The sequence below is a fragment of the Gouania willdenowi genome, chromosome 22 (assembly GCF_900634775.1).
Source record: "Gouania willdenowi chromosome 22, fGouWil2.1, whole genome shotgun sequence".
Taxonomy (NCBI): domain Eukaryota; kingdom Metazoa; phylum Chordata; class Actinopteri; order Blenniiformes; family Gobiesocidae; genus Gouania; species Gouania willdenowi.
In genome coordinates this window covers 2,687,466-2,831,644 of record NC_041065.1, presented here as the reverse complement: position 1 = coordinate 2,831,644, position 144,179 = coordinate 2,687,466, and the positions used below count along the sequence as shown (strand labels likewise).

Genomic DNA, 144,179 nt, shown 5'->3' with positions numbered 1-144,179 from the left:
CAGGGAATGGTAGTCTGCCACGGATTCAAAGGAGGAAATATTGGATTGCACAGAGAAGCGATGACAGAAATCCTTTAAGACACTGTGTTTTTAATGCAACCAAATCCCGATGAGAAAAAAAAAAAAATGGTTAAATGATGATGAACCAAACAGTGTGGTGGATAAGTTAAAAAAAAAAAAAAAATGTGTATGTCTATCATACTGGGGGTTGATTTGACGCAGGCTACGAATGCATATAAATTAATACTGGAAGTGGTCTTCAGCAACACCAGCAGAAAGGTAGCTGAAGAACCGTTTAGAAGTGATTTATGGGAAGAGGCGATGTGGAACTGCAGCGGACACCTACCTATAAATCTCACAGAACTAAGAAAGGAAGCAAAGATGAGGCCCTCTGCATTCTTTGAAGCCTGAGAATGGAGTCAATTAGCAGGTTTATTACTGGGACAGAATGAAGGCTGGAATAGTTTTGATTCGGCTGTAATGGGAGTCTTAGTGATTCCGCACCTGATAGCAATCCCTAGGGAGGATGGGTCGGTGTTACATAAATTTTTGGCTTATCCATTGCCTCCCGAAGACCATGACGGTTTGGAATTTTTTAATGAGAGGAACACCTTTGATTGGAAAGGAAAAATAGAAGTTAAGAAGGATTTGGGGAGTTTCTCTGATGAGATCAGGGTAGAAAATATGACAGAATGGGGAGAAGCAAGGAAGGAGTTTTTACCAGAGGAGATGCGCATATTAATAGAGGACATGCATATACGTTGGCAGATGCAGTTCTTTTATTCGTACCTGACAAAAACTACTTTTGGAAAGAGACAAGAGTGGATGGATGTGATGAAAATGTATAAGGCATACAAAGCATTTTTACAAAGAATAGAATATGAGAATACAGAGAGTACAGGTGAAATCTGGATTAAACCTTGGGCAGAAAAATTAGCTGCAAAAAAATATACATTAACAAATGAAGATAGGAAAATCCGCCATCTACTCCCAGACTTTTTGCACACAATTAAAAAGCATCACAAACACCAGGGTGAATGGAATTGGCAAGACTTCATACAGTCACCGTTCCCCTATCAAATGACTTTCCTCTATACCACCGAGAGATCATTATTCCTCACGGCACCCATAAATGATTGGAACGGCGAAAAGGATAATGAGACAATATTTAAGAAATGGTTGCCACTAACTCCTGATGCTCAATGGCATCAGCTTCGCTGGTCTCACGAAGATGAATCATGGAATCTGACGATTACAGAGGCGGCAGGTGCGAGAATAATTGGAAAGAAACCAGTAATAAAGAATGGTGAGACTTATGTAGAAAATATATGGAATACAGCTGAAGTTGAATGGCAACCTTGTAGGATGAGAGGAGGCGAATGGGAGTGTCTTAAAGATAAAACTCTAATACAGGAACTAAAGAAAACTGTAAATTCCACATATGCCTTTGCATCACACGATATGCTGACCGAGAACAGAAGAGGGATGTGTGTGATTCCCGGAAAGCATGTGAGGGTACCTCACTGGCCATCCCATGTGGCGTCTGTCGGATGGTTACAGGGAATAGACATAGGAGGATTGATGTATGATAGATTGAGGTTTGTTAGAAATGTGCTTTGTGATGGAAACAAATTAAAAAATAGGGAGAAAACTGTTCCAATTTTTCAGGAATGGAAAAATGATAATACAAAAATGAAACTAAAAGAAGATAGCCCATGGTATATCCCAACTGATACTGTGAGGAATTGTGCAGTGACAGAAATCGATAACTCAAGAATTGTACTGGAGGCCTCGGATGATGTTTTTAACTGTGAAGCAATAGGGAAGCATAGTTATAGAGAAAAGAGTATGGAAAAAAGGGGGACAGGCCTGCCAGCTTGGAGGATGTTTGGGGCTATGATGATCGGGGTCGCCGTACAGGGAGTAAAAAAGGGAGTGGTTGAAACTGCTCAAAATGTTTGGTGGTGGACCAAAGAAATAATGTGGTACCTTAAATGGATAATGCTAGCTATTGGGGGTATAATATTTTTGGCAGTAGTAGGAAAAATATTAGCAATTTTAAATTGCTGCAGAAAAATGTGCAACTGGGCATTTAGTAGAGCAGATAGAAGACACGAAACATTAGTGACTCAGTCTGCCAGGAAGTTGGACAAAGAAATACAAAAGAAGAAGAAAAGGCATCGTTTTAGGAAGAAAGGAGAGGCCCTTTAACCAGGGGCCTCCTGCTCAGCAAAGGCGTAAAAAACATCATAAGATTGGGCGTTGACAGGGCGTTCCCCGTCCACGGGGGGGGAATAGAGGGCTCCTCTCAAGAGATATATACTGCCCATGAGGCGCCTTTCGTTACTCTTGCACAAGGAAACGACCTGCAGGAGAACTGATAAGCAGCTAACAGGCGACTGACAGAGACCTGACCAGATAAAAGGAGAATAGAAATGGCTGAAGCAACACCCAATTTCTATCATCCGGTAAATATAACAACAACTCTCACATCCACACCTATGCCTTGCAGCACGGCACTAAATAAACCTTTAGAGGGTACACTGGTTTTCAGCTGTTTAATACAACTGATATTGTGCTATGCTAATACAACAAAAATATTAAGAAACAACACAAATACGAATATGGATTGGGAATTTTGTAGTAAGGAATGGGAAAAGTGTGAGAAAAATCGACTGACAACAACTGAGGCACTAACTGCCTACTGCCACCACTATGTCCCTTCGGATGATACACTTGTGTTCCGCTGTTTAATACAACTGATGTTGTGTTATGACAGTGAAATTCAAAATAACACAGAAAGAATAATAGACTGGCAACTTTGTGCAAAGCAATTGGAAAATTGTGAGGCAATGACACTGGCACTTAACGAAAACACAGCTGTCAGCCATGAGAATATAATTCTAAAAATTAACGCAGACTTCTTTCTGCTGGCCATAATAGCATGTCTATTGATTTTGATAGCGAGGAGAAACAACTTAATTGAATGGATAAAAGTTTTAACCTCATCAATTATGATAATTGTGGTGGGTATTCTCAGAAGATTCCTGCTGAGAATCACACCTTTACATACCTCCTTAGTAATTTTTTACATTTTATTTGGTGGCCTCCCTACCCGCAATTGGCAGGATGAATTCTGGATTGCGACCACAGTTATATACATCCTAGATATAATTTTAACTATAGTTAGGATAAAGACAACAAGAGTTAACCACTTTCGTTTTATAGGCGCAGGTATATATTCAATTTGTTTTCTATTAATATTAATAGCTATGTACAAAAAGGGATCGGCCCTCAGCAAAAAAATGACAAAAAATTTAGCAATAACATGGGGGTTTTTTATCTTCTCAGGAATCATCATGATAACTATGAGACAACCTACACAAGTTTTGGCCATAGCCTTTGTGGGGTTCGTCATAGGAATAAATCACCATAAAAGATTGATAGTACGGGATAGAAATGTTATTGACAGGGGAGGAATCCCCTTGCATAATATTTAATTTCATGCTAATGTTTGAATTCTCCTCCCCCATCATAGGACGGATGCTTGGGTGCCCCGCAATAAAAAAGTCTATGAGACACCCTTGACCCTGGGGAATTACCCCTATCCGGACAGGGATACTCCTTATTTCTTCAGTGAAATTACTGAGGGAAGGATGAGTTACCTGAACCCCCATCTTTACCTAATGACGAGAGCAGAAGCAAGGAAAGTTAATTTTACTGCACTCAGACAGGTGAGGGAGTTAGGCGATGGAATGGAGACAATTAACATCGGGAGTGACTACATCTCGTTTTACCAGAAACGTTACCAAAAACAAAACAGAAAAAACAACATCCTTGAAAAAAACAGATGTGGGGATATGTCCAAAATTCCTGCCGTGGCTCGGTTCCTGGCATTAGGGTGGAGCATGAGTGATGATAAAGACATAGAAGAGAAACTTAGCATTGAGGACGGGGAGGGAAGTGATTCTTCTTCAGGAGATGAAAAAGCTGGAGTTGGTTCCCCCGCTAAAAGACGAGGAGAGGATGGAGATGATATGGGTCCGGAGTGGAAAAAGGAGAGAATGACTCTGACTGAGGCCCTGTCTGTGTCACCTCCTCGTGCTGTCTCACAGTCTCCTGCGTGTATGGAGATGGAATGGGAGAGAGATGACAACACAGGAGAGATCTTCTTTGCCGAAAGGGTGGCCAGAATATCCCCCTTCCCCACTGTGATGAAAGTCGAGTCTGCTGAAGAAGTGGCTGACTGCTTTCCCCCTCTGGAAAATGAATCGGATGATGATGGGGCGGAGCTGTTGGGTGCAGAGACATTCGTGGGTGAAAGGGGGGGGGAGGCCCCCAATGAAGGCATAGAGACAGTGACACCTGCCCCGACTGATGACAGTCTGGAAAGACTGGAGCGGGCGTTCTCGGTTCTCAGCGTCATACTGGAAGACGTCAGGGGTGTCGTTATGTCGGTTGTGAAGGAGGGTCTCACCCCGCCACAAGGGGCCTCGGATGCCAGCAGGCTCTGAGAAGTAATTCCGTAAGGGGTTGACACCCTAGACGGGGGTGGCTACTCTGGAAACACCCGGCGGGCGACAGCTCTGACCGATGCCGGTCATATATGCTCATGATGATTAATAAGGAGGATGTTGTACGTTGTGTGTATTAATCATTCATTCATTATTTTGCAAAGAAGTGTTTATTTAACCACTACAGCTATATGCCTGTCCTGATGTGTCACGCCTATTAAACTGCCATTATTATAAAAAATGATAGGAAAAATGTTACACAAGAAAAGTTATGACCATCTGGTGCTAACACTTCTATTTTCATAAAAAAAAGGGATACTGTGTTTTGCTAAAACGCCTTGTGCAACCTTTTACACTGTTGTACTCCCGTTGAACCATGACATCTGCATATATGCATAACCTTTTGTACTCTTGTATGCCATGACATCTGAGTGAACTTGAAGCATCTGTTACACCAGTAAGGCATTGAAAAAAAAAAAAATGTACTTGTATTCTCTTTTCCTATTCGCTAAGGCGGTCAGGGCATGAATTATGACACACTATCACGCCACGCTTCTTGCTATATATATCTCACTGATTTTTAAGAACGGGAGCTTTTTAGAGGGAGAGCTTTTTAGAGACGGACATTCTAGTTGTTCGGCAGGCCCCTGTCCGTTCTTGCCAGGCTGACAGTTCAGGACTTTGATACTTTGAAACTTGTGATTGACTTTTGATTTTCTTTTTGTTTAATTTTTGTGAAACCTTTAATAAAATATATTAACTATTAAGAAGCCTTCTTGAGTAAATTAACCGCCTGCAATCATCCACCTGAGACAGCGCCCGGGTTTTTGAAAAACACACTCCTAGACCTCTGGTAAGTGAAAGCCCCCTCGGTTCCTTTCCTCACAGAGAAGGGAAAGGGGGGGGGCTAGCTCATACTGTTGTAAAAAAGAATTGTTTCCAGCTTTGACCTACACTCGGTGGGTCTTAATATCAATCCCACAAAATAGCGAGACGACTCTTAGACTTCCTATAAGAGGAGGTACAATTAGTCTTATCTTTTATTAGAAAACAATAATAAAGGATAGGCAGCCAGCCTCGGTGACAAGGTAGAGGGGGAATTCTTGTATTAAGAACGGCAGTTTTAGATCCCCTACCGTTATAAAGTCCCGCGGGCTAACGACAATGATTTATTGTCACCCCAAGGAATTTGATTTCATGAACTCTTGTGCTTGGTGATTCATTTTTTTTGTTGCCGAATATCATGATTTTTGTCTTGCTCAGATTTAGTGAAGCTTGTTTTTTTATCAAACTAGTATTTAATTTTGATGAATTCTGAAGTGATAATGTGTAAAAGTTGCTGTAAATTCTCAGTTGTGTCATCAGCAAATAAAATTAATTTGAGTATTTGTGATATATTAGTACATATGTCATTGATATAAATAATGAATAATTTAGGGCCCAACACCGACCCCTGTGGAACGCCACATGCAATGTCCAAACATCTTGACTGGGATTCTCCCATTTTCACAAATTGCTTCCTGTTTTTTAGATAACTTGTGCTAATCCCCTAATCCCGTATTGTTCTGATTTATTGAATAATATTTCATGGTTTATTGTATCAAATGCTTTTTTTAGATCAATGAATACCCCGACAGTATATTTTCTTTTGTCAATGGAAGTTGTGATTTCTTCTATTAGTTCAATTAAAGCTTGTGATGTTGATCGGTTACTTCTGAATCCATATTGATTATCAGCGAGTCAGTTATAGTTCTCTATGAAATTGTCTAACTCGTTGTTGAAAACTTTTTCTAGAATTTTTGAGAATTGTGGGAGAAGAGAAACAGATCTGTAATTTGTGAACTGGTGTTTGTCTCCAGTTTTGTACAGAGGAACAACTTTAGCTATTTTCATACTATTGGGAAATCGGCCAGTTTGTAATGACAAATTTAAAATGTGCGTTAGTGGTTTTGAAATTTCATGAATTACCTTTTTAACTATTTTCATATTTATATCATTACAATCAGTGGATGTCTTGTTTTTGCACTCGTTAACACAATTTATAATTTCCGTTTCTTCTACAGGCTTAACAAACAATGTCATTGAATTTCTATCAGATTCTCATTGAATGTCACTGGATCTTGAATTTCTTCTGCTCGATTTGGTCCAATATTTACCCAAAAGTAATTCAATGTATTGACTACATCATCCGTCTTATTTATAATTTTTTATCATTTTCTATAAAATACTTTGGATGATTAATTTGTCAAGATTTGTTTCTAATTGTACTGTTTAATGTTTTCCATATGCCTTTTATAGTATGTTTATTATTCTCTAGTAATTTCTTATAATAATCTTTCTTACAATTTATATATACAATACAATATACAATTTATGTAAAATTCTTATAGCTTTTTTTTTGTAGTTTAAATAATGGTTGTAGTTATTTCCCCATATTTCGGAGCAGTAATTTAAGTGCGATGCTATGAGTGAAGAATAGATTGTTTTAAGTGATTTGGTATGTAGGATTTGTTGAAGCTTCCATAGGATGTAACTGCTTTTGGCAACTTTGTTTTTAACTATTTGTATATGTTTTTTCCAGGTCAGCTTGTCGTCCATCCACACTCCTAATACCCTATATTCTTTTACTTGTTCTATTATTTCCATGTTTAGTTTCAGTCTTATATCTCCTGTTATTTTTCTCTTTCCGAATTTGATGAATTTTGTTTTACTGACGTTTAGGGATAGTTTATTTACATCTAACCATGTCTGAATTTTTAATAGTTCTTCATTTGTTGACTCTATTAAAGTTTTAATGTCTTTGCCTGAGCATAGAATGGTTGTATCGTCTGCAAACAACGTTAGTTTGAGGCAATTTGAGACTTTGAAAATGTTGTTTATATATAAAATGAACAGTTTTGGCCCTAAAATTGAACCCTGTGGAACACCACATTGTATGGTTTGGCATTTTGATGTGTGTTCTTCAAAGTCAACATATTGTCTCCTATTTGTCATATAGCTTTTAATCCATTTTAAGGCGTTGTGCTTTATTCCGTAATTTTGAAGTTTTTCTTCTAGAATATCATGATTAATTGTGTCAAAGGCTTTTTTTAGGTCCAGAAAAATTCCGAATACAAATAGTTTTTTTTCTAATGCTTCTCTTATATTCTCCGTGATGTCAATTATAGCCATTGCTGTTGAACGTCCTTTTCTAAATCCATATTGTCCTTCATGTAGTATATTATTGTCTTCTATAAATTTGTCGAGTCTGGTCATGAACAGTTTTTCCAGAATTTTTGATAATTGTGGTAATATTGATATAGGTCGATAATTAGTGAAATTCCATTTTTCTCCACCCTTGTAAATCGGTCTGATTTTTGCAATTTTCACTTTTTCTGGGAAAACACCATTCTTAAATGAGAGATTACTTATATGTGTTAATGGCGGGGTTATTTCAGCTGTTACGGTTTTTATTAGACTCATAGTTAGATTATTAGTGTCTCTGGATTTTTTTGAGGTACAGGTTGTGATTATTCTGTCCACCTCTGCTTCTGTTACTTCTTCAAGTACAAAGTACTTATCAATGTCTTTCTTCTCATTGTCAAAATGGTTCCATTTAAATGTTGGGTGTTTATTAATCCCTTTCTCCGTGTATTTTCCAGTATTTATGAAAAAACTGTTGAGTTCTTGTGCTATTATGTTTTTATTGTATTCTTTTACATTGTTTATTATGAAGTGATCTGCATTTTTTTCTTTGCTTTTGCACATGGTTATGGTGTTTATAATTTCCCACAATTTTTTGTTTTTGTTTTTATTCTCTTTTAATTGTTTTTCATAGTATTCTCTTTTTTTTCTCTTAGTAAATTATTGACTTTGTTTCTGTATTTTTATAACGTACTTCTGCTTTTAATGTTTTTTCTGTTATATATTTTTTATATAATATGTTTTTCTTTTTGCATACGTTGGCTATTTTCTTATTAATCCATGGTACGTTGTTTGTTTTACTTTTGATTGTTATTTGTTTCAAAGGGCAGCATTTATCGTATATTGTTGTTATTGTGTCTGTAAATGTGTCATATGCTACGTTCACGTCTTCTTCCTTGAAAACACTCTCCCACGTCTGTCTTTTTATCTGTTGTTTAAAGTTTTCTAGTTGTTTTTCTCCTTCCAGTCTTCTGTATGTCTGTGTGTTATAATTTTCACGGTTCTTCTTCTCTTTTGTGTTTAGTATCATAAATATTGGTAAATGATCAGAGATGTCATTTATTAATATACCACTCGTTAAATCTGTGTTTTGTATGTTTGTGAAGATGTTGTCTATCAGTGTTGAGCTGTGTTTATTAATTCTGGTTGGTTTCGTTATGAGAGGTTTTAATCCATTTGTGTACATGTAATTAGTAAAGTCTTCAATGTGTGTATTTTTTAAAGGATTTAAAATGTTTATATTGAAGTCTCCACATATCAGTAATCTCTTATTTTTAATTTCTTCTATCATTTTAGTTAGTTTCTCATTAAATATGTCTATTTTACAGTCAGGTGCACGATACAAACAACAGATTATTATCTTACGTCCCTCTGGACTTGTAATTTTCACTGTTATACATTCCATCACTTCTTCCACGGTTAAACTCATCGATTCTATAATCTCCATCTCAATATTTTCTTTTATGAATAGTGCCACCCCACCTCCTGGCTTGTGTAATCTGCTCTTATAGACAAATTTATATCCTTTTATCATAAACTCCATGCCTTTTTTTTCTTTCAGCCAAGTTTCTGACAGTGCTATTATGTCAAACCTATACAATGTAGAGATGTCATCCTTAATGTTTGCATACATACTTCGACAATTACAGTGAATAAGTGACAGACCTTTTTCCTTCTTTGTTTCCACTTTGAATTCAGTCTCTGTGTAGTAATGGCTGTTCGTGTATTGTTTCCAGTGTGAAAAGTTGTTTGGGTCCACTTCGTCCACTTGATTAATCTCCCGTTGTTGATGTTGTTGATGATGTTGTGGATGATTTTTAGTGATTCTTTCCATATCCATAATTTCTATCAGTGTTCTTGTCGTTTAGGTACCTCATTCGTATTTTTTCCAGGTCTTCCATCCTTTCGATTAGAATGGGTTTTCCATTTTCTTCTCCTGGGGGTGTGATGTAAATCCTGCAGCCTCTGGTCCAAGTTTTCACAATTTTTTCTCCTTTCTTCAGTTGTCGTGCCTTCCATGCGATACTTGCATTCTGCTTCGTCAAGTTCTCGTTCATAAACACCATCGTTCCCTTAAGTTTTCTGCCTTGCTTCATGATTTCTCCTTTAAATTTCACGTTGGTAAATGTAATTTTCACATCTCTGGTATCTTTGCGTTTTGGCAGCAGCTGGCAGTAGTTGATGTTGTCAGGGTTCACTTCAATGCCTTTCGAGTCCAGGTAATCAATCACCTGTTCTTCAATCGATTTTGTGTCTTCGATGGTCGGTTCCTCTGCTTGTCTTGTCGCACTGGCGTAACTCTTTGGCCTAATCTTTAGGCCCGTGATGATGACATCCTTTTTTTTTTTCTTTTCTTTCCAGATCTTCAACCCTCGCATTCAGCATTTTTATCTTTATCTTAGCTATAAAGTTGGTGGCTGTGGACGGGGAATCCGAGGAAGCCCCAAGCAGCCGAGCACCCCGCCATCACCCAACCACACTCAAGTGCCCCCAGGGACAACGACCACGTCCATAGCCGCCTAGGGTACCAAGGGGACGCTGCAAGTCGCCCCGCCGGCCCCCAGGCTCACCGACAGAGCACCCCAGAGCGCGCCAGATCGCCTTTCCTTGATGCTGCCTGCGCGATGACCCCTAGACAGCCCCACCCCACCACTAAAGGGCCCAGCCACACCACAGAGCCGCACCCGCAGGCATGGTAGGGCACTGACCGCACCACCGGCCCCAAAAGACCCCACCAGGACCGGCCCAGCCAGACGGCCAGGCCCACCGGACCCCAAGAGCACCACTGCAGGACAGGGAACCCCCAAGGGAGAGCCCCCGAGCCAAGCCTCCGTGGGGGGGCGCCCACCCACCCCAGCCTACGAACCGGCCACAATCCAGCAGGACCGCACAGCCCCAGACGGCACAAGAACAGCAGCCCAGGTCCCGCCCCCCACCGGACAGCGCAAGCCACAGGGCAATCCCCCCCCCGGTGCACGAGCGACCGGCGGCCGCCACCGCGGGAGAGAGGCACCCCAACAGCACACAACTGGTGCGGAGCAGCAGCCCCTAGCGAAAGGCGCAGAAGACACTTACCCGCCAGCCCGTAGACCAAGCGGCCAATACCGACCTCAACCACCGGAACAGCTAGAGCCACCGCCCAGCAAAGAGCACCACCCCGGGGCACCAAGCAACCCCGCCCCAACCTCGGCGTAGACGCCAGAACCCCCCAGCGCGCCCACCCCCACCCCGGCGTGGCAGGCTGCCCCGGACCCACACACCGCGAGGCGAGCCCCCAAGGCAACCAGGAGACGAGACAAGCACCAAGCCCTACCCGTAGGGAAGGGGCACCCCCACGCCCCACCAGGCTGGCACCGTCCGGAGAGTCCTAACAACCTGCGACTAACACTTACATTAAACAAAAAGTAATGCACACACACACACGATAAGCACTCCTGCATAGAAAAAATGTTAAATGCTAAATAAATAGTTTTTTGTACGAATTGATGTCGGCCGCTGCAGCCAAAGTCTCACTCTGAACTGAGCTCAAAACTTGAGATCCCTGATCATGAGCATGAAGTTAAAGAAACTATGCGGACAGGGACAGACTGAACAAAGGCAGCAAATACGTGAAGAACATCTATCAGGATAAAATGAGGGCAGTTTAAAGGAAGATGAAGAGCGAAGATGGGCACGATTCAGAACAGAGAAGGGCAACGGTTCTCACAGTCAGAGCCACAACAATGTGATCCTCTGATCCTAGGGCAACATCATCAACATTCATGTCAGTATTTAGAATAATGACCAAACTGAGCATTGATACCAGGAATAACAACAGATTTTGTGTGTTTTTGTTGTCATTCTGTGTATTTTTCTGTTATTTTTGTAGCCGTTTTGTTTGCTTTGACCTTCGCTCAAGATCATATTTAAGGTCAAGGTCAGTCTTCTGTTTTTCCTGCATTATATAACTTGTCAACAAATCCTATTTTTGCCAATTATTAATTGCCAAATATGTATTTGCCTTGCAAATACAGGTCTTGTCTAGTTTAAACTTATTTTTGTAGTCATTTTGTGTATTTTTTTCTTTTTTTTCTTTTGTGATTTCATTTGTCTTTGGAGTGGGTTGATTGGCTGATTTTTGTCATCATTGTGTGAATTTTTGTTGTCTTTTTTAAAAATTTTAGAGTCATTTTGTGTAATTTTGTGTTGCTGTGGTTTATGTTATTTTGTAGAATTGTATTTTGTAAAATTAGACTGAAGGCCACATGTGGCCCCTGAGCCACAAGTTGCCCATGTCGGTGTTAGAAGCACTGTGTGAATCTTTTTTATTTGACACTTTGGCACACTTTCAATTAAGAAAAGTATATATAGTATCTCTTTTTTTTTTTTTTTTCACAGAATCACTGCAAACCTTTGAGGATATAATGAGATCTGCTGTCACCTAGTGCATTTCATGATAATTTACAGTATAACAACAAAAAAACCAACCAACATGACTTTTGTGTTCTAATACCTAAAGGTGAAAAAGATGTAGGTAAATGTATGTCATCGTTCTTAATGTACATATCACAACAGGATGAATAAAACGTGGAATTAAACATATTCCTGTGAAAAGTCACGACATATTTTTGGCTGAAAAAAGGGAACATTTACAACTTTTTTTTTTTTTTTTAGCACAGAAAAAATGTGTTACTGCGTATGAAATAAATTGTGAAACAGAAGAAATCAATAACTTTTTGGGCTCATTTAAAGTAAAAAGAAGCAAAACGGCGAGCACAAGTTCAAATTCTTTGTTTAAACTACATTAAACAGTGCAAAGTTATTAAAAAATAAAATACCAAGACTAAAAGCAAATAATGATTTTTTTTTAACAATCTAAACAGAACAAGAAAAAAGCCTTTAATGCCATATTTTAAACCAACTAAATTATTTTAAACCTAACAATTAACATTCTGAAGGGCTAAAGTGTCTTGATTATTTGAAATGATTTTTAAAAAAATACAGTAAAAAAATTATATTTACTCCCCATAGATTTGTTTCTGCTTTTGGTATTCATTTGTTTTTTAGTTTTTTCTGTAAGAGCCCTTGAAACAACAAATAAATGAGACAGAACATAAAACATCCTATAATAGACAGAATATGAACATATATAAATATATGGGTTAGGGTTACCTATCCCTGTTCTTTCTCTGTAGATGGATGACAGAAGTTGAGCGTAGAGAGGAGGTGCGTCAGCGTAGAGAGGAGGTGCTTCAGCGTAGAGAGGAGGTGCTTCAGCGTAGAGAGGAGGTGCGTCAGCGTAGAGAGGAGGTGCTTCAGCGTAGAGAGGAGGTGCTTCAGCGTAGAGAGGAGGTGCTTCCGCGTAGAGAGGATCAGGTGCGTCAGCGTAGAGAGGAGGTGCTTCAGCGTAGAGAGGCGGTGCGTCAGCGTAGAGAGGAGGTGCTTCCGAGTAGAGAGGAGGTGCTTCAGCGTAGAGAGGAGGTGCTTCAGCGTAGAGAGGAGGTGCGTCAGCGTAGAGAGGAGGTGCTTCCGCGTAGAGAGGAGGTGCTTCAGCGTAGAGAGGAGGTGCTTCAGCGTAGAGAGGAGGTGCTTCAGCGTAGAGAGGAGGTGCTTCAACGTAGAGAGGAGGTGCTTCAGCGTAAAGAGGAGGTGCTTCAGCGTAGAGAGGAGGTGCTTCAGCGTAGAGAGGAGGTGCGTCAGCGTAGAGAGGAGGTGCTTCAGCGTAGAGAGGAGGTGCTTCAGCGTAGAGAGGAGGTGCTTCAGCGTAGAGAGGAGGTGCGTCAGCGTAGAGAGGAGGTGCTTCCGCGTAGAGAGGAGGTGCTTCAGCGTAGAGAGGAGGTGCGTCAGCGTAGAGAGGAGGTGCTTCCGCGTAGAGAGGAGGTGCTTCAGCGTAGAGAGGAGGTGCGTCAGCGTAGAGAGGAGGTGCTTCCGCGTAGAGAGGAGGTGCTTCAGCGTAGAGAGGAGGTGCGTCAGCGTAGAGAGGAGGTGCTTCCGCGTAGAGAGGAGGTGCTTCCGCGTAGAGAGGAGGTGCTTCAGCGTAGAGAGGAGGTGCGTCAGCGTAGAGAGGAGGTGCTTCCGCGTAGAGAGGAGGTGCTTCAGCGTAGAGAGGTCCGTTTGAAAGAGAAGAAGCTTCTGGAAACCAAGATGTTCCAATCCAGTCAGGTAAGACTCTTCATAAAGGGTTAAATGATCAAAACAGGTTAGCATCACACACATTAGGCTCTTAATGTTTGAGTGAGGAATATATTTTGGTCTATTTTGACTTTATTTCATCAGACATATAGTGTATGCTCAAAGATTTCCATCCTTTAACGTCGTCCAATAAGACTGAGCAGCTCTAACCAACAGATACTGTGAAAACATGCAGACGTCACCTTCATTTTTACGCTTTTGGCTTTTTCCACTTGTTTGATTTATTTTTTTAACAAAAGTTGGCCATAACCAGGCTGAAATCACCTCACTTAAGTAAATGTATTTATATCCTGCTTCATAGTACAGTGGCTCTCTGACAGATAATGTTTGGTTTGGTGAAGCTAAAGGAGAAATATCAATTCACAGGTTAATTAAATGTATATTAAATGTTTTTATTTTTCATAAGTTTAAAGGTGAGTCTTAACGCCTTAAAGTCTAAACATTGAATGCTTTTAAAAGTGTTCTTTGCATGTGTAAAAAAAAAAAAGTAGACATATGACACTTGCAGTTACTTATAATTTTCACTTAAAGTGAATTTGTTAATTTGGAATATTGTGTTGTATTTTCTCCTTTAACGTCTGAGAGTCCTTCTTGTTTGCCCGCATCCTTGGTTTGGTTTTAGTGTTGTTTAAAGTTAGCCAAAGACAAGTTGAAATACAAAAGGTTCATTCTAAAAAAAAATACAGCATTCTTCTCCAATCACGTCGCCAAAACTCACCATCATTTTCCAATATCACTCCATCCGTTTTTTTGCTTTTATGTTTCACTACTCTCTGCTTTTATATGGTAAGCATACTGTATGTGAAAGACCGTATCTCTTCATAAACAAGTGATGGTCATAATTCATATAAGTTTACCCAACCTACAAAGGTGTAACTGAAGGTGAAATGAGATGACAGGTGTGGACAATCAGTTTGTATTTCCATCAGTGGTGTGAATGTATCACAGTTCACTGACACACACGTCTGTCACTGGAAGAAATGTGATCACTGAGCTGCTCGTGCTGCACACACACACACACACACACACACATTGTACAGCAACACACACACGTGACCTCTACTGTTTGTCTGAATGTGACCTTTTATTAACGTTTGTAGTGACGTGTAAAATGTCCAAACAGACAGAAGAGCTGATGGTCGTTGGATAATTATCAGTAATCCTCCACTTCACAATCAGAGGCGGATTCACTAACATCTGAAATAATGGGTGGTAAACCAGGTGCGTCTCTAAATCCTTTGGTGACACAGTTTCCTCACCTGCTGCGAGGAATTCACTAAGATTGCAGCAATGATTAGTGCACATGCAGAAGTGGTGGAGACCGCCCCTTGCTCGTTTAATGTGGAGAAGTGAGTGCACAGAAACACACAATGACATTTGAGAAAGTTAAATTGGAGGCAGATGGACTTCTCTGTCTGCTGCACAAACATTTAACTCATTGGCTCCTAGTCCCATACTGCCAGACATTTTAGATCATTTACACTGATCTTCTTTCATCAGAAAAAAATCAAATAAAATAAATTATTTCCACCTTTTTTCGTTCTTTAGTTATCAGCAGTAAAACATAAACTGGTTTCACCAAAAACAGCTGTTTCTGACCAAAAAACAGAGAAAATCAGCTTTTTGTAAAAAGAAACAGTGACTTTGACACTAATATGTTCTGCTTTATTCACACCTCAAACATCTGAACAGTGGTTTCCTTCTATAAAACAGCAAAAACAACACTGAGACAGGGCTTTTGATGAAAAAATACCCATTTTTACCAGCAACCATTAGTTCTGTCAGGGGGTTAGCATCCTTAGCATGCTTCGTGGCTGCTTTTTTTAGGTGGAACACCTATCTGCTTCCTTGATGCTCCTACTCCACCATGATCACCATCATCTCCTCCAACACTCTTACTACGGGAACTACCGCTAACAAAACATTGGTTAGAGGTAGTTCCGCCATTCTCTCTAGATTTTCTCCTGGAATATGGATAAGTAGGAAGTTAGCTGTGGTTTCTACTTCTGCTACCGGCATCCAAAGAGCACTGTTGCCACCTGCTGAGTCAATAAAATATCGTCTACAAATAAGATCTTTACATGGAAGTTGTATAAGGCTTTACTGAACCCGTTCTTACTGAAAAGCATAATAGATGTCATTGGCAGTCAACGTTACTAAACCAAATGATGTCAATGGCAGTCAATGAGTCAATAATGTAGAAAACAATATAAACAAATAAAAATGTTTTTTAAAAAAACTAAAACTAATTTCAAACCTAATGATATTTTTCCCCTAATTTAATGTTGCTGCTCCATCAGGTCCTGTAACTTTAATCTGATCAGTGGATGACAAATAGGCAGATTTGGGCAGAAACTGTCCTATTGATCTGTTGATGCTATTGATCCTCTGAGTACATACAGCTACACAGTCTGTCAATCAATCAGCACCATTTGAAGATGATCTACTGACCATCATCCAGCAGGTCTGACTTCCTGAGTAGCGCTGTCACCACACTCAGAGTTTGACGGTCAAAACATCACTGAAGCGTTGCATCCATAGCGTGCGCAGCATCCTCTCTCCACCGCAGCGTCACCACACACACACACACCGCCACAGGTGTGCAGCTTTTTCTCTCCCTCACACACACTTTACTCATGCTTTATTTTCTCATTCACTGGCTGTTAGTGTTGACTATTGTTTTATTTCCATTATTTTATTATACTAGAAAGGTTAACTGGAGCCTTTTATTTTCCATCTCCGCTGTGTTTTGTGTCCACATTTGCTGCAGCTGATCTCTGCGTGTGTGTTTGCACCTGACTGTCAGTCGTACTATTTACCTGTGCTAAAACAATCACAGCAAACAGTTCCAGATTTGATGAATTGCATTGCACCCACTGCATCATCTTATTTGCATGTGTTCCTCCCATTTGTTTGCTCCCCTTGTGAGCTCCGCCTACTATACATATTCATTAGAGGGAAACGCAGTAAATGGATTGAGGGCGCATTATGACGTGCAGCAGCCGTGCAGTCCTGATTCCCTGGGGTTTGTACTTTGTACCTTTAGTGAATCCACCTCTGAGTGACTGAGTCCTATAAAGCTCTGAAAGGATTAGTTTAGTTTATTTCAGCAATTCACATTCATAATTTTTACAAAACACAAGATACATCATTAGATGGTAATGAAAGCTCAAAAGGAGTAGGCTGAAGCTAGAAAGCTGATAGGTTCCTACCCCATAAACAATTATTATTACGAACATACAAATAGCAACATCAACAAGTGAAAAGAAGAGAAAAGCATTTTAGTACATTTTGAAATCACAAACAACACACATTGATGCATACATTGTATTGGTGATTATGATATAGCATTTCTTACGGGGTTACCTACAGTTAAAAAAGAGCGATGGTCCAATGTTATTTGCATATTTCTTCAAAACACTTCTCTTATAATGTATTTTGAATATCTGCAGACTAGTAGCACTTTTCAGGTTTCCATCTAAACTGTTCTATAGGTTGACACTAGGAAGAAACGTGAGTTGAAACTAAAGCCTGAGGTTGAGCTTTGCAGCACTCATTCATTTCCTGCATTGATGACATCGTCCCGTGCGTTTGCACTGACGGATCAGGTGACCTCGGATGCTGTGAATATTACAGGAGGATTCATCTGGCACCAATGTTCACTGAGCTGTGCAAGAGTCGCATAGCCAAAAATAACCAATGGGCACACGAGGCCACGTCTGATAGAAATAAGTCACATTCCATTGTTGCTTCAAACATGTTTTGGTTTGTGTTAAAGTGAGAATTGGTCGTTGTAATTAAAAAACCAAATCCCACATCACTGTGTGTAGAGAGCAAGAGCTGCAATTACAAAACCACTGCTACTATAGGCAAGAAATGTACAAAAATACACACAAACAACTACAAAAAATACACAAAATGACAACAGTGATAGAAAATATAACAAAAACACACTAAACTAGATCAGTCATTGAGTCAAACCTCCACCAAGCTCAAAACCTCCTCTTTGCCAGATATTCTTAGTTTTCTCAACCTTGGGGTCAGGACGTCATTTGGGGTCGCGAGACACTGGGAGGGGATCGCCAGATGACTTCAAGAAGCAAAAAATGTTTTCTGAACAATTTGATACTATTTTGGCTTATTTTTACCCTTTTTCTGCAACTACACCAAACTTGCCATAATTTAACCTGTTTTCATCACTTTTTCTTGCCTGCATTTTTGCTACATTACTCCCATTTCTGACACTTCTCCATCACATTTCAACGCTTTCAACACATTTTCAGCACTTATAAACCTTTTCCACCACTTTTCCACCTAATGTCACATATGTTGACCCATTATTGTCACATTTAACCTCTTTTCACCATATTTCATGCTTATTTTTTGCCAATTTAACCACATTCATCATTTTTTATGCCCATTATATGCCAGTTTAAACTAATTATTCCTACTTTTGAAATTACCGCCCTGATCTGCTTCCGTAGTTCTATGGTTCTATGGTACTTTCACTGTGGAGAAGGCATTACGTTTGTCAATCAGATCCTGCAGAAATGACAAAATCACTCCTACCGGACACTGGAAAGGAGGTGTGTCCCCTCTGGTGACACCAGTTATATAGAGACTCAGTGGAGGAGGCTCGAGCTCTTTGTATAGTGGAAGTCACACACTGTGGGAGTCCCACAGCCGATAAGTTGAGCCACTCAGGGACCAAACCCACAGCGCCTAGCCCTCCGGGTGCGGGCAAAAATCTGTGCCCTCCCCCTGTGACAGCAGGAGCTGCCAGGGCAGAGTGCGCAGTAACTTGTAAATCTCAACCAGCCGGCTACGCTGAGCGGAGCGCCCGTGCTGCAGAGGGAATAAAAACAGCACGTTCCCTGCCGAGGCAAGCAGATCAACGTTGGCCCGTCTCATAACTGTTCCACCACATCTGGGTGTAACATTAATTCGCCGTACAGTGGTGAGCCCCTGGGCAACCGGTCTGTGCCCCTGTTCAGGCTCTCAGTGAGAAGAGGCAATCACAACTCCAACAGATAAGCTTGCGTGCCAGTAAATGCAACCGACGGGAGTGCAACCCGCCATGGCGGTTGATGCACGCCACTGTTGTTGTATTATCCATCCTCACCAGGACATGATGTCCCTCTTGAGAGATGGGAGAAAATGTTTCAGTGCCTGGGGCAAAATGCTCTTTTCCGCATTTATCACGAAGCCCAGGTCGGACAGGTGATGTAACAGAATGCACGTCTGCGCCCTGGCCTCCTTCACCGATTGTGCCAAAAGCAGCCAATCGTCCAGATATGTGGCCAAGCGGATGCCCCGCCTTCTCAGCGGTGGTCTCTATCACAGTCCCATCCTCCTCTCCCGCTGGGACAGCAGCACCATGTGGGGGAAGATGGGGGCCAGGAGTAGACAGGCTAGCTTGGCGTGCTAACTTGGCGTGCTAGCCGTCTGCGGAGACATTGACCACCAGCCGGGCATGTTCCAGCCCCAGGCAGCTCAAGCAGACCTGGTGTATTTCTTTGCTCGATATTTTGCTCCTGCATAGGCAGAGCCGAGCTTCAGAGTCTCCAAACCCTCTGGTGTGATGGGCTTTAGCCTCCATCCCTGGCGAGCAGGTGCGCAGGCAGGGAGCTACGGTTGTTAGCTAGCATGCTAACACGTGGCGGCTAGCAGGTGTGCTCGCCGAGGAGGGAACCAACCAGCACTTGACGGCCATGGTAATAATGTTTTAAGTATAACGCTAAGAAATGTCTCGGTCTCCTCTTCTGTCCATACGTACAGCATCATGTTTTCTTGGAGAGAAGTGGTCATATGACCAGGTATGCACGTCCTGTGATGTGTATTTGCGGAAAAGATGCTTCCATTGCGCTTTAGTGGCACATTTCAATATTGAAACGTCTGAAATACCTCCTCATGAAAGCGTAAAAACTGTTTTGCAATAGTTGAGTTTTTTTTTTATTTATTTGGGTGCTTCTATTACCAGTTATTATTATTATTATTATTATTATTATTATTATTATTATTATTATTATTATTATTATTATTATTATTATTGTTATTATTATGATTATTACTATTATTATTGTTATTATATTACTTATTATTATTTATTATTATAATTATTGTTATGATTATTATTATTATTATTATTATTATTATGTATTTATTATTATTATTATTATTATTATTATTGTTCTTATTTATTATTATTATTATTATTATTATTATTGTATTATTATTATTATTATTATTTATTATTGTTATTATTATTATTATTATTATTATTATTATGTTATTATTATTATTATTATTATTATTATTATTATTATTATTATTATTATTATTATTATTGTTGTTGTTATTATTACTATTATTATTATTACTACTATTATTATTATTATTATTATTATTATTATTATTATTGTTATTGTTATTATTATTATTATTATTATTATTATTATTATTGTTATTATTATTATTATTATTATTATTATTATTATTATTATTATTATTTCCAAGGGTAATAGAAACGCAGCTGATGATCTAATGAGAAGCACAGCACTTTAGCGCCCAATGACCGTGGCCAATGAACTCAAAAACAAAAAGTTTTGGCACTATTTGTCTCATATTTCAGTGACTAATTTATCAAATTGAACTCTAAGCATGAGGTCTGACCTCTTCAAAGACGGCTGCGATTTGTGGCTGCATGAAAGATTCAGGAGTTCTTTGGTTCATGTGAAAAAGCCTCAACCTATAAAGAGTATTGTTACAGATCAAGTGTCAACTCAGGCAAGGGATCAGGTCTGTGTGCGTCATCTCTGATTGGACGGGCTGCATAAAAGCAGGCTCCCTCCAGTGATCCACTCAGCCCACATCACCCAAAGAGAGACATGAAAAGTTCATACAGTGGTGCTCACCACAGGCTGGACTGCTCGGATTGGAACCGGAGCAGGAAGTTTGGACGATGGGGATTGAGTCTTAATGATAGGAGGCCGACGCGAGCGTCCGTCAACCTTCAAGCTCCTGCTAAACATGGCAGTGGTGCACATTCTGTGAGATGTAGAAATGTCTCGGTTCTGTCCAAGCAAAGACAAACACCAAGACTTCTTCTCCCACCTATCAGCGGATCCAGGACCATTTACGGAAAAGTGGAGGTTCCTCTACCACGGAGCAGAAAGGTGTTGCAAAAAGAAGACAAAAAGAAGCAGAGCACAGAGGCTCAGTGTGACAAAGATCACAGAATCAGAACTTCTCCTACTGATAGCAACAACCAGGAGCTGAAATCAATCCAAACTCACAGCAGAATGATCAGACACAGCTTTGCAGATCAGCCACCAAAGGACATTCCTCCTCCTCCTCCTCCTCCTCCTCCCAGTGACCGTGAGAGACGGACCACCATCCCAGCAGGGATTCAACTCCAGACCACCAAACAACGAGGGGCGACCTGCTCCAATGACTCCGCCTTTCAAACCGTCTCTGAGGACTGGGATGGTCCTCCAGAGAGGCTGAAGGATGGCGATGATGATGATGATGATGATGATGATGATGATGAGTACTACACTGAGGAGAGGATCTCACAGTGGGTGAATCACGTCAACACGAGCTTCTGGAGACAACGAGCAGAGACGCTCACGACCAACACGTGAACATAATACAGTATATATAACATAATGTAAAGATAACCTACAAAGGACATGTGTGTAATGGATGACAGCTGTTCATAATCTTTATTCTGTAGTGAGATTTTTGGTGATAAAATACTGTAACTAAATCTAAATACATATTTAGGTGAATGTAGGTTAACAACTTTTATTACAGCAATCATTCAGAATACAGGACAGAACCAGGATTTTTCTTTGGTTTTGTTCTCATGTTATGCATTTTCAGTCATTCTGTGTAATTTTGTTGTCATGTTGTTTAATTGTATGCTTTTTTTGTAATATTATGCATTTTTATTGTAGTTTTTGCTGTTGCTTTGTGAGTTTTCAAAATCATTTTGTCTATTTCTCTTCCATTTTGTGTATTTTTGTTGTCATTTTGTGTATTTTTCTTATCATTTTTGTTTAATTATATGCCATTTTGTGTGTTTTTGGAGTCATTTTGTCTATTTCTCTTCCATTTTGTGTGTTTTTGGTGTCATGCTGCATATTTTTGTTGTCATTTTGTGTAACTATATGCTTTTTTTGCAATGTTACGCCTTTTTGTGTATTTTTTGCTCATTTTGTCTTCCATTTTTTGTGTTTTTGTTGTCATTTTGTGTATTTTTGTTATCATTTTTGTTTAATTATATGCCATTTTATGTGTTTTTGGAGTCATTTTGTCTATAATTTTTGTTGTTGTTGTTTTGTCAATTGTTTGAAGTAATTTTGACTATTTCTCTTCCATTTTGTGTGTTTTTGGTGTCATGTTGCTTATTTTTGTTGTCATTTTGTGTCATTTCATGCCTTTTTGTATATTTTCATGCTTTTTTGTTTTTTTAAAGGAAAAGCAAGATTAGCCTGCTGTGCCTTTGTTTTGTGTTGTATTAATGAATAAGTCTTCATTGTCTACTCAGGGAGTCATCCCATCAGAGCTACTGTTTGTAATGAACATCTGCAGTAACAAGCACTTTAACATACAGTGTGTATGTGTGTCATTTAATGAACTTTGACCTAAAGGAAACACACTACTTTCAATGAAGTGAAAATCTTATTCTAACCCTCCTACAGCTGATGTCTTCATTTAAACAACAAACAAGCATTGAATGCATCGTAAACAGTACAAACGTAAATGACTTCTGTATTTTTGAGGTGTTAGAAATTTGAATCATAATCATTTTCTTTAATCTGTCTATCTCAAGACATTTTCAGTCGATTTTAATGATCATTATTAAATATGAAAGCGTTCACACAGAGATAAACTAGTACATGATGAGGTCTGAACATATTGTTGTGATCTGCTGCCTCTCAGTGGGCATGGTTGGATGAGTGTCCATCCATCCCGCTGTACATTCACAGTAGAACATTGATGACCAACTCTTATCACAACGGGGCCACAAACATGTGATTGTCTTAATCTGAGGGCCACATTTTATATTTCATGTCAGCATTTAGTTTTTAATAACCAATTTGAACATTAATACAGGAATAAACAAAAGGTTTTGTTTTTGTTTTATTCTTGGCACAATTCTTCTTCTTCTTCTTCTTCTTCTTCTTCTTCTTTCCAGATTTCCTCAGATGCAAAGACAGGCCAGTTGTCCTATAGGTGGCGCTACAGCAAGCCTCTAACGTTCAACGGTTTGAAAATACACAACCAATAAACCGTATGTGCAACAGATTTGCAACTTTTAGCTAAATGTAGCCATAATGCTGTAGAAACGTTTCAACATTTAAACCTATTGCAAATTATGAACTCCATCACGTCAAAAACTGTCAAATGTATTAAAAAAAATTATCCGCCCACTATTTTTTGCTTCGTCTACACCTCATCTTTAGACGACACAGATTTATGATTTATCAAAGATTGATCCTACAGTGCATCAAAATGTTTGACTAAACGGAAAAATAAACATATGCTATCTTTTAAACATCAGTTTTTCACTTATGGAGTCAATAAATTAAAAGTTTCAATATCTCAATGCAATTTGTGTATTTTTGTCGTAAAAACTTAATTTTTGACAGCTGTTTGAATTTTGCCTTTAAATGCAAACAGCTGTTCGTTTTGCCTAAAATTGCATGGCCCCGATCATTGCTGCGCAGTAGCTATAATTTTGTGTGTTATTGGAGTCGCTTTGTGTATTTCTGTTGCTATTTTATGTGCTTTTGTTGTCATTTTTGTGTATTTTGTTTTTTCCTGTCATTTTATTTAGTTTCTTTAGGGGCCGCACAATTTTAGACAGAGGTCCACATGTGGCCCCTACGCCACCAGTTGGTTTAAAATGGTTTGTGGAACTTTTCCAGTTAGAGATTCACATGAAACAGATTTAAAGGGAACAACCATCACATGCAATGTTACGTTGCTTTAAGTTCTGTCCAACATTTGGAGGCTGAGCCTGAAATCAACTCAATGAATAGCAAAGACTAACCAACAAAACAATATAATATGTTGTCATTGTTATTTTGATTTCAAAACCAATCAGAACCAATCAGAACTACTTGCGTTTTCCTGTTTCTGGATTTACATTAATAGAAACTAACTAGACACCAAGTAACCGGACGTTTACATGCTATGCATATGTTAGTGCAATAGAAAAATGTATTTGTTAAAATACATGATTTAAAAAAATCGATTTGAACATTTTTTGAAATTATACGATAATCACGCAGTGAAATGTCTCGATATATCACCAAATCAATTTTTTCTTACACCCTTCGTCAGAAGAAACCGTGGGTTCAGGTTGGTGGTTAAAATCCTGCTTACAAAGTTACGATTATATTATTGGGATCATTCTAATGACCTGTACTACAAAGCTAGATTCCTCTTATCAATAACTTCCAGGATTTATTGGTTGTGTCCTGTACTACGACACTGGTTCACGTCTTACTGGGCTAAATCACCATGGTAACTTAGGCTGAACACCTAACCGGAGTGGTGTTCCATAAAGCAGGTTATGTTCAGGCTCTCAGTATGTTCAGGCTCAAATGAGGGAAACTCTGAGTATCTCATTCCTAAACGTGAGGTATGTTCTTCTCTGAGTATGTTACCATGGCAACATTGTCCGTGAACTAAACATGGTTTTCTACCTGGCTCCGCCCACCTGAACACCGTTTCTGAACACTTTAATGAACTTTAACACTTGAAACACATTAGTAACATCACATACCACAGACGCGTTCACATCATTACTAATGTTGTGTTGATTTACTTTTTTTTTGTTTTGTGCAAACAGTAGTTTTCTTTCTAACATTGTAGATGTAGATCATTACGTGACACACACTGAGAGGTTGATCTACATTAAAACATCTACTGACGTCTGTAGTAAAGTTCACTGAATACAAACCTGTAGATAATATAAATGAGGAGATGATAATTTAAATAAATCTACTTTTAAGGCTCAATTGTTGTTTTATATTGTTATACAGTTAAATCTGTAGATCATACATCTATGATGATATGATGGTGCAGTGAATTGTGACGCTGCTCCTGGAAGTGAAAGGTTGTGGGTTCGCGTACCACTTCAGTGTTTTTTTATGACATTTTTTAGGATGTTGAGATGACTCTGGTGACAATTTTACATTAAAAATCAATATAAATGATGCGAAATCAAGTGGCATTTACTGTCTTTATATCCAGTGTAACAGGAGGACTCTCTATACAGACATCCTATTTTGCTGACACGTCTCCTCAGACACATTTTATTCATATTATTCACCGCTCGTCACGTCACTGAAGAGATAAAGTGATGAATTGACCAAAAAGTGTGACTAATTCCAGGTGATTTAAGCCACTATAGTCACTGAAGACAGAACACCTTTAGAACAGGATCATATTCATCAAACACCGGCTTATTTCACCATCAGGGTGAATAAATCACTCTCTTCCGTTTGGTTGCCATGGCAGTTTGAGTATTCTCTTATCCATTGATGATGGCTTTTTATCGTGCGTGTCAGTAACCCAAGGTTTACATACTCAGGGTTGATTGACCCACTTCATACCAGCTGTAATGGAATCAGATACACAGAGTTTCTCATCGCTGGGTTTGTTGACCCAGAGTTTATGGATAGACTCAGAGTTTGTTAATCCTCCTTTATGGAACACCCCTCAGGTCTGGACCAGGTAATGAAGTGGATAACATCTGAGCGAGTACTGAAGCCCCGCCTCCTGACCAATCATTTCTTTTGGAAAATGAGCTGCCCATTGTTATTAGATCCTGGTTGGTGCAGATCAGACATCTGAGTTTAGGAAAGAAGATTATTAATGGATAAACTAATCCTTACATTTAGTGATGACATCATTTAGGAAACTTATAGATTTATATCTGATGGACTGATCTACAGTCAGCTGATGAAGCCTGTGTAAAGTCATTTGTTTATTCATTCATTCATTCATATGCTATAGTGACGCTGTCAGCATCAGCAGGAACATACTACAGTGAAACAATGTGCTCTCATCCCAGTCTGTGTGTGATCAATGGAGGAGGACTACCTGAATAGAAACATGTCTGTGCTGTAATAAAGTGACTGTAAAAATAATGGTTGGGACAAGCTCCCCAGTGAAGTGAAGCTTTTATTTTTAGAGCTCCCCCTGCTGACTGGCTGCAGTATAGGTCATAAACCCCGCCTCCTCAATGATAACAGGTGGGATGTGGATCAAACTGTAAAGTTAAAATACGTTTTTTTCCAAACCTAAACTCTGCTGTGATCACTAGATATTATCACTATACATTTTGTTCAAGTGCTCATTGTTCTGTGACGTTTGTTTTAAATAAGTTGAGTGAAACTGATCAGAGTGCTGTACGTTTATCATTCCATGCCTGCATTCTTTTCTTCCTGATTTTACTGCATCAACACTGTTGTTTTTGGTTTGAATTATGGACTTTAATTCTTTATATTTTTTAAAGGTCCCATATCATGCTATTTTTTATTATTTTTTTCTCATTTGTTGTAAGAACCACAAAAACATATCATATTTTTTACCATCCCATTAGTTCTAAGAACTCCAAAAACATAATAGTTGAGGTTTATTTTCCCAAACTCGCCTGTTTTCCACAGTTTTAGCCTCTGAAAAGTCACTTTCTGATCAACTCTACAAAAACAGGCTGATTCACGTCCTACTTATGCATATTCATGAGTGGGCGTGTCTATAGACAGGACACTGACTTCCTCCTCCCTGCACGGTCACGTAGGGCCAGAGGATGACCCGCCCTCCTCCCACCCACTCCGTAGCTGAGCTAGTGCTGCTTTATAAACACGAGACAGAGTGTGGGGGCGGGGCGTTCACTGGTACATACGTAGACTGTATAAAATACTTACATAGCACTGCGCAAAATGCTCACCTTTGTGGGCGTGTCTGTTTACATGTCAATCACAGCAAAGAGCTTCCTGGAGGCGTGGCTTCTCCAGCTCAGTGCCGTGTCATATTTGTCATCAAAGTGGGAACAAGTCATCAAATAGTAGCGAGGTGTTTGTGCTCACCCTGTAGTAAGAAAGAAGCAAATCACCCTCTAACTAATGATTGAGGGAATCAATGAAAAACACTTTAGGCATGTTTATGAAGCCATAATAGACCTTTATCATGTTTAAAGCACAGAAAAGTTGATTTAGCGTAACATGGGCCCTTTAAGAATTATTCCTCAATTGTGCAATATATATATATTCAACCATGGATAAATGTATGCAAATTAGATTATTTAGTCCGTCACCATAGATCAAAAGGTCATCGAAAATCGTTTTGAGACAAACAGAAAAAGGGCTAATTTATGAAGTCACCAACAAATACTGCTTATTGTTAGGATATGATCTATTCTCACTCAGAATGATTGTACCAGTATTTTAAAGACCTTTGTGTCAGAAGGTGCTGCCATCTATCAGGTCTTTCTATAAACAGAGTGAAAAACAACTGCATGTGATGCATTATGGATTTTATCTGGAGATTCTCACCAATTTCGCAAGATGTTTCAGTTTTGTAACGTGAAATTACTATTTTCATGATAATGAAGGTATGATTGATCCAAAAACAAACATCTAAATATCACTTGAAAGTGAAAGTTGTAAATCAATTAGACACATACACTATAGCATATAGCATATAGCTCAGGGCCCCCGTCTACACGTAGTGTGTACACATTATTATTTATTTTAAATATCAAGACAGAACAATGCATTTCTGAGACACAACCGACCATTAAAAAAATACAACCTATTTTAAAATTTAGAATAATTCACTATAATACAATATAACATCTACATGTATAGTGCCAATGTCTTGAAGGAACAATAACAATGGTGCAAAATTCAAAAGCAATGCAAATCAGTGCAATCAAAAGATAAAATAGAATTTCTAAGTACATTTCTAATTTCCTGTTTGGTTTCACTAGTCATTAACACAAATCTTAAAACCAAAGAACACAATGTGCAAACGACACGATAGAATTATATAGAATAGAACAAGAATTAAAATAAAATAAATGGAAATATGGGCAGATAAGTAGCAGGTATAGTTACAGATATTTAAAAATTTATATTCAAGTAAAATAAAACATGTACAGTGATTGTAAAGGGTGTCGTTCCCGTTTATTACACCTTTTTAAATTATTATTTAAAAAAATAAATAAAAATTAGCAGATGGCGCACTAGGCAGCTGCCTGGGTTGCCTGGCGGGAAGGCCGGCCCTGATACAGCTACATTCATGCATTAATATGTGGGCCAGGACTACATGCTATATGTGTTTGACCATTATAGCCAAACATAAACACCTACACTAGATGGTGAATATATATAAACGATAAATCCTTAAGGAACATCTTGTACGATCATAAACGAAAAAGTTATATGCTTTGCTATTTGTATAGATCTTTATTATTGTACGGAGTATATATTTTGTACGACTATAAAAGATAAATCCTTATTTGAACACTTTGTACGACCACAAACGGAAAGTAAGATATGTGCTTTGTTATTTGTATAACTTTAAATTGTTATAAACTTTTCTATTTCCTTTGATTGTACGACCATAAACGATTGTTAATAATGTACAAGCATAGGCTCATGCATGTGTTGTTTGCATGAGTATACGCTGAAAATTTGTCAGATGATGTTTCTGATGCACGAGAGATGAGGGGTTGGCTTTTATAACTTCTTTCTGCTCCTTTTGAGCACAATTGTTTTACTTTTGTTATTCTGTAAAATACATTTGTTATTACTGCTCAAATGAATAAATAAATGAAATGTAGCAGTGTGCAATGATTGTTGATATGGATAAGACCTGTACCTGAATGTAATAATAGAGAGAGGGTTCTAATGTATGGGCCTATTAAAGGCACACTTATGCCGTACCATCTGTATGTGGGATTTTCCATGTTCGACTTTTCAATTGTTTATTACTTACAACCAGAAGGTTCCAGTGGTTTTAAATTGATACAAATCCAAAAGGAATCCAATGAAAAGACAATTTAATAACTGAAAGGTTTATAGGAAGGGCTCCTTAAACGATTTGTCACCCCTCATAACTGCTCTAACGTGTACGCCATAATGTCTTCACTTTCAGCTTATTACATTTCAGTCTTTTCTAAAACAGCAGATTGTGCTGCAATTACGCAGTTTCAGAGCAGATACGCATCCAGTGGAAATCCAGGGCAAATTGGAAGCATGTTGACCAGCTCCTTTTCTTACACAAGAACTTGATATTTTAAAACCCAAAGTTTTATGAGAGCTGATGTTGTCATTTTATGTTTCTAAAGCTGCTTTGATTGTGAACAACAAAAGCCTTTAGTTTCTTGATTTACGCTGCTCATTTGAGTTTTGTTTGGAAGTTTTTATTTATTCTTACTGAATAATATAGCTTTTGTGTTACTATATGATTACTGTTGGTTTTGATGACTTGACATAAATAAAAGGAAATGGAGATACATTTGTTTGGTTACTTTAATGAATTGATACTGACAGTATGAAGTAGCCACAAAGTGAGGAAAAGAAAAAAAGATGATAATCGTTAATATTGTGATCATCGTTGAATTATTGAATATCACTGAATCGTAATCAAATCAAATGGTGAGGTTCCATAGATGGCACACCCATAACGGGCCATTCAAAGACTCCAGTCAATCTAACAGTCATGTTTTGGATTGTGGGAGGAAGCTGGGGTACCTGGAGGAAACCCACGCAGCACGAGGAGAACATGCAAACTCCACACAGAAAGCACCCAAGTGTCCACCCCAGGGCTCCAACCCAGGAAGTGGAAGTATTGTTACAAGTACGTCATATATAAAATACTCAAGTACAAGTAAAAAGAAGCTCAATTAAATAGTACTCAAAGTAAACATGACATATTTCCATCCCTCCACGTTTATTTTTGGTAATAAATCTTGGTACAGTTCCCTTGCAGAAACATCTCATGTATCAACTTAAAAAAAATAGAGAACAAATCTAGCACAGTTGGAACTTCCACAAAGGCATCTGTATAAAATAAAAGTATAGCGACATTTATGAACTCTGAAACAGATTTGCGTTACATGCATTACGTTTAATCTGATTGGTCGGCAATGATGTCATGCATTACGTTTAATCTGATTGGTCGGCTATGATGTCATGCATTACGTTTAATCTGATTGGTCGGCTATGATGTGATGCATTACGTTTAATCTGATTGGTCGGCTATGATGTCATGCATTACGTTTAATCTGATTGGTCAACTATGATGTGATGCATTGTGTTTAATCTGATTGGTCGGCTACGATGGGATGTATTACGTTTAATCTGATTGGTTGGCTATGGTGTCATGCATTACGTTTAATCTGATTGGTCGACTATGATGTGATGCATTACGTTTAATCTGAATGGTCGGCTATGATGCAATGCATTACGTTTAATCTGATTGGTCGGCTATGATGCAATGCATTACGTTTAATCTGATTGGTTGGCAATGATGTGATGCATTACGTTTAATCTGATTGGTCGGCTATGATGTCATGCATTACGTTTAATCTGATTGGTCAACTATGATGTGATGCATTGTGTTTAATCTGATTGGTCGGCTACGATGGGATGTATTACGTTTAATCTGATTGGTTGGCTATGGTGTCATGCATTACGTTTAATCTGATTGGTCGACTATGATGTGATGCATTACGTTTAATCTGAATGGTCGGCTATGATGCAATGCATTACGTTTAATCTGATTGGTCGGCTATGATGCAATGCATTACGTTTAATCTGATTGGTTGGCAATGATGTGATGCATTATGTTTAATCTGATTGTTCGACTACGATGGGATGCATTACGTTTAATCTGATTGGTCGGCTACGATGGGATGTATTACGTTTAATCTGATTGGTTGGCCATGGTGTCATGCATTACGTTTAATCTGATTGGTAGACTATGATGTGATGCATTACGTTTAATCTGAATGGTTGGCTATAATGTGGTAATTATATTGGTCTGCTATGATGTCATGCATTACGTTTAATCTGATTGGTCGGCTATGATGCAATGCATTTTGTTTAATCTGATTGGTCGATTATGATGTGGTAATTTTATTGGTCTGCTCTGATGTGATGCATTACGTTTAATCTGATTGGTCGGCTACGATGGGATGTATTACGTTTAATCTGATTGGTTGTCTATGGTGTCATGCATTACGTTTAATCTGACTGGTTGACTATGATGTGATGCATTACGTTTAATCTGAATGGTCGGCTATGATGTGGTGCATTACGTTCAATCTGATTGGTCGGCTACAATGTGGTGCATTACTATAATCTGATTGGTCGGCTATGATGTGGTGCATTACGTTCAATCTGATTGGTCGGCTACAATGTGGTGCATTACTATAATCTGATTGGTCGGCTATGATGCAATGCATTACGTTTAATCTGATTGGTCGGCAATGATGTGATGCATTATGTTTAATCTGATTGTTCGGCTACGATGGGATGTATTACGTTTAATCTGATTGGTTGGCTATGGTGTCATGCATTACGTTTAATCTGATTGGTTGACTATGATGTGATGCATTACGTTTAATCTGAATGGTCGCTATGATGTGGTAATTTTATTGGTCTGCTATGATGTCATGCATTACGTTTAATCTGATTGGTCGGCTATGAAGTGGTTCATTACGTTTAATCTGATTGGTCGGCTATGATGCAATGCATTTTGTTTAATCTGATTGGTCGATTATGATGTGGTAATTTTATTGGTCTGCTCTGATGTGATGCACTACGTTTAATCTGATTGGTCGGCTACGATGGGATGTATTACGTTTAATCTGATTGGTTGTCTATGGTGTCATGCATTACGTTTAATCTGACTGGTTGACTATGATGTGATGCATTACGTTTAATCTGAATGGTCGGCTATGATGCAATGCATTACGTTTAATCTGATTGGTCGGCTATGATGCAATGCATTACGTTTAATCTGACTGGTCGGCTATGATGTGGTGCATTACGTTCAATCTGATTGGTCGGCTACAATGTGGTGCATTACTATAATCTGATTGGTCGGCTATGATGTGGTGCATTATGTTCAATCTGATTGGTCGGCTACAATGTGGTGCATTACTATAATCTGATTGGTCGGCTATGATGCAATGCATTACATTTAATCTGATTGGTCGGCAATGATGTGATGCATTACGTTTAATCTGATTGGTCGGCTATGATGTGATGCATTAGATTGTTGTCTGGTCATTTAATTTCTTTGTAGTTTCACAGTCCGTTAATCATTTTAAAACAAATGATAATAATTTACTCAGTAACAGTTTGGTGTAGAAATGTAACAAATTACTTCCTTTAAAACGTTTCTAAGTACAAGTAAAATGACTGATTTACAAATATACTGAAAAAAGTACAAGTACCCATAAAAGCAACTTAATTACAGTAATGTCAGTACATGTAATCCATTACTTTCACCTCTGGTCATCTTGTATGTTTTTGTTTGTTGTGAGACTTTGAGGGCCACACTAAATTAAACAGAGGGCCGCATGTGGCCCCCGTGCCGCCAGTTGCTCACCTACGTCTGTCGCTGTAACGCACGCACACGCACGCACGCACGCGCTCCATCCGTCCTCCAGAGGTGCAGCCCCCCCCTCCCCGCCCCCCGTCAGTTCCAGTGCAGACGGAGGTTGTAAACATGGCGGCGGACGGGATGGTGCTCACCAACCACGACCATCAGACCAGAGTGGGCATTCTGACGGGTACGTGGACGGTTTATTGAGCCCAGCCGAACGCTTGTGTGCGGTGTGTTGTGTGCTCGTCGGTGTTAGCCTAGCTAGCAGCTAAGCAGCTGTCTGTGTCCGTTCTGCAGAGCTAGCTGACGTTAGCCGTGAAGCTAGCCGGTCCGGCTGTGACAGCTCTACAGATGTGCTGTGTGTGCTAACATGCACTGTGTGCGCGTGTGTGTTTTTAAAATGCTGTAAAGCTCTGCGGTGATAGGACACAAGTAGCTTCACTCTTTGCTTTAGGATTATTGTGACATTTATCAGAGTAAAACGCTATTTTACGGGTAGTCATGTTTTACAGAACAGCTGAGGAACATGGACGAGGACTTTCACAATAAGTGTCAAAGTCAGGTAGACAATGGCTCTGAAGCAGCGCTTAGCGCATAGTTTTATTTTGAAATCCGAACCAGAGAACTTCTGGTGAACGTGTGGCACCTTTGTAATAAGACATGATTGTATTTCCCAGCAGTAGCAGCAATGATGAGCTGCATTATTCATGTCCCTTTGCAGATCTGACATGTTCCAGGGTGTTCTTCATTAGCGGCTCCTGAACGCATCGTTTGACAGCTGCACACATCTGCATTGCTCTCCTCCCGCACACATCTGCATGTATTAGGGCTGAGCGATGGCTCGACTGTAAAATGAGCGCTCGCTGGGTGCAGAGCCAGGGCTGAGCGAGTCGTGCCGAGCAGGACGAGAGAGAGAGAGAGCAGTGCTGGTTCGTGACGGTGATGATGATGATGATGATGATGGTACCAGTACAGCTGAGTGACATCCTACACTCACATGTGCTGAGGCAGAGACAGACGTGAGGGTAATGCTAATCACTGCTGGATGGGAAGCCTCCATCCTGCTTTGGAGGAATCCCTCCTGTCACATGTTAACACACGTTACACACATGCACGTCACGTGGTGTGTGTGTGTGTGTGCGCGTGTGCGTGTGTGTGTGTGCGCGTGCGTGCGTGCGTGCGTGTGCGGCTGATTTACAATGAGCACGTGACGGAGTGTTTCTTTGAAGTTCCATCCACTTCAGGGTGATGGTGTGTTTGTCGGGCTGCTAATTTGTAAACGTCACGTCCTGCAAATGAGATGGAAATGGAAATGCCTCCATAATACATACACTACACTGGGTTTGGGTAGAGGAGACACGCCAGGACGCACACACACACACACACACACACACACACACACACACACACACACACACACACACACACACACACACACACACACACACAGTCTATTAAAGGGATCCTTCACTGTTTTTATAAATGTGGCCTAAAACCTTTGAAATGTCCTTATTAGTAGATCTATGCCTAACAAAACACATTATTTGTGTTATTAACTTTTAAAAATGGGACTACTTTACTGTTATAGAGCCTGTGCACCGCCATGTTGAAATGACGTCATTGATGACACCAATCTCCCCCTTCAGTCCATTGAGTTCTGTAGGAGGTGAAACATTCAGGATCATCAACTTCTGTTCTTCATACTGTGTATGAAACAGCAGAGATGGAACTGTCGCCCTCTGCGGTCAATGTTTTGGGTCATGGATTTTGTTTATCAAATTTCGGTAAACAAAAAAGGTTTACATTAACTTTTTTAACTTTTACTGATTTTTAGAGCAACCCAAAACAGCACACGTTGTTATTTTTACTGAAAAAGCTTCTAAATGATCTTGAATGCTTCGGAGACGTTACTGCAGACCCCAGGGACGCACCAAGCAGCACGGCCGGAAACCCACCCCGCAGCACCCCCCCGAACCATACCGGCCACACGGAGCACAGCAGGGCACCAGCCACACCCCCTAGCGGTTCAGGAGGCGACCATCGCCGCATGCTGGCCCCGAGTGGCCCGCTACGCCGCAACGGGGACACGCAGCAGAGAAACCAGTTCCCACACCAGTACCAGCACAGGCCCGAATGGCCCCACAATCTAACACCGTCCACAGGGAGGAGCCCCCCCCTTCGACGAGAGAGGACACCACCAACCGCCCAAGCAGGGCTACCCCGACAGCCACAGACCAACATGCAGGCTTATCCAAGCACCCCCAACCGGGCCCCACTACCCCACACCAATGCCGCCAGCACAGTCTCTGTGTGGAACCTTAAAACTCTGGTTATCAGTGTCCACACTCAAACGCAAAACTGGAGTTTTCCCAAATCTTCACTTTGGTGGGAGTTTTCCAAAAGCCCCGTTTTTAATGACCTTATCCTGCATTTTTGTGTAGATGACAGGCCGAACTGGAGAAAAATATATTTGTTTTAGCAGATACCCGGCTACGTGTGGACTAAGGGTGGGGGGAAAAATCGATTCATATAAGAATTGCGATTCTAATCATCCACAATTCTGAATCGATTGATAAACTTGAAAAATTGATTAAAAAAAAAATAATTAATATATATATATATATATATATTCTTTATTATTATTTATTTATTTTTCTAATTAAAACTCTGATTCAGTAGATCCCCTGAGTCTTTACTCAGGAAACACTGTAGACTGACTATACAAATACATATTAGTGTTCTCATAAATGGAAAATACCACTCATGCTCATGCCAGTAGCGGAGGGCCAGGGGCGGGGCATTGACCCTTTAAACCCAAATAATAAAGGTCATGATAACATAATTTTACCACATACACATGCCCGCAACAGCGACGCTTACAACCGTCAGCACCACAGAGAGCAACTATGTCATTTTGAAGTCCACCAAACGGACATGAAGAATAACAAAACAAGAGAAGAAGAAAAACATTAGGATGGTCACTAACACACATTCAAAGCAGTTCAGCACCACAGATAGCCCAACACCCACTTTCACCATTTCAACTCAGAGCCTGTATCAGTAGATATAAAGTTTAGTAAAACTGGCACAGTGGCCCACATGTTCACTAACACTATTTCAATGTGAAGTACTACAGACCTACTCACCACTATTTGAAGGGCATACGACGAGCTTTGCGCTCCGTGAACTCGTCCACGATGTTCTGTATGTCCATTTTCTTTGTTCTCTCATTCTCTATGGACAACATGACAAGTCCACTCAGTCTCTCCTGTCCCACTGTGCCCCTCAACTGGTTTTTAATACATTTTAACTTGAAGAATGAGCGGGACATGTGACTGACGTGCGAGCGCATACTCGGTGCAGAAACCATGTTGTTTACATAATGTGATGCTTCAAAAATGTAAAAATGGCAATGAATGAACCGCTGTTAAGGCTCGTAAATAGTTTGTAGTTTGTAGAAAGCTTATCACCTGAGGACGTAGACGCTTATTTAAGGAAACTCACTTTAAGTACAAGTGAACGATTGTGGGACACATGCAGCATTCCTGAAAACAAGTGGTCATCAGATGTGTGCTCCTGGCCAGATGTTCAATGACCAGATATTTATACATATCTGATAGAAAAACCCAGTGTATAAACAAAAGAAAACCTAAAAGCATTAAGTCTCTAGATGTTTATAACTGTTATGAACGGGCAGGTAGGTGGGCTGCTGGATCCTGTTACTGAGGGTTTCCGTGTATTTCCACGTATTCTGATCAGTTTCACTGGATGAGTTTCCATCTTTACATTAATGTCCCACATCTGCATCTCAGTCCATTTACAGCTTTTTATGGTCGCCTCAGCAGTCCTCCAGTTGTTTTGTACCAAGCCTGCGTGCGCATGCACCTAATTTAGTATGCGTCACACGAAATGGGTCTATATACTATAACCCCTGTCTAAATCTGCATGATGGGTAATGTTAAACAGACTGTCCATACTCTGGGCACAAGTCATGGAGGTCCCGCCTTCTCCAGCTCCCCTGAGCCGTGGTAGAGGCCCGGCTCCCTTAAGTCCTACCTTAGGCGCCCGGGCCGGGGGCGTGCCACCCTCCCAGCCCCCTTTAAGCCCGCCCCGCGATCGGTGGTGATTTTTATAAGTATAACACACCGTTTATGCTTAACTTTCACAAGCACAGTCTTAGGAGTGTTATCAAACAGTACACCTAAACATACTCACAAGCATAATTTTTTCAAGCCGAAAATACAAGAACTTAGTGAGTAGAGACCAGTAGGCCATGGGATTTCAAGATGGACTACTACGGCAACAGTGTTATGCCAAAACACACAAACTTAACCAGACCTTTAGTCTATGACACAATTCTAACAGCGACCCCAACTTCCAATGTGTTACGTAGACAGCACAAGGAGAGTGTGTGTGATTACATCATTGGAATCAGTTTATTTAAAATTATCTTAGACAAACTATTGTTTTGATTGTTTGAATCGAGATTCGGTTAAAACAAGAATCGATTTTGAATTGAATCGTGACCCTCAGACACCCAAAGATTCACATCCCTAGTGTGGACGGGGTCTCAGTTTGCTAATTTTAAAGAGCGAAACAAGAAACAGGAATTGTTAAGTAAAGCCCATTTAGTAATATGCATCTATTCATGTCAACGTAGACACAACAGTGATAACATTTTTATTTTCTTTATGAAAATGCTTGGATTCCTCTGGTTTGGTCCATTTGATATCAAACTTGGTTTAATTTTGTCCCTGAGACAGACTGAGTTTGACATTTCAGGAATAACGTTTTTATGCAGGATCCCAGGTTTTCCATGATCACGGAAAACGAGTGGAAAAAAGAGAAAACTTAATCTGACACAGAAACAGCCATGTTACCTAGGGCTGGACGATTGTAGAAAATTATGGGAACAATTTTTGTGGCAGATATTACGATTTATGATTTTTATTGTGTTAAGTTAAAAAAGTACTACTAAATGTTAAAGAATTAAGAAGAAAAACTAAATTCAACAATTACTTTAAAGGTTACCTGTAAAGTGAATTATGCTTGTTTTACCACCTAAAATCTTTGGCTCACTTGAGATCAAACTGCTCCATATTTGACCCCTGAACTCAGATCTGTTTTAGAGACTCCAACATAAAAGCACGTATCACTCTGTAGTTACTGCTCTGTGCAGTGGGTGCTGCTGTAAGCTCCTCCCCCACCACACAGATCCCAGCTGCAGGTCAGAGCAGACTCACACCACTCCACATCCAGACTGCAAATGAGTTGCTAATGTTCTCTCCACCTTGGATATGCTTCTCTTAGGTTTACACGCGATGAATCCCATCTTTTATCACTCTGCCTTTGACACCAGTACGTAGCGCAGACGTCTGCGCAGACCTCAGTGGAGTCCGTTCCACCCAAGTATGTTTGTGCCTTTATTCTGTTGCTTCTCCTCGTCTGTCTCTGATTGGCTCAAAAGTAGCGACACGCTTCTTGTTTTATAAAACAGTGGTTCTCAACCTTTTCAGCCCTTGACCCCCAAAATAAAGGTCCTAGAGAGCGGGGGACCCCCACTGTAGCTAAAGCTAGTTGAACACAGACATTGAAGAACAGTCATGTGGAGACAGGACCATCTATAAAGGGGAGAGATTTTTGGGGTCCATCCATAAAGTCAGTAAAATGATGGTCCATTGTTCTATGAATCTGTGATAACCACATTTATTTATTCATCTGACTAATATCCACTGTTATCCAGGAACGTTTACTTTTTATGACAATGTTTTACCAATGTTTGTTGCTGTGGTCCCAGTTCCCCCCATGTAGTTCTGGGCTGATTCCTCACCTTTCTCATGATCATTTGTACCCCACAGGGTGAGATCTATCATGGAGCCCCAGACCGAGGTAGACTGACAGTCATCTTGAGCTTCTTCTATTTTCTAATAATTGCTCTTAAAGCTGATTGTCCTGTAGCCCATCCCAGCCTTGTGCAAGTCTACTATTGAGTCTCTGGTGTCCTTAGACAGCTTGCTGGTCTTGCCCATGTTGTTGTGGTTAGAGTCTGATTGATTGAGTGTGTGGACAGGTGTCTTTTATACAGATACCAGTTCAAACTGGTGCAATAAATATGGGTAATGAATGAAGATTAGAAGGGCTTCTTAAACAAGTAAAAATATTTCTGCTCTCTGTAAAAAATGCGGATCAGCGAACGCAGCAGCCTGCATCGGCCGATGCCGATACATGTAAAAAAACGCAAAAATTGGCCAATAGTATCTGCCATCCGATGTATCGGCCTATCACTAGATCAAATACTTATTTAATGCAATAAAATACAAATTAATTATTTAAAAATTATACATGTGTTTTTGTGATTTTTTTTTTTTTTTTTTTTAGATTCTATATCTCAGACTCACGTTTGAAGTGTACCTATGAGGAAATTTACAGACCTCATCAGTCTTTGGAAGTGGGAAACCTTGCTCAATTGTATCAAATACTTATTTTCCCCACTGTATGTGACATTAGGTGGGAAAAGTAGTAAGTTTATAGGTGCTGAAAATGTCTTGAAAGTGGAAAAAATGTGCAGAAAAGGCATTGAAATTTGATGGAGAATTGGCAGAAATGGGAGTAACATAGCAAAAATGCATTAAAAAGAGCAAAAATATTGCAAGTTTGGTGTATTTGCAGAAAAAGGGTTAAAAAAAAGCAAAAAGGGCTCAAATTGTTAAAAAAAAAATTCATAGTTTCTTGAAGGCATCTGGCGACCCCTTCAGTGTCTCATGATCCCAAATGGGGAACTGACCCCAAGGTTGAGAACCCCTGAGAAAAGTAATACATAGGATTTGTTTCTGACATAAGGCTGTGCCATAAGACATACAGGTCATTAAAAAAACCAATGCTGGACAAAAGTATTGGGACAGTTATGAGCTGGCCAAAATTTCCCTTCAGATGTTTCATCAAATACAAGCACCAACAAAGGAGTCAACATAAGTCATAAACTAACTGTCCATTAACATTTTCTAATCCTAAAAAACACTTATGTCCAGACCTGAGAATACGGTCCGTACAGCGTTCACATTAGATAGTATGAAAAGATTGAGTGCGTGAGAAATACCCGGATGTATACTATATGGGGACATTTTATTTTAAGTGTGCACGTTGGACACACTAGTCATACTCAACCATCCCAAGATGCATTGTGAGCTAAAAATCAAATATCCCCTTTTCAATATAAAAGCATATCTCCTTGTCTTCCTTTAGTTTTTTAACTCTTTTGTAAATAGGGCTCTTGTTTTGAAGTTAACAGGAAGTTTAGTCAGTAGCACAATGGAGGGTCTCTGAAAATGTGTGAATGAAATTTGTCTACGTGAGTTTTATGGATCAAATGAGCACATGTTGATATTTAGGGGTCGCAATTTTTTGGGTGCCGATTTTAAATGCATTTTTTAATTTTAAATATTGATTATATATATATTTTTTTCATATATATTCAATATTCTTTGTGTATTTGCAATATTTCAGTGGTTACAATGTGTTACAATGGTTATTTGATGCACTTTATTTTATGATGACAGTGTGTAATGCCTGTAATATTTATGTATTCACAGACATTTTATTTTCATATGATCTGATCAGATCAGTGTTTAAACTGATACAATAGGATAAATTATATTTTTTTCTTACTTTTGTGCATTATCAGTAACTCAGGGTGATTTATCCTTAATGTTTTCACTTACAGTTGTTACAATGTCGTCATTATGTTGTCATGGTTACTTTGAGACTTCTACACAGTAGTTTCAGTGAATAGACACTTGTTGCACTGTAGTTTATGATGGCAGTGTGTAACACTATTTTCTTTTTTTCAGTGAAAATTTGCAAAAACACAAATAATAAATAGGATGTTTTAAAGCAAATAGTTTTGACTCAATTTGTCTCGATTTTTTATCTCTACGTTTAATTTTGATATTAACTGGGTAGAATATTGCAATAATATTGTATCATGACCCAAGTATCGTGATACATATCGTATTGCAGCATCCTTGCCGATACTCAGCCCTATTGATATTCTACTTGGTCACTTTCTCACTTCAAATGTTTTCAGAACTTTCAAAGGTGGAGAATCAACAGATATTTAGCCTTTTGAAGGAACCGTTAGTACACATAACAAATTAAGTTGAAAGGCCGTTCTTCTCTTTTTTTAAACTTATGATACATCAACGTATCATTTGATTAATAAATGCGTAGTTAAAGGAAAGGTTGATATATCTTAACCTTTATAAATAAATAGAAAATAACAGCTTTTAACTAACTCTCGTATCCGAAGCAGCACATATTAATGACGTCATGTGTATTTCCTGTTTTTTCAAAATACAATGTCACGCCATGTTTTACGTCCTGATGCCGTTGAGTCGAATTACTTTTATTTTGAAGCTTGAGGCCGTGTCATTTGATAGCGTTTGGTCTGACCAATGACAGAGGTTCCAAATATCTGATACTTCACTCTGAGACCTGAGGATACCCTAACATGTACACCATATATGATGGGTTCTTTTAAACAGCCTTGACTGCACAAATGCGCAAAAGTAGTTGAATCTGAATGGTTTCAATACAAACAAATATGAAAAAGCTGCTTTCATGTAAAAAAGATGCGGTTTAATGTTTAACTGTTTTAATGTTTGCTCTGCGTTATCCAAGGACTTTGGCTTCAAATAGTTCAACATTAATCATTGATTTGTTTTTTTTTCTTCTCTTCAGTCAGTGACAGCTGCTTCAGGAACTTGGCTGAGGACAGGAGTGGCGTGAACCTCAAAGATCTGGTCCACGACCCCTCACTGTGAGTCTGCGCACACACAATAGTGTGTACGTGAACACACTCGTGACACACACAAACTGTCCTTTTGTCTCCTCTGGCAGACTGGGAGGAGTCATATCAGCCTACAAAATAGTTCCAGATGAGATCGATGAAATCAAGGTTGGTAAAAGAACCATGTTAAAGTGCTCCAGTCGTCTGATCAACACACAACACGTGGTCTGAGCAAGCCATGGCATTTTACACTTTATCATGGCAGAAACGATGAGGAAAAAGAGAGCGAACTCGAGCTTCTTCTTATTAGAGCTGCAACTAACGATTATTTTCATAACTGATTAATCGGTCAATAAATTCAGTTTATCAGATTTTTTTTTATACACACATATAAAGCACATTTAAACCCTGCTTAAGCTGATTAAACTGAAATAAGTGTCTCTCGTGCACAAACACTCGCGCACGCAAGTCACACACTAACACTGGTGCGTGCACACCCAGAAACGCATGTGCATGCACACAATAACACTCCTGCACGCGCACACAAACACTGCGCGCACACAAACACTCGTGGTGCACACACAAAAACACCCGTGGTGCGTGCACACACAAAATCACCCGTGGTGCGTGCACACACAAAAACACCCGTGGTGCGTGCACACACAAAAACACCCGTGGTGCGTGCACACACAAAAACACCTGTGGTGCGTGCACACAAAAACACCCGTGGTGCGTGCACACACAAAAACACCCGTGGTGCGTGCACACACAAAAACACCCGTGGTGCATGCACATACAAAAACACTCGTGGTGCGTGCACACACAAACACTAGTGGCGCACACACAAACACTCGTGGCGCACACACAAAAACACTCGTGGCGCACACAAAAACACTCGTGGCGCGTGCAGACAAAAACACTCGTGGCGCGTGCACACACAAACACTCGTGGCGCACACACAAACACTCGTGGCGCACACACAAAAACACGTGGCGCGCACACACAAAAATACATGGCGCACACACAAAAACACGTGGCGCACACACAAAAACACTCGTTGGCACACACACAAAAACACTCGTTGGCGCACACACAAAAACACTCGTGGCGCGTGCAGACAAAAACACTCGTGGCACGTGCACACAAAAACACTCGTGGCGCGTGCACACACAAACACTCGTGGCGCGTGCACACACAAACACTCGTGGTGCGTGCACACACAAACGTGCACGCACAAACACTCGTGTTTGCAGCCTTACTTCTTATATATTTGGTGTTCACATGTAGTGGCTTCACTAATAAATGAAAAGCAAGTTAGTGATGGCAGTCGTCACTGCTGTAAATAGTGCGAGTGCCAATGAGCGCAATGCGTCGCAAGTGAAGAATAAATGTGTGATCTAAACATAGAGGCTAAGAGTAGAATGTCTGCTACAGGTGGGGGCTGGGGCACACCTGAGCCCCCACTAACTAGCGCAATAAAAACTGGTAATGCACAAAGCACTCAAATATCACTAAAAAGTTTTGACGCTTTCATAAGGAGGTTTTTCAGACGTTTAGATATGGAAATGTGTTGCTAAAGCGCCATGGAAACGCTTTTAACGCAAATACACGTCACAGAATGTGACGCACCTGGTGACGTGACCACTTCTCTCTAAGTAAACATGACGCGGTACGTGTAAACAGAAAAGGAGACCCAGACATTTTTTAGCATTATACTTAAAATTATTACTGCCCCATTAGACGTGAAACAACAAAGAGTGTTTACGGAGGTTCTGACTGTCCGTCTTCCTGCGTCAAAGTCTAGCGAGATGGGATCGGAAGTTATGAGACTCCAGCCCCAAACAACGTTAAATGGAAACGCGTTCAAAGCACAATTACGCTTTGTCGAAATTTCGAAATATCGCTTTTATTTTGAGAAAATCTGAAATTGAAACCCAGCTAGCGACACAGAAATGACTTCTAGGTGTGGGACGAAATCAACAGTTTACGCTAAACCAGTGGTTTCCAAACTTTCCACAGTCCCATACCCCTTCAGACATTTAACATGAAGCTATGTACCTCCTACTTCTGCACAGTTAAAAAACATAAAGATGTAATGTCATATATAATGTAGCCCTACAGTGAATTGCACCTATCCTGTTGAGGAATAATATATAATCAAAAAGAATAATAATTAAACACTCCATGTAGTGTTATCTTTTCATGACAACAATGCATGTTTTGTTATTGCAATTAAATAAATGAATTTATTTTATTGCATAATTGTGACCAGCCTTCCTTTACAGTCTTTTTTAATTTATTGAACATAGAGTATACCAGTAATACAACATATTGATCACCCTGAAACTGTGGAATATAACTCACTCTAACTTTAATGAGAAGTCTGAGGTTGAGAGGATGAACAGAACTCTGTAATGTTTGGATGATTTGAAAGAGTCTGGACACGTTTACATGGGAGCTTTAATTCCCCTTTAATTCAGAATAAAAGTTAATCTCTCTATAAACTGACCTTGTATACACTTAATTTCAAATGCAAATGTAATTCCAAATGAAACTTAAATCCGAAATAGGTGGCTCGTTCATTCCGAATTAAATAATTCCTCTATCAATCTTGTAAACACTTATTCCGGTGGTGCATGCTCGGCCAGTTGCTATGACGCAATGTGCGACATAATCCAAGATGGCCGCCCAGACTCTAGCTGAGACTAATCATTTAATAAAAGCTTTAAAAGACATAAACATGCGAACATTCACACGGACACCGACTTATTAAACACACATGGACATCGGTAAACAGAACAGGCTTCATTGGGGCATGAAGCACCATGTGGTTTTCTATGTTGTCGCAGAGAAGAAATGGTTTGTTGTATGTCACTTTAGCCTCCGGTCCAGTTATGACCCCTCCCAACCCCCAGACCTGAAGCGGAATTGAATAAAGCCAAATAAATGTGTTTTTCATGTAAACCTTAGTTCGGAATTACTTATTCCATGTAAACACGAAGCAGAACACAACAGAATTAAAAAACATCATGTAACCGTGGCCTCTGAGCCTTTAATCATTCTCTACGCAAAGTCTTTTTCTGTATTTTGTTTTTATCTTTGTCAAAGCTTAAAATCCACTTTCACAGAAGTATGTGGCGGCAGAGGGCATCAAGCATGTAAGGCAAAGTAATGTACCGTAATTTCTGGTGTATAGGACGCTATTTTTTCCCTTTTAAAGTTGAGGGTGTGGCCGATGTGGCGGTACGCTCTATGTGTGGATTTTTCAGTCAGTCACACACGTGTCCAGCGAAAGCGTATGTCAGGAGGCAGAATATTACTGACGGTCCCCCCTACAGTGGAATAAATGAACTGTAACGGTGAACTTTCAAAAATCAGCTTTGGATAATGTAGGAAAAGTGATGCTCTCACAGCTTCAATAACTCAGGACGGAGGCGTCATGGGTCGTGTGCAGCACGGCAACCGATCATGGAGGGAAGTTTCATGGGAGCCAGTGACAGCAGAAGTCAAACATCTGTTGAATATTTGTTTTTATTTGTATTTGGCAATTTTCAATTGCCAAATACTAATGTTCTCGTTGGACTTATAATTTTTCTTCCGCAACTCCATCATTATAGAACTCCTCCTAGGCTATTAATGCAGCACTAATGACATGTATGTCATCTCATAGGGCCAACGTTTGGACATTGACTTTTGCTCCTGCTGTTGAAAAGACGCTCACCTGGGACCGATGTAGCACAAATGGAAAGATAAGCTTTATTCGCTTCACTATATCATGATACCACTTGTACGATCAACGATATATCTTGTATTCATACCAGGAATTTGCTGAAGGGCAGGGGGGGCATTGCCCCCCCAGTGATCAAAAATTTTCATTGAAGTTTTCCCAAATTAATTTGAAAAAATGCAATTTTTAATATAATGTACATCATATACAAATATGTTAAGTGCCTAAAACACAGTGACTAGGAAATAGAAAAAAACAGCGAAAATAAAATTAAAAGGTTCACAAAATTAAATCAAGTAAAAAAGTTTTAAAGCACCGCACCAGCTGATGACATGTGACCCTCCTGCTTTCCGTTGCAGTTTAGAGCTTTGTTTACAACATGGCGGACACCGCAAGTGCTCCGTAGACCCACTAGTCTGTTGTTTGTAGTGATGCACCGAGAAAACAAGCGACTGGAACAGATCTAGAGAACGAACAAACTCTGCGATCAGTGCGCGCTTGTCTGGATATAAAGCAGTGGATTGAGTGGTGCTGATCCAATCTACTCCCCCCTCCCCGACAAAATCGGCATCCCCTGGCCGCCACGGCAGTGCGCATGTATTCAGCGAAGGCGGAGTAACGTTGTCAGAAACTAATGCCATAATCTACATTGTTGAACTTTTAAATCCTTTTAATTCATATGGATCCATTTATTCTATCCTACCTATTGTCTAACCTTGTGATTTACAAGTTCCAGCAAGTCTATCCCTTCATGTTAAAGTGTATCTCCCATACTAAAGCACATGTATGTGTTGTATGATATATCATGTAGAACATAATAAATAATAACACTGCTTAATTTGAGCAACTTTACTCTCTCCTTTAAGTTACAGTGGGTGCTGAACATTTCAAGCTGCATTTTGGATTTATTTTGGCAGGTCCATAATACACCTCTCAAAATGATTATGTTTTTATTATTTTATTCATAAATTTTTTTGCCTATGCTTATATTATGCAACAAGGTATCGCGATATTAAAGCGTTACTTTGACCAATTCTTAGAAATAACCTCCATCCTTGGCATGGGCAGCGTGTGTGAAGCAGTGTAGACACAGATTTGTCAGAGACGACAGTTTTCTCTGTCTTTTAAATGTGTAAAATAAAGTTTTGTAAAAAGTCAGCTCAAAACGGCCGAGTTGGATTTCGCCCACATTGGCAGGTGACGTCACCTAACACGTCTCCTAGAATTTGAGCTCCTCCCTCTCTTGGAATCACCTACTACTCTTAAACATGTTCATAAATGATTCCTTACCTCTTTAGCACCGAAAGAATATCTGTAACATTACGTGAACATCTGCAAAAGTCAGGTTTTTCTATTACCTCTGTCTGCTAGTGCATAGCATCTCTTCTTCACTGCCAGAATAGCTGCATGCCAACTGACCACTGGGTTACCAGCGCGCTCTGCTGGTCCAAACAAATATTTGATGTAAATATAGTACAATCCTTTATTAATTACATTCAGGATTTATTTTTAGTTAAATTGCATTGATTTGAATAGTTTATCAAGGGATTCTTTTGACAATGAAAAATAAAAGGAAAATAGTACAGTATTTTCTAGTTTTTTCCCGAAAAAAATAAAGGAATATTTTTCAGTCATCATTTGTCTACAGTTCCATTTGTAAAATAAACAGTGAGAGAATCGTATCGTGAACCCAGTATCGTGAATCGAATCGTATCGGGAGTTGAGTGAATCGTTACATCCCTAGTTAGCACTCCATGCTAATGCTACACCAGTCTATGCAGCAAGACCAGGTGTAGTGTAAGGAGGAAACAATGAGGATGTTTATGGATTCGTGGCTCACAGCGCTAACAACGGACTCGTTGTGGAATTGGACAGCTTCCAACTTTTATGCGGTGACGGACGACAGAGAGAGTCTGGCTGTGTTTGTGTGCTGAAAGGCGGAGCAGCTGCTGTGCTCCTGCAGCACTGCGCACACACTTTTCAGACTCAAAATCACTGCACGTTGTTTGATTTTAACTCACTAATCCGAAGGCTGAATGTTGCTTTTTTTGCAATATTCGGCGGAATATATTCGGCCACCGAATATTCGGTGCATCCTTTTAAATATTTAATAAAAGACTTGTGAAAGGCAGTGGATTTAGTGTATGTGTCCTCACTTTCTGTCCCAGCACCAGTAAAGGCAGAGAGACGCCATCAGTGACCTGTGATATGCTAATTATTGTGTGTGTGTGTGTGTGTGTGTGCGTGTGCACAGGACACTCTTTTGGAGTGGTGTGATGAACAGCAGCTGAATCTCATCCTCACCACTGGAGGCACTGGATTTGCACCACGAGATGTTACACCTGAGGTACATAAAAGCATGAAAGCAAAGGTTACATATTGTACTGACTAACTTACATAGTTGACCTGTATTTAGTGTGGATTACATCATGTGTAAGAGTACATTTTTATACTTTCAAAGTCATTTATTGTAATTTAGATATACAATTTCCCCAATTCTAAAGACTATTACAAGCTTCATATCAGTCAACTTCAGACTGATACAACTAATAATCAATATTAAAACTAGCCAATTAACTTATATCAGTGAATATATTCTCTCAAAAATGTAAAAAAGTAGAAACAAGCAAGGCTTTGTGTGTTTTTAGTGTCATGTTGTGTACTTTTGTTGTCATTGTCTGTGTTTTTGGAGCAGTTTTATTTGTCTGGAGTCATTCTTTGTATTTTTAGTGTACTTACTTTTGTGTGGTTTTGTTGTCGTTATGTGTGTTTTTAGATTGATTGAGGGATTTATTGTGTGTTTTTGGAGTCACTTTGGGACATTATTTCATTATGTACTTTTTCATGCACATGAGGACAAATAAAAAGCCTTAAATTATTTATTGTATTTTTTGTCTGTGCAAAACAAAATAATTATTTCAATCAGTAATTTTTATATGTATTTATTATTATTGCTAGACATTTCAGGTGACCCCGTTTTATTTCCAGGCGACTCCAGCGTTGAAAAACATTATATGAAAAACATTATATGATATTAGGCTGCATTTAATGTAAAATTAATGTTCCCTTATAGAAAATAAAATGCTCATGAATGATTGAAACCTGGCATTTTCAAAACTTTAAATCTGTCAAAGCAGCCGTTTCCCTCAGTTAATGTAGAGATTGTGTATTTGTGCATGGAGCGTCTCCACTTACATATTTCTATTTTATTGTCTTTCCCTAATCAGACTCACTACAGGCTATTAAACTTCCTTAAATCTATGAAGGTAGATATGTTGCAAAATGTGATGTGAGAGCTTGTTGAATGTGTCCACACATACATCTGAAATAAATTTCATGTCACAAATGTTGGGAAAAAATGTATAGACTGATATATACACATAAAATTACAGCTGCAAACTTGTAATCCAACATTTATTCACATGTTTTTTAATTACTTGCTTAAATGATTGTTTACAACCACAACTCTCCTGTTACAACTTCTCCAATCTAATGTATTTTACAGAATCTTTCTTTATTTTTATGAGACAGTTCACATAGATGTTCATTGTTTTATTGCTTCGTCACATTATACAGATTGTAGATTTTGTAAAATACGTTAAACGCTTGGCCACTGCATCAACTGTCAGCTCTAGATCCTCATCTCCACATAGCGTTAACCTAAATATAAACAAGGAGAATCACTCTATTTTTGTTCATAAATGACTCTTAAATCTGTGGAGGCAAATTTCAACATCCTGCCTTTACAGTGAAGAAAAATGACTTTGTTACGTTCATATCACTGGCTGCTGTGCTAAAAAGACACGCCCACTGTCTCCAAATCCTCACTTCTGATTGGTCAAACTATGAGCATGAATCAGTTTTGCTACAGACGTCTCGCAAAATGTGTTGCAAAACTCAAGCAGCGCAGATTCACACGAGAAAAGTAGTTTGTGTTTCTGTAGCGGTAGATATGAGAAGCTATAACTGGAGATTTGTGGTTGTAAACGATCATTTACACAAGTAATTAAAAAACGTGAATAAATGTTGGATTACACGTTTGCAGCTGTAATTTTATGTGTAAATATCAGTCTCTTTTATACACAAGCTCACATCACATTCGATAAGCGCTGACATTTTGCAACGTATCTACCTTCATATAAATCTTACCAAATATGATTTTCATACACAGCAGAAATGCACTGAAACAAACACACTGAGAACACGATATCTCCGTTTCAGAAGGTAAAGTCCATCGTATTGCTCATATTTTGCGTGAGAATTGACATTTCCGTCTCTCTGACCTGACCATGCGTTGATGAAACATTCTGTGTTCTTGTGTGATTATATCTCTAAACATCCATGTGAGGCTATATTTATATTTAGTGTTGTATTGCAATTTATGCTTAATTGATTTTTTAAAATTAAATTAATATTACTATAATAGTAATATGTAATATAATCATAAATATTGTTATAGGACTGCTGTACAGTTTGTTATTTTAAAGTATACATGTATTGTTTTGTTTTTAATCATTTGGACTCTCTAATATTAGTGGGTTATGCATGCATAAAAGAAAAGAAAACAAGTAAAACCACATGGAGGAGGAATAAAGAGCTAAACTATTTACTACTAACTATTGTGTAAATATTAACACAAATACATTTAAAATGTGATTCTTTTTGGTCTTGAGCAATGATTAACTTTAATATACACCTCATAAAAAACAAATAGAAATGTACACTGCACTCTAGGAATGGGGAATACAACAAGAAGCCTTGAAAAAGTGTCCCAGTGTGTTTCTGTGACCAATGTTTAACACTATTTACTACGAGTGCACACCAGGTTTAGGGTCAATTACATCTTTCAGTTACAATTACATTTTCAAATACCCTTGTTCAATTGCAGTGACCAGCATGATTTCCAATTACAATTAAATTACAATATTTTTTTTATCCTGAAGAAGGACAATTGCAATTATGTTCTCAATTACTAAAGTTCAATTACAATTAATCACAATTATTGAGTCTGAAATAAATAACCAAATAAAAGTTAACCTTCCTCTTGTGTTAGCTTTTTGTTAGCATCTCTAATGCTAACGGGTCCTAAATCAGCTGTAAAATACACTAAAAACAAATATGTATCATCTATTTTCTAATCTATTGATTACCTTCTTAGGCTTCCTAATCAATGAAAATCTAGATTTTAATATTTTTGGTGTGGTGGTGTAAAATGTGTGAAAGCTTGATATGAAACATATTTTAAAAATTATTAACTACATATGTGTAGAATTATAACATGTAATTATAATTGACAATTTTTGCAGAATTTTCATGGCAATTACATTACAAAGTCAATTATCTAAACTCAATTCCAATGTAATTATGATTACCGCAGCAACAGATTATTTTAATTACAATAATAATTATGCCGTAATTGTAATTATCAATTACGTAATTACAATTATAGTTGACACCTACCCTTGCGCTCACACGGTAGAAACTAGATTGAAGCTACCCCAGCCACCACTCTGGCTCCACCCCTCTGGCTCCGCCCCTCTGGCTCCGCCCCTGCTGAGCTCCGTGTCGTTGTGTTGTAGGCCACCAGAGAGGTGATTGAGCGCGAGGCACCAGGAATGGCCCTGGCCATGCTGATGGGCTCCCTCAACGTGACGCCACTGGGCATGCTCTCCAGGTGAACACGCTGCTCACTGACCCCGCCCACACTGTTGTAACCACACCTCTAACCTCTCACACCACCTTGGTTTCAGGCCAGTGTGTGGCATTCGTGGGAAAACTCTAATCATCAACCTTCCAGGAAGCAAGAAGGGTTCCCAGGTGACATATTTTCATCCAACTTTGTCCTCTTTGAAATATTATAAATGTTTTCATGTCGAGGGCCAAAGGGGGGGCACACAAAAACAAAAATCCAATGTTTAAATTAGTGAAAGTTTGTCATATCAATGATCATATCAATATTTTTATTAAGAGTATTAATACCAAATTGCATTCCAAACTAACGAGAACTAACGGAGGAGTAATCATTTGCAAAATGGAGCCCCCGTGACACGTATAGGGTAATGGGCCCCATTTATATATTGGTATGTTCAAATATTACTGTATGTTGTTGTGGTTCTTAGAACAAATGGAGATGATGTGAAAAATAGCAGAATACTGGATCTTTAAACCTTCATCTCCTTTATTTCCTACAGGAGTGTTTCCAGTTCATCCTTCCCGCTCTGCCTCACGCCATCGACCTGCTGCGTGAGGCCTCCGTCAGGGTGAAGTCCACGCACTCCGCCCTGGAGCAACTTCCCTCGCCGTCCAGCCTGCTGTCTCACACCTACGCCAACACGCACTCCAACATGCACACCATGGAGCGCGGCACCCAGTGCGAGGAAGAGGACGACGAAGAGGAGGACAGAAGGCGAGCCGGGCGACACACGCATAACCACCATCACCACCACCACCATCAGCACGGCTCTTCCCACATCACCGCAGCTGCCATCGCTGCCAAGGTAACTGTTGGAAACGCCACATATGCAACTTTAATCACCACTGTGGGGAAAATGGGTCACCGCCGCATGACTATACTGTACTTCTCACACATGGTAGACTGCAGAGTTATTTAAACGTGATCAATAAAACATTGCAGAGTAAATATTAAAATGGAAATCACAGTCTTCATTTGCTCTGAGGCTGATTTAATGATGTGATTACAGCTGTCTCCAAACAAAATGTAGATATAATTAGTGCTGTCAAGAGATTTAAAAAAATGTGCGAATAATTAATCATGCCCTGTAATTAATTAGAAATGTTCTCAACTTTATGTATTTTTATTTAAATCACATTATTGTGGCAGATCAAAAGATTGATATATATCAAAAGTGTCTTTGTAAAGTCATATTGTTTTAACAGACTTGAATAGATTCAGGCGTAGACATTTATATTCCTCTGTATTAGAGACTAGTTCCAAGGGCTGCTGACACCTTTAGTTTAGACCATCAGGGGAAATATTAATGTGTACTTTTATCAGTCTCCAAATAATAGAAAACACAAAGTAAATAAAACATCAGGTCCGAATGTGGTGACATAAGTCAGCACATCAAAAACCATCAAAACATCAAAAACAATGAAAACACAGATAATATTTATCCACTGAATTTATTCATTTGTCAGTCATGAATTTATTTATTTATTTTGGCTCTGAACCCTGTCATCTTGTCCAGTTTTGGCAACACGGCGTGCCCCCAGCATGTAGCAGCTAGCACTGTTCGAGTGTCCATGCTAGCTGCTACATGTTTAGCATTGAGGTGCTAGTGTCAGTGCCCGATACTTTCATGGTCTTGATCCTTTCAGATCCTTCCAACGCATGCGCGTACTAGGGCTGCTCGATTATGGCAAAAATCATAATCACGATTATTTTGATTGATATTGTAATCACGATTATTAAAGACGATTATTCATTGATTTGAGAAAAAGCATTTATTGATCTTTTAACTCTGGTATTTCTTTTAACACCATAAGCTTGAAGTGAAAAACAAGAAAAATGCAAATAATTAAGATAAAAAATATATTGATAAAAAGAATTAAATAATATGTAAAAAATAAAAAATAAACACTATCCCAGACTTAAAGTATTATACACTGAAACAAAATTACTTTACCATAAAAAATATTCCAACTCCAACTATGGTGTAATGCACTTGCTACAACAACCTTACCTAGTACTGCAAAAAACACTGTCGTATTAATCAGTATATTAACGATATAACAGTTAACAAATTAAAACTATATTTGAGGTAAAGGCACACCCTTTTGGCCAAAATTAGTCTTAACAAGAATAAACGGACTGAATCGTACTCACAAGAAAAATCAGCTGCCAAAACTTATTTTTAAACTCTTTTTAAAAACAAAACAACAGTAGTTGGCACCTAGTCCCATACTCCCTCATCCAGGCTCCCTGCAATCTGACACCTACAACCTCTTAAAGGTTTTTAGCCAGGAACACCAGTCTGTTAACTTGGTCTGGTTTCAGGGATGAGCGCAGGCAGGTGACGACATTACCACCTGTACTGAAAACCCTCTCTGACGAGGCACTTGTGGCTGGAATACAAAGATATTTCCTTGCCAGGTTGGAGAGCCGTGGGTAGAACTTCTGGGATACCTTCCACCACTCTAGTGGGTCCGCCTCAGTGTCCAGTGTCCCTGCCTGAAGGTAGGACTGTAGCTCAAAAGCTATGGCCTTGTCCTGGTCCTGGTCCAGTTGCAAAGCAGCGGATCTTGGAGCTGTGCCTTCAATGACCGGCTTGAAGAAGCTGCCCAGGGCTTTCTTCTTTCGTGCACCACCAGCAGCGGTGGCGTCAGTGTCATCAGCAGGAGTCACTGCTCTCTCAGGGGCCTTCTCCTGGGAAAAGGAGGAGGAGAATATTGTGAAGAGAAATTATTAAAATGTTTAATCTGACTAAATGGTTATGTCTATTCACAACTAGAAATAATAAAGTATAACTTAAACGACTTTTGTTTACATTAAATTACATTGTATTTACTGGTTGTTATTAGTACCATAGCATTGTTATTATTATTATAATTATAATTACCATGACAGCCTTCATCTCAGATGACAGTCTTTCTTCAATTGACCCATGCTTGTCTTCACTCACATATGTGAGCTTGAACCTTGGGTCCAGGGCTGAAGCCATGTCCAACAGCTCTTGTGTTGGTGCATCATCATATTTCTCATTGAGATAGCCCACGATCTTCTTCTTGATACACTTTGCAAGGTCTGTGTCGTCCTCCTGCACAGCCAATATGGATGTGTTGAAAAGGTGGAGAGTTGGCTTGACGAAAGACACACTCACATATTGCTCCCCAGAAAGTGCATCGGTAAATTCAACGAGAGGGCTTAGTGACTTGTTGATGGCCTCCAGTACATCGATGTCCTGCCATGAGCTGGTGAGGTGTCTGTTTCTTGTGTCGTTGTAGAGGACCTCTGCAATGGCCTTCTGCTGCTCTAGGACCCTGCCAATCATAGCCTGCCGAGACCCCCACCTCGTTGGACACTCCGTCGTAAGAGAGTGTTCAGGCAAATTCAGCCTCTTCTGTACATCTGTCAGCTCCCTTTTTTTTTTCCAACTGTAGGAGAAGGCACTGACCAGTTTTTTGCAGACCCCCATTGCACGGCCAATCCTGTGGTCCTTCATTGCATTCTCTAAAAGTACAATAAATATAAACATTTATCATCATTACCATCATCATAATCTTCATCAATGTATCAATAGGCTGGGAAATATGAATTATTATTAGGAATTAAATACATTATCGTGTGTGTGATAGATGGATAGATAGATAGCTAACATGATATATTCTACATCCTAGGTTCCCAAAGTGGGGAACGCAAATTGTCATAGAGGGTATGTGAATAAAAAAAATAAAAAATGGAAACTAGAATATAAATCGACCAGCAGTCAGGAGCCTCCATGCTTTGCCACAAATTACACATTAGCTGATGTAAGACAACCCATGGTTACAGAATATTATTATTATTTAATTTATTATTATTATTATATATTATTCAGAGACACATTTCACTGTAGGGCTACATTGTTTATTACATCAGTGGTTCCCAACTTTTTTGGGTTGTGACCCCATTTTAATCTCCAGAGACTTTTTTCTTTCTTTCTAGAATTAGCTTTTGATAATGTTTATTGTTTGTTTTTTATTCTGCAATTTATTTTGAACTAGATTTATATTTGAGAAAGTGAAAGTATACAATACAGTTTAAGATTGTTGTGTGATGTTAAAATTTGAAAAATAATAATTACAACATTTTTAAAAATACATTGATATTCAGCTTTGTTTTTTTTTTTATCATTATAAACTATTAGACTTTTCAGGGGACCCCATTTGAATTCCAGGCGACCCCACATGGGGTCCTGACCCCAAAGTTGGAAAAAAACTGCATTTCATTATTATAATTTTTAAGTGTGCAGAAGTAGGGGCTACATGGCTTAAGATTACATGTCTGAAGGGGTACGGGACTGTGAAAAGTTCGAGAACCACTGTTGTACATGATTTGTTTAGTTATTAATAAATTGCATCACACAATCAGGAGAAGGAAACCTACTACTCACCTATGGCCAAGTGGAGTCTGTGCCCGAACCACTGCAGCCTCATCCAGCCATTGAGTTCAGCTGCCAGCTTCATATTTGAGGCATTGTCTGTTGTGATACAGACGAGTTTCTCTTCGTTCAAGTCCCATGCAGCCATCGCTTGCCTCAGGCCATCGGCTATATTTTGCCCTGTGTGGTCTTCGGGGAAAAAAGCCGTTTGGAGACAATTCGTCTTTATGGTGAAATCCGCGTCGATGTAATGAAGTGTGAGGCTAATATATGGCTCCATGGTGCGGCTCGACCATAGGTCCATTGTGGTGGCAAAATATACTGCTGTTGACACTTCTTTTGCAACTTTTCCACGACATTCGTCATAAAGTGCAGGCAGCGCAATTCTGCTAAAATGGTGACGTGATGGTAACACATACCGCTTGTCCATTGTGTTCATCAGTTTAATGAACCCCGGGTCGTTAACGGTGTTGATAGGGCTCATGTCTTTGGCAATCATGTATGTGACTGCATCAGTTATTTCTTTATGCCTGCGGGAGCTGGGTGGATATGCGGTGGCATTATAAAGCGTGTCCTTAATTGAGGACTGCGTGGCGGTGGCAGGAGTCGAGGAGCTTTTCATTTTTGAGTTTTGTTCCTTCACTGCTTGGTCATATATTATTCTGTGTGTGGACTTTAAATGGTTAAATAAATTGGTTGTGTTTCCTTGAGGTGCAGACACGGTCGCGTGACATATCTTGCACAATATCTTAGTTTGTTCCGAGTCAGACTCCTCAAAACCGAAGTGTTTCCACACCACAGAATTCACTTTTCCTTTCTTCACGACCAAAGGCTCCCTTTCTGCCATCTTCTACCGTCTCCTTCCACAAGATTTTTCTAAACACTCACTTGCACCGGGGACTGGGAAGGGGCGGGGCGGAGTGCACAGTTGGAAGGGTCGCTGCATTTACCACACAAGACGCGCCGTGCGGGCGGCAGAATGATCGTTTTATAACGATTATCTTGTTTTTGTAATCGAGGGCAGCCAAAATCGAAATCGAAATCGAAATTCAATTAATCGCCCAGCCATAGCGCGTAGACCAAGTCACTTCCTTCACTCGCAATCTCTACGACAGAGCAGCTGGGACGTGATATTTGAATGTAAACCGACCATACGATGTTTATTAAATATTTTAATAGTACACATGTAAATATGTGACTGTTTTGTGGTGTTTTTAATTGTTAATTTAAAGTAAAAATAAACGGATAAATACACAATACACAAAATTGACAATCAAAGACGTAACAGAAAATAAAATAAAAACCAAAATAAATCAGAATTCACTCAAAACATAAATTTTAAATTCTTTTTTAATAGCTGGTTTCAACCTTTTAAATAATACACAAACTGCCGTAAAATAGGCCGACCGGATGGAGACGCATTTTGTGCATGTGTTGAAAGGATCCAAAACTATCAGGCCCTCGAAAGTATTGGATACTGACAGCTAGCTGCTACATGTTTAGAATTGAGGTGCTAGTCGCTACTTGTTTAGCATTGAGGTGCTAGTCGCTTCATGTTTAGCTTTGAGGTGCTAGTCGCTACACGTTTAGCATTGAGGTGCTAGTCGCTACATGTTTAGCATTGAGGTGCTAGCCGCTACATGTTTAGCATTGAGGTGCTAGCCGCTAACATTACTGAACGTGAAATGTGGTGCGTTACATGTATTGATTGAATAAACTGAAAACACCCCTGGCTTCATGCGCAGCTGTAGTGAGGAGGTGGGTTAAAAACAAGGTGAGCGATTATGATTGGCTAAGGCGGTGTCATGTTTCATGGTAGCCAATCAGAGCCAGTGTTTACACACATGTGCCAGCACACGCGCCACACACACACAACCATTACAGATTTGATGAAGCAGCAGAGATGGTGAGCGTGGAGCAGTCTGATGAAAAGTTGTCATTTTTAAGGTGACGATACAAACACTACTTTATATTAATTATGGTCAAAGTCAAGAACGTACATGTGAAGTGTTCATTATATCCAGGAGTGAAGACTTTGTCCACATATGTTGTAAACAACTCAAATTTAATGAAGCACCTCACAATGACACACGCATATAAAAAATCTGAATTCTTTGACATATAGCAACTTTTTTTTTTTTTTTAACAGTAACGCAAATAGTTACTTTCCTTGGTAATGAGTTACTTTTATTATAGAGTAATTCAATTACTAACTCAGTTACTTTTTGGAACAAGTAGTGAACAACTATAACTAATTTTTTTTTCAAAGTAACGTTCCCAACACTGGCCACATGTGTAAAAATTCCTCTAAAGGCAGAGTAACTAAAAAGACAAAAACGGTCCCAATCAAAGCACAGGCTCTCAGTAAAAAGGTGATCAATGTGTTTCTTTGCATTCCCATGACGTGCCATTCACTCATTTGTGTGTCCACGTGTGTTTGTGTGTTTGTTTGTGTGTGTGTGTGTGCGTGTGCGCGTGCGCGTGCGTGCGTGTGTGTGTGTGCGTCAGACGAGCCATGCTGTGGTCATGGCTAAGGGAGCGCCCTACCTGCCTGGGACCACACCCACTCCTCCCTCTCATTTCACCTGCTCCTGTACTCACAGCCAGCAGGTGAGCCACTCCTCCATCCACCTCCATTCATCATTCATTCATCACGTCATCATGCCCGTCAAACGTTTGTTTTTACACAGCTTTACACAGAAATCTTTACTGTCCTTGAATATGACACAAATATGTGTTTCAAAATAACAATAACTAGCAGTTTTTTTATATATATATATATATTTATAATTCAATTTCTTTAGCACGGTGTGACCACACAGATACAATGATAGATATTAGATCTATTTCCAGTGTATAGATCTTCTTACCTATTGCAGACTGAATCTGCAATAGGTAAGCAGCTTGGTGTGAAGAAATCAACTGTGGAAGCAATTATTAGAAAACGGAAGACATACAAGACCACTGATAATCTCCCTCCATCTGGGGCTTCACGCAAGATCTCACCCCGTGGGGTCAAAATGATCACAAGAACGGTGGGCGAATGTCATATGGTCAGATAAAACCAAAATAGAACTTTTTGGTAAAAACTCAACTCGTTCTGTTTGGAGGAGAAAGAACACCATACCTACTGTAAAGCATGGGGGTGGTAACATCATGCTTTGGGGCTGTTTTTCTGCAAAAGGACCAGGACGACTGATACGTGTAAAGGAAAGAATGAATGGGGCCATGTATCGAGAGATTTTGAGTGAAAACCTTAGTTTTCACTCAAACCTTAAATAGTTTTTTTTTTATTTCCGGTCATCTAACGCCTGGGGTGTGACACTTTATATCTCTCTTTCTCTCTCTCTCTCTCTCTCTCTCTCTCTCTCTCTCTCTCTCTCTCTCTCTCTCTCTCTCAAGTACCCCCTGTAGTGCCATTGTGTACCCCCATTTGAGAAACACTGCTTTAGATGGCACACCCCTACTTATTATTATTACTGTACATATTGATTGTATAGCCGAATTGTGTCAGAGAATAGACAGCAGGGGGCTGTGATGCCCCAGACCACATGCTGTGAAACCATGTTACACTTAGTATGAATCAGGGATCGACCGATATGTGATTTTTAGGGCCAATGCCGATTTTTTTTCCATCAGCCTTAGCCGATAACCAATACAGACTGCCGATTTTCTTGAACTGATATTTGGAGCCGATACTACATGCTCTGTCAATTTACATCATAAAAATTACACAATGATGATAACAAATGGTACAAGTCTCAATTAAAAAAAGGAACATTTATTTAAATTAACAAAGGTGAGGCAGAACGACACCAAGTAAAAAATATTTAACAAATAATAAAACAAGTAAAAAATAGAGTGAGACATCTCATGAAATATTATGAAAGAACTGTTCGTCCTTGTCCTGAAAATAGCTTTGACAAAAGTTGGCCTGACTGAAGATATATTTTATTAACCCGATTATTGAGTATTAATATATATAATTATAATATTAAACACAAAAAGAAACATGAATAATAGTCCATTCCAACACAACCCCAGAACATGAATTAACATAGGAAAATAATGTGATGTCAGATGTGCGTTAAAGGGATAGTTCGCCTATTTTAGACATGACGTTGTATGCAATCCTCACCATCACTATAGTGCATACACATTGTTTCACTCAGTGGTCACCTCCCAGGTCCGAGTTTGAAGTTGGTCAAGAAAGTAGTCCCGGTTAGTTTCCGGGGCCACATGACTGTGCGTTTTTAATAGAAAAAGAGATATGCGTTTGAAAGCTTGATTCATTTACATCACAAAACCGCCCACAAAAAAAATTCATACCTCCAGTTTTAATCGGCACTATTTTCTCTTCCGTTTCTATCAATCCGCGCTGCCGTCTACGTCATCGGTGCGCCTAATCCCATCAACTGTTGATAGCGCGACTCGCGGACAACATGTCTGACTCCGCCGATCGCAACTCTGGATGACGTAGACGGCAGCGCGGATTGATGGAAACGGAAGAGAAAATAGTGCCGATTAAAACTGGAGGTATGAATTTTTTTTGTGGGCGGTTTTGTGATGTAAATGAATCAAGCTTTCAAACGCATACCTCTTTTTCTATTAAAAACGCACAGTCATGTGGCCCCGGAAACTAACCGGGACTACTTTCTTGACCAACTTCAAACGGCCAGAACTCGGACCAGGGAGGTGACCACTGAGTGAAACAATGTGTATGCACTATAGTGATGGTGAGGATTGCATACAACGTCATGTCTAAAATAGGCGAACTATCCCTTTAAGCAACAAACTGTTCAAGTTTGTGTTGTAAATTACATCAACATTAACGAGAGTAAATATTCAAACAAGTAGTAAACTGACTCTCAAAATTAAAAACTTCTCAGAGCAGCACTGAGAGAGAAACAGAGAGAGGGAAAGAAACACACACACACACACACACACACACACACCCCAAACCTCCAGCCAGCTGCTCGTTAACTACAGCTGCGAGACACAACACGTACCCATGGAACAACAAACGCTGAGTTAAACAGTTAAAAGATGCTTTGAAAGTTTAAAACCGATGCCGATACACGTAAAACACGCAAAAATCGGTCGATTAAATCGGCCGGACAATGAATCGGTCAATCACTAGTATTAATATTAGATATTTCATGCATTGATTAACAGTTTGTGATCGCTGTGATTTGTTTCAAAGATGTAGCTGCAAATACATGGTTTCTTCACAGCTTTAATACAATTTGATTGATCAGACGTTTTTATCCAAAGCGATGTACAACCTGAGCAGTTAGGGTTCAGTGGTTCACCCGGTTGGATTAGAACCAGTGATCCTCTGATGACAAACACATATTTACAATGTGTTACAAATGTTTTATTGTAATTGGGGGGCCTTAGAAATTATAAATTGTTCAAATTGATCAGTTTAAGATGTTTTGTTTGTTTGACCCAATGTGAATGTGCCACATGTGAGTAAATAACACCAACCTTTTAGTCCCTCGTTATTGATTTAATGTTATGTTTTTATTAACCAATCAACACACTGGGTTTATTCACCTTAGAGATATCACATTACCGGGTCAAATTATTGTTGTTTTGCTCTATATGTTTATTTGGAACACTTAGCTATTCCAATGGATGCATCTTTGTTGAATGTCTTTAAATGTGAAACTTCATTTTTGTTCTGTTTTTAATATTTGAAAACACTTTTACTTGTGAAAAAAGTTTTACATGCAGTTAAATATCGATGTGTTCTATCAAATATATACAGCTGTTAATCAATAAATGTATTGTTTGAGATTCTTCAGAGTTTATACAATCAATGCGTTCACATTTTAGTGACATATTAAAGATTAAAAGAAGTGTGTGTGCGTGTGCCCACGCAGATCCCGGACTCGATCATTTCACGTGGCGTTCAGGTGCTTCCTCGAGATTCGGCCTCTTTAAGCTCCACCCCTTCTGAGTCGCCACGGGCAACACAGGCGACCTCCCGTCTTTCCACCGCCTCATGCCCAACTCCCAAGGTACACACACGTCTCCGCACACACACACAAATCAGCTGCAGATTTCACCTATGGTAGAGCCAATGGAGTTGCGTGAAGTTTGAATGTCAAAATGTTGGAGCATGCTAAATGTACATGCCAACATGTCGCGAGCATATAGATGCTAACATGTAGCTAGCATGTAGATGCTAACAGAATGTCTCCCAATGAAAAAGTTCCCTGCATGATTGTTGTCCTTTCACTGTATAATTATTCCAGAAAGTTCTTCTTTTTGAATCATTTTATCCAGACAACTTTTTTCAGGAAATTTACTTTGATTTCCTGACATGTTTCGACTGTCAACTGCCAGTCTTCCTCAGAGGCGTCTGCTGAACTCGTAAGGACACATCAACGTGTGTGTGAGCGTCAGTAAGCCCATTGCTGATTGGCCAAATATTAAAGCACACAACAGCAACTGGAAGCCTGACGTGGTGTAGCTTCCAAAGTAAATACTCAAAATTACAACAAAAATACACAAAACAACAAAAACACACATTAGAGAAAAAAAAGTACAAAAAGGCAAAAAAAAAATGCACAGTATAATACCAAAAACACACAAAAGGACAATAAAACACATATGAAACCAAAATATACAAAACGACGACAAATGTACACATGACAACAAAAATACACAAAACAACAAAAACACTGAGAAATACATCAAAAACACAAGTGAAAAAAATACACAAATTCCCCAAATGACTCTAATAACACACAAAACGACAACAAAAACCCACTGAAATGATAACAAAATACACAAAACAACAAAAACGCTGAAAAAAACAACATTAACACACGTGAGAGAAAGATTACAACAAAATACACAAAAACACATTATGAAAGAAAAATATACAAAACGACAAGAAAAACACGCAAAATGACAACAAAACACACAAAATGACGAAGAAAATGCACAAAATAATTACAAAAATACACTAAAGGACAACAAAAGCATACATAATGAGAGAAAAATATACAAAACAAACATGTCAGGAGATCAAAGTACATTTCCTGAATAAAAGATGCCTTAACATTTCCTTTCATTGTACATTAAATTCTCCTCTAACAAACCCCTTAGCTCCTATCAGTCATCAGATAAATGAGCTGCCATAACTGTTAAATACTGTTAATACTTCCCACAGGTTCAGTCACGATGTGGCAGTAATGAGAATATTCTGAGAGCCAGTAAGTTCCCACTATCCTCATTATCAGAGCTTGCTAAACTCTATTAATGTGACGTACATTTCCACTGTGTGTGTGTGTGTGTGCGTGTGTGTGCGTGTGTGTGTGCGTGTGTGCGTGTGTGCGTGTGTGTGTGTGTGTGTGTTTAGGCCACAGCGCGGTAGACATCAGCAAAGTGGCGCGCCGCCATCGCATGTCTCCGTTCCCTTTGACGTCAATGGACAAAGCCTTCATCACTGTTCTAGAGATGACTCCTATTCTAGGGATCGAAGTCATAAACTACAGAGGTGAGTCTATACAGGCCGCTGTGTATTGGTGGAGACTAAACTTTTTCCTTTTCAATATTTCTCCAATTCTATTTCAGAGGTTACCCATTTAATCCATGTGCCGTTAGTTCTTTGGTTGTTCCATTTTAAAACCAAATAAAAATAACAAATAAACAGTGTTTATTTAGTTTTACTGACTTAAAACCAAAACAGAAAAACAGAAACATCACAAACCAGACAGCAGTGTTTTTCTGGGGGCAGACTTTTATTCTGTTGCGTGGGAATTGGTGGTTCAGGGCTGAGAAAGGAAAGGATTGCCAGCAACTGGGGGGCGCGTGCATGCAGCCGCTTGTGGGCACTTCACCCACCTCTCCTGAAGCTTGCAGGGAGGGAGGGTGGACAGGCGTTGAAATATAATCTCTTTGCTTCATTTCTGATACAGTCAGATGACTTGTGAAAACCTTAAGCAGATCTGATTCAGGAGCAAAGTCCCAGGTGTTGGGGAAGGGGAGCGGACGTAGCGTCTTTCTGCACAACATCCTTGTGATAGATGAGACAGCCTTGACGGCTGACTTTGGGAGCCAAAGATAAGTGATTTGTTTTCGATTTGGGCTAGCTCAGTTTCGATAGCATTTAGTCCCGGTTTCTCAGCAGGTAATCCAATCACTTGGCCTTTAAACTAGCGAGTCGAGCATTCATCTTCTCCAAGATCGAATCAATTTCATGTACACGTTCCCAAGCAGCCTCCTGCTTGCTTTTGAGATCATTCGTCACATGAGTCTTAGTGTTGAGAGTCTTGCTCCATCCTTCAGAAATGACTGACAGCCTTCTCAAAACAGCTGTGGACGTAATATGGACTTTGCAAAAGATCAGAAAGCTGCTAGCTGCAATCAGCAGCATGCCTGCTACCATAATTCCAATCATGTAGATGTCTTCCACGAATCGACAGATACACAGCTCACCACTTGTTCCAAGGGTCCAGTACATATCCGTCCTCAAACGTACTGCTCGGAAAGGCGGGCTCACCACTGCCCGTTTTTTTTGTCGAAAATATTTGGTCGATTGCATTGAGAGGCCAACTGATCAATTCCATTATTCCAGATTTGGATGAGATGCAAAGAGAGGCTCCGATTAGAGTCACAAGACCAGTCAAAACAAAAAAGGAGCAAGGACAGATATGGGTGGGAGAGAGGGAGCAGAGAAAATGTGACCGCTCTCGTCGAGAAGCAGAAGAAACAGCTAACATTAGCCCACCCGTTTTACAAAGAAAAATATGATCAAAGTTTGTGATATGTCTATAAACATGTGGGTGAGGGTTTAGTCCATTTTATGGATTATATTTACATTTCAGAAGGTGAAGTCTGTCATATTAAGGCAGATTTTGTGCAAGAATTGTCATTTCTTTCTTTCTTTCTGTCCGACCGTTTAAGAAGACAAAACGTGTGTAAATATAAGAAATATATATAATTATAATAATTATAATAGTAAAAACATTGCTATTTCCTCTCCAGAAAGTGAATTCCACTTTATAAATCTGTTTTGCGCAGTCGAGGACATTCTGATGCCCTATATATGTTAAATACATTTCATAAATGTAATTTATCCTCATTAATAGATGTATCATTAGGCATGTTTCACAGTATCTTTTACAGTGTAAATCTTTTTACTTGTAGCTCACTCTGTGATCATATGAAGTGTTTGAGGCCTTGTTTAAGTTGAAGTGGTCAGGCCTGTTCTTTACAGATGGTTTAGGTCGTGTGCTCGCTCAGGACATCTATGCCAAAGACAACCTGCCTCCGTTCCCTGCATCTGTTAAAGATGGCTACGCTGTACGAGGTGAGAACGCATACACTCACTCATCCTAATGTCAATAACATGGCTAACCACGCCCAAACACATCAAAAACCTTCACCACACAAACCTAATTGTCATGGTTACTATCATTAACCTGTAGCTGCTGACGGTCCAGGAGATCGCTTCATCATGGGGGAGTCCCAGGCTGGACAGCAGGTCAGCTCCACTGCTCTAACCTCACTGCTGTGCTATCAGCTCCTCTGCCTCTCATTCCTGTGTGAGCACACACAGAGATCAGATCACATCTGTCAGATAGTGTCAGCAGAACCGTCAGTAAGCCCATTGCTGACTAAAGCACACAACAGCAACTGGACACCTGATGTGGTGTAGCTTCTAAAGTAAATACACAAAATGACAATAAATATACACAAAACAAAAAGGGCCTATGCTACAAAACTAGATAATTAGGGTCCGATGTCCCAGAATGGGACAGAGGAACCTATTGTTTTCGCTTTTATTTATTATTATTATGTACCTCCCCACTTTGAACGCTAATTCGACCCCCTAAAAACGCCCAAAAACTCACCAAAAATTGCACGCACCTCGCGCCTGGCAAAAAATTCGATAATTTGGTGGCGTGAAAAAAAACGGACAGAAAACGCACGCTGTGCGTGCGTTTTCGCCGCCAAAAAACGATGGAACCGCACGACCGCCAGGTTTGACCGATATGTACGAAAATCGCCACATGTAGTCTTCGGCCCAGAATGAGCAAAAAGTTACATTGTGACCCCGCCCAAAACCAAACAGGAAGTCAGCCATCTTGGGTCAAATGTCAAAAATGGCGTTTCGCCCTCGAAACGCATCGGCGCGAACTAGTCTGAGGGGATTCATCCGATTCGCTTAAAACTTGGCAACACCTCTTAGGACCCATTGAAGATGAAAAGTTATCGAAAGAATTTGCGTATCTGTCACGGTTTGGTCGTGGCGCCGCCACAAAAATGCAATGCTAATTTTTGTTAGCACGCAGAAATGTCCAAATCTCCATAACTCTGACACACAAACTACGATCAGCTTCAAATTTCACACAAAGGACATGTGCCCAAGCTTGGTCATGACTACTTTGAAACATTTCCCATCATGCATTGTGTTTTCGACCGGTGGCATTTATGGTCATGTACACGGTTAGCATCAACAGGACACCGTTCTAGGAAAAAGCTTATAACTCTAGATTGCAAAGTTCAAACTGATTCATATTTGATACACATGACGACTGTCCAGCTCTAAACAAAACACAATAACCAATTTACCCACAATGCTTTGCGTTCTCAGAGGGCGCCGCTTCTGTGGTCGTCCTACACGAGCAGCTGTAGCGGACAGACGATATGTCATGTTGACTTCAAAACACTGTAGGATGAACCTACACAGAGGGGAGCAAATTCCTATTGAAGAAACAACAGAGTGTGGTCAGTGGGAGGGGCCTACAATGTCACTGGAAAATCATTCGCCATCAGCACGCCGTAATAGGAAAATGCTTATAACGCTCCAATGCAAAGTTCAAACTGCTTCATATTTGATACACACGATGATTGTCCATCCATAAACAACGCTCGATGACCAAATTACCCATCATGGCCAGTGGGAGGGGCCTATTATCACACAGGAAAATCCTTCACCATAACTACGCCGTTATACGAAAACGCTTACAACTCCAGAATGCAAAGTTCAAAGTGCTTCATATTTGATACACATGATGACCGTACAGCCCCAAACAACAAACGATAACCAAAAACACCCACAATGCCTTGCGCTCTCAGAGGGCGCCGCTTCTTGGGCCGTCCTACGCCAGCAGCTCTAGCGGCAAGACGACATGTCGTGTTGACTTCAAAACACTAGCGTCATCAGTGGGAGGGGCCTAAAATGACAAAAATCTTTCGCCATTTCTTGGTAAATGCAATATCTCAGTTGTTTTTACACCAATTTACACCAAATTTGCTCAGGCCAATTCCCAAATCCCCAACAGTGGTATACGTGACCGTGGGTTACCGCCCCCGGCCGCTTCATCGGACCCTATGACGCCGCTCGCGGCTTTTATTATATCTTGGATTTATCTCCCTTAGCTTCACCTAACCAAGCATTCTGTCTGTCCTACACAGCACAATTACAACTCGCTCTGTTAAGCGAGTTGATTTCAGCCTGGCTATGTGCGCCCTCTAGTGACAGAGTAGGATATTACAGCGTCAGACCAATCACAATCACTGAGAAACTGGAGAGAGGAACTTACGTCACAATTGAGGAATAATTCTTTAAAAATATGAAGAATTAAAATCCATAATTCAGACCAAAAACAACACTGTTGCTGCAGTAAAAGCAGAAAATAATTAATACAGGAATTGATGAGTGTTAATGTTTAAATTAGTGAGATTATAAACGAAGAATAAACAGTTTCACTTTCACTTTTACCTTGTCTGTGTCTCTGATGCTGCGTTCATACAAATCAGCTTACATCATAAGGTGGAATATATTCATATTTTATATTAACTTACAGGACCGAGGCTCTTTGTATTACCCCAGAATACATGAATTCATTAATTAATTTATCGGTCTGAAAGCGTCCGATCCTTTGTCAGCTGACTTGTTTTGCCTAGTTTACTTTATTAGTCCATCAGAAAAAATCTCTATATTTCCTACAGGATGTCATCTGTAAATTAAATTATAAATATTCTCTCTCCTGTCAGCATCACATCAGATCCACACAGTGACGTGTTCACACAATGATTCTCATTTTATTGGACAGGTCGTTTTCCAAGAGACCTTATCCAGAACAAAACCTGGTTTTGACCTGGTTAGTTGTTCAGCCTAAGTTACCATGGTGATTTAGCTTCGTAAGGCGTTAGCCGGCTTCGTAGTCCGTCACACACTGATTGAATCCCGGACATTAGCATGATAAGAGGAAATCTAGCTTTCGTAGTACAGGCCCTAAGAAAAACATTGAAAAAGACAACAAAAACAAACATAAGAGAAAAAAATACAAAATGACAAAAAAAATATCAAAAATGATTCCAAAAACACACAAAAGGACAAAATAGACACATTATGAAATAAAAATGTACAAAATCACAGCAAAAATACACAAAACTGCAACAAAAACACACAAAAGGACAAAAAGGACAAACGCAGTGTGAAAGAAAAATATGCAAAATGACAGCACTCATGTCAACAAATAAACACATGAGAGATGAATGTAAAAAATAACAAAATGACAACAAAAGGACAACAAAAATACTAAAACAAATACATAAAATGGCTCCAAAAACACACATTGGGAAAGAAAAATGCACATGAGATTAATGTAAAAAAATAACAAAGGAACACAAAATGACAACATAAACACACAAATTAAAAGAAAAATATAGAAAACAACAAAAATGCACAAAATAACAACAAAATACACAGATAACAAAAATGCACAAAATTACAACAAAAATATACAAAACAACAAAAAGATATGACAACAAAAACAAAATGACTCCCAAAACACACAAAGCCTTTGTTGTTTCCTGTGTTAATGCTCAGATTGGTCATTATTCTAAATGCTGACATGAATGTTGATCATGTGACCCTCACATCAGATACAATCATCTTTTTGTTGCCCTGCTGTGATAAAAGTAGTGCATATATGTTTGAATGAGGGCAGGGGAAAGACTATGTAAAGAATCATACATTTGACAATCAAAATAATAATAATAATAATGAAGGTGTGATTACAAATTCCTGTTATGCTCTAATGTTTGATTAGCTTCAGCTTTAGAACAGGTGCCAAAGCAGATGATGGAGCCCTGATGTAGCGGTGTGTGTTTTGTTTGTGCAGCCCACCCACACCGTGATGCCGGGTCAGGTGATGAGGGTGACGACCGGGGCTCCGATCCCCTGTGGTGCTGACGCTGTGGTTCAGGTGGAGGACACAGAACTGCTGAGGGAGTCTGAGGATGTAAGAACAACATGAAGGTAGCTCCTCTGCTGTCACACTTCTATGAACATGCTGTTATTTGTATTCCAGGGCACAGAGGAGCTGGAGGTGAGAATTATGGTGCAGGCTCGACCAGGACAGGACATCAGGTAGAAAGCAGTGACAGTCAGTGAGCTGTGACGTCCCAGCAGTGGAAAAGCAGCGTTTCAAATCTAACGTGCAACGGTCTCACAGGCCCATAGGTCACGACATCCGCAGAGGGGAGTGTGTGTTGGCCAAAGGAACACACATGGGCCCGTCAGAGATCGGCCTGCTCGCTACAGTGGGAGTGACGGAGGTCAGCGTGCACAAGTTCCCCGTGGTGGCCGTCATGTCTACTGGAAACGAGGTGCAGGAGAAGCTTCAGATGCTTCTAGTTGAATCTGTGTCTTCCACCAGGTTATGTCACTAAGCTGGTATTGGTTTTGTGTAGTTGTTGAACCCAGAGGACGATCTCCACCCAGGAAAGATCAGGGACTCCAACCGCTCCACCCTTCTAGCCACAATCCAGGAGCACGGATACCCCACCATCAACCTGGGCATCGTTGGAGACAAGTAAGTCCTGTAGTCAGGACCTCTGCCCCCTGGACTACAAAGATGGTGACTTTCCACACCTGTGTGTGCTGTATTACAACCAGAGATAGGGTCAATTACAGTTTTCAATTATCCATGTTCAATTGCAATTACAGTGACCAGCATTTTTTCCAATTACAATGAAATTACAATGATTTTTTTATCCTCAGATTCAATTACAATTAATCACAATTACTGAGCCTGAAATAAATAACCTTATAAAAGTTAACCTTCCTCTTGTGTTAGCTTTCTGTTAGCATCTCTAATGATAACTAGTGCTAAATCAGCTGTAAAATACACTAAAAACAAATATCTATCATCTCATTTCATCATATGATCTATTGGTCGCCTTGTCAGGCTTCCTAATCAATGAAAATAATGGTTTTCATATTTTTGGTGTGAACATCTGAGCCTTTTTCATGTCAGTATAACGTTCAATTTATATATATTTTTAAATGGTAAAATGTGGGGGAAGCTTGATATAATAATAATAATAATAATAATAATACATTTTGCTTTTCCAGAGACTTGAAAACACTTTAAAGGTTAAAAACAATAACAGCAAGTACAGTGATTAAAACAAAGACAATATTTATCAGAAAAAGAAAGAACAACATTAAAGAAAAGGTAGGAAACAGGCATGATTGGGTGGGTGGTTAAATGTTTGTTTATGACACATTTTAATAATTGTTAACTACATATGTATAGAACTGGTTCCCCAGTTTAGCGTTCAATTCTAATTCACATTTTGTATCGAATTTTCATACATTCATACAATTACAATTACAAAGTCAATTGATTCTAACTTTGTGGTTTCAGCCACAGGCCAAGGTCAGGACAGAGGTAACCTAAACCTCAGTCATGGAATCCGTGGAACGTCTCTGTCAAACATTCAAGGATTATTTATAGTAGTACTGACTAAATCACTATATTGGCCAAATTCTAATAATTTAGCAATTTTATCAGAAAAATGTATACTAAGTCTGCGTCGTCACATAGGCTGCACTCTATTGGCTGGTGAGGGTGCCCTTCAAACGATTTGACCAATCAGAACGAGCAGGAAGAACAGGATGTGATCAGATTGTGATGTATGTGTCACAGCCCTGACGACCTGCTGTCAGCTCTCCATGAGGGAATCAGTCGTGCTGACGTCATCATCACGTCAGGGGGCGTGTCCATGGGAGAGAAGGTAACCAGTGACATGTGTTGATGGTGTTTGAACCAATCAGAGCTCAGCTTGTTACTCAGTACTGTCTGTGCTCCTGGACCAGGACTACCTGAAGCAGGTGCTGGATATAGACCTTCATGCTCAGATCCACTTTGGACGTGTCTTCATGAAACCAGGGTGAGAAGCTCATTCATTATGATGATTATTATTATTATTATTAGTATGTTAGCATGACTAGAGGCAGGTCGGTTCTTTATTTGTTTAGCTTAAACTTTTTTAAAGCGTTGAATATTTTGGTTGTATTCATGGAGCTAAAAATGTTCTCTTAGCCCTGATGTCAAGTCATGGCTTGTCAACCTATGGCTTCAGAGTAGAGCTGCAACTAATGATTATTTTTGTAGTCGACAATTGTTTTTTTATATTTTTTTTGACTAGTCACAATTATTTTTTGTTGTTTTGATTATTATTATTATTATTATTATTCAATCAGAAGACGACGAAGAGTTTCATTTAATTTGTGAATTTAAAGGGACTGAATTATTTGGTATAATTTACACAGTGATTCATGTTTTCTCTCATTTTTACTTCTCACTGCGGCCACAATGGATGCTCAAAGGGCTTGAGTTTCACACACGTGTATGGGGACATTATTAAAACAAAACTATTTGTGTGTGCATAATACGATCTGTGTCTGCACCTTAATCTGTCTGTGTGTTTCAATGTGTGTGTATGGAATTAGGATGTGTGTCTGTATTGATGTATGCGTGTGTCATTGAACCGGGACATTCTATTGGCTGTCTCTGTACACAGGACTTTTGGAACACATTTGGCAAATACGATTTGTTAAATGCTAATGCTAGGCTAATGTTAGGTTATTGTTATTGCTAGGTTAATGCTAATGCTAGGTTTATGCTATTGTTAGGCTAATGGTAATGCTAGGTTAAAGCTAATGCTAGGTTAATGTGAATGTGAGGCTAATGCTATTGTTAGGCTTTTGCTATTACTAGATTAATGTTAATGCTAGCTAATGCTAAGCTAAGGCAGGACTACGTGGGCCAGCACCTACATTCTCACTTGCATTTTCATCAGGAAATGCAAATATTCTAGTTAATATTATGTATTATTCCTCAACAGTATTGGTCAAATTCAGGGACAGATGTCATTGTAGTTCTACATTGTATATGACATCATGTTTATTAAGTGTGCAGGAATAAGGGGTACATGGCTTCAGCTTAAAGGTGTAAAGGGGTACATAACTGTGAAAGGTTTGGGAACCACTGTTCTAAGTGATGCTCTGTCAGTGTTCTGAGTGTTCTTGTTTTCCTCTTCCTCAGTCTTCCTACTACCTTTGCCACAGTCGACATTGATGGAACAAGGAAACTCATCTTTGCTCTGCCAGGTGTGGTTCATTACTCACTGCTTCTGTTGGTGCTCCAGCTTCGTTATGTGATGTCATCACGTGATTGTTTCCTGCAGAAGTTTTATGCCACTAATGTATAGAATGTTTAATTCTTCAACCCAAGCAAAGCCTGAGCTCGTCTGACTGCTGCTGTTTGCATTCCCCCTTTTTGTTTGAGGGAGGGGATGCAAAAATGTGATGGTGTGATCTGAGGGTCACATGATCAACATTCATGTCAGCATCAGAGTAATGACCAATCAGAACATTAACACAGAAAACAACAAAGAGTTTGTGGTTTTGTTTTGTTTTTTGTGCTTCTGTGTATTTTTGTTATTGTTTTGTGGGGTTTCTGTCATTTTTGTATACTTCTGTTGCCATTTTGTGTATTTTTGTTGTTTCATTGTGTGTTTTTGTAGTCTTTTTAGGTGTTTTGATTGTCATTTTTTATTTATGGTCATTTTGAGTTTTTTTTATTGTTATTTTGTGTATTTTTTGGTCATTTGTGTGTTTTTAGTGATTTTTCATTTGTATTAAGTTTTGGGCCAGCACAATATTAGACTTAGACCAGGGCCAACCGTTGATTTAAAGTAAAGTTTGCACTAGTTAAAATAATTGTAACCAAAGTAATTCAGCAGTTTTATTTGTTCCTTTTTATTTCCTTTTTAATCTGGGCCTTTTGGATTCTGCATTCAATCTTGCAACATAAACATCTGAAGTTAAAGCTGAAAATGAAGAGGAGCTTTTGAAGGTTCTTCAACAGCAAACATTTGTGTAACAGCAATAAACCTGGATTACATGGGAATCCAGGCACGTGGGAGACAATGGATTACATTTAATATGGATAGGGATGGGAATATAAAGCACTAAATGTATGCATCAAAACCAAGCCAATCATATAGTATACTGTATATATTTATAGTTTTTATTTGTCACATTTGGCAGAACACGTAGCACGTGTTCTAATTTTGTGTCCCCGCCAAGGTGAAAAAAATTACTCCAAAATCACACAAAATGACAGAAGAGTACGCTACACAACATTAAATGCACACAAAATGACTTAAAAAAAAAACATACTTAATTACATACATTGAACAAAGGCACATGGATTTTCTCCAAAACCACACAAGACAACTACAAGTATCCACAAAAATAACCAAAAAATACACCAAAATGACTCAAAAAACCCCACAAAATGCTATTTAAAATACACCAATCCATTGTTTTTTGCTGTGATAATGATCAGATCTGTCATTATTGGCCCCCACCATGATGAAAGCTGCCCATGTGTGCTCTAAAGTAACTCTAAAGAAACTAAATCCAAACAGTTGAGTTATTTATCGTTGTGTTTAAAAACAGATTCCGCATCTGTATCTTTTTAAAAACACGGGATAATAAATACATATACTGTATAATATCGTTACCAGCGTAGGCTAACGTTAGCTTTGGCTAATGCTAATGTACAGACGCAAACTGTTGATAAATAATAGCATGTTTGCTCTTCCAGGTAACCCAGTGTCTGCAGTGGTGACATGTAACCTGTTTGTGATTCCTGCTCTGAGGAAGATGCAAGGCATTCTGGATCCTAGACCCACCATTATTAAAGCCAGGGTAAGAAAATCACCAATCCACCACAATATTAGACACACTGTAATACAAGGATGTCCAACGACATTTAGTTCAGCTTGATCTCAAGTGGACCCGTCCAGGAAAACCCTGGGCTTTTAAAGAAAAAAGTGGACAAATATGATATTATTGTATCCTAGTTTTAATATTTTTACAACTAAACAACTTCATATGATCAGAAGCGGCTAAAGCTATAATAAAGACACACTAAACCTGGGTATAGAAGTCACCAGAGCATGTCAGTGCAACGTTTAACCCTCTGGGGCCGACGGACGCGCCGGCGTGTCCTGATCACATGATCGTTTTAAAGAGCCAATAGCGGCAAAGCGCAGCGTCCTAGGATCTCTGTTTAAACCTGTGTCGAAAGTGCGGATGTCAAACTACAAACCAGTCTTTAAATCATGTTGGTGGGCGGAGTTGATGTGAGCGTGTTTTTTTGTGACGATTTCTTGAGCTGTCCGTGCAGGAAGACACTGCAGAGCGCGTCTTAAACGAAAGCAAGTTCAAACAACATTGAAATGTCACATTATAGCTGTTTCCTATTGGTTGAGAAGAATAAGGCCATTGTCCAATCATAATGTCCACATATAACAGGAATTTTGTTTTCAAGCGACAGGTAAACAGAGACGGAGAAAGAGAGGGTGAGTTGAGAGATTTGAGATAATAGTGATTATTACTGTGATTTGACTGTTTAGTTAGTGTGTAGTGAGTGAGATTAGAGTGTAGTGTAGTGTCTAGTATATTAGTTTATTGTTTTATATCAACACAATGAGGCACAAATAATTTGCCTTTCCCTGTATTTGTGATTCATAATTTTTTGTAAATAGTTGTACAAAATCACCAGAGACATTGCTTCCATTTCACTGTAAATAGCTGTATATACATGTAACTGTTTTTTGATTCATCTGTATATAAGTTTTTGAAATATATAGTTTAGATTTGCGATACAAGCAATAATAATAATAATTCATTAAAAATGTTTGTGACTTTTATAGTAAAAATACCCAACTTTTTCCCACTCCCAGTTTTTATAGTTGTTTTAGATCCACTGTGTTAATACAGTATGCCGTATTAAAGAAAATACATCACAGTCATATTTGAGAGGTTCGCCTGAAAAAAATGATACCAAACATGCAAGGTTTATGGATTTTCTTTATGAAATATAAAGATAAAATCAAACACAATGAAAAAACAGCAAAAATGCCTTAATCCCCAGAGGGTTAAGGGAGAGTGAAGGTCTCTTAGGAGAGCTCTTCTTCTCTGCTTCATTGTCTACTACCAAACCTCAGAGTTGGAACTGTCGTCCCCTGCGGTCATAGATTCTTAATGGGTCACAACTGTTTTTATCCTCTTTCTATAAACAAGAGTTTTACATCTTTAACTTTTCCTGATTATTTAGAGCAGGGGTCACCAACGCGGTGCCCGCGGGCACCAGGTCGCCCGTAAGGACCAGATGAGTCGCCCGCTGGCCTGTTCTAAAAATAGCTCAAATAGCAGCACTTACCAGTGAGCTTTTATATATATATAGATTTATTTATTTAGCTATTCTTGTTTAAATCACACTTACATGTAACTTAGAAATGACAATACATATATATAAACACTTAAAATGTAAAGTGTTTTTTGTGTTTAATACATACTTGCCAACCCTCCCGATTTTCTTCTGATTTCTGCCCGACATTGTCCGGGCGGACCATCCTTCACTGAGCGTCGTTTCCAGCTGGACAATAATAACGATTAACGTTAGCGGACGCAGCGAATATGAGGAGAAGAGTTACCCCAAAAAATGTCAGAAAAAAGAAGGAAAACATATCATTTTCACGACGAATGGGAGGTAGAGTTTTTTTTTACCACTGTGAGAGGATCCTGCGTGTGTTTAATTTGCGGGGCAACTGTGGCAATAGCAAAGCGGCACAATGTGGAGAGACATTTCACTACGTGTCACACAAGCTACCATGCTAACTACCCACCGGGCAGCGCACTGCGCGCAGAAAAGGCCCGCGAGTTAAAGGCAGCTTTGTGCAAACAGCAGTCTTTTTTCACTAGACCGGTTAAAAACCCCCAAAAAGCAACCGAAGCCTCGTTTAGAGCTACGCAATTCTTGATGAAGAAAAAGAAGGCATTTACAGACGGGGAGGTTGTCAAAGAAGCAATGATGATAATTGCTAAAACTGTGCTTGAAGACGAGAAGTATGGAACCGATGTACTCTCCAGTCTCTCCGATGTTCAACTCGGGGCAACTACAATGGTAAGAAGAGTGTCGGCGATGTCTGGGAACTTAACCGACCAGCTGGACCGTGATCTGGCGAGGTGCCGGTGGTTCAGCATCCAGTGTGACGAGTCGGTGGACAGCAGCAGTACGGCGCAGCTGATGGTCTTTATCCGGATGGTGTTTGATGATTTCTCCACAAAAGAAGAACTTCTGACACTACTGCCCCTGAAGACAACTACGAGGGGAGTTGACATTTATAACGCAGTGAAGGAGTTTTTGGTGGAAAAAAAGGTGCCGCTGGAAAAGCTGGTATCAGTGACTACGGATGGGGCTCCTGCTATGATCGGCCGACACACAGGATTCGTTGCTCACTGTAAAGCTGACCCAGAGTTCCCAAACTTTCTGCAGTACCACTGCATCATACACCAGCAGGCCTTATGTGCAAAAGTGATCTGCTTTGAGCACGTAATGACTCCCGTCGTAAAGATCATAAACAGCATCCGCTCCAGAGCTAAACAGCACAGAACATTCAAGGTACTTTTGGAGGAGCTGTCAGCTGAATATGGTGACCTGCTACTACACACAGAAATCCGATGGCTCAGCAGGGGACGAATTTTGCAACGTTTTTTGTCACTTTTGGATGAAATCAAAGAGTTCATGCAGTCCAGAGGTGAGGACACCGTGCTGCTGGAGGACACTGAGTGGATACTTGACCTTGCATTTTTAACGGACATTACTGGAAAACTGAACAGTTTGAACTGTGAGCTGCAAGGCAAAGGTAAAACTGTCGCCTATATGATAAGTGCTTTAAATGCATTTAAAGCTAAGATGAACCTTTTCTCTGTGCATTTACAGAGAAAAAAAGTGCAGCACTTTCCCTCTGTGCAGATGGTGCTGAAAGACAATGCTTCTGCATCTGAGGCTTTTGACAAAGTTGCAGAAAAGTACTCTCAGGTCATAAACAGAGTTGGGCAAGAGTTTGAGAACAGGTTTTGTGACCTGGATCAGCTTGAGCCATGTGTGTCGTTCATTTCTAATCCTTTCATGAACGTGGACATATCATGCATTGCTGAGCAGTTAAGTGCAACATTCAGCCTGGATGCTGATCAGGTGGAGATTGAAATTGTAACACTGCAAAATGACCTCCACCTCAAAGCCCACCAGGCTGCACCAAACTTTTGGTGCCTTGTTGACACAGAAAAGTACAGTGGTGTATGCGCAGCAGCTATGAAGGTTGCAAGCCTGTTTGGTTCAACTTATCTTTGTGAATCAGCCTTTTCTGACATGAACTTCATCAAGAACAAACACAGAACACGCCTCACTGATGCACATCTGCAAGACTCACTCAGAGTTGCAGTGTCAAGTTACACACCAGAGTACAACACACTAGTTGACAGCATGCAATGCCAGGCTTCCCACTAACTGACAAAGAAACAGATAACAGATTTGGTGTCCAGTTCAAAGTGTGACATGATTTATTTAAAAATTTGAGAGTTGACTTTTGTATTTTACATGAGTTATTATTTGTACAAACATGGTGCAAAGTAATTCATGATTTGTTAAAAAAATGTTAGTGGCTAGCAAGGTAAAATGGGATAATGTGATTTCACAAGACTGTCTTAGAAGTGATCATTTGAAAATGTTCAATTTGAAAAATGTGCACTTAGAGAAAATATAATAAAGTGTTGCATATTGATATTTATCTGTTTCTGTATATATTTATTGTGAGAAATCATTGAGATGATCAGTGTTTCCACAAAGATAAATATTAATTATTAATAATAACATAGAGTTAAAGGTAAATTGAGCAAATTGGCTATTTCTGGCAATTTATTTAAGTGTGTACCAAACTGGTAGCCCTTCGCATCAATCAGTACCCAAGAAGTAGCTCTTGGTTTCAAAAAGGTTGGTGACCCCTGATTTAGAGCAACTAAAAGCAGCACAAGTTGTCATTTTGCCTGAAAAGGCTTCTAAATGATCTAAAAAGCTTCTAAATGATCTAAAAAGCTTCTAAATGATCTAAAAAGCTGCTAAATTATCTAAAAAGCTTCTAAATGATCTAAAAAGCTTCTAAATGATCTAAAAATCAGGGTGAACATTTCACTTCAATAGAAAACAATGGGATGCTTACAGGCAGTTGGGCCGTGTGACATCATCAGTCATGTGATTTCAAGATGGCAGAACACAGGCTCTGAAGTTAATAAAACCAATATGGTGCATAATAATGTGTTTTTAGGCATTGATCATGCTATACTTTAACGGCAAAGCACGGCAAATTCACATTTAACAGTTTAAAGACCAATAAGAACATTAAAATGAGCAATAAAAACATTTAAAAAGAGCAGTAAAACATTTAAAATAACGGCAAAAAACAATAATATGATTAAAAATATCCCTTTTATTCATATGCAGTAAAGAATATGAGAGCCTTTAATGCCTCCTAAAGATCTAAACACCATATTTCTCACACAATTGAAAGATATCAAGAAATATCTTTCAGTTCTTGTGTTTTCAACCAACAAATAAAGAACAATGGTGGTAACGTTGTGACATTAGATTCATGAATCAGTGTTCAGTGGGTCAGGTTATCTAATGTGTGTGTGTTTTCCAGCTTTCCTGTGATGTAAAGCTGGATCCCAGACCTGAGTACCACCGCTGCATTCTCACCTGGCACCACCAGGAGCCGCTGCCCTGGGCCCAAAGCACAGGTACTGAGCCACTAACCACTGTGCGCTGAGGCTGCACATTTAATCCAAATTTAAAGGAGACATATGCAATTTTTCACTCATCTCCATTTGTTCTAAGAACTCCAGAAATATAGTATTTGAGGTTTATTTTCCCAAACTTGCCTGTTTTCTAGACTTTTAGCCTCCGAAAAGTCACTTTCTGAGTAGTTCTGAAATGGGGCCGTTTAGGGCCTACTTATGCATATTCATGAGTGGGCGTGTCTATAGAGGCTCACTCACTTCATGTCTCGCTCTTTTACAGGGTAATCAGTGATCACCAAAGCAATTTTATTATTGCTATCCACACAATGTTATTGTTTTCAGCCAAAAAAAACCCCACATTACATTAAAACACATGGTTATTTAAGTGGCTATTGTTATTTTGAGTCTGTTTCAGCTTTTCAGGGTCCGTGCATTTCAGCAGCAGCAGTCATTCAAACTCTCACCAGTGTTAAACTGCTCAGTCACTTTCCCCTCCTCCTCTGCTCTTCTAACTACAGGAATAGTGAATTTAATGTAATAATCATTTGTTTTCTCCAACTGCTGCGTCAGATTGTGTCACAAACACGTCAGATCAGCAATACAAGGCAATATAAAAGGTTTGCTAATGCGCCGGACCACAGAGCGGAGTACACCTCAACATGAACAAATAGTGCCTACACTACGGTGCACGTTCACTGTGGAGGCGTGGCACCGGCAGCAGGAAAGTTCTGGATTTATTAGTTTTACCGGTAGCCATGACTCCTTCACTAGCAAGAAAAACAATGGCGGACTTTCCCAAAAGTTTTCATCAGGTTGGGGGTGGAGTCCATGGGTGGCGACACCAGCGAAGGGGATGGGATTTTCTTTACCAATTTCACTTGTGACATCACAAATGTGTAAAATTTGAAACGGAGCAATTTTCTCTGTATTGTAATACTCACAAAGACCACAAACAAACGACTGGATGGATTTATTTCATTATTTGTGAGCCGGTGGACAATCAAGTTACTTCATATGTGATCAAAAAACTGCAAAAGTGGATTTTTCATAATATGTCCCCTTTAAAGGTCCGATATTATGATCAACAAGTTTTTCTGGTCTCTACATCTATAAACAGGTCCTCCCTGAGCTTGCCAACTCCCAGAATGAGGAAAACAAGCGATTCTTGCATGGTCAGCCCACCCACTGGTAAAATGGCGCTCCTACAGGCTGTTCAGATGCAGCTCCTGTCGTGACTTAACCAAAACAGTCATTTTCATTGGCCAACCTCCTCTGAGAGGTGATAGGAGACACGAGACTCCGGTAACGCCATCAGCGATTTAAAACTAGAATGCCCGTTTACATCGCGTATTACGATAAAGTCGTCAGAAGCCAAAAATTCATTGAATACATAATTGTTTTCAGCAAACTCCACCACATTCTTGTTCTACAGCCTCCCAGGAACCTCTATGCAAATGTTCAACTGGATTTACTCTAGCATTTGTGAGTAGTTGGTAGAATATCCCTGTACAGTACTGTAAGTATTAGGTGTGTTTTTTGTAATTATGAAAAAATGCTAAAGTGAATCCAGTTGAACATTTGCATAGAGGTTCCTGGGAGGCTGTAAAACATTAATGTGGTGGAGTTTGCTGAAAACAATTTGACATTTGATGAATTTCTGCCTTCTGACGACTTTATCGTAATACGCGATGTAAATGGACGTTCTAGTTTTAAACCGCTGATGGTGTTACCACAGTGACATCCAAGAGGGGGGCATTCATCGCCGAGGTGAAGTTTGGTGTGTCCAGCGGACTATCACCTTGAATGGACTATTCCTGTAATCACTAGATGTGATGATGACAAAAGCGACTTAGCAGCTCCGGTAAACGTTTGAAGTGTTTGAACTCCTCTGCTGCTGTTGCTGCTGCTGTTGCTGCTGCTGTTGCTGCTGCTGTTGCTGCTGCTGCTGCTGCTGCTGCTGCTGCTGCTGCTGCTGCTGCTGCTGCTGCTGCTGCTGCTGCTGCTGCTCTGGCTCTGCAGACATACAGTGGGGCAAAAAAGTATTTAGTCAGCCACCAATTGTGCAAGTTCTCCCACTTAAAATGATGACAGAGGTCTGTAATTTTCATCATAGGTACACTTCAACTGTGAGAGACAGAATGTGAAAAAAAAATCCAGGAATTCACATTGTAGGATTTTTAAAGAATTTATTTGTAAATTATGGTGGAAAATAAGTATTTGGTCAATAACAAAAATTCAACTCAATACTTTGTAATATAACCTTTGTTGGCAATAACAGAGGTCAAACGATTACTATAGGTCTTTACCAGGTTTGCACACACAGTAGCTGGTATTTTGGCCCATTCCTCCATGCAGATCTTCTCGAGAGCAGTGATGTTTTGGGGCTGTCGCCGAGCAACACAGACTTTCAACTCCCTCCACAGATATTCTATGGGGTTGAGGTCTGGAGACTGGCTAGGCCACTCCAGGACTTTCAAATGCTTCTTACGGAGCCACTCCTTCGTTGCCCGGACGGTGTGTTTGGGATCATTGTCATGCTGGAAGACCCAGCCACGTTTCATCTTCAAAGCTCTCACTGATGGAAGCAGGTTTTGGCTCAAAATCTCACGATACATGGCCCCATTCATTCTTTCCTTAACACGGACCAGTCGTCCTGTCCCCTTAGCAGAAAAACAGCCCCAAAGCATGTTGTTTGCACCCCCATGCTTCACAGTAGGTATGGTGTTCTTGGGATGCAACTCAGTATTCTTCTTCCTCCAAACACGACGAGTTGAGTTTATACCAAAAAGTTCTATTTTGGTTTCATCTGACCAAATGACATTCTCCCAATCCTCTGCTGTATCATCCATGTGCTCTCTGGCAAACTTCAGACGGGCCTGGACATGCACTGGCTTCAGCAGCGGGACACGTCTGGCACTGCAGGATTTGATTCCCTGTCGGCGTAGTGTGTTACTGATGGTAACCTTTGTTACTTTGGTCCCAGCTCTCTGCAGGTCATTCACCAGGTCCCCCCGTGTGGTTCTGGGATTTTTGCTCACCGTTCTCATGATCATTTTGACCCCACGGGATGAGATATTGCGTGGAGCCCCAGATCGAGGGAGATTATCAGTGGTCTTGTATGTCTTCCATTTTCTGATAATTGCTCCCACAGTTGATTTTTTCACACCAAGCTGCTTACCTATTGTAGATTCACTCTTCCCAGTCTGGTGCAGGTCTACAATTCTTTTCCTGGTGTCCTTCGACAGCTCTTTGGTCTTGGCCATAGTGGAGTTTGGAGTCTGACTGTTTGAGGTTGTGGACAGGTGTCTTTTATACAGATAACCAGTTCAAACAGGTTCCATTAATACAGGTAACGAGTGGAGGACAGAAGAGCTTCTTAAAGAAGAAGTTACAGGTCTGTGAGAGCCAGAGCTCTTTCTTGTTTGAAGTGACCAAATACTTATTTTCCACCATAATTTACAAATAAATTCTTTAAAATTCCTACAATGTGAATTCCGGGATTTTTTTTTCACATTCTGTCTCTCACAGTTGAAGTTTACCTATGATGAAAATTACAGACCTCTGTCATCATTTTAAGTGGGAGAACTTGCACAATTGGTGGCTGACTAAATACTTTTTTGCCCTACTGTATAATGCTGGCGTGCAGCGCACACACTTCATGAAACACTGTTTTTCTGACTCACAATCACAATACTCCAGAAAACAGACGAGTTTGGGAAAATAAACCTCAAATGCTATCTTGTTGGAGTTCTTAGAACAAATGGCGATAGGTGGAAATAGCATAATATGAGACCCTTAATCCTGATCACGAGTGTGGCCTTCACAATTAAATTAAGCTGATCATCTGTGATTTGAATATTTAACTTTTTTTACTCTGCTGCATATCTAATCAGACACTTTCTCAACCACTGGGGCAAGCACATGATTAAGGCTCCATTGACTGACAAAGACGTCTAAAGACGTCAATTGTGTTTTTCATCTGGGGTTGCTAGGAGACAGTGTGACGAAGCTCTCCCGTGAATATCGAACTTGTACCATGATGTAGTGACCAACTGGTGACATGTAGGTGGCAGCAGCGCACCTTTGGATGAGAGATTAGCTGTGATGGGCAGAGCTCAGAGGGAGAGGAAAATAGTTTATGCGACAGAAAATGGTGCTACGAGAGTTGATGCAGCTCACAGCAGCGCACACTCGACCAGAGCATGTGTGCAACTAAGTGCACTATTTAGTGTCACAATCAAATAAGAGTTAACACTCGGCATGTCCAGGATGAGGAGGAAGTTGCGTGTGGGGAATATGACGGGGGGAGAGACTTGGAGGAACGCCAAAATACAGTAAACAAACCATTCATTTCTGACATAGATGGTAAAATGATAATAATTTTGCCACCAAAAGCCTGGTCTTAGTGTTGTTTTTATAGTTTTTTAGAAGGAAACCAATGTTGAGATGTCACTAAAGCAAAAAAATAAATAATAGCTTCAAAATCACTGACTTCAGAAAAAGCTTTTTGTCACAAGCTGCTAATTTGTGTGAAACTTGCCTCTAGTCAACTGCTGATTACGGTAGAATGATACAAGCTAGAAACAAAATTATTGTCTGAAAGTAGAGAGTCTAATCTTTCAGAATCAGGTTTCAGATTTCAGATTGTCATAGTATAAAATATTTTGAGTCTTCAGAGATCAGTGAAAATCATCTAAAACGCCTTTCAATATGGGGTTGGCTGCTCTGAAAATGGCTGGCAGTGAATGAGTTAAACGACCTTAATAACAAGCGGCTCAGCAGCTTCAGGTCACTCTGTAAACTAGAACCAATCATGTTGAGAGAAGAAAGTGGTGCTTTTTTTAACTGCTTCTTATTCAGAAAAAGCAACATGTTGACATGCTCTGAGGTCAGCCTGAGCTGTTAACCATAAGCCCCGCCCCTCTCTGCTTCAGCTGTGGGCTGTGATGAATGAAGTCAGTGAGACTCTCATGTCTAACCCGAGTCTGACTGAACCAGACGGATTGGGCCGGGTTTGGACACACATGTAGGTCACGTCAGCTGCGCACACACTTGTTCCGTGTGTGTTGCACTTGGGGCACACACACACACACACACAACCTGTGTGACTCTCAACAACAAGTTGACATGATAATACTTCGTTAACTTAAAGTGGAAGTAAGCAGCGGTCAAGAAACCTGGAGAGTTTTAGGGGGGTTTAAGGTCTGGAGGGCGCTCGTGTTGCACATGTTAACACGCTCCCATGAGTTGATTGATAAGTACCTAATTAGTTAGTATTAAGTGGCAATTGAAAATTGTCAAATACATTGTTCTCGTAGGAGTTATTATTTTTCTTTCGCAACTCTTTTGTCCTAGAACTCCTCCTAGGTTATTAATGACACGTATGACATCTCATAGGGACAATGTCTAGAATATACAGTCGACCTTTTTGGAGCCAAAAGGTCGAGGTCGCGTCAAGGGTAAAAAAATCAACATTTTCCATATCTTTATAAATATTTATCTTACAAGTTTGATGCTTACATTTATGAAAAGCTTATCTCAAGTGGAGTATTTTATTTTGTTGGACCAACGCTGTACGACCTACCAATAAAAAGATTGGTAGGGGTCAAAGTTCATGATGTCGGCAACAAATTAAGATAGAGTGCTCAGACTGGTACCATTGAACAACATTTCCTTTCAATGTGTGACCTTGACCTTTGTGCAAGGTCATATTTAAGGTCAAGGTCAGTCTTCTGTTTTTCCTGCTTTATTACTTTCAGTATAATTAGTAAAAAGTACTACATTAAGGGACATTACTCAACACCAAAATACACACAATAAGATGTCTTCACATGAACAATTCTTACAATTCAAAATGATTAGTTTTAACTAGTTTGCGATTACAGGTCTTTTCTAGTTGTTGTTGTGTACACTAGTTAAAATCACTGCTCCCCTGTTATTCAAAATGTAGATAAATATAAAAATGTAGATATAATCTATAGATGTGTACCCATAGACGCTCAGAGCCTGATTTTTTATTTGGCCCCAAATGAAAAAAAAAACAAAAGTCCGTTTCTCATTTATTTGCAAGTCAAATATTACGACGGTTGGAGGCACTGAACCATTGGCACATACCAATATATAGATGGGGCCTTTTACCCTGTACGCGTCACGGAGGGGCCAGGGGGCTACTCCTTCGTTAGTTCTCGTTGGATTCTAAATGCAGTTTAGTATGAATACTCTTAATGAATACTGTTAATGAATATGATGACCCCCCTATTTCCGGTCATTTTCAAATTTATGGGAACATATTCGTGTGATATATTGTTTCAAAGGTAATTCAACGTAGATTACGATTATGCCTCACACAATTTGATTTTTACTCGGTGGAACTCAGTCATTTGACTGAATTTTCTGGAACGTGGTACGTGCTATTCCGCACTGAGACATTCCTCGGGCCCGGCCATAGTTCATCTAAACTAATAGGATGAATAATCGTGACTAAAATATTGATCCAAATAATCGTGATTATCATTTTGGCCATAATCGTGCAGGCCTACTATGAGCACACACACACACACACACACACGCGTGTATTAACAGCTACCCCCCCTCCTGCAGGAAACCAGGTGTCCAGCAGGCTGATGTCCATGCGTAGCGCCAACGGGCTGCTGATGTTACCTCCTAAAACCGAGCAGTATGTGGAGCTGCACAAAGGGGAGGTGGTGGACGTCATGGTCATCGGACGGCTATGATGCAGGTACGCTGGGAGCGACTCCCTCCATCCGAGCGTGTCAACTCACTGAGCGGCTTCACTCTGTTTCTCCTCCGCAGACTTTAACGTCACGCGCTACCGATTCACCGTGGCAGCACCAGGACTTCTTGTCTGGATAGAAAAAAAAAACGGACAAAGGCAGGAAGTGATGCATGTCTACCTGGTGGCCAATAGCTGTGATGTCATATGCAACAGCCAATCGGAGCCAACGCAGGCTGATTCTTCATCAGTCTGTTCTGAGGAGGTCACTGTATTACAATGAAGAAAAAAAAGTGAAAAAATATATGAAAAATGAGATTTATTCTGTAATATTATTATTATTATCCTGATGATAATGATTATTAATATTCTTAATTAATATTCTATTATTATTATTATTATTATTATTATTATTGTTATTATTATTATTATTATCATGGTTCTGATTGAATATTCTCATCTTAGTAGTATTCATGTCCTCTATTCCCCTGTTCATTTTTCCCTGTAGATGTAGAGAAACTATAGAGCCTCCCTCGTCACCCTCCACCTTTTTCTCACCCTTTCTGTCACTGTTCGCCTCCATCTTTTTCTATGCCTCACCTCACCTCTGCTCTGGTGTCAGCCCTGCAGCGCCCACACATCCCCCCTAGAGCCAACCCCCCAACCCATCCCAGCTACTCCTAAACGCTGAATAATAGCAAAAGAGAAAAGTACATTTAAAAGAAGAAAAAAGAACAATAGCGTCACTAAAAAAGCCATTGAACCATTTCCTTCCTCGTGGCACGACAACGATTAAAATTCTTTGTGGATCTGTGGCCAATCAGAGGAGAGGGCATCGTTTAACCCTGCATTCAAGTGGTGTTACCAAAGTGTTAATCAGACACTGTAAGACTCCAACAACACGTATGGGATGTGTATGTTTTTTTTTGACTGTCTTCAGATCTATAAAATCTAGATCCGTATATGTATCATAAATTGGTCAACGTTTACTCTACCAAAGAGTTCTTCTACCAGGCATCGCTCCCTGTGTGTTGAGACGACAATCCGTAAAGGTAGCATTAGGTATCTCTATAGAAATGTATATATACCAGGGAAAACTCTCCTTATGGTTTCACACTGTGAGCAGAGAACATTCAAATATCAACACCAAGCCAGAAAAGTTTCCAACACTAAATGGGTTTGCATATCAAGTGGCAGGGATTTTTTATAAAAAGCCACATTTTTATTTCATGGATTCCACAGAAATGTAGCTCTGAGGTCACAGTTACTGATTACACACATTCCCTATATTTATATATGCATCTGTTTAGGAATAAAGTCAACATTTATCTCAATATGTGAGTAAAATAATGTATTAAATAGAATAGAAAAGCCAAAGTAATGCAATGGAGCAGTGGTTCTCAACCTTTACAGGCCGTGACCCCCAAAATAAAGGGCCCAGAGAGTGGGGACCCCCACTGTAGCTGAAGGTGGTTGAACACAGACATGAACATTGAAGAACATTCATGTGGAGACAGGACCATCTATAAGGGGGAATAAAGGGGAGATTTTTGGGGTCCATCCATAAAGTCAGTAAAATGATGGTCTATTGTTCTATGAATCTGTGATAACCACATTTATTTATTCATCTGAATAATATCCACTGTTATCCAGGAACATTTATTATTATTATTATAGTCATCTTAAAGATGGAAATCCTTGTTTTAATCACAGATAAAATAGGTTCAAAGTGACCATAAACTAGGGCTGCACAATTATGGTGACAATGTTAATCATGATTATTATGATCAATATTGTAATCGTGATCACAATTATTTATCATGTTAGGAAAAAAAATCTGTGTTTTTATTTCACTACTTTTAAACAAATGAAGCTTTAAATTAGAATTATGCTAAATAATAATAATAACCCAAGAATGTAAAACGTTCCAAAGATTAACAGAATAAATATTGTACATTATTACAGAGTGCAGAACCCGTATTTTAAATGTAAATATTGCCAACGATCAGATTAAGTTAGTCGTGGCAACCAAATTTGTGATCACGATTAAAATGTGATTATTTGTGCAGCCCTACCAAAAACAGGGAGAAAAAAATGAAAAAAAAAAGGTTCAAAGTGTCAATATTGGAACAATTAGTAGAAAAAAAAGGTTTATAATGTAAATAATGGGCCTGAAAAATCATGATTGTAGTTAATTGGCAAAAATAAGCAGGAATTATGATGAAAAGAGGTTAAAAGGTGACAAAAATGGGTCAACATATGTGACATGAGTTGGAAAAAGTGTTTGAAAGTGGGGAAAAATGTGCAGGAAAGGCGAGATTTTAATTTCATTGAGAAATGAAGCAAAAATGCATTAAAAGGAGCAAAAATATGACAAGAAAAAGAGATGAAAATAGGTTAAAATGTGGCAGGTTTAGTGTAGTTGTAGAAAGGGTAAAAAAAATAAGCAAAAATGGGCTAAAATCTGGTGACCCCAAGGATGAGAACCCCTGGAAAGGAGGATGACGACCAAACTTCTAGTTTAAAGGAAATAAACATGAACTTCCTGTTAACAATAATAAAGCCTATATCATAGTCACAGATTAACTATGTGTAGCTGTAGTTTTTGATCACTCACTGACCAATGAATCCATGTTCCTATGAAAAATCATCTCTGGTGATCTCGTAGTAAAGACACTGTTTTTGGATGCGTCGCACTTTTACAGGGACTGAAAAAAGAAGATATTTCAAACTGAGGCCTTATCACACCTCTGGTGCTCCAGTAACATTTGTATTTGTAAAGTTTTATCTGGACGAGCCGTTTGCTGAGTGGACTCATTTCGCTAGCTAACGTTAGCTTCTCAAAGGTCGCTGTAGTCAGTGTACTTCTGCTGGAATTATGATTTTTATTTTGAAATCACTTTCTTTTGAATCCATGACCAATCCTTTGAACGGACATCACTTGAAAGCAGGGTGTCACATTCAGGTGTTGCTAAGCGACACTATTTCTACCCTAACAGTGTTAAAGGTGCTTTTCCTCAGTGTACTGTTTAAACACATCATCGGACATACAAAATAAAAGCTGATGAAAAGGGTTTACTGACCAATGATGATCATTTACACCAGGGGGTGTCTAACTCACTTTACTTGGGAGGCGACATACGACCACGTTTAATCTCAAATGGGCCGGAGCAGAAAAATACACATTTTTCAGGAATAGAGGAACAAATGTAACTTTTTTTTTTTACTTTAATTTAAATTTGTACGTTTAAAAATGTGTAAAATAAACTTGGAATGTCTTCTGTGTCACAGATATTTGGAACTCCACCTGGAATTTGTGGACAATTTAAATTTTTTTATATTTTAAACATAATTTGAGAATTTTTTTTAGGAGAAATTGTAGAGTTTAAAAACAAAGATAATGAGTTTCAGGCAAACTTTGCATTTAAGAATGACAGAAATATTTAACTATGAGCAAATCACCGCATATAAACCTCAGGGTTGGGATCAATTACATTATTCAATTACAATTACGTCTTCAATTATCCATGTTCAGTTATGATTACGGTGACCATCATTTTTTTCCCAATTACAATTAAAATACAATCATTATTTATCCCCTGAAAGACAATTACGTTCTCAGTTACTAAAGTTCAATTACAATTAATCACAATTACTGAGCCTTTAACAAATAAGCTGATATAACTTGACCTTTGTGTTGTGTTCGCTTTCTGTTTGCATCTCCAATGCTAATAAATCAGCTGTAAAAGACACTATATGAATATGATCTTTCATCCAATTAGTTTTTCATCTCTTTGTTACCTTGTTAACTTCCTAATCAATGAAATTATTGGTATTAATAATTATGATGGGAGCGTTTTGTCAATTTCATTATTTTAAAGTGAGCGATTGTGAAAACTTTTTAATTAATAACACGTGTGAGACATAGAACTGTAACATGGTTCCACTGGTTTGTGTTTCATTAAATTGGAAATGGCAGTTTTTATGTGAATTTAATTACTATTACAACAGCAACAGATTTTTCAATCATGCAACTACAATTATTATATTATTATAATTGACCCCAACCCTGCTGGAGTGTCATTAATGTATTTAATTTGACCTGGAACTGAACTTTATGTGATTTACTCTTTTTTTTTTTAATGTATAATAAAAAATTGAACCAAATCCTCCCGCGGGACGGAATGGAGGTTCTAGCAGGCCGGATTTGGCCCCCGAGCCTTGAGTTAGACACCCCTGACTTCAGGCATCACCTGTGCACGCTCACGGACACTTTGTGCTTCTCCTGCATCCTGTCATGTGATCACCACGGATCAGGAAACGTGTCACATGGTTCAGAGACACTGGTTCTCCCACTGATGATGGTTCGATTCTCTCCTCATTTCCTTTGAATGCAGCAGTCATTCCACCCTCCTGCTAGGTGACCCTCCCACCACCCCCTCCTCCTCCTCATGCTCCGCCTCTTTTTCTATCCCGTATCATATTTGCATGCCCATAAAAGGGGGCGTGTCTTCCTCTTTGGGCAGGTGTGACATTACGTGTGGGCGTGGCAGATTTCTCTTTTTTTTCCCGCTCTGGTGCCAACAGATCCTGCTGAATTCCCAACATGTGGTGACAGTGATGGACCATGTGTGGTCACACATTCTAACCCATTTGTGTCAAACTCATGGCCCGGGGGCCAAATCCCGCCCTTTGGAGCATCTAAGTGGGCCCGCAGGAGAAAGTCAAAATTAGAAAGAAAACATGAATCATTGTGTAAAGGGAGTTTTCCCTGTGCTTATATCGCATTATTACAACCATTTTTAATGTTAAATAGTAAAAAAATAATAATAAAACTCAAAATTTTTACAAAATGCTTCAATTTTCCTCAAATTATGACACATTTCCTTCAGTTAAATAGCAATTATTCACAAAATCTAGAAAATTTAAAGTGAAGGTCCTGTTGTTATCTATTGCTTGGATATGGTCGATTTCTTACATATTTTGTATTTTATGCATTTGTAAAAGTGCGAACTAGGATACAATAATGTCAAAAAAATTAAAATTCTTACAAAACCCTTTAATTTTCCTCAAATTATGACACATTTTCCTTAATTAAATAGAACTTGGTCACAAAATGTAGAAAATTTAAAGTGAAGACCCTGTTGGGACTCATGTCGGTCATTTATTGCTCAGATTTTCTTAGTTTCTTACATATTTAATATTTCATGTATACGTAGAAGTGCAAACTAGGGCACAATAATGTTGAAATTAAAGCTGCAAGCAGCGTTGAACGGGTCCTGGCGACCACTCGCATGTCGGGACGTGGCACACGTTGCGGTGTGTTGCATGTGGGGGTGTGGCAGAAATGTTAAAGTGTTGAGACGTAGCTGAACATTTTCAAGGATTATATCACAAACTTTCCTGCTATGTTCTGTGCAAATATAATATCTATGATTTCCTTTTACAAATAGGTGGTGCTATGACTATGAATGATGGTTGGGTTAAACCATAACTAATTTTTTTGGCAAACTCTTAATAATTACCATAAGCGTCGCGCTCGCTTGTGCACCACGTGATCCCCTTATGCAGTGAGAACCCTGTTGTGGTAGAAAGTAATAACTATTTATACCCAGATCAGGGAAATACTCAGTGTACTGAAGTAATAGTTCTTCAGTACACATCATCACTCTTGTACAGCATTGAAGTTCAACAGTGATGATGTCATCAGTCCAAGCTGGGAGCGACTACTATTTTCAAGGGGGCGATGTTGAGTCATTTTACCTTTCACGTGTACAATTCCCCCAAAATATCCAATGCAAACAAATTTTCATGAGTTTTTGAATGTGTTTAGGCCCTCAAAAATGCGATCACTTCCTCTATATGAAAAATAATAATAAAAGGGGGTGCATTACAATAGGGTCCTATTGGGCTGGGGCCCTAATTACTTGCTTTTCTAACATAAAACCTGTGGCCCACTTGAGATCAAACTGCTCCGTATTTGGCCCCTGAGCTAAAATGAGTTGACACCCCTGTTGTAACCCATGGAAACAATGGTTTTCATGGTGTGGTCAGTGGTCACATGGTTACGAGGCTGAAAGCAGCCCTGGCACCTGCCCAAGGAGGAGCAATCGAACCCAGATAGATTCATTTGAGTAAGAAGAAGAAGAAGAAGCAGGATCTCGTTAAACTGCCTTTGTACTGAGTGATTTGTAACACTGGACTGAACTCAGTGTCACACTGCACACACTATAAACTATGACCAGCACTTGTAATGAAGCAATGACACAGCATTCTACTACTACTGTATAAATATAATGAAGATGATGTTTTTTCTGTAACGATATTATTGAAACTAAAGATAAATTAATAAAAATAATCCTGATTATTCTGTAACTTGTGCTCCACTTGCTTTCCAATTTCCAATCACGACTTTTTGTCGTGATTTTACAACCTCTAAGTCACAGGTTGGCAACTTTTATCACAACGGGGCCAAAAAATGAAATAAAATGTTTGTGTGATCAGAGGGCCAATGATCAACATTAATGTCAGCATTTAGAATAATGAGTGATCTGATACAGGAAAGAACAAAGAGTTTTTATAATCATTTTGTGTGTTTTTCCTGTAAAATATGTTTTTTGAAGTATTTTTTGTGTATTTCTGTTCTCGTTTTGTTTGTTTGTTAGTACTGTGTATTTGTGTTTTACTTTTTTGTGTGTGTGTACTTTGGTTGTCATTTTCTGTAATTTTTTATATTTTTCGGAGTAATTTAGTGTATTACTGTTGTCATTTTGTTCATTTTTCTCTCTTCTTTTACTGTATTTTCCTGCAATGTTGCAATTCTTTGTATTTTTTTCATGTATTCTTGCTCTTATTTTGTGTATTTTTCTGTCATTTTGAGACATTTATTTTGGGGGCCACATAAAATTAGACCGAGGGCCGCAAGTGCCTATGTCTACTCTAGTCATGATTTTTATCTGAGGGCTCAGCCTTTGTACCTGTATATATGCACCAGACCCGTGGAAGAAAACCCCCAAACTTTAATTAAACAAAACAAAACTCAAAAAAAGGCAAAAAACACACAAAGAGACAACAAAACCAGACGACTTCAAAATGACAGGAAAATATACAAAACACACAAAGCCTTTGTTGTTTCCTGTGTTGATGCTCAGACTGGTTATTATTCTAATGCTGACATGAATGTTGATCATGTGACCCTTGGATAAATCACATTTCTGTGGCCCTGTCGTGATAAACGTTGTCCATGTCTGACAACAAGCTCACATTTGTTTAGTCTGGAGTAAAAGAACTAAGGGTCATTCCATGGCATTTCAACAAATGGCCCACGCACTTCTTGTTTTGTGATTATTCAATAGACACGCTGTTCATTTTTCATTTGATTGAATACTTTTTGAGATATGAACAATTTAGTGTGAGGGGTATGTGTCGATTTTCCTTATTTTTCTACAGTTCAAGAGATATTGTATAACAATACACAAGACGACATACAGGTCCATGTCTTGTGTATTGTTACCTCAAATTGTTGATTTACCAAGTCAACACTGAAGTTTATCTCCCTGATGTCTAAACCAGAATAGGAGGTTGTCCACATGCAGACTGCAGTCTAATTTTGTGCAGCCCCCAAAGTAAATTCACAAAAGGAAAAGGAAAAAACACAAAGGGACAACAAACAAAATGAGGTAAGACCTGTATTCTCAAGGCAAATACGTATTTGTCACGTGAAAGTCATCTTATTGTGTGTGTTTTGTTGTTGAGTAATGTTTTACTCATTATATTGGAAGTAATAATGCAGGAAAAAACAATGACTGACCTTGACCTTATATATGACTTTGAGCGAAGGTCAAGGTCACACATTGAAAGGAATGTTGTTCAATGGTACCAGTCTGAGCACTGTGTCTCAATTTGTGGCCAAGTTATAGGAAAAAAGTATTTTTGCTTTGGCTGATCGTCCTGAGAGCGTTGAGGTTCTGGTTTCCAGATTCTTTTTCTGAGTTCTTAACCTTAAACATGACGTTGAGTGAAGGTCAAGGTCACACATTGAAAGGAAATGTTGTTCAATGGTACCAGTGACCAAGTTATAGAAAAAAAAGCATTTTTTTTGTTTTTTGTGACATCATGAACTTTGACCCCTACCGATCTTTTTACTGGTAGGTCGTACAGCTTCGATCCAAAGAAATAAAATACTCCACTTGAGATGAGCTTTTCATAAATGTAAGCATCAAACTTGTTCGATAAATATTCACAGACATATGAAAAATTTTGGTTTTTGACACTTGACATGACCTTGACTTTGGCCTTGATATTTTGGCCCCAAAAAGGGTTGACTGCACATCCTTGACATTGCCCCTATGAGATGCCTTACGTGTCATTAGTGCTGCATTAATAGCCTCGGAGGAGTTCTAGGACAAACGAGTTGCGTAAATGCAAAATAATGAGAACTCCTACAATTTTTAATTACCAAATACAATTAATCATACATAATTAATTTGAAAATATATTTAAATAAAACAAAATGTCACAAAATACACAAAGGTGGACAAGATGAACGCACATTATGCTTACAAAGAAAAAAACGACTCTGAAAAACACACAAAATTACACACAGAAAAATACATAAAATAAATCTAAAAATACACAAAACAATAAATGACAGGAAAATATACAAAACGACAGCAAAAGTTTTAAAATGTTGTCGTGAACGTGTACCATTGTTTCATTGGCTCCGAGCAGATTCCATTCGTCTGCGTATCCAATCAGAGTGATTGTCAGTGGTCTGTAGCCCCGCCCCCTGAATGACCTGAGAGTGACAGTCTGAGACGCTCAGTGGAGGCAGAGCTCTCTGACACTAGCACGTCTCACCGCTATCACCAACGACACACCGAGCTGCCTCTGCGGGGGCTTTTAGCAGCGCTTTAACCGTGAGCTCTCGGTGGGTTTGGACGGTGAAAGAAGGAACTGGTCTGCCCACACGCAGAGGTGAGTGTTATTGGTTTTTCTGCGCTCTGAAGTGGCTTTGTTATCAACAGGTGCCGCTGCTAGCTGCTAGCTGCTAACCACAACCTCATATTATTATCAAAAAAAAAAAAACACTCCAGGTTTTTCATTTACGTGCGTATGCTATTCACACTTTCTGTGAGAGACAAACGTATTTAGTTTTTCTCTTGTAATGTTAATAACTTAAACTATTTTTAGTAGTTCAAGGGGTTTAGGTGTTAGACTGACGGACATAAACATCTCTGAGCTAATGAGTTAGCTTTAAGCTAGCTGTCACTCCACCCTCAAGCTCCACTACACAGAGGAAACAGTCCGTGTCTGACAAAGATAGATTTGGATAAAAGCTGTGTTAATGTTAGTGTTTGACAGATGGAATAATTCATCTGGCTCAGGCTCACTGATGCGGATCAAATGCTGAACACTTGTTTAAATCTGGTGTTCTAGTGACTTTTAAACTCATTGATCATAAAGAACACAGTGGATAAAGCAGAACTAGATGTTCAACCATGACTTCCACCTGTTGCTCATCACTAGCATGAAGCTACACAGCAGACATTGACCTGTTATCTCACTAGATAAAGACACACTTTACAATCAAATCTGAGCTTTGGTTCTGTACTTCTCTCAATTTTCTGCTGTGCTTTTATTTTATGCTTCCCACATACTTTTCAACATCATTCCCAATAAGCAACTACACCAAACTTCCCATAGTTTAACCTGTTTTCAACACTTTTTCCCCGTTTTAATGCATTTTTGCTACATTATTATTCCTTTTTCTGCCACTTCCCCATCACCTTTTCTGCACTTCCACTTTCCAGACATGTTCAGCATTTATAAACCCTTTCCACCACTTTTCCACCTAATGTCACATAAGTTGACCCATTATTCTCACTTTTAATCTCTTTTCCCCATATTTCATGTTATTTTTGCCAATTTAACTACATTCACAATTTGTCATGCCCATTATTTGCCAATTTAAACTAATTATTCCTACTTTTTAAAACACACACACACACACACACACACACACACACACACACACACACACACACACACACACACACCAATATTGACTCTTTGAAACCTTTTAGCACTTTTTCTGTCTGTTTTTGTCTACTCTAATTTTCAAATTTTAACCAATTTCTGTGGTTTTTAAAATCCTATTTCACCACCTTTTCCACCATTTTTTGTCACTTTATCCATTTTATTTGTGAATAAAACAAGGATTTCCATCTCTAAGATGACTATAATAATAATAAACTTCCTGGATAACAGCGGATATTATTCAGATGAATAAATAAATGTGGTTATCTCCCCTTTATTCCCCCTTATAGATGGTCCTGTCTCCACATGACTGTTCTTCAATGTTCATGTCTGTGTTCAACCACCTTCAGCTACACTGGGGGTCCCCGCTCTCTGGGACCTTTATTTTGGCGGTCGCTGTCAGTGCCTGATTCTTTCAGATCCTTTCGACACGTTGCACGTAGACTACGTCACTTCCTTTACTCGCAATCTTAACGACAGAGCTGCTTGGACGTGATATTTGAATGTAAACCAACCATACGACGTTTATTAAATATTTTAATATTTAACAAACGTAAATGTGAGTTTTGTGGTGTTTGTAATTGTTAATAAAAATTCAAAAAAGACAAAAAGGAAAAACCAACGCAAGATATATTTACAAAAACAGATCAAAACACAACATTGACAATCAAAAACCAAACAGAAAATAAAGTCAAAACCAAAATAAATTGGACATTTCTAGTTTGTTTTGAATAGCAGGTTTTCAACCTTTTAAATAGTACACGAACTGCCGTAAAATAGTCTGACCGGATGGAGATGCGATTGATGCAGGCGTTGAAAGGATCAGACACTGAATAGGTTGAGACCATAAACATTAATACATAAAAACAGATTACTGGTAAAAAAAAATAATCTTATTAACATTATGTGCTCTTAAGAGTTGGTTCTACATGTTAGTCTTGTAATAAAATGTCCAGTTAATCTTTAGATCTAAAATTCTTTCGAATAGGGCTGGGCAAAAAATCGATTTAATCGAAGTTGTAGATAAAAATGATTTTTATTTTGCAAATTCGAGTTTAAAAAAATACATAAATAAATAAATACTTTTTAAAAATGTATTTATTTTATATTTTTTCCCCACCACAGTTTTTTAGGACTTTTCCACGTTCCGATGTGAGCCCGCCCCCTCTTTGTTTACATGTGTTTACCCTATATGTGTGCCACAGGCATGTTTAATGTTTTATTCACACTATGCTGAGATGCTAAGGGAAGAGTTTATTATTTTTTTTACTTTTTTAATGTTTTATGTTATAAAATATGTAGTTATCTGATTTCTTAATCAGAAAATTTAAGCTACTGTGAAGTTGCTGTTGCACTTTTGCTTAAACCTGGTTAAAGCTTAAATAGTTGAATGACAGAGCCTCATTTACTTGTTATTTTATGCATTTTAACTCTTGAGGACAATCACAGCAATAAAGTTGCACTTTGCATTAAAAAAAATCAAATCGAAAATCTAATTTTTCTTTAAAAAAAATCAGAGATTTTTTTTTTAGGCAAAATCGCCCAGCCCTAGTTACAAAACGTGTTTTTATTGTTACTTTATTTATTTCAATACCATTCTTAATAATTTAATAATAATCAAAGTATTTTTGTCTTAGATTCGCTCTATCCAAAATAAATGTGAAATTGTGGATTTATTGAACACAAAGTAAAACATAAACATTGTTTGCTAAAGAGGCGTATGTAACAAAATACAGTCTGATGATAATAATAACTAGTGTTGAGTTGTGTTGTTGCTGGTTGAATCACCTCCTGTAGGTAATCACAGTGCTGTGCAGTGATGTAATATGATGATATCACTGAAATGATGACATTATGCTCTAGTGGCACTTCTTTGTTTTCCACTTAACAAACACTGCTGATGTTTAGTCGACACAATTCCATAATAGAAATACCTGTAGTGTAAGACAGGGCAGAACAGGTTATATCTGATTAGATCTAATCTAAAATCATTTCAACGTTAGCATTTATGAACGTGAGCGTCTGATTTTTCTGTTTCCAACTTTTTCCATTTCAGTCTCATTTCTGTCAGTTTATTTTCTGTTTCATCGTCTTTAAAAAAAACACTTGTCATTACAGGCTTTTGAACTTCCTGAAATCATACCAAACATGATTAATATGGGTAATGGTGTTAAATATTGGCATTAATATCATATTTATACACAACAGAAATGCAGTGAAACAAACTGCGCTTCGACCACCTGTTTTACAGTTAGAAATATGGTGGAATATTTTCCCAAAATATGCTCTGATGCTAATTTCAACTTGGTTTTGTTCACTTTTTTTTTTTTAAGTTTTTTTCAAATAATAAAAATCCGAATAATATTAGCATTTTGCTTTCAGGCAGTGAATTTAATATATTTTCTGTGTAAAATCAGCAGCGCACACACCTGAAGAAAGGATAAAGATAAGGTATCTATGAAATAGATATATGAAAAATGTGACAGCTTGATTGGTCACATTGCTTTTTATCATCTGTGCGATTGGCATAGTTTGAATTCCAGTAGCAGTGTTAGTGTGTGCTTTGTGAACACAGTAAATACTGTTACTTTTGTGTCGTGTTTCCTGTGTGGAGTGAACGGCACATTGGCTGGTACTGGTAGTGATGAGAAAACGTTTGGAATTCCCTTCATATCAAACATTCCTCTTCCTCATCCTTACAGTGAATTACTCCATAAAGTTTGTGTTTATATCAAAGTGTGTTAAAGGAAACACCTGCTACAGTTGGCTTTAAGGTTAGTGTGAAGAACGGCCTGTGGTGGGAGATGTGAAACTTCCCACTCGGGCTGCAGTTATAACGATTATTTTAATAGTCGAGTATTCTATCAAATAATCGAGTAATTGGATACAATTTTTAAAAAATGTCATTAAATTACTTGAACTGAATTTAAAGGAGCATAGGGCAGGATTTGAGAAAAAATAAACGTTAATTTAAATTATAGCTAATTTTTTTGAATGCTAATAACTGATGAAGCATTTTCAACCACAGAGAATGAGTTCACACACATACAGTATGTCTACTTATTGCCTTGAAAAGATTGTGTGATACATTATGTACTGCTGTTACGGTATCGATTTCTCGCGTAGTTCTGCAGACGTGAAGTCAAATGATGCTGGTGCGCGTTCTCCCTGGCTTGGAGAGGCGTCCCAATACCCCGGCAGGGATGTTGCTTGATACGTGTCCTGTGTCCCTGACGCATAAAAATCTAAAAGGATGCAGTAAATCCACTATCCTGGGACGCACCTCATTTTTCCCATGAAAAACAACACATTGTGAACAACAACTTGTGTTTAAAAGTAACTAGCAAAATAAACGTAGCCGTCAGCTGACCCCTTTACGCATTATCTTAGCGCAGACATGATCCCATTGAGTACATGCTAGTTTAGCCACTACAACAACAACTAGCCAGTTAACGCGGATTTCGTTTCAAAATGTTTCCTGGGACCGCTTATTAAGTGCACCGCCCTCCCCCCTGAAAGCTTTGGCCGTGCTTCGTATAGCACAGCAGCGATGCTCCATGAAAACGTGATCAGCTTTAATCATCTTCACCTGCTCAGTGTTCGATCTGTTGTGTCTGGTTGACTAAGAATAACTCAGTCTGTGTTGTCCTTTAGTTCTTTTTATTCCAGCCTTTAGTCAGTGTCTATCGGTTCACATTCACAGTCAGCTAGCTACCTCAAGTACAAACATTTCATTGGGAACTTCCTGTTTACAAAATAAAAGTCAGTTGGAACAACATTATTAGAATGCTACATTCGAACATCTCATCAGAGCTACAGAAGATAGGATTATTTATATTAGGTTAATTTAAACTAAGTTGATCAAAACATAATGATTAAACCTGATCAGATTCAGTAAACCATTGATCAGGTGACATTAATGCTGTTCTCATTAGGGGTGGGAACCTCTGGCTACCTCACGATACGATATGATACACGATACAAAGCTCGCGATAACGATTATCTCACGATATGACGATACAGCGATTATTGATAAATTGGACAGAAATCAATCTATGATAATCTATGACATAACAAGAAAAAAAAAGATTAAGTGAAAAAATACAATTTTTATTTTATCTCTGAAAGACAATACATTGAAAAAGTGTCCTATGAACAGTGACACTATTTTAGTGCAACATTTCTGTAAATAAGTGTCAACATACCAATGTAAACTAATAAATATCTCTAATAGTGCTTTATGTAAACAATAAATAGGGTCTTTCTTACCAGTGACATCATTATAGTGCAATAATCCATTAAACATTATATTGGTTCCTTCAACAAACAGTGATAACATTTCTGTGAAGACGTACCTGCACATTTCAGTGAAAAAGCAGAAAAGGTTTTAAAAAGCATATCGATAATTGATTGTGCGGAAAAATATCGCGATATATTACCGTATCGAGATATCGTCACACTCCTAGTTCTCATACATCTTTATATGACATATAAATAATTAAAAAGGAGCAGTCAGAATAATACGTCACTACAATTTATATCTATCTTTTAATTGTATCTTACTTTATTTTTGACATACATTTTTGTTTGATTGTGAGTTTTTTTATATATTAGTATTTATTTTGTTTCCTCACAAGAGTTAAAAACTAACATTTTCTTTAAAAAATGATAAATATTTCTAAAAAAAAAAATGCAATTTAAAAAAATAAAGCGGAGAACACGGAATTTGGGAAAAACTAAAACGGAAATTGTAAAAAATAAAACAGATTTTTTAGGGCTCTAAGTCAAAGATATGAACTTCTTAGTAGTAAGCAGTGATGTTGCTAGGTACGATACATTGTGAACATCAACTTGTGTTTAAAATCACAGTAACTAGCAAAAGAATGCTAGCCATCAGCGGACTCCTTTACGCATTAACTCAGCACAGACATGATCACCTTGAGTACATGCTAGTTTAGCCACTACAACAACAATCAGCCAGTTAACTAGCTGCTTATAACACACCACAAACATATCTGATCATTTTATTTTTCTCAACAGACTTTTCACTGTTAGTTTTGTGCTATAAGTTTCATAGTGATTGACTTCATTAGATTTAGTTGATGTTCAGACAAGAAGATTTTGGTGACAATTTATTTTCTGACTCTGTCATGGTGATGAGAATGTTTTGTTTGTGTTAAAATCAACACTTTTATCGATAATTTATGTTTGTACAACAGACACCATTTTGTTTTCATTTGAATTGTATTTGTTTAATTTCAGATACATTTGGAACATACATGAATATATCTGATAATTATAGACATATAATATCACCATTAAGAGAGTTTAACACTACAATTTAAGAAATAGAAGAATATTTTTTTATTGGGGACTTATTGAATTTCCCAGAGACTCATATCACTACCTGTGGGTCCTGGAGACTCACTACATTGAAAACCTATCAACATCACTGCCCCGGACATAAAAAAGTACGGATGTGAATCTTTGTTTGTCTCACGATTAAATTCTGATTCTTAGGGTCACGATTCGATTCAAAATCAGTTCTTGTTTTAACTGATTCTCAATTTAAAAATGTATACAATGCATAGTGTGTTAAGGCAAATTATGGCATCAAAACAATACAGTTTGTATAAGATAATTTTAAATAAACTGATTCCAATGATATCATACAAAGGCAAACTTTAGACAAAAAAATTTAACATTTATTCATGCTAAACAGATAAAAATAAACACACACACTCCTTGTGCTGTCTATGTAATACATCACTGTTGTTTCCTGTTAGGATTGTGTCATAGACTAAAGGTCTGGGTAAGTTTGTGTGTTTTGGCATAACACTGTTGCCATAGTAGTCGGAAGTCTCCATCTTGAAATCCCATGGCCTACTGGTCTCTACTCACTAAGTTCTGGTATTTTTGGCTTGAAAAAACATATACTTGTATGTTTAAGTGTACTGTTTGATAACACTGTGTTTGTGAAAGTTAAGCATAAACAGTGTTATAAAAATCACTGCAGATCGCGTATATGTTTGCATGAGCATATACTTGGGTTTTCCCATAGACGTTAGCATGAAGCTAGCTGACTTTTTGTATAGTGGTATTTTCTATTTATGAGAACACTAATATGTATTTGTATGTTCAGTTTACAGTGTTTGGAAAATAATCTAATTGCGATTTTTTTTCCTCAATATTGCGATTGCGATTTAATATGCGATTATTTTTTCAAGGGCCTCTTGTCATGCATTTTTCAATGAACACAAGCAATAAATCAATCTGTTTCATAATAAACAATTTCAGAGTTATTTAAACTTATGAAATGTAAATTTTAAAGCACAGATTACAACAATAAAGCAAACAAATCTGTGGCTTAACCTCTTCAACGTTAGGGATGGGTATACTACTATACTACTACTCTTATCTTAAAAACTTAAAATAACGACAAAAAACATCAATCTGTTTATTTTTGAACATTTTTAACAATAACATTAATTAAATATAACACTATATATGTATGAATAAAACAGTAAAAAATACTGTATAAATAACTTTTTTATATTAACAAAACACAAAACCAACTATCTAAACAATACAAATATTCAAATCAAGCATATTAAACAACTTAACAATGAAAAATTAGGCAAAAGGAGAATTAGTGAGCTGTTCCTCTGATGGCTGTTGCTGCACTGGCGTTTTAGCTGTAAGATAATATATGATCGCAAGTCACTACTCCAACTAAGCGCTGTCGATACACGGTAGCGGCCGATGTGCGGGTAAACCTACGCAGACGGAGGCGGCGCGACAGACGGCAAAAGCGTGGCTGCCACGGAGGACTATCGGCTAGGCTAATGGCTAAGTCATGGAGAACCCTGCATGGCTCATCTGCTTCTGCTGCTCTGGTTCTGCAGCGACACTTTTCTGACTCAAAATCACAATAGCTGCTTAAATAACCATGTGTTTTGTGCAGTTTTTTTGGATGAAAACAATAATAAATGTGTCAATAGTGTCTACAGACACGCCTACTCATGAAGCGAGGTGAAGAGGTGAGGACTGTTTACGGTAGCCCCTCCCATCAGTCAGCTCCGCATGCAGTGCACGCAAGAGATCCATTGGATCTATTTAGATAATCCATATATCGAAGATAAAGATAATCCATGTTATTGTGCAGAAAAGGGAATGTTTTGATAGTGTATTCCTTTCTAATTGTCCTTTGCTCCATCCGACATCCACCGTGGATCAGCTGTGGCTGCAGCAGGAAAGGAAGAACGACACTATATGACCGAACCCAAACACCAGTTCTAAATATCTGTCCGAACCCGACCCATCCCGTGGGGTCCTCTCAGGGTTCAGTCGGGTATCAGCTGTAAACAGTTGATGTCCCCGTGGCTGCTTGGCTGATGGCTGCAGTTACCCTCATCACCACCGTGGTGTCACTATGGAGTCTGATTTATACATCCTGCCCTATGCTTCTTATGTAATAGTAATACAAATAATAGAAGTCAGTTCAATGAACAACCAATGCATCTCCTCTGTTTACATTTTTACTGGCAGACTTAACATAACTGCACTGGTAGCTGCTTCTTTAAAGAAAGAAAAGAGTGCATTTCAGTGTCATTGGCATATTATAGATTTTAAAGGGGACATATCATGCTAAATCCACTTTTTTAGCCCTTAAATGCATTTTGTTGTATATTTAGAGTGTTTAGAAGTACAGAAAAGCTCAAATTAATCTCTTCAGGTGCTCCGTTGATATCTTTATATTCTGTTTTGGTCATATTTTTCAATCTGTTTTTCTATTTTTCTATTAAGTTTTTTGAACAATAACGTCACAGCATTTGCAGCGGAACTGCCAAATTAGGACATCGACTCCAGGCCCAACACTTCGAGCAATCCGCCATTTTTATTTCTGGCCTACGTGATTTAATTTAAGTCTAAAGTTTTCATTAGTCATTTCATTTTGCCGTTTTTGTCTCTGAAAAGACTGTCTTAAAATGCATTTCGTGACGTTAGCTTGGCGCTAGCGTTAGCTCGATGCTTGTGTTAGCTCACTTGTTAGGGTTCTGCAGGTTCATCATCTTTTTCATCTCACTTTGCTGGGTCAGACTCTGGCTCGAACATGTAAGGCTGGATGGACAAGTCTTCTGTTGTTGACATTTTGCAAATAACGGGTGAATAAACATTTTCTGCGCCACTAGACAATCGTATCTCTTCTATCAAATGGCCGAACAGGGTGGAGTTGAACCAAGTGTCACCTCTGCAACCTGGAGAGGGGGCGGGGTATAAAGTGCCTCATTTGCATTTAAAGACCAAAACGAGTTGCTCTCAGAAGCACATCAGAAAAGGGTAGAAAAGGGGTGGAGCTATAATAATGAGGAATTCAGTCCCAAGCATTGCAGTTCCGCTTTATATAGACCACAACTGTATGATTTAAATGTAAAAAGGAAGGATTTAAAACCATGATATGTCCCCTTTAAAGAAAAAAAATGGAAACATAATTCACATTCTTGTTTTTTATAATGTCCAAAAATAAGCAATAGTTACTGTAATTTTACATTACTTTTGAAGGTGTGTTTGTGAGAGAGAGTGAGTGTTTGTGCACGAGTGAGGGGTACATATTAAATCGGGGCTTTCACCTTTAATTGGCCATGTAATGTTGTTGCATACATGGAATTTGTCCTCTGCATTTAACCCATCCCTGAGGAGCAGTGGGCAGCCATTTTTTTTGCACAATCATTATAATAACCTGAATGAAGCATAAAGTAACTGTAGCATTTTATTTTCTAACAACACTTTTTCACATACAGTAATGCCTCACCATGTGGCCACTACAATGATTTCCCGTTAATCAGCTATTATATTATATTATGTTCTTTACATGCCGTAACCTACACTAGCAATCACTGATCTAACTAAAATACTTTAGTGAACGTGACATTAACATTAGGCGTACCCGTTGGTACTTGGCAGGCTCGGATGCTTTCGCATTGAAGATGTGCTGTAATGGAAAGCTTTTTCTGTTTTGCAGTACACGCATTGTACTGTTTTCTGTCCGATTTAATTTATAAAGGTCCCACACTTTGGACGTCATTTTCTTTGCTCTCCCTGTCGCTCGCCTCCGTCTTCGTTTTGCATTCTGCGCTTTACTCGGACGTGGCGGCATCAAAAATGAAATTGGCTTAAACGAAGCATCGAGTAAGAGAATTTCTCTTCGATGCATTTTAGTAATCGAATTACTCGAATAACTTGAGGAATCGTTTCATCCCTACTTCTCACTGACTCTAAAGGCTGAGCTTTAATGAGCACATGACGTGATCTGTAGTGAATGAGTGAGGTGAGAGTGAACTGTAGGGCTGGGTATCCCCAGGTACCTGTCAAGATATTTTTGTCCACAATAACGATAACATCACGACACAGCAATTCTGCGATTATCGATATTTTGGAAGACATTTCATCCACGATGCATCACCATATCTGTGTCACTGTAGAAATTCAGAATTTATTGACTGCACTGAATCTATTTCACAGGAATTACAAAACAGTATCAATCAATTTCACATGCATGACACAAGTAAAACAAAGTGTATACTGCACACTAGGGCTCACGATATTTTAGTCATAATTGAAATCACGATTATTCAAACGATTATTTGTCAACCAAAAAGTTATTTATTTGTTTGACAGAAAACTTAAAATATATTTTTTAAACATAAATAAAATCTTTCAAACACTAAAATCAAGTATGTTCACTTTTGCACAAAACAAGGGGAGGAGCTTGCATGTGTGTGGATTAAACAACTCAGTTAGTATTAATAACATGTGTGTCCCAAGCTTTATTATTTGTAAATGTTCAAAAAAGTGGGTTTGTTTTATTAGCAAATTAAAAAAAAAAAAAAAAATGCTTGTTTATTCGAAACTTTAGTAAACCAACAATGTATTTAACATTGTACAGGATATGAAAATAAAGTATTATTATTATTTAGAAAAAATGAGCTCCTCACAGCTTGTTAATAGCTTTTATCCGCTGCTATAAAGACTCCGATGGCAGTTATGGCTGATATTTGCACTCGGGTGGGGTCGTTTCAAGAGCATTAGCATGTTCGTTGTGTTCCTGGAAACATACCTGATCTCAGCTGAACTATGTCGGCACACTGCCCTCATTTTATCCACTGGTCTTTCTCCGTTGCAGTATTTCACCCGGAAGCCGAAGAGACTTTAGCGACAGGGGAGGGTCCTCCAGCTCTGGTTTCTCGCTAGCGTTAGCCATGACATGCACGGGCTGCAGATGTAGCTGCAGGCGGAAGTAAACACACGCAACTTCCGTTCCGGAAACTCACCCGTGCACAACCCTGTACCCGAACCGAACTGTACCGAAATACATGTGTTGTTACACCGTTTATATATATATATATATATATATATATATATATATATATATATATATATATATATATATTAGAGCTGGGCGATATGGCCTTTTATAAATACCGCGATATTTTTAGGCCATGTCACGATACACGATATATATCTCGATATTTTGCATTACCCTTGAATTAACACTTTGATGCACAAAATCACACCAGTATGATGATTCTATATGTCTACATTAAAACATTCTTGATCATACTGCATTAATATATGCCAATTTTAAACTTTCATGCAAAAAAGGGGATATCACAACTAAGTCAAAGTTGACATAACTGTATTTATTAAACAGTGAGTGGCTCAAACATAAAATTGTCAACAGAAAGTGCACGTTCTGTGCAAAATTGTCACAGAGACATTTCAAAACAAGACATTAGTGCAGGATGCAACTCACATGGCATTTCAAAACACAAAATTAAAGTGCACTTTTTGTACATAATGCCACTACAATATTTTAAAACAAATAGTGCCCTTTTGTGCATGTTGTCATTAAGATGACATTTCAAAACAACACTAAATTTAAGTGCACCTTTTGTGCATAATGCCACTAAGATATTTAAAAAAAAAAAAAAAAAAAAAGTCCGCGAGTTTAACGGTATGGTCATTTTCAACACCGCACAGACTACAAGCTGCGATATATCGAGTATATTCGATATATTGCCCAGCACTAATATATATATATATATATATATATATATATATACACTATGGTGAATGAATGAGGTGATAGTGAGCTGTGGGACACAGGCCAGTGAAATACACGTCCTCTGTTCTCTGGAATGTTCTCTTTCTCACTCAGCTTCTCTGACCTCATTCAATGTTCAGACGGCCTTTACCTGTGTGTGTGTGTGCGTGCGTGCGTGTGTGTGTGTGTGTTAACGTTCCACTTCTCAATGAGTAACTAAGGTGTTACTGTTTGATTATTTTACATTGGTGGTTCACTAACAACAGGTTTGTTCAATTCCAGCAAGTTTATTTTGTCTTCTCTTTTAAAATAATTAGTGCAGTGCCTGTAGGAAGTATGTATATATTTAGCACTGTAATATAGGCTAGCATACATCTGCAGCTTGCAGAGAGAGAGAGAGAGAGAGAGAGAGCTACAAAGGAACTTTCTTCTGTTGATTCTTGTTTTTTATTTTGCCATTGAAAGAGGCCGTTACGTCTCAAAACTATCTTCACTTATCTAATTACCTCACGACTTTGATGCTTTAGACCCACATTACTTAAATCCATTTTGTCCTGTATTGTTAAATATTAGAAAATGAAATTTAATTAAAAGACTGTTCTGTGGTGTGGAATTGCTTGCTAAAACTTCCAACCCTCCTCCTTTATCCGTGCTTGGGACTCTGAGAGAACCTGTGACATAATCAACAAATTTCTTATCATTGAGCTGTTCTGCAAAGCTGCATTTATGAAGTAATTTATTAACGGTATCATTGCAGTCCAAACAAATTCGTTGTTGCACACCCTTGAACCAAGCAGCAGCCATGTTGAAACTCTCAGCTCAGTCTGATCCTGACCCGCAGAGATATTTGAGGAACACTTCAAAGACACAGATTCCTTTATTTATAGATAGATAGATGTTATTTGATATATTGTGTTCAGGTTTTATTTAAAAAAATAAGGGCACATCAACGTAATCAGCAGACGCCTCTGAGGAAGACTGAATAAATGAAACCTTACCTCACTTCCACGTTTGAGTGAAGACCGTGAAATATCGTCCGGTTCCTAACTTTACTGTATTATTACTAATGACTATAGTTTTAATCTCACTCAACTCAAAAACAGCAGTAAATAACATTTTATACATTTGCATAAGCTACTGACCTTTCACTGACAAACTGTTTTTCCTGTTAAAAAAAGAGTTGCTCCTCTTGTTTTATGTTTAGCTAGGCGCTAATGCTATTTTAATTGCTACAGATATGTTTTGATAGCATTTCTTACCTTGTATAAAACCTTATGTCCTCATTTGAAGCAGCAAACCGTTCAAAGCCAAACTTCTTGCTGAGGGCCATCTCCTCCATCTGTCACCGGAGCGTAGCGTTCTCCGCCCGGACCTCCTCTATAAAACTGAGGGCTAAGTCCAATGCACCTGGCTCAGCAGACGAGCAGTAGTTGTGGTCAGGACATGGTACATTTATTTCCTCCTCAGGGTCCTCAGAGGGAGAGTTTGATCGCTTTCTTCGCTCTCAAACACCAGGACGAGGAGCAGGAAGGGATTCATTATTCCATTCAAAAAGAACGCCTTTGTGCATTTGATCGCTCCTTCATGTCAGGGTTAGGAGTTACAGTATCTCTCTGGACGTTGATGATCCACTTTTTTGCAGCTCATCCTCTTGTGGGAACGTAAAAAAAACTAAAGGTAGAACTACATCTAGCTGAAGTTGTACACTGATGTGCTGTCTTCTCTTGTTTGGAAGGTAAACTTCCTCCTTTTTTATGTCATTGTGTAGACACACAACCACACAAACAGGCACAATAAAACAAAACTGTGAAAAACACGTTTCAAAAGTGTGACGGCTCACTTCTCCACTGTTTTGACTGTCAGAAAGTGGTAACAGGAAATACTTCATCGGTCTTATTTCCAACCGCAAATACGTCACGTCTCACTGTGCATATAGCCCATTAAGACATCAAAAACTACCAAAGTGAACCAGATTCAGTGTTTTAGTTTATTTGTGTCAGCACACTCGCCTGCCTCAACTTACTGTGTTTCTGCAGCTATGAAGAAGTTAATCAATTTATTAGTGTTTACCTCACATTTTGGATAAATATAAAGAAAATAAAAGTTTGGACCTTATGTGGAAAGGATTATAAAATAACTAGGAAAGGGACATTGAGCAGTAAAGATCAAATTAACTCGTGTAATACATTAAAGTCCGTGTAAAGCAAATTCTGATATTGTCTTCTAAACACATTAAATAGGTCATAAATGTATTCCTTAAAACATGTACAAAGCCATTCAAGCATTTATAATGTAATTGTGGAGCTAGGCTTCACAAACCGTGTTTCAAATGTCTTTGTTGAGGATTTAATGGGCGGGTCAGAAATCATAGCTGCGTTACGTAACAGAGCCGTCATTAGCATAAACCCCACCCTGTTGCTGAAGCACACCAAAGTTCTGAGGGGGCAATTCGGCCCCTCGCCATACCTCAGGGTATGCCTCTGAAAAAAGAAACTAACTGCTATGCTATGCTATGCTATGCTATGCTATGCTATGCTATGCTATGCTATGCTATGCTATGCTATGCTATGCTATGCTATGCTATGGGAAACCCCAATTACATCATAGAGAAAACATCAATATGTATTGAGCATTCTGGTTTGATTGTATGCAACAAAGCATCATCTCAAGGCTAATAAGCTAGCAACCAAGCTATAATGCTAAAGCTAAGTAAGAACAACTAACCTGTGCCATGTTCAATCTGTCATTACCTGTTGACTTTTGAAAAAGTTACATTGATGCACTTCATTATTTCTGTAGAATGTTTGACTTTTTTGGAGCTTTTATCCTGTAGACTGTTGTATGTTATTTTTATATTAATATTATTACATTTAAATATCCATTAACATTTTATATTTTTGCTCTATAAAGAAACCTAAAAACTCAGGACACTTTAAGAAGTTTTTTAAGTTTGTCCTTTAGATCATTATTTTATCATCTACCTCAAACCTCGTGAAACTAAATACTACTATGCACTTTGTTTTTGGCTCCAAATGGTAAATGGTAAATGGACTTGATTTTATATAGAGCTTTATCACCACTGAAGCAGTTTCAAAGCGCTTTACATATCAGCTCATTCACCCATTCACTCTCACATTCACACACCAGTGGGACAGGACTGCCATGCAAGGCGCTAGTCGACCACTGGGAGCAACTTAGGGTTCAGTGTCTTGCCCAAGGACACTTCGACACATAGTCAGGTACTGGGATCGAACCCCCAACCTCTCGATCAGAAGACGACCCACTACCACCTGAGCCACGGTCCAAATAGGTCTGTAGTGTAACCTGTTGGACATGTTTAGTTTGTTTTTTATTAATATTTTGAACAGCAATGTTCTAACCTTTTTATTTATATTTAAGAAAACTACCTCATGTGTAGTTAAAACTACAAGTTTGTATTGTTTCACAGGTATTGTTCAATGTTTTACAATAAAATAAGATTGGAACATTCAAAGTGTTTGCTGTCAGTTATGAAAAAAAATTGTGATTGGCCAGAACATTAAAATTGGTGCTGGTACATTTTCATTCAATTGCAAAATTAAAAACAAATGTTTTCTAGGAAATGAACAAATAACAGCAAACAAAATATCTAACTGATCAAAGTCAAACATAGTGCTTTATTAGAGGGTGAACACACCCACCAATAAGACTGGGACATTGTCTGCTTTAGTTCAAAAGTATGTTTGTGAGTGTGCTCTCTATTAGCACCCTTCTGCACTAGCATCAAAACAAGGAGGGTGCAGAAAGAAGGAAAAATAGAATAAAAAACTGGAAAACTTACTTTTTTGAACTCCTCCTTTGGGTTTTGTCCAATCAGCGTGAAACTTGGCACGTAGAGTCTTCAGTTAAACCTGATCTAATGTTCAGCAAAAAAGTTTTGTTGGCTCAAAATATGCGCAAAATATTAATGAGTAAATGAGAAATATATATGTCCTAAATGGCACAACCGATTTTTACCAAATTTGGTGGATATGACCTTGGGTCGCTCCTGGGACTGCATCTCGAAGTTAATTGCGATTGGTCAAAGTGGGCGTGGCTTATTACTACATAACATATAAATAAACAAACCCTTATTTCAGCTGAAGTAATATGTTGAGGGCTGTGAAATTTACAGGGTAACTATAGAAGAGCACACAACTCACCCATACCAAAAAGTGCACCACTAGGTGGCACTATAATGGTTGCAAATGCATTTTGGCCTGTCACTTTAACACTTTAAGTCACATCTTCCAAAACTTCATATCCACCTGTTCATAGCAAATGCCACGTTGGCCTGTGTCCTGACGCTCGCCACGAGCCCGTCATCCTTCGTGACGCACTTCCACGGGCTCCGCTAAACCTGGGGGCCGAGTCGTGCGGGAAGGCTTGGCCCCCTTTCATAACTGCTTGCAGTTGTAGTTTTAAATTGGGCCCCAACATGATACAGAAATAGAGGTATAACAATTCATTTTAGCAACGATTGTGATTTTAATCACGATTCGTTGTTGCCGATGTTCTTCAAGGATGAAGATTAATTTAGAACGATTCCATCCGAAGTGATTCAGTGACTTTTTATCCAAAATAATCATGTAAAATGTAAAACACAAATAAGTTCATTTTCTTTAATCTTGCCTGTTGGACTGCGTTTGTGTGTGTGTGCGTGCGTGTGTTAACATTCTGTTACACAACTTAATGACAGAGGCTTGACAATCACTGTCCAATGATGATACGAGTCCTTTGATAGTGCACGGTGCACATTATCCAAACATGTTACAAACTGTGAATTCCTCGTTATAATAATTCCAATATTAGTAGCATGTAAGTTTCAATAATTTTTCCATTGTTTTTAATCACAGATTGATTGCCAGCAGCAATAGTATACTGTATATACAGTATTTTAGGATGCTAGATTATGTTCTTCATATATTCTGGTGTTTTTGTACGTTAACCAAAGTCTTTTTAGGGCAGAAATCAAAGTCTACTGAGATTTATTCAGGCTGTCCTTTTTATTTCAGTGGTTACGTCATTCTAACTAAAGTTAAAACATGTTGAAGCTCCTCCTCCTCCTCCTTCATCTTTCATTTTCACTCTCTGTTGCTGCCTGGTACAGGCTGGTGCAGCCTCTTTGAAGTGTGTGTGTGACTCATTTAATGCAAAACCTTCATGTTCTCCACTGCTTCTGTTAACCCCTACATGATCTCCACATAATTACCTTCAGTGCTTAATCATTTCTGTTTTTCTGACTCCTCAGAGTAGGTTTTTTTTTTTACATATGCAGGATGAGTTCTGTGAAAAGCTGACTTTACATTTGTTTAACTTGTGATTCACTGTCAAGTTATGCTATAATCTGCAGAGTTTGGATAAGCTACATTACTCTCATGTTTTTCTCACAGATATCACATGCACTCTATTCCCCAGCAGTGTCATTGGTATGTTAATGTAACGTACGCTGACCATGTTTCTCTGTAACTCATGTCAACATCTCAACTGGAGCAGAAAGAACAAGGGGAGAGCGTTGCCTTTGTTGCTAAACTGGCAGAGAGAACAAAATATTAGGACTGCAACTATTCCTTGATTTAAAAAAACAATCAATTAAATGTTTTTTAATTCATATATTTGTGTTTAGGTTTTTTTTTACCATGTCTGCATTAGTTGTCATAGGTTGACATGACTTAGACTTGAAAACAAATGACTCGAGATTTAACTCAGACTTGAAGCTACTGACTCAGGAAGACTTGACTTCCTACCGTTCCGGGACAATATATTTGATAAAATGCTATTATTATTATTGTTATTATTAATGAGCAATAAATCTGATGAAATCCCTGAGGGATGACACTCTGCCATCAGAGGGTTCAGTTCATGTTCTGTCAGCTCGGATCAGGTCTTCTTTTTTAGTCTTGATTAAAGCTGTTCCTGTCACTGCTCTTGGTTCAGCCAAAAGAAGCATCACTAAAACAGTCACAGCACCCCCTATTGTTTAAGCAGAGTATTGAAGTACATCAGTCAGTGCTTTTTTTGTAAATCATCAGGTCCGGAAAAAAATCCATGTGTTGTTCTGGCAGTAAGAGAGAAACAAAAATGTAACGGAATAAAAAAATTAAAAGCGCCTTTTGCTAAATCACTATCACGTGAACACAAACAACCAAATAACCTAAATGTTAAATAAAAGAATGATGAATAAGCATTAAAGAAACATGGACAACTGCCCGTTACGGAGCGCATTGTCTCTGTCTGAGTGACAGATGTCAAATCTGTCATATTTCAGCACCAAGGACAGCGCCAAATCACCGCTAATTAATTTAGCCACAAAGTTCACTAAACATAACACCTCTAATGAATCACAACAGAAAATAAAATGTGTGCTTACCTTTTATTTGTCAAAACAGCCAAAAAAACAGCCATGATCCCTTTGTATCCTCGCAACTTTTTTCCATATTTCACAGCCGAGGCCTGCCTTGTCTTTCATAAGTCAAGAGTAGCAGCTCATTTTAGCTTTGAACTTCCCTGGACTCAATGTCCAAATCAGAACTTTATAGTTCTGGATAGTTCTCCTCCTGTGTCCCGTCTGTTAGAGGCAGGTTCTCCTGCATCAGCATCATCGCTACAGGTGCTGCTACTAGCTATGCTAACTGCTGCTGTGCTATTGCTCTCCTCCGCGATTTCCACAGAAACGACCTTGGACTCTTTTTACCTCAGCCTTAACTTCACTTATTGGCTTTAAGGGACACACACGTCAATATCTATACTACAAAACTGCACCTACATAGTGATGTGCCCCGGATTACACCATCTATCATTCACAAACACAGCCAGATCCGCAAACATCCCTGTGCGACATCCTCAGTTCACGAGGGATGTTGGGTCTCACTGCATAGGCTGGTGTAGCATTAGCACGTAGTGCTAACATCAAAGATTGCGGACACAAGCAGCAGAAAAAGTAGTGCAGTTTGAGCATCCAGTAGTGCAGTTTGCATTTACATATATGGCAATAAAGCATATCATATAGTCTATATTGAACCACAGTGTTTGTTTTAGCTGTTAGATAGGAGAGGGAGGAGCTCACATTCTAGGAGGTGTGTATTATGTCCATGGTAGGAGGAGAGAGGATTGTCAGGAGGAGGAGGTTGCTGGAAAAAAAATGTTTTAAACGAGCTGCTGGATCCAATCAAATAAGTACCGATCAAAATCTGGGAGGTGCCCGATCCTGCTCTGACAGGTTCCGGCCCAAATTAAGCTCTGAATCACACACTGTGCTGTATCCATGAGACTACAGTAGGTAATTAGCATTTAGCTAAATTAGGTGTATTTACAACACTGTCCCACTCAAATAAATGAATAATCCCTCTGATTTTTATCGGTTTTTATCCGATTTTGTATATATTCTTACATCCCTGCCAATATCTGATACTTAGTTTTAAAACCAAATATCGTCCTTTACCAATAACGTGTAGATATTATTGTGCGTTACTATGTAGGTATTATGTTTGACTTTGTTGATCTAGGTCCACCAGGATATTTACATTGAGTCATTTCTAAATGTAAATATACATGTCTAAATGTGTAACAGGAGTATCCTCTGCTAACTTTTGAGTTTGTAATTTCATCCTTTTTTCTCTCTCTGAGAGTTTGACCTCTTGCACTTTTGAAACTGCGTCACAAAGCTTTGCAATCTGCCAAAAGTCGGCACTGGTTCAGATAAATGTATCGGAGACATGCAGCGCGTGTGATTGGATGTCTTCACTTTAGAGAACTGCTGTGCCTCACATTTTAAGGTCAGTGCGCTTCAAGCCACAACTCAAGTTCAGTGTGTTTGGATTGCCCCGCCCCCGCCCTCACACACTCTCTCTCCCTTCCCCCATCACTGGAATTTTGTTCCCAGGCCTTCCTGGCATTCCTCACTGCTGCATCATGGGACCTGTGCTTGTTTAGAGGCCTGCTGCTCACTGATAACATATCAAGCCTGTTGTTGGGTCACTGAGAGATAAGGCCTCCATCTGTCTCCGTCCCATATTTACCTTTTTAACATCCAGCCAATCACTGCCCCTCCCTTCCCCCTATGTATTCTAATGGCCACCCAGCTGCTGACAAAGCCGTCGTCATGGTTTTATGTGTTGACTTGTTTGTGGATGTTTTAGAGGCTGCTCCCTTTATGTTTCCTATCTGTAGGAGCAAGGCAACGTGATTGGACAGGATTATACTTATTCACAGGTCAGCCAATCAGAAAATGACAAACTTTTCCGATTCTTCACCTGTAATTTCATCTGTCCGCATCTGTGTGATAGAGCGTACACACGCAGTGCATACACGATTCCACCCAATATCAGCTGTAGGCTGCGTGAGAGGCTTCTCAACACAAAGTCGGATAAAGTCAGATATGAGGGTCTGATATGTAGAGGATCTCATCAGAACCAGCATCAAGGGTCACAACTGATGGACTATGATGCCAGGCCAGATGTTCAGCTGTGGTTCTCCCAGCGGTTAGGGTTAGGAGACCCCACTATAAGAGCTGGAGCCTCTGAATTGAATTCAGAGGGTCCAGCAAAACAAAAAAACAGAATACATGTAACCTGTTGTTATGTTTTGCTGTTATTTAACATATTAACATATTTAACAACTTTATTTATTTGTTTACAGAATAAAATAACAAAACAGGCTTCCAGCAACCCATCCCCCAACCACTCCCCCATACATGCATACCATAATCATCCACACATTCATAGTGTTGTGACAGGAAAGCCAAATAAATTTAAAAAAAGAAGCACAAAGCAAACAAAATCTATAACATAACATAATGAAAAATGACATGAAATCAATAACACTAATCAAAAATCAATGTACAAAATACAACACAATTACCAAAACATTTATAACATAACAAATGGCACACCTTTAAGAATGTACACCTAATAACTATATAGCTAACTCAAGTAAGCAAACATTCTGTTCTTTTGTTGTTATTTGTTGCTATAATTTAACAAAATATTCTGTGGTGTGATTCGCAAAACAATATCCACAGACCTTAACCATGACTGTACACTGACCCAAAACGTAGCCACATGTGGACAAAAATAAATTTAATGCATCAGCCACTGCTTGTTACAGAAAAACTTAATATTGACACTAAAACATTAAAACATTTTGCAAATATCATATCTCGAATCATTGTCAATCTTTACTTCATACAAAACTGCGGTACGCCGGTTAAGTCAACTATTCATCAGCATACATGAATAGATAATAGATTTATTGTTGTTTTTTAATTATTCTTTAAAAAAATAAAACAGCACACAATCTTAACTCATTCAGTGCCAGCCATTCTCAGATTTTCTACCCCCCTCAGTACCAGCCGTTTTTGAGCATTTTGACTGATTTTAAAGACCCACAGAATATTTTCTACTATGACTATCTGAAATCTGACACCGGATTCTGAAAGATTGTAGTCTCTACTTTCATCAAAAAGAAAAATTGTTTCTGGCTCGTTTTGTTCTTTTGTAATCAGCCGTTGAATAGAGCAAGTTTTACACAAATCTTCAGTTTCAGAGCAAAAAGCTGAGAAAAAAGCCTTTTTGTAAAAAAAACCCTGTCAGTGACTTTAAAGCTTTTTTTTGCTTTAGTGACAACTCTAACATCTGAACATCATTTCCTTATATAAAACTAAAAAAAAGAAAAAACACAGACCGGGCTTTTGATGGCAAAATTATTATGTATCTATCTGGTTCAGAGTTGAATAGATTTCTTACTGTATTTTGGAGTTCCTCCAACTTTCTCTCCCGTCAGTCTGTACACACGCAACTTCCTCCTCCTCCCAGACGTACAGAGTGTCACTGCTTACCCCGTTTTTTTATGGTTTTATCTCACAATCGCCACACTATCCATGAGTTCCACACTTGCTCTGGTCGGAGTGTGCGCTGCTGGGAACGTCAGCTCTGCACGTTGCGCCATTTTCTGTCTCGTAAACTCCTTTCCTCTCTCCCTCTTAGCTCTGCTGAGCATGGATGATCTCTCATTCAAAGGTGCGCTGCTACCTCGTACATGTCACCTATTATTTTGCTATCTGGCTCACAGGCTGGGGGTATTTTGTACCCACCTCCACACCCCCAACTAAAATGCAGTCTATATATATATATATATATATATATATATATATATATAAACTGAGCTCAGACATGATCAAAAATGTCTTTGGGGTCACCAGAAATGATTTATCAAAATAAGGTCACGACCCAAAATAAGGTCACAATCCAACAACAATTTATTTGTTGTTGGGTATTTTTTAAACTTGTGAGAGCAAGTAAATGGTAACTAACTGTAATTCATTCACCAATATCAAAAACAAGTGGTTTGTTTATCAAACTGTCAAATTACATTTTTAAAAAAAGTTTAACTTTTGCCTCTACAACAGATTCTAAGTTCTTAAAAAAAAAGGAGCCACATACATCTCTAAAAGTGCAGTGCATTAAATGTTTATTTTGTTTAAAAACATGATTGAAGAAATCAATTTGGATATTTTTTGGATCGATACGATTATTGCACTGTGAAATATCGCGATATATCGCTGAATCTATTTTTTTTTTCTTGGTTTAAATCCAAATTTGCGCTGGTTAAACAGATGTAGGACTAAAAGCATGTTGGTTTTTATGCTTCATGGTAAATACAGTTTATTTCCTCTCTTCACAGGCTATGGTGTCATGGCTGCTGTGTTCACACATTCACCCTCCTAGACCTCCCACCTACAAACACACCAACTAGCCCACTGAATCGTTCAGAGGCACCGCGTGAGGGATGACCACCTCCCACCTGAACGGCCATGTCACTGGGGAGGGAGGAGGGGGTGGAGATGAGGAGATGAGAGGAGGAGGAGGAGGTCAGCAACACCGGGAGATGGCCGTGGACTGCCCGGGAGAGCTGGGGAGTCGAACCCAGCCGCTCCGAAGATCGGCACAGCTGGAGAGAATACGACAACATCAGGTTTGACCACACACACACACACACACACACGGATGCAACCTGTTTATAATAGTGATTCACTGAGATTAGGGGTCTGCAACCAGCGGCTTTGTAGCCTCATGTGGCTCTTTGACTGTTTTGCAATGGCTCCCTTATAGTTTAAAAAAAAAATTAAAATAATGAATTATTATTTCAAGCATTGATGAATAATGACATAAACTTCAAATAAAATTATGATAAAACCATTTTTTAACTTCAAAATAACTCACGTTGTGCAATGACTCAGCACCTTCCTACTTTACCTCTACTGACCATCAACTTCCCTTACACCTGTGGCTAATCTTAAATTTTAAATCCCTGATAAGATAATTTAACTAACAAAATATTATAGAGATTTTACTGGGGAAAGATGCATTTAACTGCCAACAACCAGTTTAATAGGCATGCTTGATATGTTGCAGGAAATTAGCAGTTAGCATGTGTTGACTGACATCATCATGTGTTATCAAGATCCAGTTATTTTTTGTAGCTTTTCATATAATTGACTCATAAAATATTTGATATTATTTTAACTGTAAAGATTTTATTACACTGTATTGTCTTTATTGAGAAGGTTTTTTTTTTGCTCCGGAAGGATTTTAATCCAGGTGAGATTATACAGAAACACTTTTAACTAGGCCTGGGATTATAATCACACTAACTTTTTGCATTCATTTTCCTGCAGTAAATCATTAAGAAAAAGTATTGATCTTTTATTTTTCCACAACTGTGTTGAAAAATGTACAAGACTTGAGCAAACTAATAACAATTTTCATTTACATGAAAATAAACATCTGAAGACGGACAGATTGTCTCACGTGTTCTAAACTAAGTAAAACACTACGCCTGGTCTTATGAAAAATACTGCAGGGCTCCCGCAGGGGGCGCTGCTGTAGTTATTGAGTAGTGAGTCAATGTCCAGCGTAATTATTGATTTTCACCTTCAAACGTTACCGTTTCAGGATAAAGATGATTTCTGTGCAACGACTTGATGATTCAGTGTTGTTTACAAATTCATCAGAGGTGATTCATCCTATGATTAATTATGCTCACATTTTCAATTAATTACATTTGTTTAATGGATCCACACCTCTGCTTTAAAATGCAATGTGTTTTTTAAAAAAAAAGTTATGTCTTCTTTTAAAATTATATAAAATAAATAACCTGTTATTTCAGCCACTGCTTGTTGCAGAAAAACTTATTTATATAATATTGTCACTAAAACATTAAAGGGGACATATCATGCTATATCCACTTTTTTAGCCCTTAAATGCATTTTGATGTATATTTAGAGCGCTTAGAAGTACAGAAAAAATCAAATTAGTCTCTTCAGGCGCTCCGTAGATATCTTTATATTCTGTTTTGCTCATATTTTTCAATCTGTTTCGATTTTTCTATTCTCTATTATGTTTTTTGAACTATTACATCACCTTGGCGCTAGCGTTAGCTCGGTGCTTGTGTTAGCTCACTTGGTAGGGTTCTGCAGGTTCATCATCTTCATTTTCATCTCGCTCCGCTGGGTTCGACTCTGGCTGGAACATGTAAGGCTGGATGGACAAGGCTTCTGTTGTTGACATTTTGTAAATAACCTCTGAATAAACATTTTCTGCACCGCTACATAGCCGTATCTCTTCTATCAAACTACAAAAATGGCCGAGCAGGGTGGAGTTGAACCGAGTGTCACCTGAAGAGGGGGCGGGGTATGGAGTGTCTCATTTGCATTTAAAGAGACCGCACCAAAACGAGTTGCTCTCAAAAGCACATCAGGAAATGGGTAGAAAAGGGGTGGAGCTATAATAATGAGGAATTCAGACCCAAGCGTTGCAGTTCCGCTTTATATAGACCACAACTGTATGATTTATATGTAAAAAGGAAGGATTTAAAACCATGATTTGTCCCCTTTAAAACATTTACCAAATATATCTCGAGTCATTGTCAATCTTTACTTCATACAAAACTACGGTACGTCAGTAAAGTCAACTATTCATCAGCATACATGTCTATGCTGTACACCCCCCCCTCCCCCGCTCAAAAAAAAAAGGTGCGACCAACTGAGAAAGTTAGTCGCTCCAGTGCCACCACTGGAAAAGTTAGTGTAGAGTCCTGTACACGCACACACAGATAGACAGATATATTTTTAAAAAGTATATATTTTTATTTAACTTTGCATGATGATAAATTAAGAAACATGTGGTTTATTTTGGTTCGAGTTCAAACAGTTCAAAAAGTTTTTAAGAATGTTATAAGAAGAAAATATATTAGTGATCAGCTTTATATATATATATATACAGTATATAATATAAAATTAGTAATTGAATTGTTGGTAGAGTTGAGATTAAAAAAAAATTGAAAATAAAAATTGTGAATGGAATCGGTTGTTTGCTGTTGATACTTGGAATATCGTAGAATAATTAGTATTTGGCAGAGTAAGCTTTTCTAGTGTTTGTGTTATGAGTCATACAGTCGCTGAAAAACAGTCTGTTTGAACTGTTTGTGTACACGTACAGTCATGGATGAAAGTATTGGCCCCTCCCCAGAATTTTTCCAGAACCTGCACCATTTCTCCCAGAAATTGTTACAATTACAAATGCTTTTGGTATACGCGTGTTTATTTCCGATCGATTATTTTATTTTTGTGTAAGTTTTGGCTTTTTTCTTCTGCCGTTTTGTGATTTATCAATGTACATAAAGGAAATTAGACTGTAGATGCTTTCCCTTGTGTTCCATTGACACGTGCGTGTGCGTGTGCCATAGGAGGACCTTCGCCGTCGCAGAGAAGAGGATGGTCGGCAGCTGGATCTGAATGCCTCGCTCAGGCTCAGGAAACTCTCCCAGAATCCTCACATCGGGATCGACAACCCTTCATTCCTACAAGACACGCACTTACCACAACTGCCAGCGCTCGACGGCCAGCACACACACACACGGCTGGGTAAAAGCAACGCACAAACGCTGTTTACTGATGGACACAAACACACTCATAAAGACACGCAAACAACAAATAAGCATGTTGAGGAAGGTGAGATGTTTAGACACCAAAAGATAGGAGATGGAGAAGAGGAAAATGATGTGAGGATGAAAGGAGAAAAGAAAGGAGAGGAAACCTGCAGGAGAAAGAATGTAAGGAGGACATGATGTATCCCATCAGGGAGGAAATTCTTTTGGGAGGGAGGGAAGTACATGAGAAGAGGTACTTGAGGGTGACTTAATTAAAACTTTGTAGGCTGGCACTGTTGACACAGTACACACACACACACACACGAGCACATAAACATGAACACACAATGTAGAGCTTAAGTAAGGAGGAAATGAAAAGCAGTCTGAAATAATTCAGGTCTGAAGTGAGCCAACAACCTCCTACTGTGTGTTTTTGAGCGTCTGAAATTAGTCAGATTTGTGTGTGTGTGTGTGTGCGTGTGCGTGCACGCGTGCTTGAGTGTCTCACACAAGCTGAACAAAACATTGTTTACATGAAGTTTTTGTCCCATTGTTTAACCTTTGAGTCAGTGTTTTTTTTTTTCTGTGTACTGTGTATTTGTTACTGTGTAACAAATACAGAGTACACCAGGATTAGTTCACAAAGTGACAAGATGAGCCAGCTCAGATATTTTCATCCTTTATTTAATTAGTTTTTTTGTTTCTTCTTTCTGCATGTTATTGAACTAGATTTATATTTAAGATACTGAAAGTATACAGTTTTTTAGATTGTGAGTTGTGTTTTGATTTGTAAAAAAAGATAATTAAAATAAATGTAAAAATCTGTTTTGTATTTTGTATGTGTTTGTTGCAGAGTTGGAGGAGCTGCTGCTGACGTTGAAGCAGGTCCGGGGCAGCCTGTCTGACCAGCAGAGCCTAAATGACATCGAGCTGGTTGTGTCTCTACTGAACAAGGTAATAAATGAGCTCATTCACTCATTAAAGCTGTTTTTATTCTAATAGGGAGGGATTTCTACTGCTGTCTAAGCTGCCATGACTTTAGGGCAGTGTTTCCCATATGGGGGTACGCGATGGCACTACAGGGGGTACTTGAGAGAGAAAGAGAGAGATGAATCTTAACAAATGAAAGCATTAAAAATATGGGTTTTTATGTTTATTTTAGTCCAAAAATGATAATCCATACTAAATATTACCAACAACTCACAAAACGACAACAAAAACACACAAAATAAGAGAAAAAATTAATGAATTATAAAAAACAACAAACGCCAACAAATGACACAAGAAACATGCACTAAGAGAGAAAAATACTATTACCAGCAACACACAAAACGACAACAAAGACACACTAAATGAGAGAAAAATACAAGATAACTACGAAATACACAAAAATAATAGATACACATACAAAACGACATAAGAAACAATGAAACGCACACACGCTGAGAGAGAATAATTTACAAAATACCAACAACACAAAAAATAAGACAGAAATATACTTAATAATAAAAAGAACAATAAAATACACAAAATGACACCAAAAAGACACAAAATAATGATAGAAATGATCTTGATTAGAGCATGAACTGAAAATACTAAGGTCAGTCTTGGTCCCATATCAGGAATGAATGACAAGAAAATATAAAAACTTTAGAAATAAATATATTCAGGAAGCTTTAAATACTGTTTTATTCAATTTTTTTTATTTTTTTTTTTTACAAAATTAGATACTTTATAATGTGTGTCATCACTCATTCATTCCATCATTATGATGTATAATTTTTTTTCATAGTATTACGAGTAAAATGTTGTAGTCGGACAGAGGGGGGACTTAAGAGGAAGGAGGAACCTGAGCCAAAACAATTACACAAAGCCAGTTTTCAGGACGTTCTTAAAGGAGCATAGGGCAGGATCAAGAAATAAGACTCAGTAGTGACACGATGGCCATTAGTGTAACTGCAGCCATCAGCGGGGGCGGAGCGTCGAAAGTTTGACTCATTCAGTGTCATTTGACGTCACGTCTGCAGGACTGGGCGGGAAATTCAGATGTTGAATTGCAAAACAAATGCAGCACAGCGTGTTCAAGGCAACAGGAAAGAAATGTGTGTGTGCTCATCGTGTTTGGTTGGAAACACTTCATCATCCCATTAGCATTAAATGACTTCAAATTTATGTGTAATTTTCCACAAATCCTGCACTATGCTCCTTTAAAACTGCTGTCAGGTATTTCGATTTAGATATCTAGAATATGGAGGCTTACATCGATGCAGGCCCAAATACTGTGTACGTTTGAAGGAAGTGTGTGTCACTATAGAAAAGTGGGAGGTTCAGTAGCTTTTTCATTGGTGGTTAAATGAGGTTGTGTTTGAAGGTGTGACATCAGGGACATTTAGGTTAGTTGTGAAATGTGTAGAGTGAGAACTATTGTGTTATAGCGCACACACACACACACACAGACACACATATTTATGGCCATCAGACACAGACTCCGCCCAGTGGACTTTGGTCTCTTCTTGTCGAGCAGTTGAAAAAGGGACCAAACATGAGGATTCTTTAAACATTCCACACACACATCAATGAAGTGAAGCTGTGCGTGATATTGTCATGAGCTGCAGTTTCTAGACACACGACAAAATTCTGATTGTCGCTCAAATGAGCCTCCACTCCATGCAGCCAATCAGATGAGAACATCTCTAAAAGTAGCTTTGAAAACTTCATGTTGTGAGCCTGCTTTAAGGAAAGTCCACATTACAGCTCTATTGTACTTAATACTAACTTGGTTTAAAATACTCTGCAAACTCATTTTGAAGCACTTTTTTTTTTTAAAGCTGGTGGACACTAAATGTTCTGATACAGATATAGAGTCAGCCTGTTGGATCAATACGTCAAAGATCATTTGCTCGAAAAAACATGTAAAAGATTGAAATTGCTGCTCAAAGATTTCTGTGCATTGCATTGTGGGATGTGGAGTCCCATAAACCAGGGGTTCTTAACCTTGGGGTCAGGACCCTATTGGGGTAGCGAGACACTGGGAGGGGGTCGCCAGATGCCTTCAAGGAACTAAGATTAGGTGGGTTTTTTTTTTACAATTTATTTTATTTCTACAACTACACCAAACATGGACATATTTAACCTATTTCATCAATTTTTTGCCATATTATTTTGCCTCCTTTTAGTTTTTAATGCATTTTGTGCTACAATTATTTCCTATTTCTCGCAGCTTCTACATCAAATTCCGAAGCCTTTTTCTGCACATTTTTTCTACTTCCAAGGCATGTTCAGCACTTATAAACCCTTTCCACCACTTTCCACTTAATGTCACATATGTTGACCCTTATTGTCACTTTAACCTATTTTAAACCATATTCCATGCTTATTTTTTGCCAATTTAACCATAATCACCATTGGTGATGCCCATTAATTGCTAGTTTAAAATAATTGTTCTAATAATTACACTTTGAACCCTTTTTTGCAACTTTTTAACCAATTTCTGTGGTTTTTAAAATCCCATTTCACCACTATTTTTGGTCACTTATACCCCATTTTATTTCTGACAAATCTTTTAGATGACTATATACCAGGGGTCACCAGGTAGCCCCCATGGACCATGTGAGGGGCCCTCAGGAGACACAGTACCAATGAGTTCCATCTACAATCTGATTTACTTTCCAGGATTCAAAGTCACAAAGATAAAATACAGATAATAGATGTTGTTCGTATACTTGGTCCAGTAAATACTGCGCTGCATGTGGTAAAGTTTTAGTTTTAATCACACATATCTTTAAATGTTCATTTTCACTTAAACATTGTGACAAATGTTTTTAAATGTTGCAGATTTTGATGTATAGTTAGTGTTATGTTATATATATATAATGTATATAAGATGTTTTAAATGCAAGGTGGATTTTCATAAAATATGACATAATTGTTAAATTTTACAAATGTTATATGTTATACGATTAGTTAAAAGTTGTTTTGTCAGTTGCTAGTAACATAGTAACATTATGATTTTCAATAAATGTAATACAAATGAAACAATTGCATTAATTAGGAGAAATGAAGTGTTCCATGTTGAAAACTTAAACATTTCCTACCTTTTTAAGTTACTCATATCCTTTATTATTATCTTAACCTCTAATTAAAGTGAAAACCTGTCAACATTTAGTATTTAAGACATGTTTTGTATCTGGTAGCCCTTCAGACATTACAGTAGCTATGAAGTAGCTCACAGTCTCAGAGGGTTTGGTGACCCTGTTTCATCCTATGGCCCAAATAATAATAAACTTCCTGGATAACAGTGGATATTATTCAGAGGAATAAATAAATGTGGTTATCACAGATTCCATAGAACAATGGACCATCATTTTACTGACTTTATGGATGGACCCCCAAAAATCTCTCCCCTTTATTCCCCTTTATAGATGGTCCTGTCTCCACATGACTATTCTTCAATGTTCATGTCTGTGTTCAACCACCTTCAGCTACAGTGGGGGGAACCTTTATTTTGGGGATCGGGGTCTGGAAAGGTTGAGAACCCCTGCTTTAAACGGATGCTTAGAAGTGTTTTTACTCTGATTTCTTGTTTCTTCTCCAGACCAGGAGGACAGTGATTGGCAGGATTCATTTGTTCTATTTGTTCCCGGTTTCCTCGTGATATCTGAATGAAGTAAAAACACTTCTATGCGTCTCTGTGACTCCACATCCCACAATGCAATGCACCAAACTTTTCGCAACACTGTCAATTCCTATTAGATTTGTAGAAAGAATGTAAATGTTCCTGTAAATAAATGTATGTTTGGAACTGAAACTGGAACTGTGTGCGTGTGTGTGTGTGCGCACGTGTTTGTGTGCGTGTGTTTGCTCTCCACAGTCTGACTTCCAGTCAGCGTTGAAGATCCATAATGCTGTGGCTGCCAATATGCACCGACCCTCTCCTCCGTACCCTCACACACAGCAGGCCCTGCCACTGGCTATGGAGGTACTTCTTCACTCAGCCTTTGTTTGAACTTATTCTATTTTTGATCATGTGCCATAACACACACACACACCGTGACCGACTCGGTCACGGTGTGTGTGCGTATTTTACAAGGTCTGAACACAGAGCATCTCTGTTCTGCATTAATTAGAGTTGAAAACCTTGAGTTTACAGAATAAACACACACACACACTAAGAATTTCACACTCAGTTGTCAGGCTGCATATTATAATTGAAGTGGTTCAAAGCACAGTGACCACTGTTTTGCTCATATGTAGGGACTTGAATTCAGGTTGATTTTTTTTGGTAACGACCAAATGCCTTCGGTACCACCTGATACAGATTCATCTAAAATCAAGTGATACCATGTTTAGGAACGTAAACGCATCCTTTTTACTGTGAGGGAGTGGAACCAGGGGTTACCACTGGGTACGTCTCCGCTGCGCCACGGCACCGATCCGGTTTTTCCCCGCTGCGGTACCGGTTGCGTTTTGAGTGCACCATGGTACACTCTGGTTCGATGAATGTGACGTCAAAGACAGCAAAGTTCTCACGATATTTATATTATCGCACAAGAAATCGCACAGTTAAATATGTGTTCTGAACGCAACAATAAACAGATAAACAGGTCAGTGTTCCTAACAAAGGAGAACAAGAAGGTTGGACTCTGGATTTGTCATAGACACATTTTTTAGCTACAGTTAACAGAGAAGAGATAAAACTGTAAAACATGAATTAAATCAAAGTTGCTGCAGTTTACAGTGAGTTACAGTATGAGAGGAATCAATATAGTGGATGTGAATTTGTTTTTACATATAATGACGTTTTGGTGATGTAGTTACTTGAAATACAATCTGAAGTGTTTTATTTTGAAAAGTAACCCGATATTTTATTGCGGAATACGTGCTTAATTTCCTGTTTAGCTTCATTTTGCTCTGTGCTGATTGATGCGTCGTGCTCCGGTATCCACCAGAAATGGAAGCCCTGCCTATATCTGGTGGTGGGCACTGGACTACCACAGCTGGGAAGGAGCAAACACGCAGCGCAGCGGACCTGGTGGAAATTAATACATAGACTAAAGTGGAAACCTATCAGCTCTGGTGACGCAGCAATGATGTAACGCAGCGGTGCCGCATCCAATGGAAAATGGGGGAAGAGTTGGCTATTTCCATACAGGACATGAACATAACATTGCACACACAAGAGCGTCACGGCTCCATTTTTTAAAATGCGATGCAGACGGAGCACTTGCAGGTGTAAATGTGAACTAAACCATTTAATTTAGTCCCTGAACAGCAGCTGTGTTGACTACAAGAGAGTTGGAGATGAAGCTGCAGAGCTAGACCACACTGGAACTACGTGAAGCCTCCATCAACATTAGCATTAGCATTAGCAAAGATATATTTACTGACTGTGACATTGCAAAACCTGCTGTTGCTTATAGTTCATATTCACAGGTGCACAGCGGGGGTGGGGCACGGACGCACGCACACCTCTGTGTCCACCACCGCCCTGAAAACAGACAGAAAGTTATGGTATGAAAGCAAAAGGGAACGAAGCGCATCTCTCTGCTCTCGACTCTCCTTTTAACAGCTGGGGCTGAATAAACAAAACAGCCGTGCACAAGCATACAAACACACACGCATACAAACACACACGCATACAAACACACACGCGTACAAACACACACGCGTATACAAACACGCACGTAAACACACGCATACAAACACGCATACAAACACACGCATACAAACACGCATACAAACACGCGTACAAACACACACGCGTACAAACACACACGCGTTACAAACACACCGCGTACAAACACACACGCTACAAACACACGCTACAAACACGCACGCCTACAAACACGCACGCCTACAAACACGCACGCCGACAAACACGCACGCCTACAAACACGCACGCATACAAACACGCACGCATACAAACACGCACAACAAACCACACGCCAAAACACAACACACACACATCCAAACACACACACATCCAAACACACACACACAACACATCCAAACACACACAACAACAGCAGACGCGTCCCAACTTTCAGAGCTCGTAGACTGGGAAAGAAACCTGGCTTTGCTCCGACTTAGAGACATTTTCCCCGTTCACTCAGGTTTTTTACCTTTTTGCACAAATGTGAGCGTAATAAATCTATGTCTCGTAAAGGAAACAACTCTTGGGTGTAAATGAGACGATAAAACAACGCAATGGAGCATCGGACAGAAAGTTTCATCACAACAATGACGTCATTGATTGCATTGGCGATTTTAGACATTACAGCTGATCACGTTTAATTGCATAAAATGCCAAATATTTGGCCGATCCGATGTAGCCGATCAGATCGGTGTAGAGCTACCCATTACTGCATCAGTTTACTTATTCCCGTTCCTTCATCTTTCTATATTTAGACAACTTCACTGGCTGTTAAACTTCCAGAAATGGTAGCAAACATGCTTAATAGGCTTAATCGAGTCAAATACTGTTTATATGCTTCAGGTGACTTACGGAAGCTAGGAGGGTTCCACATGTCCGTTTGCTACACTCATAGAAAATCAGCCACCCTTTTTACAGGGAAAATAACATTTCAATGTGTGATATTGTGAAGGTTGAGTTTGTGTCATTCAGATATTTCCATTTCTGAACAGTTGATAAAAACTTTAGAAACTAATTTATTCAGGAGCCACTAAATCAGTGTTTTTTCAACCTTGGGGTCAGGACCCCATGTGGGGTCACCTGAAATTTCTGAAAAAATTGAAACCGATTTTTGGAAATGTAAATTTTAGGGTTAGGTAGTAAAACAACACACAATCTGTATTTCTATACTTTCACATTTGAAAATATAAATCTAGTTCAACTAAAATGCTGTAACAAAAAAATATCTGAGCTCAAACATTATCAAAAACTGATTCTAGAAAAAACTTTGGGCTCGTCCAGAAATTCTTGATATCAAAATGGGGTCACGATCCAAAAAAGGTTGTGAACCACTGCTCTAAATACTGTTTCTTTCCACTATGAATGTGCAATATTTTATCGTTATGATTTATCGACAAAAACATTCTCACTGGTAAGAATATGTCATCCCACAATATAAACGATAATTCCCATGTCGGAAATTAACGAGGGCCACGGGCCATTTGTCCCTCAATTTAGCCAGAATGCCCCTAAAATCCTTGTTTCCATGGACAAACTGCCCCTGTTTGTTGTCAACTTATTATTCTCTGGAGCAGAACGGCTACGTGAAGCTGCCTGAGCTGTGACACATCATGGACCACTACTTGGTTAAAACCAGAAAACCATCCAACAAAGGAAACCGATTCAAGTTCCTCCGTCAGATCCTTCCAAAGTTCCACAAACACAGGCACAGAGATGAACCTGTAGCAACGATTATGAACTGGAAACTCAACTAAAGCTAACTATGCTAAGCTAACACACTGACACACTGACTGGGCTAAGAGCTAATGCTAACCACTCCATATAAGGAATAAACCAAATAAAAAGAACACGTCTTACTGTCATAAAAACCACAGAGATCCACTGATTTGTTTTTGTCAGATTTAACACTTGTATGGAAGAATAAAAGCTAAACATGTCACAACGTTGTGTGAAATAAATGTTAGCATAAATACTGATGTCACTATTAATTCATCCCAATTTGTGAAACGCAATATTTTTTAATAAAATTTCACGTTTTCTCAGACAAAGCTGGTCCCATTAGACTAATGTAACTATTGAGATTATTACACATAAGTATAATGAATGATTAGATCATCAGCTTGATCTGGTTTAATTATAGGAAATCATAGAGATATTTATCAACCATAACTTTATGTAACTCATTATCACATAAATGAAACTAGATTCATCAACAGTAAAAACTAATGGAGTTATTTTTGCTTTTCATTGCTTTTTTTTTTCAAATGAGGAAATAAATGAATTACATACAATAACACTAATAGTGACCCACATGCACAAATATATTCCATAAATATCAGCTCATGAACTCTATGAGTCAGCAGTTATTTAAATGTGTCTAATGTTGATGTATGAAGATTTATTTGTGTTTGTATAGAACCTGTTTACACTAAGTTGTGATTTTTCTTATTATTCTAATTATATCTATAGTTTTATTTATCTAGATTTGTAATGTTATTGTGATAAATACCAGAAATTATCGGGATAAAATTTTTTGTCAATATCGGTCCATCCCTACTTTCCACTTATTCACAAAGTGAGATTCATTAAAATGAGTGTTATCACTCATTCATTCCATCATTATGATCTATAGATGTTTTTAAATAGTAAATAGTTTTCTAAGCAAAATGTTGCAGTCGGACAAAGGGGGGACTTGGATTCAGAAATAAGAGAAAAGGGGGACTGGGGCCAAAAAGGTTTGAAAACCGCTGATTTAAATGAATGTTTGTTCTTTGTATTGAATTGTATATGTTGGGTGACAGCCAAGAACAAATAAATATCAATCAATCAAAGAAATATCTTTTTTGTTTTAGAACTCAAATTCACCATTTTTCATCCATTTATTTCTTCCTTTAATCACAGAAAACCCTACATAGTCGCTACATATGACGATGGCTGATAGGATTGTGTCTCAGTGTCCAGCTGACAGTTCTTCAAGGCTCACTGAAATGCATTGTCTTTGTATTTACTTTACTTTATGTTCCCACGCCCCGCCTGTATTTGACTTCTAAAGGGAGGAAAGTTCTTGAAAGTTTCTGATGTTCAGATGAATTATATTAGAATCTAATGAGGTGCAATCAACACATTCTACTTTTGAACTGAATGACAGTTTCCCACTCCTGCTCCTTTTGTCCCGCTGTGTGAGAAGTTTGGGTTATTAATGGACTGATCCACCCTGATATCTCTACATATCTATAGAACATCAAGCAGGACAATGAATTTAACACGAGATCACAAATCATCATTTCAGTTTGTTACATAACATGTTGTATTTTCTTGTCGTCAAACTCAGGTCAGAAATCTCATTCAGTCAAGTCACAATAAGGAAGGTCTGGAACTCCACAGCCTTCTGTCAGACACACACGTTCAGGTAAACACACACACACGTGCTGTAGTTTCTGATGTATGAAACATAGTTGTGCAGCGTTTCATGTGTGTGTGTAATGTGTGTGTGTGTGTGTTGCAGGCGTTGCTCCTGGCCCACGACAGCATAGCAGAGGTTGAAATGCAGCCTGAGGAGCTGCCTGCTCAGGGAGAGACACTGACCCAGTGGGGAGGAGAGACCGCCAAGATAGTTCGCATTGAGAAGGCCAGAGACATACCACTGGTAGGACACACACACACACATTTCAATTTTCACCCTTAGTCGTTGTGCAATTTAATAACCTATCTATTAAAGCAAGGAATCTCTGTGTGTGTTTGTGCCTCAAATATTTCTGGTGTTCACGGACAGACAGAGCTCATACAGCAGCTCCATACATACTGTTTGGACTGAAATAGTCATTTAATGAATAGTTTTCATTTAAAAAATTGTCTTTTTCTGGAGCCTTTAGTCTCGTGGCACACTACAGCCAATCACTGCACACCGTAGTCACATCATAGTCACGTGTGTGCACTACAGCTGAGCGCGCACCCGAGCCAGCAAACCTGTACACGTTTGTGTGCATGCATAATTTTAGCTCTTTTTAAACTTTTTAGCAGCTTGCACATAGTTCTAGTGTGTGCATCCAGCCACCGTCACTGTGAGCGGGGAGGGAGAGAGAGAGAGAGAGAGAGAATTGTGGCTTTTCTTCTATTGTGTAGCACTTTTCTTAACATGATGTATTTTCTCACCTAGTTTTTGTTTGCATGATACATTTATAAGATGAAATCTGGTATCCATGGTAATAATGTCAAAGAATTGAGCATCATTATCAGTTTACCTCTTTCCAGTGTAAAATGTACCAACTTATAGTCTAGCAGTAGTATGGGTGTTTGGTCTGTTAGTAGTCCTCTGTAGAATGCTGTCTGGTACTGGAACATATCTGTATGATTAACATTATTTTTGTGTGGATTGCTTGTAGTTGGTTTTGGTAACATATTTACTGTATCAATGTAAATTAATATTCATAATATATCTTATACTGTATATACCCTAACATTTGTGATTTTCATAACCCAGTACCCTGGATGCAGGACTTTTAATTCATGATTCATGATGATATTAATCATTAATGTTTTTATTTAAAAAAAAATATTCAATTCCATAGAGAAGAATTAAAAAGCCCTTCAAAATCTACTTTTTAAAAATGTATTCTGTGAATTATTCTTACCAGTGACTCTTTTCTTTGTTGATTTTTTTCTTAAAGATAATGTTTATTTAATTTAGTTGAATTCAGTAATGTTGTGAATATTAAGAATAATTTATATTATTTGTCGAAATGTTTAGAAATAATGATTGTTTTCCTTCAGTTGCAGCCGCCAGATATTTGTTTGGACCAGCAGAGGGCGCTGGTAACGCAGTGTTTATTTGGGATGCAGCTATTCTGTGCAGTGAAGAAGAGATGCTATGGCTAACAGACAGAGCTAATAGTAAAACCTGACTTTTACAGATATTCTTTCAGTGCTTAAAAGGGGTAATGAATCATTATTTATTTATTTACATGTTTAAGAGTAGAAGGCTGCCAGAAAGGGAGTAGTAGGCAACTCCACCCACCGCCTACGCTTCTGGGACATCTCTGATAAACTTAAAAAGGAAGAGACCAGTTCTTGCACAATTAAAACTTCATTTACTTATTTGAACATTTTCTAACTGAGTTTTTGTCCCTCATCTCTCTCTCTCCTCTCTCTCTCTCTCTCTCCCTCTCTCTCTCTCCTCTCTCTCTCCTCTCTCTCCTCTCTCTCTCTCTCTCTCTCTCTCGCTCTCTCTGTCTGCTCTCTCTCCGCTCCTCTCTCTCTACTCGCTCATCTCTCTCTCTCTCTCTCTCTCTCTCCTCTCTCTCCTTCCTGTGGTTTTGGTTGTGCAGGGAGCAACTGTTCGTAATGAAATGGAAAGTGTGGTGATCAGTCGTATAGTTCGAGGAGGAGCAGCTGAACGCAGCGGGCTTTTATCAGAAGGAGACGAAATATTAGAGATCAACGGCATCGAGATCAGAGGAAAAGATGTCAACCAAGTCTTTGACATTCTTGTTAGTGAATCATCCAAATTGTTTTTAGGTCAAGTTTTAGTGAATGAATATAAATTGTAAAGTTTTACACATGGTTCAAACTGCTCAAGAGTGATACGATATATTGTGGGACAAGATACTACAATATCAAAACCTCACAAGATATATCATGGGTTCTATTTGCAGACTGGCACTTTTTTGTACTTTAAATTATTATTAGTTTTTTCTATTAAGTTGAAAAGGTTGTACCCAGAGTGCATGTAAGTAAGCCACCAGTTAGTCAAATTAAAGCATGGTTATTTTTAAAACTGAATATTTTTTCTTTTCCTTTCATTTCATGTCGTTATCGTGAGTCCAGTATCGTGTATCGTCCCACCCTAGTCGTAACACTATTCATGCAGCTTTTTGTATGTGGATTTAATCAGTGAATGGAAATGTTCTGAATACTCTTTATCTGTGTGCGTGTGTGTGTGTGTGTGTGTGTGTGCGCGCAACAGGCGGACATGCATGGCCTCCTGACCTTTGTCTTAATCCCCAACAATCAGAGCAAACCTCTTCCTGTCAAAGAGAGCGTGGTAAGTCCAGTCAAAGCTACTTCCTCTAAAGCACTTTGTGGGTTTTATTCTCGTTTTGTGAGTTGCTGGTAATATTTAGTATGATTATCATTTGAACTAAAAAATAAACATTATAAAACCCCATATTTTTAATGCTTTCATTTGTTAATTTTCCCCTCTCTCTCTCTCAAGTACCACCTGTAGTGCCATGGCGTACCCCTATTTGGGAAACACTGCTCTAAAGAACAGGAACGAGTGATGTTTGGTGCTGTGTGTCTTCCTCAGGTCCATGTGAAGGCACACTTTGATTACGACCCCTCAGATGACCCCTACGTGCCTTGCAGAGAGCTGGGCTTATCTTTCCAGAAGGGAGACATTCTCCACATTATCAGTCAGTCTGATCCCAACTGGTGGCAGGCTTTTAGGGACGGGGATGAGGAGAACCAGCCGCTAGCCGGACTGGTCCCAGGTTAGCGTTAGTGTTAATGTTAGTGTTAATATGGTGTTAATATTAATGTTGGTGTTAATGCTGGTGTTAATGTTGGTGTTAATGTTATGTGTGAATGTTTTAATGTTGGTGTGTACATGTTGGTGTTTGTGTAAATGTTGGTGTAAATGTTAATGTCTGTGTTTATGTCGGTGTTAATGTTATTGTTAATGTTATTGTTGGTGTGAATGTCGGTGTTAATGTTATTGTTAATGTTATTGTTGGTGTACATGTTGGTGGTAATGTTATTGTTAATGCTGGTGTTAATGTTGGTGTTAATGTTATTGTGAATGTTATTGTGAATGTTGGTGTGAATGTTGGTGTACATGTTGGTGGTAATGTTGGTGTAAATGTTAATGTCTGTGTTTATGTCGGTGTTAATGTTATTGTTAATGTTATTGTTAATGTTATTGTTGGTGTGAATGTCGGTGTTAATGTTATTGTTAATGTTATTGTTGGTGTACATGTTGGTGGTAATGTTATTGTTAATGTTATTGTTGGTGTGAATGTTGGTGTAAATGTTAATGTCGGTGTTAATATTGGTCTACATATGTGTAGAACTGTAACATGGTTCCCCAGTTTTAAAATGTAATTGACTTTGTAATTGCCATGAAAATTCTATAAAAAATGTCAATTATTTGAACCCAATTACAATGTAAGTATGATTATTACAGCAACAGATTCTTAAAATTACAATTATAATTGTGCCATAGTTGTAAATAATTATCACTTATGCAATTACAATTATAATTGACCCCAACACTTTATTTAGTCAGTCAGATTCAATTCTAATTCTTCTTCTTGTTCTTCCCCTTTTTCTTTTGTCTTTTTCTTCTATTTTTTCTTCTTCTTCTTCCTTCTTTTTTTTCTTCTTCCTTATTTTTCCTCCTTTTTTTGCTTCTTCCTCCTCTTCCTCCTCTTCTTCTCCATGCGTGAGCAGTCACTAAATGGTCCTATCCCAGATTTCCTGATAGTGGCACTAGAGCCTCTAAAGTTCAACATTTTAGAAATTACAAATCAATCATATGTGCCACAGATTTGTTACTTCCACTAAAATGTAGCTCCAATACTGAATCAACTTTATTACATTTAAACCTATTGTAAGTTATAGTCATCACTGTGTTTTTTGTAAAACAATTTTTTCTCCCCATACAATTTTTCTTCAATTGACACCAAACTCTGTAAAGCTCATCTTCTTACTGTTTTACACAAATCACATTTATGATTTAATAAAAAAATATTACAGTGCATCAAAATATTTGTCTGGAAACGGTAATATAAACATATACTTGCAAATTCTTACTAAATACATTTTTAATGTTCATCATAGATGAAAAACTGACTTCTACAGCATTTAAAATGTTGCTCTCATGCAAACAACTGGAGTCAATCATGGTTAAAAAAACTAATGACTAACATCTCGATGCAGTCTAGACGAAATTTGTGTTTTTTTTAATATTTTTGTCATTAAAATTTTTTTTGACAGTCAGTTGAAATCTGCTTTTAAACACAAAAAGCTAAAATAAAAATGATAATTGTTTAATATAATAAAATTCTATGTGATTATTGTAATTGTGTTCTTTTGTAACGATGTTCACTCGTCCATAGGGAAAAGTTTTCAGCAACAGAGAGAAGCAATGAAACAAACCATAGAAGAAGACAAGGAACCGGAGAAGTCTGGTCAGTTGACGTCTGCATTGTAACAAAAACACAAACTTTATTAAACAAAGGTCCACAATGTGTTAATAATACATCTCAACCTCCCTGATCGTTGGCAGGGAAGCTTTGGTGTGCAAAGAAGAACAAAAGAAAGAGGAAAAAGGTGCCTTACAGCACCCACAGGAATGATGGTACGTTCACTGCTTTATTTCACTCTTCATTACTTGTGAGAAGAAATGAATAAAGGCCGACTATTGTTTCATCTTGATGGGTAAAAATAAAAAACACGGAATGTTATAAAAACATAAGCTACCAAACACAAGTTAAAATCAATAAAGGATTATCTTATCTTATCTTAAACCCTTCATTGTTACAGATGTTCATCAGATGAAAAGTATGCAGTGCTTGTCTGATATTAGCTTTTTGCAACACTACATTTTTTTATTTTTCAATTTTTACTGATACACAGACCTAGTTTTATGTCAAATTATCTCTCTCTCCATGAAAATAACAGTTTGATCCTATTAATGTCACGCCCTCTGGATTTATTCCACAAATAAACATCATCTGTGCAAAATAAAATATTTATATTGAATATTTATTCAACTTCAGTGATCCTAAATATTCATTTTTAACATGTTTTCTGAAACAGCAGCAGATCTGCACAACAAATAAGGTTTATTGTCAAACTACAACAATCCACCATCAAATAACTGCTCAATAATGTGCACTAAACACATCACTTGTGTTAAGTTTAATCTGCACAAAATGGGTAACACTGATCTTTCTTACTGCGTACAATGACTTAAACACATCATAAACTGTCTACCAACTGAAAACAGAGATATAGATGTATCTCACAGAAGAGAAGGTTAATAAGACGTTTTTAGAGAAGGCTTGGCTGTGTTGTGGGAGTACGTAACGGTGACAGGAAGTTACCCGTATTAAAAGGTCAGGTCAGGAAACCACAACAATATCTTTCCCACCACTAGATGGCGCTGTAACACCATAAACAAAGTCCATTCAATAACACAAAGCTTCAGCACATAAACTGTCAACCAACATTACATTTATGGCAAATATGAGACGATTTTGGTGCTTATAGTCTAAAATATGACACGGATGAAAAAAAGAGTTTCTGTTGAACTGTTGTACCCCCCCCCTAAACAAAATGGGTGTTAAACAAATTAACTTTTATTAAAGGGATCTTCCTCAAATGTGACCTAAAACCTTTTAAATGTCCTTATTAGAATATTTATGCCTAACAAAACAGATTATTTTGCACCATATTTGTTTTATTAACTTTTTAAAATGGGACTACTTTACAGTTTAAAAGCCTTTGCGTCCCCATGTTGAAATGATGTCATTGATGATGTAAATCTCCCCTTTTAGTACATTGAGTTCTATAGGAGGTGAAGCATTCAGGATATATACTACAGTATAGTAGACAGTATATAATATATACTGTCTACTATATACTATAGTATATACTATCTACTATATAGTAGACAGTATATACTATAGTATATAGTAGACAGTATATACTACAGTATATAGTAGACAGTATATAATATATACTGTCTACTATATACTATAGTATATACTATCTACTATATAGTAGACAGTATATACTATAGTATATAGTAGACAGTATATACTATAGTATATAGTAGACAGTATATACTACAGTATATAGTAGACAGTATATACTACAGTATATAGTAGACAGTATATACTACAGTATATAGTAGACGGTATATATTACAGTATATAGTAGACAGTATATACTACAGTATATAGTAGACAGTATATACTACAGTATAGTAGACAGAATATACTACAGTATATAGTAGACAGTATATACTATAGTATATAGTAGACAGTATATACTACAGTATATAGTAGACAGTATATACTACAGTATATAGTAGACAGTATATACTACAGTATATAGTAGACAGTATATAGTAGACAGTGTATACTATAGTAATATAGTAGACAGTATATACTATAGTATATAGTAGACAGTATATACTATAGTATATAGTAGACAGTAATATACTATAGTATATAGTAGACAGTATATACTACAGTATATAGTAGACAGTATATAGTAGACAGTGTATACTATAGTATATAGTAGACAGTATATACTATAGTATATAGTAGACAGTATATACTATAGTATATAGTAGACAGTATATACTACAGTATATAGTAGACAGTATATAGTAGACAGTATATACTATAGTATATAGTAGACAGTATATACTATAGTATATAGTAGACAGTATATAGTAGACAGTATATACTATAGTATATAGTAGACAGTATATAGTATTTTATATAGTAGACAGTATATACTATAGTATATAGTAGACAGTATATAGTAGACAGTATATAGTAGACAGTATATACTATAGTATATAGTAGACAGTATATACTACAGTATATAGTAGACAGTATATACTACAGTATATAGTAGACAGTATATACTATAGTATATAGTAGACAGTATATACTATAGTATATAGTAGACAGTATATAGTAGACGGTATATAGTAGACAGTATATACTATAGTATATATACTACAGTATATAGTAGACAGTATATACTATAGTATATATACTACAGTATATAGTAGACAGTATATACTATAGTATATAGTAGACAGTATATACTACAGTATATAGTAGACAGTATATACTACAGTATATAGTAGACAGTATATACTACAGTATATAGTAGACAGTATATACTATAGTATATTGTAGACAGTATATAGTAGACAGTATATACTATAGTATATAGTAGACAGTATATACTACAGTATATAGTAGACAGTATATACTACAGTATATAGTAGACGGTATATACTACAGTATATAGTAGACGGTATATACTACAGTATATAGTAGACGGTATATACTACAGTATATAGTAGACGGTATATATTAACGTATAGTAGACAGTATATACTACAGTATATAGTAGACAGTATATATTACAGTATATAGTAGACAGTATATACTATAGTATATAGTAGACAGTGTATACTATAGTATATAGTAGACAGTTCTATGGTTTAATATATATTGAGTTCCTTCAGAGCAGGTGGATATTTTATTGTAGTTAGTTTGTAAATGGACGAGTCTGTGTCTCTATATGTTTTTGGTTTGTTAAGGAGTTTTTTTGTGTTTCCAGATCCGGATAATGAAGAAATCCTGACCTATGAGGAGATGGCCTTGTACCACCAGCCAGCCAACAGGAAGCGCCCCATCGCACTGATTGGTCCAACCAGTTGTGGGCAGGCGGAGCTCCGACAGAGGCTGCTCACCAACCAACCAGAGAGGTTTGCTGGAGCTGTGCCTCGTAAGCGTCTCCACACAGAGCAGAGGATGCTAGGATGTTCTCTCTGAGTGTTGGTCGTTTCAGTGTGTGTGTGTGTTTTCTTCTCGCAGACACCACACGGAGCAGGCGTGATGGCGAGCTGGGGGGAAGGGACTACCACTTTGTTTCCCGTCAGACGTTTGAGGCAGAGCTGGCAGCGGGTAGGATTTACTGTGTTCACCTCGTCCACAATAACGTCAACAACTTTTTTTTTTATGAGCAATTTTCAGAGGTGACAAATAACAAAGTACACATACTTTGTTATTGAATTTAAAGCTGCAATATGTAATTTTTGGGGGTGTTTTTTAGGGTATTTCTGTATGCCAACCGACCACTGGGTTACCCTCTGTTGGTCCAAACAAATATCTGACCTAATTACAGGTCAGATAATTAGGTCAATGACTGTTTTTTTTTTTTGAAGTCCAGTTGTTAAGGCACAAAATACATTTTCAGTTGCACTTCTAAAAAGAAAAAGAACTATTATGCAGTTTTGCATTGTTTACTATAGAACCAGAATTTAAATTAATAGGCTTCTATTTCATTTTTATTATTCCTTTATTTATTTAATTCAAGACTTATTTTTAGTTAAATTGCATTGTTTTGAATAGTTTATCAAGGGATTCTTTTGACAATGAAAAATAAAAGGAAAATAATACAGTATTTTCTAGTTTTTTTCCCAAAAAACATAAAGGAATATTTTTCAGTCATTTGCCTGCAGTCCCATTTTGTAAGATAAATCGTGAGAGAATCGTATTGTGAATCGAATCGTATCAGGAGTTGAGTGAATCGTTACATCCCTAGTGTTATTTGGTCGCGTTCTGGATCTGAGAGTAGGGACAGTCCCATGGATTTATATTCAAGCTGAAGTCTCTAACACGACTTTTAACACAGCAGTTACACAGCAAAGCAACAGAATAAAGGCACAAACGTGTTCAGGAGGAATGGTGTGTGCGGTGGATCCACTGCGAGTGATCCACTTTCAGTCAGTGCGCAGTCTGCCCCGAGTCAATGAGAGATAGTGATAACAGATGGAATAAATAGCTTGTAAACCTAAGAGAAACATTGTCTAAGGTGGAAACAGAGAACAAACACAATTCATCATGGATGTGGAGTGTGTCTGCTCTGATCAGCTGGGCTCGCTGCAGCTACTTGTGTGAGGAGCAGCTGTGACTCTGAGCCTCTTACTGATACGTGCTTTCATGAATATAAAACATCACAAAACTCTCCAATAACACAAGATAATGTCACTACATTTGTTACTAGTTTCTTTTGAGAAAACAGTCGCAAAGTGTTCCACAGTTGTGTGCGATTCTGCAGCTTTAAATGTTTTTTCTGGTATATGTACTTAACTTGAGTATTTCTTTTTTTGGCAAACTTTTACTCCTTACTTTTTAAAAATGAATTCATTTTTTAAGACCTTGTCAATCAAACTAAACACGCGAAACAAACAAAAACTTGTAAAGAACATGATCATGTGTTGCACCTTTTCTAGCAGGCCAAAAAGAGTGATATGGTACATTTTTAGTTTAAGTGAATAAACAGTTAAAAGCTCATTTACAAGTTTTTATTACCATGATGAAGATCATTTCACAAAATCTATTACAGTACAATAAAAGTGAAATTATTAAAAAGAAAAAAAGGACAAAATGAAAACTAAAACTGATTTCCACCAACTAAACAAATGTAAAATAAAAGACTAAAATGCGACTTTAACTAAATCAGTCTATAGCTGTAGTTCTGCTCTGGATCCAACATTGTTTTAATTAAGTTTCCATAGAAGAAAAGAAGACTCTCCTATTACTCCTATAGCTTTATCTGAACTAAGTGCCATTTTTTAAAATCATCATCAGTATCACTGCAACAACTCACAACTAGCTGCACTAGTTTTATATTCATTCTTCTGTCTGTTATTCTTTCTAACCAGGATCAGGACAGAGGCAGAAGGATGATAGGTTACGTTCACGCTGCAGGCCTTGATGCTCAATTCTGATTTTTGTGTTCATCCGTTCACATTACCATTTAAAATGTATCAGAGTGAACGGTTTGTGTCTCCAGACTGACCTGCGTCCGCATTGTCGCGTTTCTCTCAAGGTTTTTGTGCAGCAGAGCCAGAGAATGAATGAGCAGGTGGAGAAGAAAGAACAAGAGACAGTTATTGTTTTGGCTTTTTGTGGTGCTGATTTGCTTTTAAAACACAGACCAGTTATGATATGAACCTTCCCACGCGTCCTTAAAAAATCTTAAAAGGCATTAAATTCATGAATCTAAAATTAAAGGCCTGAATTGTCATTAAAATGTCTTAAATCAATGTTTCAAAATTCTTATATTTTAACACATATTAATTATGATTTTATGATTGTAATTAGTTTCACATTTCAAAATAAATGGTAACATTTGTTTGTTTTTTTAATGTATACACAACATGGGAAAATGTAAATTTAATGAAAATTGCCTGTCCAACAAAGATTTTTCTTTTTTTGTATTTTTGTTGTTGTTATATAGATTTATGGCTATTTTTGTAGTCATCTTGTGTTTTTGGAGTGATTTTGATTATTTTATTTTACTGTTATTTTGTGTGTTTACTTTGGGAGTCGCCAGTTGCACGTCTGCATTAAACACGAGAACAGAAAAATTAGCCCTAACTATGGAATTGATATGGCGTTTTTTTTCCCCAATTATGTTTACTGTGAAGTTGGTCTTAAAGGGCAATTAAAAGTCTTAAAAAGTCTTGCATTTAATTTGACTAAAGCTGTAGGAACCCTGTTCAAGTTTTGACCCGAACCCGACAGACATTAGGTATTTATTGTATATCTGTGCTCGACCTGAAACCCACAATTAGTGAGTGTCTGCATGAGACAGTGGATCTATTTACATGATCCAGGTATCAAATATAAGGATAATCCATGTTCTTGTGCAGAAACATGAATGTGGATGCTTAAAGCCTGTCCCTCTCTGCTCCAGGGGAGAGCACACAGCCTGCAGCGCTGCACTCACTGCTCGTAATGACGTCATTGAAAAAGATCCGATCTGTGTGTGTGTGTGCGTGTGACATTCAGTAAGGCAGCCACTGATTGGTTGGTTGTGTTTTTGTTCCAGGGAAGCTGATGGAGTCTGGGGAGTTTGAAAAGAACATGTACGGCACCAGCAGTGACTCAGTGAGACAGGTCATCAACACTGGAAAGATCTGTGTGCTCTGTCTGCACACACAGGTTAGTGTACACACACACACACGCACACACACACACACACACACACACACACACACACACACACACACACACACACACACACACACACACACACACACACACACACACAACACCAGGACTAAGTACAAAATATCAATGAAAACTTTTAGTTTTCTGTTTTTTGTCTAATAAAAGACTTAACTATTGTTGTCATCAGATGATCAAATCTGTCTGTGTGTGTTTATACATCAAATATCAGGTCGATCAATTAATAAACTCTTAAGGTACGTTTGCCCGTGATGAGTGGCTCATTGCTTCATCTAACGACCTGTGTAGTGACGTCGGGAGAAACTTGTTACCAATTGGATGTTGCAACATAGTGTCACTGGAAAGCGACTCAGATTGAGAGATTGAGTCGCTGGAATTGTGAGAGTCGCGATGATTTTGAATGTGATGTCGTCACCAGAGTCGCTTTTGGTGTGAACGCACCTTTATCCTAAATGTTTGAGTTGTTTATATCTGTAACAAATATAGTCGATTAGTTATAGATTCAATTTCATTTAGTTGACAAAAATTAGACTATAACTTGCATTTTAGTCAAAAAGACTATGACTAAAAATAAATCAAAATTTGCTGTCAAAATGAACAGTGTTACACACAAACGACTCACAAATCTGTGTGTGTGTGTGTGTGTGCGTGTGTGTGCAGGCTGTGAAGGTGCTGAGGAGTTCTGACCTGAAGCCTTACATCATCTTCGTAGCTCCTCCCTCTCAGGAGCGTCTGCGAGCGTTATTGGCTAAAGACAACAAGACCCAAAGGTGCTGCTCTCACTGTCCACACATTGTGGGAGGGGAGGGGGGAGAGGAGGGGAGGGGGGAGGGGAGAGGAGAGGAGGAGGGGAGGAGAGGGGAGGAGGGGAGAGTAGAGGCGGGAAAAAGGCAGATTCTAAACTAAGTTTCTGTCAGGGACAAATTGTAGGATTAGGAAAAACCTCCTCAGCGTTTATGCACATGACAGAAACAAAGACAGCCAGCCGCTGGGGGACGTACTCTTGTGGGCACCACTCTCGCCCCTCCTGTGCTCCTTTTTAATCATTTTTGCTACATTAGTTCATTAAATTTCAATGCCTTTTATGCATTTTTCTCCACTTTCAACAACATGTTCAGCATTTATAAACTTTTCCACATAATGTCACATATGTTGACCCATTATTCTTATTTTTAACCACTTTTCACCCCATATTTCATGCTTATTTTTGCCAATTTAACCACATTCACTATTTGTAATGCCTATTATTTGCCAGTTTATACTAATTGGTTCCAATATAATAGTTCCAGCAAGATTCATTTTATCTTCTTTTTGATTAGTATGTTAAGTTAGGCTTTCATTTATTCAGACAAGGTTAATCAGGACATTTTTATCTCCTGACGTTTCAACTATTTCCTGAAAAACCTTGTCTGAATAAACGAAACCTTAACTTAACATAATTATTCCAATATTGACACTTTGAACCCTTTTTAACACTTTTTCTGTCAGTTTTGTCCACTATAATTTACAACTTTTAACCAATTTTTGTGGTTTTTAAAATCCTATTTCACCACCTTTTGTACTGTTTTTGGTCACTTTGAACCATTTTATAGTGATTAAAACCAGGATTTCCATCTTTAAGATGATATAATAATAATAATAATACGTTCCTGGGATAACAGTGGATATTATTCAGATGAATAAATAAATGTGGTTATCACAGATTCATAGAACAATGGACTGTGTGTGTGTGTGTGTGTGTGTGTGTGTGTGTGTGCATGTGTGTGTGTGTGTGTGTGTGTGTGTGTGCAGCCTGAGGAGCTGCGTGACATCATAGAAAAGGCTCGTGAGATGGAGCAGAGCTGTGGTCACCTGTTTGACGCCGTCATCGTGAACACGGACCAGGACAAAGCTTACAGCGAGCTGCTACGACTCATCAACAAACTGGACACTGAGCCTCAGTGGGTGCCCTGCTCCTGGCTGCGCTGAACACACACACACACACACAGAGCAGGAGGCGGAGCCACCTGGACGACTCATTTAGGTACTGACAGCTGTACGTTTTCAGTCCCAACTCAAGTGTTTGCATCTGTTCCCATTTCTTGATTGAAGAAGATATTTTAATCTTACACCACCCAAACCTTTACTATTTACTTTTCTTTTAATCCTGGTCACATTTACGTCTCCTCCAAACTGTTCAATCATGACAACGTTTCCTGCACTTCCTGTGAAATGAATCGTCTTGTTGTGATTGGCCCAGTTTTTCCAGTGCCGTACATCAGCCTCATGGATTAACAGGAAGTAGACAAAGCAATGTGTGTAATGTAAGACACACACACACACACACACACACTCGAGGCCTTTTTCATTCTGCAATCGTTTAAACTCACTGAATAAATGTTGATGGATAGAATTGTCTGTGACGTGGTGAAGGAAGTGCAGCCAGATGTTTAGTGTGTGTGTGTGTGTGTGTGTGTGCGCGTGTGTGTGTGAGAGGACGGTGGAGTATTATCCTGAGCTGAAGTAGACCTGACGCCGTATCACTGTGTAGAACAATGTTATATTTGTATTATTAAAGATAGTTTTATAAGATTCCAGAGAGCACCAATAGGAGCGCACGCACTGCTCGCCTCTCATCATTGGTCGATGGGGTGTGATGGATGGAGGCGGAGCTTAGTGGACTTAACTGCATTGAATGTAAAGTGAATCGATGCCACTACTTTAAGACAAACTGCTTTTTTCTATGATTATTCACGATGAATAAAGGAATAAACGATTGATAAAAGTTGAAAAGTGTTTTTTTTTTTCTCCAAACGTTGAAACTTTAAAAACGTTAAGTC

General features: G+C 38.5%; 2 protein-coding genes across 5 annotated transcripts; both read left to right on the top strand.

Moving 5' to 3' along the window:
• The first annotated feature begins 32,567 nt into the window (after nucleotides 1-32,567).
• LOC114456763 (gephyrin-like) lies at nucleotides 32,568-85,525 on the top strand. Of its 4 annotated transcripts, none has more exons than XM_028438733.1 (24): nucleotides 32,568-32,697; nucleotides 41,247-41,325; nucleotides 41,406-41,463; nucleotides 47,277-47,369; nucleotides 50,602-50,696; nucleotides 50,773-50,839; nucleotides 51,214-51,519; nucleotides 57,631-57,732; nucleotides 61,011-61,148; nucleotides 62,309-62,351; nucleotides 62,498-62,635; nucleotides 64,358-64,450; nucleotides 64,569-64,624; nucleotides 68,277-68,396; nucleotides 68,466-68,524; nucleotides 68,610-68,763; nucleotides 68,848-68,969; nucleotides 70,089-70,176; nucleotides 70,259-70,332; nucleotides 71,490-71,554; nucleotides 73,059-73,162; nucleotides 78,001-78,097; nucleotides 84,698-84,836; nucleotides 84,911-85,525. In XM_028438733.1, the coding sequence occupies exons 1-23, from the start codon at nucleotides 32,634-32,636 to the stop codon at nucleotides 84,829-84,831; spliced, it is 2,349 nt and encodes a 782-aa protein (XP_028294534.1). In that variant the 5' UTR covers nucleotides 32,568-32,633; the 3' UTR covers nucleotides 84,832-84,836; nucleotides 84,911-85,525. The 4 variants fall into 4 exon arrangements, with proteins under 4 accessions (XP_028294534.1, XP_028294533.1, XP_028294536.1 ...); XM_028438732.1 differs by having other exon boundaries at nucleotides 64,343-64,450; XM_028438735.1 differs by lacking the exon at nucleotides 57,631-57,732.
• Nucleotides 85,526-93,624: 8,099 nt separating this feature from the next.
• LOC114456270 (MAGUK p55 subfamily member 5-A-like) lies at nucleotides 93,625-143,503 on the top strand. The gene is made up of 17 exons (XM_028437918.1): nucleotides 93,625-93,806; nucleotides 116,671-116,961; nucleotides 119,734-119,911; nucleotides 120,770-120,870; nucleotides 124,787-124,894; nucleotides 129,900-129,977; nucleotides 130,074-130,214; nucleotides 131,893-132,054; nucleotides 132,531-132,608; nucleotides 132,873-133,056; nucleotides 134,683-134,754; nucleotides 134,853-134,924; nucleotides 137,939-138,106; nucleotides 138,196-138,285; nucleotides 141,221-141,333; nucleotides 142,021-142,155; nucleotides 143,152-143,503. The coding sequence occupies exons 2-17, from the start codon at nucleotides 116,776-116,778 to the stop codon at nucleotides 143,326-143,328; spliced, it is 2,043 nt and encodes a 680-aa protein (XP_028293719.1). The 5' UTR covers nucleotides 93,625-93,806; nucleotides 116,671-116,775; the 3' UTR covers nucleotides 143,329-143,503.
• The last annotated feature ends 676 nt before the right edge of the window (nucleotides 143,504-144,179 follow it).

What these genes read in the sequence shown, in the direction of transcription:
- LOC114456763 (XM_028438732.1), top strand. Translation starts at nt 32,634, where the DNA reads ATGGCGGCGGACGGGATGGTGCTCACCAACCACGACCATCAGACCAGA. An exon ending in CTGGTCCACGACCCCTCACT is followed by an intron (nt 41,326 to 41,405) that starts GTGAGTCTGCGC and finishes CTCCTCTGGCAG; the next exon opens with ACTGGGAGGAGTCATATCAG. An exon ending in CACGAGATGTTACACCTGAG is followed by an intron (nt 47,370 to 50,601) that starts GTACATAAAAGC and finishes GTTGTGTTGTAG; the next exon opens with GCCACCAGAGAGGTGATTGA.
- LOC114456270 (XM_028437918.1), top strand. Translation starts at nt 116,776, where the DNA reads ATGACCACCTCCCACCTGAACGGCCATGTCACTGGGGAGGGAGGAGGG. An exon ending in TGTCAGACACACACGTTCAG is followed by an intron (nt 129,978 to 130,073) that starts GTAAACACACAC and finishes TGTGTGTTGCAG; the next exon opens with GCGTTGCTCCTGGCCCACGA. An exon ending in GCTAGCCGGACTGGTCCCAG is followed by an intron (nt 133,057 to 134,682) that starts GTTAGCGTTAGT and finishes ACTCGTCCATAG; the next exon opens with GGAAAAGTTTTCAGCAACAG.